Below are 105624 nucleotides of genomic sequence, written 5' to 3'. Positions count from 1 at the left end.
GTCTAAATAAAATATAATAATTATTTATTTATATAATAAGTAATTAAAATAAAATTATTATAATAGTAAGTAAATTAATTAATTAATTTATAATATTTTATTTTTTTAAAATTGGTATGTAAAAAAAATATACACTATTTACAATAAATTACTTAAACTATTTTTTTTTTAAATAAATTTTAGTATTTTTATTTTGTAAAAATAATTAATTATAATTAATCATCTTTCAATTTTTATTCATACTCATCTTTATTAAAGTTTAACTAAATATATTTTAATAGTTAAATTAATTAGATAATATAATTTTTTTCTCCCATGTGAATCTAAACAATCTCAATTTTTTTTTTCATTTTTACCCCAATTCAAAAAAAAACAAATAAAAAAAAAATCTATTCAACTAAAGGTTACCCAAAGGATGTCCCAACCACTCTTCACCCTGCTACCATTCATTCTACTTAAATTTCTAATCTCGCAGTCATATTTAAATTCTACTTGGCTTTTTAATAATTTTTATAATATATTTTAGAGTTTAATAGTTGTAATTTGTTAAAGTAAAACATAATAATTATACAGTCAATCAATTTGAAATTGCTATTTATATCATTTTTAACATAACTATTATAAAAGCTAACACTTGCCATACATAGTAAATTATAATTAAATAATAATATATAATAGTTTTATATTGTCAGATTAATATATCTACTTCATATTTTACATGGGAAAGGAAACGTTTCTTCTCGCAAAATCATTAAATATAAATTAATTTTAGATATAATGAATAATTAATTAGTATTTATTAAATTAAATATTATTTTAAAAATTAAAAAATTTATTGATATTTAAATTAATTTTTATTATTGATAAATAGTTTTTAAATTTGTATCTAATTAGATTTGTCATGTAAATTAACTTTTTGAACCTCTCAATCTCTCAATCCGTTTGTTCGTCTTTTTATATATTTTTTTGTGCTTTTAAAAAGAATCACATACTTTTTAGAATAAAAATTGTGATGGTCAATGTTTTATATAAAATTGTATTTACATTAATTTTTTATACATCATTATGATTTATTGAAATATTGTTAATACTTACTTTATTTTGTTAAGTATTAAATATTATTTCATTATAATATTAAAATTTAATTTAATTTTATTATTCATTTTTGGATTCTTATTTTTCCAAAAAAAATATATAAGTCATTATAACTAAATAAATAAATCTAAAAAAATAAAACTGATGGTTAACTCCGCCAACCCGTGATCCGTCATATAAAATAGTTATTATTTTCAACCTACACAATCTGTTTTGACATCCCTAATCAAAAATTATTTAAAGTAACATATAAAGTTAATGTTTGTTTTTGTGTAAAAAAAAAAGTGAACTCAAGTAAATTTTAATTGATTTAATTTTTAAGACTTTGTAGTGTTAGAAGAAAATTTAAACCCACTATTTGTTCCATATTTCCTTCCATTCATTTCTTTCTTACTACCAAGCCAACTTTTTAAGATGTCATAAATGTAGTTATATATTTCTTCCTTCAAGTTCATTAATTATTTCATTCAGATTCATTTCCACACACCCTTGGATGGATAACAACTAACATAAGAAACTAATATGATATGCGACTTCTGCAAACCATGAATATATTTTCGTAAGTAATTTATCCATCCACACAAAGTTACTATCGGAACTATAGAGTTTTAGGTATTGAAGGAATAAAAAGATAAAAATGAATAAAACGTTAACTGACATGTGTTTTATATGTGTGTCTATATGGTAATAAAATACTATAATTCTTATTTATATTAACTGGAATTCTAGTTAAATTAGGAAACCAAAACAAGATAATGAAATTCTCTTTGCAATTCCAACCTTCCTTCTACATTTCTATACTTTTATTTAATTTCAACAAATCCTTCTAAATATGGTGCTAAAAAAAGTTATATTCGTATTGAGTAACATCCAATACGACTAATATGTTCACCAACTCTTTCAGACACATTCAAATTATGGAACTGGTTTCTCAATTATTGTGGTTGGAAAAACATGAACGTGTTGTGGCTAAAACGAAAATATAGAATGCGAGAGTGGGAACTCATATTATTTTTTTCAAAAAATTACTTTCATTTAAGATTATTTAAATTTTCTTAAAAAGTTTAAAATCGATTTTTCATAATTAACATGGATGGATAATTAATATGGATGGATGCATATAAGTTAAGAAAGAATTTTTCGTAACCATTCCTTAGAACCACTATAAGTTAAATAAGAGAAAAGAAATATGTTAATAAATCATACTTATGAGTAATCTTAATAAAAGGCAATTTTCTTACGTATTTTTTCTATTGAAAAAAATGTAATGCTTATAGTATTTGTTAGTATATACATAACATTTTAACAAATTATAGTTAGCTCAATATTATAAATTCCAACGCATAAGCTAAAAGAAAGAAAGAAAAATCAGAGAATAAAAATACTTTTAAATTCTTCAAACTAAAACTCAAACGTTCATTTAAGTCATCATCCTATGTACATTTTAAGTCTAAATTTCTTCCACCCAAAATCTGTAAGGACATGTTTGTATTCACATTCATCAAGCACATTGCGATAAAGCATATAGCGTGCGTTTATCAAGAAAATAAAACAATAAAATTAAGATTCCATATGTAAACAACGATTATCTAAACACTATACTATACTGACCTAATAGTTAAAATAGATAATATGAGAGAACATGATAGAGGATTTATATAATGTTGTTATATGTTAATATAGTTTCATGTCACTCAAGAGTCGAGGTCAGAGGTAGTTTATATATTCCCTCCTCACTCAACTCACCGAGACGTCTTTTAAGAATAAAACTGTGACGGAGTACCAATCTCTAAAGCAGACAACATCTCGAATGCAGTGATTGACCCTAGCGATACTGTCCTTAGACCTAAGAATCGAGGCCAATGACAATTAATATACTCTCTTCACTCTTTGAGGGACCTTTTCAAGAAATTATATACGAAGTAACTTCTATGAAATTATATAACATTATTTTTAACCTCATCTATTAGGTTAGATAAAACTGTCAGACACATTGTATTTCTCCAATTCGAGATGGTAGTTGTTTCGTTTTTTTAAAGAATGGTAATTTTTCACAAATACCAAATTAAAATTAATAAGACAGAATTGAAAATCAATAAAACAAACATTGAAAATTTCTTAAAATAACTCAACAAATAACAAAAAAATATATATTAATTTGTCTATCTTTTTATTTTACACTATCAACTTATAGTTTTATTTTTCCACATTATTACACAAAATAATCAAACAAATATAAATATATAACTACGTAAAACTAATAACCTAATTTTTTAGTCATTCCTAATAACAATTTTTATAATAATTTATATATTTTTAAAATATATTATTTTTATTATAATTTTTATAAAATTATCTATTCATCTTATTTTTTTAATAATTATATACATAACAATTTTTAAATTTCAAAAATAATATTTTCATATAAAATCGTATGTATTGGTTTTAATATAAATAATAAAATAATACCTACAAATTTTGTATAAAAAGTTTACACTTCTATTTAATTTAAAAACAACTGAAGTAAAGTAGTGTTACATTTTGAAAGGATGTATAATAAGTATATATATATATATATATATATATATATATATATATATATATAATTCTAATTTGGGGATGATGTATAATAAATGAGCACCAACTAATTAGTTATGAACATAATATTGTTCCTTCGTTCCAAAGAATTATTGTTATTGTGTATTATCACAATACATATATCCTTCGTCAACAATTCTCAGCCTTCAACTTTTTAGTTTTGGTTGTGTGCCTAAAACGATTTCATCTTCGACACTTTTTTTTTATAAAACTAAAAGTGTCATACTAGAATCACTTTTTTATATAAGTATTTTTTTTTTAAATTCAACCCATTTCAATAATATTTATGAAAAATTAACCCTCTTTCGAAATAAAAAATCTGTAGTTTCTTTCTGTGATCTCTTAATCCAGGTTCCGAAATGTATCTTTATTATTTAGCTCTGCCTCTGCAACTGATGTGTACCAGATCCTTCAAAAGCAAATCTCAGTCAGTCTCATGTGTCCTTCTCTTCTACCACATTTACTTGAACCAAAATTATGAGTGTGAGTCTAACCTTACCCTTTCCGCCACTTTTATCAATTTTTTCTATTCATGAAATAACACTGTATTTACATGATAACAATGACGTTATACTAACATAGTTGATGAAAATACTGTGATTATACGGGTAATACCAATATTTAAATAAAAGGACTCATAATATATCATAGTTTATGGATGAAAATCGTCAAAATAATTATAAACTTATTAGTCTCATTGACTTATGTATGAGGTTGGAGGTTGTGAGGTCATATACTGAATACCATAATAGCTTATTTGATACCGATCTATGAATTTAATGGTTACGAACTTATTAGTCTCATTGGCTTATGATGAGGCTAGGGAGTTATGAGACCATGAACCGAGCTCGATCATGTGGTGAAATGATCTTAATGTCGATATCTGAAGTTAATGAAAAATATCTCATTTATTTCTTATAAAGAGGGAAGACGTTAATTATGGAGATTGACATGTGTATGCAGGATTGTAATTAATTTGGGAATATAACTCAAAACAATACCAAATACAAGGAAAAGGGGGGAGAACACTATCCTATATAAGGAAAAGAATATGATCTGATAAAGAACGATTCATACAACAGATAGGATACAACAAGAGCTCAGACAGGGGGAATAACTCAGAACAACAATACACTGTGAGTACTTTCAACTAATATTTTACACTATATACACTAATTATGTTTTTACTGACTTGAGCGTGGAAGTATCATTTACCGGTAGAGTCCCTTCATTTCCTTGAAGTCAATTCACGAAGCTTACAAAGATATGATTCGATGACCATCTCAAAGCTTAACCGACCTCAACTAAATGTTTTAAGTTTAAGATTGTAAATACTCTTATCTAGAACAACATACATTTTAAAAAAGGAGAACTCATCCTCGATAAAAAAAAATACGGTGTAATAAAATATATATATATAAATTAATTATCCATTGCTTGAAAGAATTAGTAAGTAAAATAATTAGAGAATAAATTAAAACCTATATTAAAAATTACTTGTCTAACTTTACAGACTGAATTAATAGTTAATTAAAAAACTTAGTCAATGACAGTAGAATATCATTTGAAGACGGGTAATTTTCACTTTATAAAACGGTTGGTAGATTAGTTTATAAATATTTGTCGTCTCAAAATAAATTACTTTCTTATAGTGATTATAATGTTTTAATTTCTAAATCTTTAAACCCAAAAATCTAAAACCAGGATTAAATACAGAACATTATCTCTTGATTATAGAAGCTACAGTTAATTGTCTAAGTGGTTACGGATGCGGCCATCCATGACCTTCTATCTCCACTAAATCACAGTTTTCCACCAATCCTTAATCGACACCAAGCATTAAAATAAATGAAAAAAAAAATAGATTAATTTTGAAATTATATTATATCAACTAATGTGAAAGTAACATTTTACTAAATAAGAGAAGGCACAAAGAGGTTTTTCTGACTCCACCAACCAAATATGAAAGAAATTTAAAAATTGAACTAACTCATCCAGATATAACGACCCAGACCAAGTCATAGCCTTCACAACCCGACCAGGGTGCTGCCAGACCTGAAAACTGTCCGACACTCACCTCAGATGTACTGGACAATCAAAATTACATCTTGTATTAATGGGTTGTTCAATTAGATTTAACAAATATTATTAAGATAATATCTAATGTATACTAAAAAATAAATTTAAATCATATTTGTTTCTATAAAATCAATTTAAACCAACTTGTATTGTAAAGTGGAATTATCCTCACTTTCATTTTATAAATTAATTTTAATTGTAAAGTGGAGATGTTCATATTTCCACACACGTAACTTAGAATCATGGACTAAAAAAAGAGCAAAGGTACAGTCATAACAGAATAAACAACTGAAATAAATAGTTAATCTTGTTTGCAACCTCCTCCCTGTACTCAATTAATTTGATTTGATATTTCAATGTAGAAGTTTGAAGATGGGGTGCTGAAACTGACCAATAACTTCTACAGTAATAAGTGGAGTGTAGAACTGCTATTTGCTATAAATCTTTGGACCTACTTGTTCCTAATTTTGGTTACTTTCATCAATATTTATTCATAAACTTTGCGTAGCCGATAGTATAGTTGATAGAAATTAAATCCAAAAGATTATTTCTGATGCAGAGATAGATGCCAGATAGTCGTTACAATTAACTCTAAAAATCATTTCTGGTACACAAGCCAACATTATCATGAATGTGGCCATGACCTGAGTATATATATGCGTACAAATAACATACAACTGCTCTGCTGAAGTGACATATTTCCACCCCTTTTTCTTTTCCTTATAGATTACAATTTTCCAACTTCAATTACTAACCAATTTTCTGAGTTGTAATACTTATTCTTTCAAAGTTTGTTTCCTTCGTCCATTTTATTTTACTCCAAAACCTTCATTCTTGTAAATACTAATAGTAAGAGGAGTTTTACACAATTAAAAACCGAGCATTAACTTTTTAAATACTGGTGTCCTTTCACTCTTGGAAACTGAGTGAAAACTCTTGTATGCTCCTGGGTAAGGGTTTCATCGTTCTCAACAACTAAGGACTTTGAGAAAAACTCAAAGCAAAAGCAAGTTGTTTCTTTAATGAATTAGTGATAAAAACCTCATTTAATATCTATAAGAGTTTGTTTGATTGAGCAAACCACTATTATTAAACTACTTATAAATATTATATAAACTAAAACATTGAATTCAAAGTTTAAAGCATACACAATTTTTAAAAAAAAATTTATTCAAGTTATTTTTTTTACATATTGATATGTTACATATTTCACGCCAACTATTAATTATTAATTAAAGATAAAAAAAATTTATATTATATAAAAAATGTAAATCATATTTTATAAGTTAATTTTATAAGGTTGGATTAAACTTAAATTTCATTCTTAATATAATATTACAATAATTTAGAAGTCTATTGTATTATCTGGATTACCTATAAATTTGTAGTCTTAAAATCCACTTCTTAACATATTTAAAATATTTATTTATTTAGTAACGTGACATATATTAATCTAAATATTATATTTTTTAAATAATTATTTAAATAATATAATTTATTATAACAGTTTTGAATTTAATTTTGATTTAATTTTTTTTTTAAATAAAAAATATTATCTTAAAATACATTTTGAATAAAATTGTAGAAAAATATGTATTTAAAAAATATTTTTTTAAGAGGTAAATATATTGAAAAAAAAATTAAAAAAAATTAAAATCTAATTATATTCAGATAATTATTTAAAATCCAATATTGTTTAAAAATTAATTATTTAGAAAATAATAATTTAAAAACTAATTAATTAGAAAATAAAAAGTATAAAATTTAATTTATTATTTTGATACATTATAGAAATGTATTAATATATTCCGAAATACACATTATCGAATGCATTTTCAAATCTGAAAATACATTTCAGAATGGTGTATTCTCAAATATACACAAAACTTCAAAATAGGTTATAGATTATGATTCAAAACTTTTTCGGATACCCATTTCAAAATAGAATTGTTTTATAAATCTGAATTGGGAATTTTTTGACATTTCACCACCCTATGGCAGTGTAGTGTAGCTTCAAACCGCGGAGGTGCATAATGCAATAGTCTTCAAAAGCAGGTTGGCCCAGAAAAGAATTTGAGTTGACATTTCAACAGAATGATAATTACGTTTTGCACCCTGTGTTTTCTTCTTGTACCTTCGTGAGATGTTGGAAAAGTTTAAAATGTCATGTTTTAGATTTTAAAATATATTATGAATTAAATAATATAAAATAGATTTTTGAATCCAAAATACATTCAAAATTTACCCATAGTGATTTTTGAATTATATTACTAGAAACATGTTTTAGATCTACAATCCGCATGTTCTCAAATTATATAATTTAGAACACACTGTTGAATCTCAAAATATAATTTAGATCTATAATATGTTTTTGGATTATGTATTCTTAATTGAATAATCTAGAATAAATTTTGAATTATATAATCTTAAATATTTTCAACTTATAAGTAATTTAAACTTTTTTCAATCTAAAAATAATTTAAACTTTTTCCATAACTATGGAAGTGCATAAAAAAATATAAATGTATTAAAAATAAACTAACCAATAACAAAATAACAAGATGCATACAACAATGCCTTCACATTCACATTTTAGTAAATGTGTTTTTCGTCAGAATATAAACCAATACATTTTAGCCAAAATAAAAAACAAATACGTTGTTTTATTTATATTAGAAATATTATATAGTTTTGAACTTATATAAAAACAAATTTGAGATTCAATCAGTTTAACCCAATTTTAATATTTAATCTATTATTATAAGAATTAAATTTTATATTTAGGAATAAAAGAATTTCGTTGTCATATTAAAAATATACAAATAAAATTTAACAATTTTATCTCTGTTTCCTTTACAAGAAATTTAAAATTAAGAAAAAGAATAGTATTAATTAGTAAATTTTTTTGAAGTATTTGTCTAAAGCTAAGGAAGGTTAAGCAAAATTACTTAATTTGAAAGATATTAATTACAAACAATGTATGTAAATTTTTAAAAAAATGTGATAAAACAAATTTAAGGAATTTATGAATGTAAAATTGTAAAAAATTAAGGTGTGGAATGATAAGTTTAAAAAATGTAACTTATCGAATTGTAAATAACATGAAATAAATTATGCAAAAATGATACCCTGAACCAATAAATGATAACACCTTCACCACTTTGTTAACATGCAAATAACCCAAGTCTCATCTCAAACTAAATTGTGGCTATTAATTTGAGAATTGTTCACAGTCGACAAACACATAGTCTTAAACCAAACCAAAAGAAATTGATAAACAAAAAATCTTCGATGAATTTCTAAGTTTAACAAAGTCATGATGGTGCTCCATGACTTTAAAATAATAATCAAAATGTCCGTCTCCATGACTTTAAAATAATAATCAAAATCGTCCATCGTCCGTCTCGAGACGAGTATGTCATAGATATGAATTCATGCTAGTTCGAAGTTCGAAACGATTTTTCTGAATAAAATCAGTCCCTACCACTAGGACTTATCTATATACATAATAAAAAGAAATTACTCACATCATAATAACAAAGCAAATTACACCATCAAAATTCCAGCAATAAGCACACAATTTAACTTTTAAAGTAAAAATTCCAGCAATAAGCACACAATTTAACTTTCAGCTTGCAAGTTCCATAGAAAAATTTCCTTTGTGTTAAAAAACTGGCCAGTCTTCAGTCTGATAGGCTTGATTTAATTTTTTTTTTCTGACACGACCTACAACTGTATTTGAAGTCTGAAGGACCATGTAGTTAATTTACTATTACTGTTTTTTATGATAATGGGAGGGTTGAGAAAGGTGAAGAACATGAATAGAGGGATGTAATGTAAGTAGATGGTAGCAAAAAGGAAGAATAAAGTTTCAATCACAAGCGCAAGGAAGAGGGAAGAGGGAAGAGGGAAGAGGGAAGAGTACACGGTATTGAATAGCGGAGCTGTAAAAGAGGAGGTGAATGATGAAACCGCCGGAAAAGAGGGGATAGGAGGGTGATGGAACTAAAGAAGAGTCCGTAGCACAAGAAATGGGTTAAGCAGAAAGTTTATTACCATTAACAAACAATAGTTCACATCACGGCATTAACTCTGTTCTACACATGTATCTTCAGAATCATTGTATACATATATATAGTTCAGACCCTTTACTTATTTATAAACATAAACTGGATATTGACTCCGAAATAAAGTAGTTTGTTCTGTTTAAGTTGTTAGAAGAGAGCTTCCTTCTTTGATGAGAACAAACACACTGCCACCATCACCCCTTGAGATACGCAATTCTTGGTCAAGGTATGTAGTGAGTAACCAGGACTGAGCATTGCTGTTGGAAATTGGGATCTTCAAGGGAGGCCGGCTTGAGATTGTTTTCACGACCGATGAGGCTGTGTCTTGAATAGAGGTGAAGATGCCTTTGAAAGGTGTAAGATCAATCTTTTGACCCAGAAACTCCACATTTTCTGGTATCTCTAACGAGTCTGTAAGCTGAGGTGTGCCAATGATGCCTTCCTCAAACTTGATCTAAACAATATGCAACATGAGAAAAACGTCACTTGTGAAGCTAAATCAACATGTTAAACTAGTACAATGCAAGAAAAGATCATCAAAATCAAGATACTAAAGTAAACCATGAGTGTCAAGATTCAATTTACTACACAAACCTGAACACGTTTTGGACTTCGGACATCGAATTTGGCATTTGTAATGATTGAGGTGGAGGCCAGAGGACCAGCGAACTGAACAGAGTTTTGGACAGTGAAATTTTCCGAGTCAATAGTCTGGGATATTTCCTCTACCTTGACCAATGGAAGTGTTCCACTAGACAACAGCGGAAATAAACCTGCAAAGGATGTATACCTGCGAAAACACAAGTCCACCCATGAGTTGGTAAGTTCCAGTTCAGAGTTCACAATCACTACCTTCCATCTACACACATTCGGGAAAGAACACAACCCACAAAAGAAAACTAAAAAACTTCAAATATATTTTTCGTCCCTTACAATTATTTTTTATTCCTACAGTATTTTTCATCACTTGTTTTAGCACCCACCATGACAGCAAACACTAAAAACAACAAACCTCTCACTTAAAACATGGACTAAAAGGCAGAAATCATTAGAAAAACAGAGAATTACCATAATTTGCAGGGACATAGACATAAAAATTATTATATTATTAGGAACATAAAACATGTTGCTAGTGGAAGATTGATAGCAAGCGACACAACAGATATATTAACTTCGATTTGTAAGAGCATTCAATAAGATAAATGAAGGTGTTTTCAGCCATATAAAAGAATAAAAGCCTTAAAATATATTGTGACAACAAAATATCCAATTGAACAAAAGGCGGGACACACAGATTGGGAAGACAAAATTAGACTAAAAAACCGGAGTAGGTAACGAAAACCCAGTCCGTTGCATTCAATCCCAAGGTAATTATGAAATGAAAAAAATAAAAAGATGTATTAAGAAGGCTTAAGGCTTTTGCATGGGTCTATATATTATATATGAAGTTGGGTTAGGGTTTAGCGCAATTGGTTAAAGAAGATGGCTTACGCAAGAATCCATTTTCCGTTGAGGAGAGTCAAGGCGTCTGTTGGAGCAGGGGTAGGGTTCTTGGCCTCAAGCTGAGTGATCAGTTCCACGATCTCCGCTCTCGTTTCGCTCGTTGCCTTCAGTCCACGATTCGTGCCGTAGAAAGAACCCACCAAAGCCTTCTTCAGCCTCTCTGTCTCCGGCTCAGCCACTTTCTCCTCCACCGCTACGCCACCGCCATACACCTCCTCCTTCTCCGTGCCCCATTCGTCATCGCTCGTCACCGCTCGGACACGCCACGCTGAAGTCGCGAATTCGGCGGCCATCCTCGGCCTTCCGACGGGCTTGGTCCAAATCCCAAGCGAGCGTGGTGGCGAAACAGAAGCTGAAGAGTTGAGAAGGGGAACGCATAGGACTTTGTTGAGGTGCGATAGAGACGCCATTGTTGAGAAAAGAGAACACAATAGAGCAGAAAAGCCAAGCGGTGGGATTTATAAGGACAAGTGAGACTTCAGAATTGATTGTTCTAAGGTTGACAAAGCTGTAAAATGAAAAGATTTTCTTCTCCAGAAGACATTATTGTCCTTCAACTTATTATTATGTTACAAATTACTTTTTTATATTCAAATTAGTTTTTATTTTAGATAAATATTTCAAAATAATAAATATTTTTAAATTAAATTATAAAGATCACATTATTAAATAATGTCTTATAAAACTTTTATATTAAAGAAAAATAAATAAAATATTTTAATAAAATGCAGCATAATATTTTTCAAAATAATACGCAATCCAACAAATATAATATCGTGTCCCCATTTAAATACATTATAAATATTTTTAATACGAAGAACTTTAGTCATTCAATTTTATACTAAATGAATATTTTTAAATTTATAGATTATAGTTAGATTAATAACAGTAATTTATATTGTACATAAAATTCATTTAAAATGTTGCTATTTTATCAAAAATATTAAAGTTTAATTTAATCATAAAGGTCAAAATAATAAATTCAGAGGGATACATTGTTATGAAGATTAAGCATTTATAAATAAAGATATAAAATGAGAAAAACAAATTAACTATAAACAAATTAATTATGTAGGACCTAAAATTATACAGTTTTAATATATTTGTTACATAAGTTTTTTTTACAGCATCGTTACTCTTTGCAATTTTTTTAAAAAATGCTTTTATAATTTTACAAAGTAAGATTTAATTTTTTTTTCGTCTTTAAAATATTAATATATAAAATACATATTTGTTTATCACTCTTACTTAAAAGTTAAAATAACCTGAAATAGTTGATAATAATAGTTGATAATAATAAAATCTCCTGAATATGTTAATTATATTAGACATGTTATATTCTCCCTAATTGGTACAAAAAGGAGTTAGCCTGTAGTTATTAATTGAAAAATATCTGTAGTAAAAAACAAATGAAATAAAACAGCTAAAGATGTGAACTCCTTCATTCCAAATAACTGAAATTATATTGAAATTACTATCCCTATAGATTTAATACAGCTTTAACATGCTTTTACGGATAAATTGCAAAAAATGAAAATACTGTATTAAATATTAAATTTGTTTATTTATAAAATTAAATTAAAGGGGATATGATCGAGTGAGTGAGTGAGAGTGAAACGATACTTGTATTATAAAAAAATTCTTCAAATACATTAATATTTTCATTAATTATCTTGTGCAGTATAGATGAAGTATATGATATAATTATTTAATTTTGTTGTAAGTTTAGAGAAGGACGATGAGATATAAGAGACGTGTGATACCGTAGCAGGTTTTAGCGGTCATGTCAAATGGGCCAGGGCCCATTTGGGTTAGGCACTTGCTTTGAGGCTTTGAATTTGCCAAGAGAAAATTGAAAGTGAGCCACTCGTTAAGCTATCGTTTTCTGATCATGTGTGAATATAAAAAATGATACTTAAATGGCATCGTCACGACTCTAGAATCTCCCTTTTTTTGTTGCTTCTCCAGCTTAAAGAGAGGTTTTTGTTTCTCTTCAGAGTTTCGACATTTTGTCACGTTCTCGTTTCTATTTTATTTTGCATTTATTTCCCCTTATTCACACACTATCTTATGCACGTCTTTCTGCTTTAGCATCCATACATTTATAATCAATAAAGAAGGCTAAGACCATTATTTTTAAGATTTTTTAACACTTTATGTTATATTTTTAAAAAAATATTATTAAAAAAGAAAAAAATATTTAAAACATTAAAAATATTTTCATTTTTATTTATAAGATTCTTCTAACTAATTCATTTGTTTCGGAAAAATAATTAACTTAATTAAAACAATAAATTCCTCGGTAATTTAATTGCGATTTTAAATTTATCCGTATCCAGACTACTTAAGTGAAGTTTTGATATAAATGGAATTTAATGTCATTCATTTAAAATCTTTATTAATTTTGTTTATTAAAAATATGCGCATTTTAGAAAAAAAATTAATATACCATTCATATACAAAGGAGACTTATTAAAAATAAAAATATTCTTATAAATATAGACACATAATATAATTTTTCACAAATCCTATCTCTACCTTAGACGAAGTTATCAAATGAAAAATAAAACTCAGAGAGATACACAAATATATTTTGAATAATATATCTTTAAATTATAATAACATATAAAATAGCTTTAAAGTAAAAATAATATAATTAAAATAATATTTAATTATTTAATTATTTAATTATTTAATTATTAAAGTGAAATATGTATATAAATAAAAAATTAAGTTATTCAGGTTTTATTTTATTAAAAACATCATCTCTTTGGAAAAAAAAAATCTCTATTTTCTCTCTATATTTCTAATATCATCTATCAAACTATTTTCAATCGCATGTTACCTTGAACTTATGATAGTGAGTAGAATAAAACTATTTCATCAAATTTTGATTATAGTAAGTTTACTTTTTTTTCTTTAAATTAGTTTTAAGTTTTCTTATTTATCTAAATATATTTTATTTGGATGTGATAGTAGGACTTTTGAGATTTAGTAAGTTAAATGTTAATTTGATGTAAATTTTTTTAATATGTTTTAACTCTAAAATGAATCATTAAAATATAAATATTAAAATATAAATATTGATGAACAATGATGGTTGGAATTTGAATGAGGAAGAAAAAAAATTATCATATTCTCAAATTTATTTTCGTTCAAACAATACCCAAACAAAAATAACTTAAAATTTGATGTGTTTGTGAATTTATTTTTGGTCAATCAAGAAAAATATTATAAATTATTATTATTATTATTATTATTATTATTATTATTATTATTATTATTATTATTATTATTATTATTATCACTTTTATATATATTGTCTTCAGCATAATGATTATATTACAACAACAATGATCACGTCAGTATATCAATTACTAACACTTTTCACAATGGTTATCAAAACTTTGTCACCCCTTTCATCAAAATTATCCTAATATAACATATACTGCTCTATAGCACCATAGCTATGAAAGTCACCACTTATGTGCTATTCAGAATTATTGATTAAATCTATAAAATTATAATTTAACTAGCAATTTTATTTTTACATTACCTTTTAAGTAGACGTCTTACTTTTTTTCGATAAAAGGTAAACATATATATAATCTCAATGGTATACTAATATTAAAATACTGAAAAACAATATTATTACTGTCCTTAGATGCTTGGAGGCAGAAGATTTGTTTCTGAAGAGTCAAAGGATGGCGTGATTGGTTGGACTCCATTTACTTACTGACCAACACCAATCATTGATTAAAATTGCATCAGGAATATACAATCTTATCATCATTCAAATTAACAATCATTCTATTATTTAAATCAATTTTCAAACACCTTAATCTTCTCCAATAGTTTTTATTCTAAATTTTAAGAAATTAAATATTGCTTTAATCACGGTGGATGATTATGATGATGATGACCACAACATGGCTACTTTAATTTTGGTCTCTGAATTCTGATCAGAATCTTCAGACAATAATTGCTCTGACCTGAAGGTACTAGTCCCACAATACCAAACCACACCTCTCTTTGTTAAATTTTCTTCTCTCTTCACTTGCATGTTTTCTTTTTCAAGTCACCTTATTCTGTTATTCATACTTCATCCTATCTTCAAAACTGCTGATGCATAAAGCTTTCTGTATGATTAGTTATTTTATGGTTAAGTGGCTCAACAGATTAAGTCTTCCACATCCAATTGCATCTTAATTTACTATTTTTTCCACAAACTTTTAAAATAAAAGGATACTTTTAATTAGAAAGAATACAGAGAAAATAAAAAATAGTGTTCAAGCTAAATCATCCCTAAACTTTTCATTCCTCCCCACCAAATTACAAATTTATCAACAAAACCCAGAATGGGAATAAATGAATTGAGAATTATCTAAGCTTTTAAATATTATTATCTTTGATGGGTTGATAGAATTATTTTTACATATATTTTTTCTAAAATCAAGTTAATGTTCTGATAATATTTTTGTTGAAGTTTTATGAAAGTAGTATGACGATATATGTAATATTTATTAAATATTTAGATGTCAGGAATAAAACTATAATTTTCTTTATATTATAAATTAGAATACATAATTTACAGAATGAGACTCTAACTTCTTTGACATTTTTTTTGTTAAACATTCTCAATATGTTATCTCTATCAGTCATCTCATACTACCATAATTCAACACTTTAAAATGAATTTAACTTACATTTTGAATTATTCATTATTATAAAGATCAAAATATAATTTACAAAATTCAGAAATATTTATTTACTATGTGTAACATCATGGGTTGAGCTCGATAATGTATATTAATAGGTCATAGGTAGATATTAATGTTGTATGAATGAAAATGAAAGGATCCTGAATAATCAGTCTTTATTACTTAATTAAGTCAATTATAAGACCAGATACAAGGAAAAGTAAACAACTGACAAATAGACACACAAGAAGTACTTTTAATTCATATTTACACTATACTCATTATATTTTATACTCTTACTGACTTGAGCGTCAAAGGATTTTTTGCAGGTAGAGTCCCTCGAAATTTAACTGACATCAACTACACGTTTTAGGTTTGAGATCGTCAATACCCTTGTTTAGAACATTTGGCGCCCACTGTGGGGTTAGGTAAATTTTTTCCTACCTCCACAATAAATTGAAAATTTTCCTTTATTCCATAAGGATAATTGTCCCGCTTTCTAAATTTCATTTTATATTTTACTATCTTCATGATAACAGTTAAGGATGACCCTTTGGTTAAATTTTGTAAAAAAATAGTCATATTTGAAGCATTCATATCACTTTGGTCATTAATAAAATTTATTTTCATGGAGTCCCTTATGTTATTATAAGGATAGTCCGACTTACATTTGATATATAATTGTATCGAATGAATGTGTTTATATTTTAAAATATTAAGAATTATTTTAATTAAATGAAATATTATTTTGATAATAATTTATAAAGCATCTTATTTTACTTATTACTTTGATTAAAACAATTTAAGTACTAATTTAATAATTAAAAAAGAAAATTAATTTGATTCCATATTAATAAATTGGAAAAATATTAATTTAATTTAATATATAAATTTGTAAGATTCTGTTACCAATAATATAGTGATTAATCTACGTTTTTATTACAATTAATTAAATATTTATAAAAATTTTGTTGATTTGTGAAATATTATTACTCATTATATTTTATACGTTATAAATATTTTGTCATATCAACATCAACTACATGTTATAGATGATTTGAGATTGTTATAGATTTGAGATTGTGAATATTATTGTACAAAACAGTATTCATAATAATTTATTGAATTATATTTGTTAAAGATTTATTTTTAGTTTTTAATTATATGAATTAAGCATTTATTGAATGCAATGCATAAACTAACATGTTAGTAACCTAATAAAATTTAATCACAAATTTTAAATTTGTATTTATGATCAAAATATTTATAAAATATAAACTTTATTTTGTTCATTTTAATAATAATTTACACAAGATATTTTATAAAAAAATTAAAATTTAATCTCAATTAAACACTTTTTTTAACTATCTTATTTAATATTCTTTAAATAGTGTAAAGTAAAGTATGTAGTTTATTGGGATAAACTATACTTAATTGAGAGAGATGGATGGATTATTTTGATTTTTAAATGCATGTAGGGCATATTTTATAGCTTAAGTTGTAACATTGGTGCAACTAAATAATGAGGTTGAGCAGGCGTTACAGCATCTTCAAACCTAATGTTGGTTTAGGTGACATTTGGTGCAGTTAAGGATCCCCGATATTGGATAGGAATAAACAATTTCAGTTATATTTCGCTTCTCTAAACTATGTAGTAATCGTTAAGAACATTACAATGTTTTGATGAATCTAGCATTAAAAAAACTCTATACGTATATTAATTATAGGCCTAATTAAGTTGGGTTCATTAATTTGTATTGCGTGTGACGCTAGTTTAACAAAACTTTATCAAGCAATTAAAATATTTTTTTAATTAAGCAAACTTATTTCTTAGACTTTCTTGTTCTTTAAGTTATTATTTTCATCCAAATTTATCATGGGTTCATGATTAATTTAAGATACGGGTAATTAGCTTAAGACATTTAGAAATTATTTAACTTTAGTTGAAATTCAGGGTGTTCAGTTAGTAGGTTTCAAAAAGTAATTTACGGATAAATATTAATTAATTTTGAAAATTAAAAGACTAAAGTTCCGTAATAAACTTTATATTGTTTTTTTATATGTAGTATAATTTTTAATTGGAATTAAAGTTTTACTTCAACAATTAATAGTAGCTTTTTAATGTCCATTCTTGTCACATGATTTTTAGAGGAAACTTTAATCTTAGTTAAAGACTAGTATAAAAAAAGACGGGTAATATTCAATTATAGTGCCGGCTTCAATGGCTTTTGACTTTAAGAGCAAGTTCGGCCAACGGATCAGTGACGCGTGTTGAAATAAATTTAGAAGTAGTATACACACTATATTATAACTTGAAAAACAAACTAAAAAAATATAAAGGTAAATAAGATTATTGATATGATATGATACAAAATTGTAACGTGTTATATAAAAATAAGTAAAACAACTTTGTATTATATAGCATTAAAAAGAAATTGGTATGATAAGCATAGTCTAAGAAAGTGAAGTGTCTTGCGAAAAATTGAAAATAAAGAAAAAAAAAAAAGGAATTATTGCGTGACACGGTGACTGCGTTGGTGAAACTGGGAGAGTATAAAGGAGGGTCACACTCTGTAAAGGGAAGCACGTTCCTTCTCTTGCTGCTTCTATTTTGTCCTTGCTTACTTCATTTCATTTCAAACGACCAACACTATTAATTAAACCACGCATTGCATTTCGCAACTATTCCAATTCCCAATTCAACTCTTTCTCTCTGCTTCTTCCCTGTTTCTTTGGCTCTCTCCAATTCACGAGATATCTGCGCCCTAACCTCTCTTCTTCAATGTAATATTACTATTATTCCTCGTCTTTCTAACTCTTCTGTCCTCACTCTGCAAGCTATGAGTCAACTCAGTGTCGTCTTGCAGGAATCGCTACACAGGGAGCCCAGGACCATTCTGGGGTTGTTGAGGGATCAGATGGACGGTGTAGATGCTGGGGCTCCAAGGAGGAGGACTTTCAAGGAACGCTTCGGATTCATAGGCATTGGCTGTTGTGGGGCCACATGGGGCTTCCGTTCTGACGCGTTAACTTTCACCCACGGGGAACAGCAGCAGCAGCAGCAAGCGAACCAGCAGGAAACGGATCCGAGTCGAGGGTCGGGTCCGGAATGCGTGGATCCTGCTGCGACGGGGTCCGGTATGAACCTGGCGGCGGCGCTTGCGGCTGAGCGGCAAATCCGGGGGCCGCAGGAGGATGCGGCGGCAGCGAGGGCACCGGGGACGCCGTGGAGGGTGTCGCTGATGAGGCTGCTGGAGGAGAGCGAAGGAGGGGAGTCGGCGGCGGTGGAGAAGGAAAAAGAGGAGGAGAAGGGTGGTGTTGTGGGGAATGATTCAGTGTGCTGCGTGTGCATGGGGAGGAAGAAAGGCGCGGCGTTCATCCCATGTGGTCACACTTTTTGCAGGGTGTGTTCCAGGGAACTCTGGCTTAATCGAGGGTCTTGTCCCCTCTGCAATCGTTCCATCCTCGAGATTCTCGACATTTTCTAGTATCACTACTCATTCTTCAATACTTCACGCTTTTCTTTTTACTTTTTCTTTTACTCATCCTAAAACCACTTCATCCTTCGCCACGTGTAATACCATTCTATGAATTTCACTGTCTGTTCATGTAAATACTATCACAACATTGCTGTGCTATGCCTATTCACCACACAACCTTCACCAAACCCCGCTTCAGCTGTTTACCTTCTTTTTCTTTCATTTTGTTTTTATATACCACATTTGTCAAAACATAATTCTGTCTTCACTTTTGGTAATATCAATTTTTCAATCTAGTTTTTGAGAATGATGTATTTATAGATACTCTTATGAGATTGATTCCTCAAATATTATTGCCATGGCCTGACACTTTTGACTCGCCGCCAGTCTTTGATTTTTTCACATCTATAATAAATATTTTTAGCCTTTGTTTTTGTATACTTTTGGAAATTAAGGGTGCGTTTGTATTTTGAGATTTTAAATATTTTATAATTTTAAAATATTTATGAAAATATTTTGGAAGTACTTGTCCAACAATTTAGTGTTTCACATGCATGTAATTAAGAGTTTTTATGACCCTCACAACATACATGCGTATATAAATATAAATTAATTATTATGTACAACATTTTCATCTATAAACTTTACGTACAACATTTTTATTTATAAGGTAAAATAATATATATATATATATATATATATATATATATATATATATATCAAAGTCCTATAACTGATTAGATTAGGTTTGGAGACATATTTAACTATAACCGATTAACCGATTAAAATGTGCCTCTACACTGGGGCTTTGGATACATACAAATTTTGATTTTTTTTATTTCTTAGAGATGTGATTAGTCCCAACCCATTCAACCATATGATATGATAGTAAAGTTTTCTCATCCCACAAATTCACACCAACAGGAAACACACGTATCCAAACAAAGGTTTAGAGTGAAAAATTTAACGTGGAAGCAGAAGAACATTCGCTTTAGAAAATTGAAGGTGGAAATTTAAAACAAGCAAAAGTTATTCCAAATTTTAGATTTTAAAAAATATTTTTATTTTGAGTAAACGTTGGTAGAAAAATCTTATTAACATTGAAAGTTTATTCATCAAAATAGGATAATAATAGCTGCCAATTACAAAAAACAAAAGTTGAAGAAATTGAGTACATAGATAGAATTAATTCCATGAAGTTGTAGAAATATGAGAAGTTATTGCTAAAAAGATTAAAGTAAAAGTTGTATTAGTGAAAGGGTCTCCAACAAAGTAAGTAAATAGATTTTAGCTATTAAAAGACATATTTTTGCATGGGATATTTTTTTTTTTCAAAATTACTAAAATGAAGACATTTTTAAAAATTATAGAAATAAGTACAAATAAGTTTTCTTACATCCTGAATCCAGCCCTTGCCAATTCCATTAGCAATGTCTCTGATAATGATGGTATGGTGGCACCAAAACCAACAAGGCATTTCTTCCTGGACCCTATAGTTCCACATATGGATACCATTCTTCTATTCTTCTGCTTCTTTTTCTTTCAATCATCCAAAGTGGTTAGGTGGTATTGGAAAAAAAGATTTAGCCTCAGATGCTGACAGTCACACTCATAGCAGCACACAGCCTGTAGTGCCCACAACCACACTCCTGCAATAAAAATAAAATCATGTCTTAGATGACATAAGCAGAGTATAATATTTTATCCTTAAAAAAATTTAAAACAACAAAAGTCATACGTTATGATCACTACTTAAAAATATAAAATAAAATAACTTAAAATTAAAAGAATTGCATGAAACATGTGATTTTATTAAAAACAAAAGTTGAGCAATCAAAAGATAATTATTATTTTAATTTAAGAATGGCGTTTTAAAATTACGACTTCTTATTTTAAAATTATGCTATTTTTTCAAATATGATTTATTTATTTTTTATAATTTTTAGAAATGTACTCATTTTAATATATTTTAAACAAAATATTTTATTTTCATACAAAAATCAAAAAATTATAATTATTAAATAATATTATAAACTACATATTTGTATAACATTTTTTGATTTTTTAAAATAATTTTTATTTATAATTTTTTTTTTAAAAATCTTAAAGAAAATTAAGAAAAGTCGTCCATATCATTGATAACATTTTGTTGGATTCACACCCAAATCGTCTTCTGCTTGGACGATTTGACTTGTAATTAAAACAACATTACAGATCTATGATTTTTGTGTAAAGAAATTTAATGTGAAAGTGGTATGTTTAATACATGACTTCTCCGTTAATCTTGTTCTGCTTCTTAATTGTAGTTCAACCACAAGTTTTTGTTCTACCATCTGGTACACCTAGAGTACGATTTATCTATGGGAATAAAAATTTCTTTTCCTCACTTCAGGAATTACCATAACGAATTCCACCATTTATAGAAAAGGCCAGAATATCACCATACTTCAAACACCTACTTTACTTAATCAACGTTTTTCTTTGAAAGAAAACAGCGGACCTTAAGACAGCATTAAGTTTAATTAAGGAAACTTAATTTGATTATTGATCATTACATTTATTTTTTCTTCCTATTTTCATGCTGTAGATTGGCAACCCAAGCAACGTAGAACTTCATAGTTCCCACGATAAAAGATTTAATATACATGAGCTGCTCCAACTTGTTTGGTTCATGGCAATTTTTCCTTTCACCATATCAATTTCAACATCAACATGCACACAATTTATTATTAAAAATGACAAAAATGTTTCTTCTAAATGACGAAAATTACCTTACATAAAATAAAAATTACTTCCAAATGTATTTTTAAATTTGTGTTATGGATTTTTTTACCAGAATTTTTTTTTTTAATTTTATTTACTATTCCAGATTTTCAAATCCAGAATAAAGTAATTTTGGAAATTTAAAAAAATCTTAGGGTGCAGATTAAAATTAATTGATATGGTGCAGGAAGAAATTGCCTTGGTTCATTTGTTCAACCTTAAAATCAATTGGGTCAATCCAATTTACATTCATCAGTGACATATCAAATCTAATAACTGATCAAATGCTACTTTGTTTTACCAAATAAACTTTGACTAATAAAATAAATCCACAAATTTGCCTTATTTCTGAGCCTACTTAGATGCAGTGTAAATTAAATTGGACAGGGTTTGTTCAAATAGCTCCATTGGTTCGGGGCAATTGCTTCCTGCACCATATTATTGCACCCAATCACAGGGGAAATACCGAAAATACCCTTAAGAAAATGGGGTGTATATAAAATTACATTCTGGACCCCTTTTTCCAGAACACAATAATCTCTTTCGGATAACTTTTTCCGGAATGTATTATTTTCAGTTTTGGATTTTTTTATCCGGAATGTAATTTTGATTTTTTTTTTCCGGATTTTTATATCCAAAACACAAAAACCTCTTCTGGATTTTTTTTTTCGGAAATGCATTATTTTCAATTCTGGATTTTTATTTCCGGAATAAAGGGTATTTTTGGAATTTTTGAAATTATGTTGGGTGCAGGTTCAAAAGTGTTGGGTGCAGGGAGCATTTGCCTAGGTTCGGCTCAATCGCTCAATTGGAGGGACACATGGATCACAAGAAGGCCCAATATTAACGGATTATAAAATGTTATGGTCCAACCTAATTTTCTTGGATGGGTTTGATATAGGGGAATTACTTCCTGCACCATATAACTGCACCCAATTTTAATATGAAAAGACGAAAATGCTCTTAAATGAATTATGGTATTCTGGAGTAATTTTTTAGAATATGTTTCTTGATTTTTTTTCTTTCAAAACGAATTTTTTGTATTGCGTTTTTTTTTTTTAATCTGGAGTGGGATTTTTATTTCTGAAAGACAATAATATCTTTCGAATCTATTTTTCCAAAATGTATTATTTTTAATTTTGGATTTTTATTTCTAGAACGAAAGGCATTTTCAGAAATTTAAAATTATGTATAGTGCAGATTCAAAAAGATTGGGTGTAGAAAGAATTTACCTTGATATACGCGGTCTGGACCATAACTTTGATCCAGATGCTACTGCTTCTCGAAATAACAAAGAAAAAGGCCAAGGCCCAAGGCGTAATAATTCCAAGAAACGATACCTGGATTTTGTAGCTACCCTAGTTTGTTGGTTAGTAAACCCTGTTTATCCTTTGAAGCTATAGGTGTTATTCAAATAGTGTTTTACAAAATTTGATAGTCTTGTAGGTCCTTTAAGAACTTAAAATATGGTCATGTTTTTCATTTAAATTTATTATCTCCTAATACGAGGAGCAAAACTGTGGCTAATTATATTTAAGTAATTTTTTAAGTTTAACGTATCATTACGCTATCCTCTAGTAATAAACAGAGGCATACAAAATACATATGCTTTCTGCGTATCTCTCTATGAATTATAATTAATATATCAATGAAAATACAGGAGTCATTATTCAATAAATATTTTTATTTATTTATTCATTAAATATTTTAGGTTTTTTAAAAATTCTCGTCTGTTAATATGATTTTTCCTATTTTTCTTAAATTTAATTGTTTTAAAAGAAAATATTAATGGTTGAAATATTTTTTATCAAAATATAATTTAGTTATCATAAAGTGAAAATAAAATTTGAAACTCTAAAGTATTTATTTATTAAGAATTTTAGTTATAACAATACAAATATAAAAATACTATTTTATTATATATATTAATGATATTAAATAAATATGTATCCTATTATTTTCTCATGCTAACGTACCTGTTTTAGTTTTTAAATCATACTAATATGAATTTTGACTATTTGATGTTAATCCAAAAAAAAATGTATTTTCTGTCTTGTTTCTATATATTCCCATTCAATATATAAATATAACATAGTTGGTATTAAATTAAAAGTTGGATGGAAACAAGTAACAACCTTTGGAATAGTGTAGTTACTTGTTTCATTTCCCTAATGCACCGTGCTGATGGAAGAATGTGTCATTAGAAAGGGACCTAACTAATATAAATACACGTAAAATTTGGTAAAAAAAAATTATTTATGATTTTAGTCCCTCAATTTTGAGATAGCTCTTTTTTGTTCTTTAAATTAAAAATAAAACAATTTTTTTCGTTTCTCAAAAGTGAAAAATATAATTTTAGTTCTTAAACACTATATTTTAAATGAGTTTTTGAAGGGTTTTGATTTTAAGTTTTGGGATTTAGAATATAAATTTTATATATATTTTAGTTCCTCAATTTTATTTTTTATTATGTAAATCTTTTTTTTCAACGATTAAAAACACTTTTTAAATTTGAAGACCTAAATTAAAATTATTCCAGATTTCAAAGATTGAAAACACTATCAAACAAAAGACACTCTTATAGTTTAAATGAGGTGAATGATAAAATCCAATCCCAACTTTATATCCACTGATATTTTTTTTCCCCATCAATCTTTAACTTTGAATGTGTTGTTACTATTGTTAATTTAAACTCAAAAGTGTCAAGTTTGTGATAAAAATATATTTGTCAAGTAAAATACACAAAAATAAATATTATTTTCAAATTGGAAAACTGCAATCAGAAAATCAGAATGCAGATATTTTCACTTATAAACCATTGAGGATCAATGTTTTCATTAAATTAAGAGGTTGTTCCAAATCAGAATTAAGAAGGAATATTGATTATTAATTTAGATTTTATTATTATTAATTCTGATTTTATTACCCTTAAACTATTTTATTATTGCATTAATTGTCAGTTTACAGAATTCTTATTCTATAGATAGCTTCCCGTAATTGTAATTTTATTATATATATTATTGAAGTAAATCAGACGAAATAAAATCAACTCAACAATTTTGCAATCTTGTACAACCTTTAATCAGTTTCTATAACATTTTTTCTTCTCTTACTTCTTTCCATTAGTTCCTACAAAAAATAAATAAAACAGTTAAAAATATTACAATAATTTGTCTGTCCATAGATATTTTTGTAATTTAATATTTAAGTGAATGTCTATAAATTTTAAGCCCTATTATATAATAAAAATATAAAACCTTATTCCTAATGTTCTTGCATAACAAAACTTATGTTGTTACTAAGTTTTAACAAAATGCCAAATTTTACAGACATCCCTTAACATAACTAATGTGTAAGTTTTATAAAAAGTAATTAGGTTGCAGGTATTTTTGGTTGGGAACATAGAACAGATAGATACATATGCAGCATATATAAGTGGAAAAGCATGATAAGGAGGAGAAATATATGATTCCTTGCTGAGTTTGAAGTAGATATTTTCCGTTTGGTGCAACGAATGCATATATCTGAATGTGAATGTCTTAAATGATTATTTTAAGAGTTAGTGGGGGGTGTCCTCAGAGTCTGGTATCCAACAACATGTCATAAGTTGAACTCAACTACTCAGAGAAAGTTCAAAAGCCCTTTTGGCTCTTTGTTCTAAGTATGTGGCTCAGAACTGTGAGGTCTCTTTCTCAACTCAACACTTGAGTATGTGTCTAATCTAATCGTAGAATCCCTATCTTCATATTTCTCACCAGACTTATAAATCCCTGTCTTATATATTAGTGTTATTAATTTCTTCGAATAAGAGCTCCAAAACTTAGGGTTATTATTAATTGGTGTGCAGAGTATTGGCGTAGACAGTGACTGGTGCATAGAACAGTCCCCATCAGCTTTCAATACATGGTGCATGCCACCACAAGCTTTTGCTAAAAATGAACATTCTTTGTATGGAACCCAGTTACTGAAATTAGCCCCGCAAGTCTCTACCTATTGGATGCAATGATTTCATGTTGATCTTAGTTAAAAACTATATCGTACTGCAAAATACACATGCATGCACGAGGACGACAAATTTCTTCAATGAAGCCAGACATTCAATTTAATATAATACTGCAGAAATGATGGCTACCCAAAACAGGTTCATGTTGAAGATATGCATGTACTTCAATCAGGTGTGTGTATGCTTTTTTGTTTTGCTCTTGAGAGATTTGTATCAGAGAATTGCACGCTTTAATTAATGGAAAAAAAAGTAACAGTTTTGATCGATGAACTACATCATCACAGTCACTTGCTTGTTACCATGTTGCATTATAAGCAAAACTGAGTGGTCATTGTTCATTTTCTTTGTGGTGTTAACCTCTTTGTTACTAAATTTATTTGTTTATAAAAAATCTTAGTATAATAGAGAATATATATATTATTCTTAAAGGTTTTAGACTTTTCTGTGCTTCTAGTTACATTGCCTGATTACCCCTTCATTTATTTTTCTGGACATGTGCTGTTCAAGGGAAACATAAGTGTATTTTTTAATAAAATTAAGAATACGGAAATATTTGAAAAAATATATAAAATCATCATGTAGTTGTCCCCAAATAATGACTTTATTTATTTTTTATTAAAAAGTTGTCACAAGAATATAACTGGTTAAAAATTATGTCTCTGTGAGTGATTTCAATTATTTTTTTCAAATGAAGTCTTCATATATGTGGAAAATTTAACTTTTTTTTAAAAAAAAAATCCTGTTGCCTTTCATATCAAACGAGGTTTTTTTTAATATATTTAATTATTTATGATTTTTAATTTAAATTTAAGAATTAAATTTTATAATTATAAAGTTATGTTATTTTATATGGAAAAAATATATATAGATGTTTATAATTTTTTAATGTTGCTGTGTTGATTTTAGATGATAAATTTTTAATATATTTTTTTAATTCGGGTTAAATTGAGTTTAATTTATTGAAAGACGAAATAAAAAATAAAACTAGTTATAATAAATATGTAAATTGAGATGAGAACTTTTATTCAAAATCAAATAAATTGAGATTTTAAATAAAATAGTACAGTGAAATTTAATTATTAAATTAAAATTAAAATACCTAATTTACTAAATATATAAAAAAGTATTCAATATAAAAAGTAAAAAATAAAGAAACTGAAGTGTCCAATTTAATAAAATGAAAACGGTACACGTATAAAAAACTCCAAATTGACGTGTTCTTCTAAATAATGACTTCTTATCTATTAATTTAAAAATTGTCATTCTTTATGACAAATTCTTAATAAAAAAATGAAATCGACTTATTAGTAATTGAGTGAGAGTAAATATTTCAGTTGAATTAACTCTTGCATGTTTAACACAACACAATTTCTTTATCTTTTAACTCTCCCATATTACCGTCACCTACATAAATTATCTTTTCTTCTGAAGTAATTTTGCTTATATTTTAAGGGATTAATGATATATGTTCTAACCAACAAGGTTGGTCGCAACAAGGTTGGTCGGAATTTGGATGAGTAAGGTCTTCTGGAAACGAGAGAGGTTGCGATGACACTCCTACGCTCAAGTCAGTAAGAGTATTAATATAATGAGTATAATATGAAATAGGAGTTGAGAGTACTCCCTCTGTGGTTTATTAGATGTTTAGATTATGTGTCTTTCTGTAGAGCATAATCAAGTATATATAAACTGAATTGTAACCTCTCCACCTTTAGTCATGATTCTGTCTTAATTGAGTCATTGAAGATGATTAAGTCTGATTGATTGAGACTCCTTAACTTGTGCTCCCTCATAATATTAGATACATAAGTCGGAAACGACCCATAAATGACCAAACATCGGGTCAAGTTCATGACCCAACAGTATAAAATATCATATTATTGAATATTCTTTTTCTCTCTTAGTTTGTTAAATAAAATATGTGTGGACAATGATTTTCAAAATTGCCGTGTTGTTTTAGATAACGAAAACTCAAATTATAATTCATTGTTGGTAGGAAAGTATTTGTAAATCTTACTCCAAATGCATAATTTCCAACCTAAATGTTGATTTGCTATTATTATTCTTGTATTTATACTGTTCACATGTTGTAGTTGTTTTTACATTTTTTATATTAAAAATTTAAATATAAGCTGAAAATTCATATTTGGTAGGATAATAAAATTGAATAATATAAGGGGAAAAAAATCACAAATACTAAGTTTTAAATTCTTAAGAGATTAAGAGAATACTTTCCATCCAAACTCTTAAAATTAATGTTTGTGGTATTTCTTCGTCACAATTTTTTTTTATTTCTATTAAATGTGAGACTTTCAATTTATATTGGATAATTCTTAGGATTTTGATTAGCAAAACACTCTTTCAGAAATTTTCAATTTTTTTTTTTAAATTTAATGATTAAGTGTAACTCCTATTTATTTTACTAGTTTTGGAAGAGATGATTTAAAAATAATAAATTTAAAAAATTTAAATTATATCTAAAAAATACAAATTAGAATTTTAATTATGTATATTTTCCTAGAATTTTCTTTTATTAATCAGTAGTTAGAAGGCAACTTAGTATAATGTCAAATCTATTTTTAATTATTTTCTATGATTTTTAATATTGTATATCAATGTTTGAATTATCCAATTATGAGATTGAATGTAATTTTAGAAAAATATATAAGAATGGTAAAATATGTTAAAATGGAAAATAATGATAGAATTTGAGTTGTAAATCCTTTTATGCATTATGTTATTTTTATTGGTTCTGTGTATACATTTGAATTGATAATTTTTTACAGTTGAACAACATTTGTGATCGATTGTGATGAGGTGAAAAAAAATAAAATTATAATGAAATGAATATATAAAAGGTGTGTGATCATAGAGTATATAGGTATAAGATTTTAGGATATCTCATTAATACAATATTTTAATAGAAAAAGTGGAGTTTAAGTAGCAATTTGAGAAAGTGAATTGTGATTTTGAAAATTTAATTCTTATTTAAGCTCGTGCTTTACCTGGACCACATACAGGGCTCTTGAGCATCCATTGCATGGTTGCATTCCAAACAAAACATGTATTCCAATCAACCATGCCATGTTATCCACCAACTCCACTTACGAGAGGATGTTTAAATTTCAGATGGCTCAAATCGCCAATTTCATACTCATTTATACGTACTGTTTCCTTTTATATAAATTTTCTATCCAATTCCCCAAATAATAACATGTTATGTCTCATACGGATATTAGAGTTATAGTTATAGAATGATCTTAATATTAATTAGTTATCTTTTATAGTTATCAGTTATTTCTTTTTATAGAGATGAATAACCTTTATTTTGTCTTTGTGTGTTATGATTCTTCTATTTAATTATTAGTTAAATCTACTTATATATATTCAGACCATTTGTTTTGATTTCAACAAAAAGAAAAAAAGATATATTCATTCTTATATCATTTACCTTCATTTTACTCTTTTGTTTATTTGTTCTCTTTTATTCATCTTTCTATTTTGTTTCATAATATTACACTTTCTTTGAAGGAAGCTTATTTTCATTAGTGTAAAAGACTGATACAATAAAAAAACTAAAAAGTTGGATTGATTCAAATTGAAAAAAATAATTCCATAACCAAATAAACTATGACTGATGATTTAAGTCTAAAGCCAAAAAAAAAAACATAAATAAGCCAGAAGTAAATTAATGAATTTAAATTGTTGAGTTCGTGGATAAAATCGATTTAATAAATACTCTTTAAACGCAACATATAAGTTAAATCTTGCACCTAAAATATCTATTTTACGTTTCAAAATTTAAATTACTTAAAAATACTTAAATATTTTAAATTCATGCTTACTTTTTATGTTGCAAAATTTTCAATAATTCAGAATAAAATTATAATTTCCCTAACATATCGTGAAGCAATATTAGAAGGATTAATATACCTAAAAGCTAAATGTTTTATAAATTAAATTTTTATGTTGTAAAGTTTTCAAAAATCAATCATTTAAAGTAAACTTCTATTTGTTGTCTCTATAGTAGAGCATTGATATGGATATCTAGCTAACAATAATTTGGTTTCAATCACTTGATTAAAAAAAATTCACACGCTCTCTCTCAATCTCAACGTACAAACAATTAATTGAATTTCTTGTGATAATTTAGAATTAAAGAAGATAAATAATATATTTCCATAAACAAAATAATTAGTTTATCTATAATCTATAATAATCTACGTAGTAATTAATGATGGGGAATGGTTGTTGTAACTGTTTATTTCTTTAAATAAACTTTTGGTATAGTTATATCCTTAACTAACCTTTTAGTTTGAATAATCTATAATAAACTATCCACAAGAAGTTCTAATAAAAGATTGAAAATGATTTTATTGTATAATTATAACGTATGTAGCACAAATATGGATATCGACACTGGTACGATACGGATATGGATACGGAGATACGTATAATCTCTAAAATGTAGGATACGGTGACACAAATCTATATATTATATAATTTTGAATTATATAAATTGAAAATAAATATTTATGTGCAAAAGTATGTTTCAGATTCTTTTGGAAGCACGAAGATATTTTTCATGACTGGTTAAAAAATTTGTTCCTTATTTTTATAATCATAATAAAAATTTATACAATAAATTTGAGTTTTTAGAAAATTATTGTATTTATAACTTTTAAAATTGTGGTAAAACCATGCTAGAATTTTCAAAAATCTAACAAATATTTTTTGAATTGAACACTTCACTTCACTGATAAGTGTCCTACGAGTGTTGATACCGATACATGTGTCCGACATGAATACACCATTTAAGAGAAGTGTTCGAGCCTCATAAATTATAACTAATATTAGTTTATATATTTTATAATTATAGTTATAAAATGATTTTATAGGGTAAATTGTTTTTACAACTTTTATATATTTTATTATAATTTTACTTTTCACGTTTGAATAATTATGTTATTTTAAAAATTTAATTAAAATTCATTATCTTCTTTATTATCATAAAAAAAATTAATATTACAAAAAAAATCATTGCTTCACCTATTTGAAAGTAATTGGTGAAAAATGATCGAACAAAGTGTTCTCTTAGTAGGTAGTATTGTTGAAATTTTGTTAAAATTATATGCGGTATATTTTACCATTTAAATAATTTTTGGTCGATGGTAATTGTCATTTACAAATACTTTTTTTGTATAATATTAAATGTAATTACATAATTATATCAAATAGTTTTTTTTTTGTTTCTCTAATGATTAATGTACAAAATGAGTCGAATGTACCTTGTATACTGAAAAAGTATTATTAATTCCTTAATTAAGATATAAATATTAAACACTTATGCTACTCTGGGACATTATGTCATTAATCCTAAGATTTATCTGTTAATAGGATTATTATGCAAACCACATAGGTAAAAGAACATTAGCAGTAAAAAGGATCGAACATCATTAAAGTATTTTTTTACTCTCTTTGATTGGGATAATTTAAAGAATTAATAAAGAAATCAAGAAAAGTTAGATTCTTTTAATTATTCAAGGGATTAAAATTAGAATAATTTTATGGATTTATGACATATGAATATTTATTGGATAAGAAATAAAATTATTGCATCTTAAAATGTTTAACGAAGTTAAAATTCAGCCATCTCATTTATCCCAATACGAATTAAACTTGTCATAATGTGCTAGTGAACTACTCTCACAAATTTCAAAAATCTAAATCCATTAGTCTTCTCAATTATTTTTATTTGCAATGATCTTTTAACATTTGGTTCCTTATCTTTCAAATTCTCGCAGTCTAAAATTTTGTATTGAAATCACTCGCAAGATCTATGTACGTCGATAACTTTTGCTTATTATTTTGTTACTAGCATAATTCATTACCTAGTGAGAAATTATTCATTAGCCTTCACTTCTTAGAGACAGAATTTCCAGAGAGGAAGAAATTGACATTCTGAAATCATTCTGAAATTATTCTGAAATTAGGATTGTTGTTGGTTAGAAGTGTTTAGATTTTTTAGAAGTGTTGGGAATCACTTTTATGTTCTGTTTGAAGTGGTTTGGTTTGTAAGTGCAAGGGTCTGTGTCGATGCGTAAAAATATAAAACATCATGGTCCTCTATATATGCCAAAAGAATAACCTTATTGGGAATACGATTATATTCCCTGTAATGGCCACTGTTTGATGGCAGCAAATCAATTTGAGTATGTTATGCATGCCTAGTGGAGCTCTTCAAAACATTATAAATGCGTGATTCGATTCTCCCATGATATGGCAAACTATTTTCAGAATTTTAAGACTCCAGACATAATCGTGGTACGAATTTAAATGCCTATCACACTTTCAAAATGTGAATATATTCCTGTTAATGGGAAGAGCCATTTTTACTTATCAAATATAAACATAGATTCCAAAAGGGATGAATGTGACTAATGCATAAGCTTTCGTTTAGAATAACACAACAACACCCAAGTTTTGTAATTTATACAAGTGATGCATGTATCTTTCAACCAAAACCTTTAAATTAATTGACACATCTTTATCAAAATAATACAGATAGCGTCTACACCTCAACCCAGAAAACCGTAATTTACCCGTCCAAGAAATTCTTTAAAATGGAATTAATCAAACATGATATTATGCACTGCTGGTTCCCATCATGATTAATTAATGCAAGTCTTTAGTTTTCCTGAATCCTCTTCATTTTTAGAATCATAGCAGAAATCTCTTCCTTTTTTATATGATACATATAAACCTATTATAATCGATAAACAAGGAATAATGGGTGCTTTCGTTAACATGATAGACACGCAATGATATGATGTCTATCTATCAGGAAGTCTTTGTAATAAGGTTAAAGAAAAAGAAAGAATATGAAGCAGATATTTGAACCTGATTAAGGGTATCAAATTAGTTTTATACTTTTGGAAGGAAATTTTATTTTTTGCTGTCACTGAATATATTCACTGAATCCGCACAGGAGAGAACAATGTAGAAATGTACTTATTTTAAAAAAACAATATAGAAAATATTGGAGTTGAAGAAATTCTAGTTAAAGGCCCACATATAAGGAAATGAGAAAAGAAAAGAGGACATGAATATAAAAAAGGGTGAGAGGGCTCCACTGCTTGTCCCCTAGTGAGATGAACAGCATATCATGTGCACATTATTAATTGGAATTCACCAGAATGCTTCTCTGTTGGCTATTTTCTTGGTCACTTACCAATACTCATTGTGTACAATTTTTTTTTTTTTATGTAGAAATAGAACAAAAAATAATAATGGCGGATGTGGAATTGTAATCTTAGACCTAACATTATTTAGAAGGAGAGGAGAAGATAAAATAATAGTGAATTTTGTTACAGTACTGGGAAGAGTCCAACACTGAAAATTGATTGCACGCCAGAGGATATTTGTTGATGCAGGATCTTTATTGTCTTGGGAGTCCATGATTACAGAGCATGGTTGTAGGTCTGAAATTGGTGTCCACAAATGAGATAGCAAGAACAAATTCATGGAATTTTGAATAAGAAACAGAGTACGACATAAACAATTGGATATATACGTGGCCATTTATTTTATATCCTATTTACTGCTTCACATGTGCTCTGTGTGCGTGTGCTCATCTCCTCAACAACTACATAAAAAAAATACCCAAACTAAAGCCCTTCAAATCTAGTATGCCAATCTATATTATTTGTAATTCAATATTAGATATGTGAAAATGCAACCATACATAATGGATATATGATTCAGTTCTCATTCAAATGATTTGGAAGTAGCCTTATAATCATTGCCTAAACCAAACTAGGTTTTAATTAGTATTATCATTATATAAAAATTTCAAGATAAACATAGTAAACAGTGTATTGAATAAGGACAAAAAGATATATGCAGTTGAGAAGGTTGTAACATTGCATGGTGATGGAAGAGTTGTCTGTGTTGAGGAGGAGTTAACATTAAGATTTGGAAAGAAGTTGAGGTGTCGAAGAAAGGATGGAAGAAAATAATGTTGAATCTTTAAATTTCTATAGTAGCATGATAGTCCATTCAACTCAAAGTGTTGGATGGAATTGAAGGTATAATCAGAATTGATGGCAATGCGCATGAATCAAATGACCCACCGATCTTTATAAATATATTATATTCTTCCAAAGTATACTCTGTCCAAGTTAATATAATTAATCAATTGTCCTTTCCAATTTCCACTTTCCACAAATGAAATAGCTTGGCTTTATTGAAGTGACATCAGAAAAGAAAGATCTGTGGGAATTCAGGCGTGCTTGGCTTAGCTCTTGGTGCCATTTTCCAACATTCCTTTTTAATCACCAAATTCTCTGCTCACTACTGTTCAACCTCTCTTTCTCATTATCCCTCCACACTGTTAGACACAATCTGCCACTGCCATTGCATGTCAATCAAAACCCAAATCCTCCTCATTCTCAGGCCCATCCCTTCTATTAACTGCTACATAATATAAAATTAAATCACAAACTTTATTTCTATTTCTTCACTATCAAGCTCTACACATTATCAGAGTTATTCAATTTCAGATATCATCCAAATTGATGTAAAAATTCTTCCAATCCAAATCTCAATCAGTGACTTATCACCAAGACACAGTATTATAACACTCATTTCTTTATTAATAATGTGTGTTTTTCCTTATGTAACAACTAAAATGTTATCTTCAACTATCCTTAATATATCACATAAGTTATTTTGATCTTTCATAACCTAAAGTATTATCTCTAGAGAATTTATCCATATCCAATTTAATAGTTATCTTCTTAACTTTCTTTTTCTTCTTTACATTCCCAACACTGAGGATAGAACATTAAAAAAAGTTAAAAAAAGAAATTATTGTTTTATTGAGAAGAAGACTGTACGTACAATGATAATATAAAATACATATATAGATATTTAAACAAAACCTCAACGGTAACATAGTAGAAAATTGATACTACCATCTATTTACTATAATATTAGTAAAGAGTTTAATGCATCATCAGTAGTCTAGTGTATTATCTACTGGATTGTATAGCAATAAAACAAACAATGCCTTCAACTTTTAAAAATGGTTTCACAATTTATTTTAATATTTAACAGTTTTATAATTTTTTTATTAAAAATCACTCTAAAAAATCATTAAATAAAAACTAATTTTAGATAAAAAATAATTAATTGCTATATTGACTAAATTAAAAACTAAAAAAATTATTGATTTTTAAATTAGTTTCTATTATTAATAAAGTTTTTAAATTGATATTTAATTAGTTACTAAGTTTTTTTCTAAAAAAAACTTGATAGCTAATTAGATACCAATTTAAAAATTATTTATCAATAATATAAACTAATTTAAAAATCAATAATTGTTTTTCTCTAAAATAGTCTTTAACATAAATATAATCCTCTTCATAAAAGTATTTTAAATTTCTATGAAACATTAAATTTATTTTCCTTATTTAATTTTATTAAATATTATAAATATGCTTCTTCTTATATTAATAAATGATGAGAAGATAATCTTAAAAGTCATTAATAATAAAGACTGGTAATATTATTTTATTTTATTTTAAATAATTTAAATTTTTTATTTTTGATTTTTGAGATATATTAGAAGTATATAAGGACTAGAAGGAAGACATATACTCTTTCCGTCACTATTTTTAACTAATTCACACCATTATTTTAATTAATTGAAAATAAAAAATTGTCAAAAAATAAATTGTTGCTAAAATATTACTTTTTTTTCGTAACATTTGAGTTGTAAACTATTATTTTTACACATTTAAAGTAAAAGTAGTTAAGAGACGTTAATATATGTGAATATTTATATTCTCTAAAGAGAACGTTTTATAATTTATTTTAAATATTTAATTAAAATACTTTTAAAAAATAATTCTTGTATCATTTAAGATATGTTTGAATTTGGGAGGAGATTTGACAGAGAGTTTAGAGTGATTTGAAAGGATAATAAAGTTGTTTGGATTATTGTAGGTTAGAATAAATTTGTGAAAAATATTTATTGAATTTTGTGATTAATGTAATTTTTATGTGAATTTTTTTTAATATTTTGTTTTGTTTTTTATTTTTGAATATTTTTTATTCATTAAATTATATTAAATTGTTCTTCGACATTCTTCACTTTAAAAATTTATCGTAAAAAACAAATAGAGCATTAGTTACCAACTATATTTTTATAAAAACATAAATAACTTTGTGAAAAAGGATGGTATAACTAGGGACTGAGTATTTTTATGTTTGTAAGGAAGGATATCACAATTTTAGTAATAAATGGAGAAAGTCAAATTAGTTATTTACATGCCATTATAGAGACTGTGAGTGACAATGGCAGTTAAATCAAGAGTTGTTTGTTTGGTTGTATATGATAAGGGATCGAGGACATGTCCACTCGCCCTAAAAATTCTTTCCGTCAAACATTCCCAATGTTTGGTTAAACGGATTATCTTTGTCCCCAAGAAAATAACATACACTATCTATTTCTTTTTATTTATATTAAGTGAAAAAGTTAAGATGAGGGAGGGGTTTATTTAACAAATTTTTAAAATATTTTTTTCTTACCATTAAAAAATACAGAAAAAATTATAAAATTATAAAAGAAAAAAAATACTAAACAAATAGGCCAAGAGATATTTTGTTAGACTCTTTTAAACTAGTAAAATTTTGAAAAAAATAACAATTAATTTCAGAAGAACAAATTTATATATATTTATTTATACAAAGTGTCAAAATAAATCACAGGAACTCATATAAGTTAGTTCATCATTACTATTTGAGTTAAAAAAAAACATTTTAATCTGACTCTGAATGATGAATTAGAAAATTTTAGATCATCTTAATTCATTATTTATTAGTAGGTTAAACAAGTTATTCCACCAACTGAAAAAATTGATTAAATTTACACTAATTTATATAATATAAAATAACTTCTATTCGATATGAGTTCTATCATTTAGATGAAACACATAAAAATTTCTTCTTTTACATATTAGATTACTAACAGTAAATGAATATGTTTCCAACATTTTAAAAACAAAACAAAAAACCTTAGTTATGGTATTAAAATTTAAAATGTATATATATATCAACATTGTCGACATCCATTTTTTTAATAATATCTTAAAAAACTTGCAAATTGAAAAAAAGTAAGATAATAACATTCCGGATTTTCATAAATTAGAAAAAACACTAATTAGTGAGTTGACAAAAAAAATCGATTTTTTTTCTTAATTTGAAGATGTAATTAGTTATCAACTTACACTATCAAAAAATATTTTAAAGTTACATAATTATTTGTCTAGTTTATGTAAAAAATAAATATTTTAATTTGTATAAATATTAAAAAATTATAATTATGAGTTTTCTAAAACTAATAGTATTTAAATTTTCGATTTAAATGAATTGAAGTACGTAATTTCATGAAAACAGTAAAATTTAACACTAATTAACTTTAGAGTAAAACATTTTTATGCTTTGTCTAACGAAATTTGATTTTCACAAACACACATATAAAGATAATTTTGAACACTTTTAGTAATTTTGAGCAAACTAATTAATAGCATAATGCAATTATATATATATATATATATATATATATATATATATATATATATATATATATATAACAACTAATTGAAGATGTAATGTTCAAATTCAAAGAAAAAGTTTAAGCAGAGAAATAAAAAACTTAAATCCTTTAGATAAAACATTCAATAAGCGATTTACGTTCAATAAAACATTTTATCTATATTTACTCAAAATCCTTTGAAATCATTTACAGTTTTTTCGATTCTTAATTAATAAATCATCTATAGCAGCTGGGTAAAAAAAAAGGCAGAGTAGTAATTTAGATGAAATCACTAAGTTACATCATCATTTAATTTAAGTAAACATTAAATGTAAGTGGAAAACATTTTCCGAGATCTCTGAATGCATGTCTTGTACTTGAATCACGAGTTGAGACATGTTAATTGATCCCTTTATTAATTATACTGCCACTCATGCTCCGCTCACACTTTTTACTTCACACGTTTGCTGACCCTATTTAAATGCCTGCCTTTCGCTTTTTAATTTATTCACAAGGTATGATCATGCTATTGTCTACCATTAAGCTGAAAACTTACTCAGAATGTTAAAAAAGAGTTTAGGGTATTTATGATTTCTGAGTATATGGTAAAATTACGTGTGGAGTTATTTTTTAAAAGTTTCTTTTGGTGATTGATTATGTTAATATGGTGTTAAGAAATGGACTTTAAGCCTAACTCAACTCCATAAAACCGGCTCATAGGGATGTCCTTATCTCTAGTCGATGTGGGATCTCCAACACACCCCCCTCACGCCGAGTGATAGATAGAAGCTCGTGCGTGGGACTATATATTATGGGTGGTCCGATAGCGGCCCGATAGCGGGTGGCCTGATAAGGGCAACAAATACTCGCTAGGATAGGCTCGAAATGGCTCTGATACCATGTTACGAAGTGGACTTTAAGCCTAACTCAACCCCATAAAACCGGCTCATAGGGTTGAGGTCTGCACCCAATTATATATTATAAAATGTCCTTATCTCTAGTCGATGTGGGATCTCCAACATATGGATATTTCTTTTGATTTCTCTCGTGTGTAAGTTTCATTGGATATCATGATTTTTGAAATTGAAACATGTTTTTATTGGGTGTTTGGGTTAGAGGGGTGTAACTTTAACTCTTTTTGATGTTTTTGTTTTGTATAAGGGTTATTATTTATTTTTTTTATTTGTTTTTTTTAAGTGAATAGAAGTTATTAGTATTTGATTAGTTTATAAATTAATTTTATCAATTGTAATAAATATTTCAGAATAACTTTTTTATATCACTTTTGTAGGGTACATTAATAACCTTTAAATTTTTAGATTGTAAACATATAATTGACATCAACCAGAAAACGTGTAGATATTACATTTTTCAGGTGTATATAATACGTACGATAGATATCGTTAGAAGAATTGGGTAACATATCGTACAAAGATTCATGTTTCGTATAAGAAATGAGAGGAATAAAAAGAAAATAGTTAATGTGAGTAGTATTGACTTTATATTATTATTATTCAATTTTCCAAAATATAATTAAGGACAGCCAAATTCACGTACCCTTGAACGGTGGCTTATGTTGTGTCATATTTGGACCCTATTGATGGCTGCTGCCTAATATTTATATTAGGGTATTCATCACAATGAGGTCATAGGTAAACTTTTTCTTTGCATTTTAATTACTTATAATGTTTTGTTTTGGTTCTTGTTCTATAACCACTTTCAAATTCTATCTCTTTAAGTTTCCCCTTGTTACCACATTAACATTATAAAACGAAAAAAACAGTTTAAAATTTTCTCCTCTATACATGCATTGATCTCTGCGATAAAATTCAGGACGATGACATCTATTTTTTCTATTTCGTCTACAAACAAATTAGCAATTAAGATAATAAAAAGAAAAAGCCACCATCGTGCTCATATACATGCATCGATCTAGTGCAATGAACGATATTAAGGACCACGACATTTCATTTTTCTAGCTGCTTCTTCCCACGATTATCAAACCACTCTTACCAAATTCTTGTTTTTTTTATGCATTATCATCATATAAAACATAATATATAAACATCATTAAGTCTAACTTTTTTTAGGTATAGATAAATCCTTTAAGCATATATTTTTGTTTAATAAATTTAACTCCTAACTTTGCCTGCGTAATAAGCTTTGTTAAGAAAAACATAAAATATTCAAGTAATTTTTGTATTTAAAAGGAACTAGTTTCCGACTATATGCTACTTTTTTTTATTGCACAATGTTAGTTAATATAATCTATTTATAGAAGTTAATTAATATTTTGATTCGAGGTAGACTAATCAATAACTAACAAATATTTTTTTTTACATATAATTTGATTTTGATATCGGTTGAGTATGAAATCAAGATCAATTGAATTGGATTGACTAGACATGTTGAGTGAGTGAGCTTAATCATCGTGTTCTTTATATTTACTCTAATATTTTTTTTATTATCAAATAATAAATAAATAAAAATAAAGGATGGATGAAGTTGGTGAAATATAAAAAGAATTTAACCCTTAAACTACTAAACACAAAGATCTAGTGTTATTTTAATAAGGTAGATCGAGATTGATAGATACTAATGTCACCAATGCATGTAAAATCTATACTTGTTGGCAAAAAAAAAATATCAAAAGACTCCAACTAGGGGGAAGTTAAGTTATTTAATTAGTATATATATGCAATATGGATGAATTTGGGTAGCGTAGCTATATAATATATATGTGTGCGTGATTAGATTTGTTTAAATAGCATGATTATTAGGCGATTCTGGGTGATAATTTTGTCGAGTAAAAGAAGAATGGATCGAGACGAGAGGATGATTGATTTTGGCATGATGGTGTCGATCTAAAGCTTAGATCTATGTCTAATCTTTATAGCAAGATCTTTTCGTCGTAGTTTCCTTAACGTGTCCATGCTTGATGAAAGAAAAAAAGACAAGGAGAGAGTTACTTACAAATATTTTGTAGGAAGAGAATTGAAAAACCGAAATGAAAAAGAGGTTTGAATCGCGCGTGGTGGTAACTGGTGTAGCCACTTGAGGTTGTGGGGTTGGGTGAAATTGTGATGAAGAAACGAAGAGAGAGTGAAGACGCAGGAAGAGGGTCCCATTAATGACTCAAACTCTTAACGAAGAACATGGTCACATTAATTCTGAGTGAGAAAAGGTGGTAGGGGTCCATCAATATGTGCACACATACATTCTCCACGACTTTCTGCTCTGTCTTTTCATCATATTTTTCTACCTTTTTTTTTCTTCTCCCCATATTTATGTTTCCCACCCAACTTGGTTCCCTTTATATTTAATAATTTCACTATTCTTCAAGTGCCACACACAAAATTAAACATTTTTCTCTCTTTACTTCTCAAGCCATCACCGGTTTCTTTCAAAACTCTCATGAAATATTTGTGCCTATCACATTAAGTAAGCAAATATCTTATCTATGAAGCGATAGAAATGTAAACTTTTTGCACGACAAGTTACAAGGACGGTCAACATGAGAAGACCATATCCTATTATTAGTTCAACTCTTAATAGTCGATAAGATATGCTTTAAATGACTCTGATAACATATTACAAAGTGAACTTTAAATCTAATTCAATTTCATAAAACTGGTTTATGGAGTGAAGTTTGTACTCACTTATATACAATGAAATATTTTTATCTTTAGTTGATGTGAGATCTCCAACACACACTTTTCACGCCGAGAGTGACAACTCGTGTGTGAGACAATATATTATAGGCGGTCCGATAACGGCCCGATAGCGAGTGATACGATAGGCCCAACAAACACTCACTAGGATAGATTTTAAATTGCTCTTATACCATAATATAAAATAGAACAAAGACGAACAAAAAAGTAGAAAAAAAACAAATGATATGAGAATGAATATCTCTTATATTATTTTATTGAGATTAAAGCAAATAGTCTTATCGACATTACATTCTTTCTAGGTCTAACTAGAAAGAAATAATCAATCAAATAAATACTAGAATCATAATAGAGAAAACAAAATAAAAGTTATTCCCATTTATAAAAATAAATAATTAATAATTATAAAAGTCACCATTAATATTAATTAGGATATACATATCCTTTAATAAATACTTTATTCATTAAAAATAATTTATTTATTTATTTGGAAGCCAAAATGTTACATTCTACAAAGGTAACTCATTTTAACTCTATATTGGCGGCACATGGCATACCCATGTGTTGAATTGTTAAAAATGTGTTCACTTAATTATGAAAAAAGTCATTCTTGATGTGATGATTTTAATAAAAAATATAATATAATAAAAAATAAATTTATTGTATTTAAACTATATAAAAAAATTATTAAAATAATAATACTCTGAGTTATCAAGTGAATGTAAAAAGAAGTTGGGTCACAACGTGTCAAAGTCCCTTAATTATTATACATAAAAGTTAATGTCATTGTATGGAACTAATATCCGTGAACTACAACTTGTGAGACAGAGAAATATTAATTTAAAGAGATTTTTATTAATATTAAAATTAAATATAATTTGTATTATAGATATTATATAATATTATATATCTTTTTAATTTTTATTATCACTATTTATATATATATATATATATATAATACTTTTACATGTAAACATACATTATGATTTAATAAATTATGTAATTTTTTCCCTTTTCATATAGTAACAAAAGTCATTTTTTAATTTATTTCAATAATAATTTTATTAGTTTTTTTTGTAATATTTCATAATTGAGAATTTTTAGTGGTATTATTATGTTTACTTTATTTTTTTTAATAATTTAATTTTTATTATTATTTTTATCACTCCTTTACTTAAGAGTAGATAAATAATTAATTCAGGGGTAAGGAATCATTTTACTCATTTTTTTTTTGTCATTTTTTCAATCTTACATATGTGACTGGTATTATATTATCTAATCATTTTATTAGAATACTTTTTTTATGTACCTCAATTAATGTGTTGTTTGTCACTGGTTCCTTGATTCATAGTGATTTGTCTATCACTTTTCTAAAAAAAATTTTATTCTAGATATGCTTCACTTTATAAATTTGTCATTAATAATCTTATTATTGAAATATTTACTACAAGAAAATCATAAAATAAAAAGTAATTTTAAAAATTAAATATAATTAGTTGCTATATTGACTAAATTAGAGACCATTTTAGAAAAAATAATTTTTAAAAAAATAATTTCTATTATTGTTAAATAGTTTTTAAATTGATATCTAAATTGGTATCTAATTAACTATCACTTATTTAGATTCTAAATTTGGTAGCAAAAAACTTTGTTTACTAATTAGATACCAACTTAGAAACTATTTAACAATAATAAAAACTAATTTAGAAATCAATTTTTTTTTAGTCTCTAAAATGGTATCTAATTTAGTCACTATAACAACTAATTTTTTTTTCTCTAAAATTGATTTCTATTTCATAATTTTCTTGTAGTGATTATACATGTTGTTTCCTTCAATTTTTTTCATAAAATAATTATAATTTTGTTTTCTTTCATATCAATACAAATATTGATGTTTCTTATTAAAACACTCATTTTTGTAAGAATTTATTTGACATTCTAAATTTGGACTGATAAAATCCTTTGACTTTGGAGTTAATGAAATTTGTTTTGATTTCACACATAATCTTTCTACTTCGAGTTTTCAAATATTTTGTCTTTCTAAGTCTTAAAAACTATCATTTTACTTGGATAGTTTTTCTCACAAACAAGTTTGAAGCAGCTAATGTTGTAAAATAATTTTTTGAAATGGTCAAAACACAATTTGTGACAAACATTAATGTTTTTGGTCTAAATATACAAAAGTTTTTGCTATTAATGATTTTCTAACAACATAAGAAACTCTACATTATGGAGAGACCTGAAGAAATCTCAATAGATGAGAGAAGACATCAACATCTCTATTGAATTTGGTTCAAGTCTTATTTTTGTAATTAAAATTGTCAATCCATTGATTCTTTTAGGTAAGAGGATTCCTTCTTTGATATTACCATATAAATCACTTTACCAGGTTCTATATCGAAACATGATTCTCTCTATTTGAAATTTTTTTATGTTTAACTTGTGCAGCAATTATACCCTTCTCCATAAACACAAATTTACTCATTGTGTCTTTCTATTAATTTTTTGCAAGAGACTGGAAAAATACAAATTATAGTAGAGTAAACAATTTAATTTTTTCTTAAGAGAAAGTGACTTTTTCTGTAAATTCTTTTTTTAGTTTTTTTAATGTTTCATTCTTCCCATTTAAAAGGATGAAGTTGGCTGATGTTTGAACCGAAGATAACAAAAAAAAATACTGTTCAAGAGAGTTTGGTGCATATAACTTGTCTGTTGTTCAGCTATTAATTCTTAAACTTTTCGCAAAATAGTTAGAATTCCTTGTACACTTCCTTTAATTTGATTTACCTTATAATAAAAATGAAGAAAATTGGAAAAAGAATTGTAGATAATTAGGCAACATGCGTCCGCACACCACTTTCTCTTTTCTTAAACAATTAAATAAAATTTCTTCTTTTCTTAGCCTCTCTCCTTGAATTTGAGGCCTATAAATACAGTAGATTGCACCTCTGAAAGCATCACTACTCACAGCATATACTCACAATCACATAGTTGTTTAAAGCGATAGAAAAGAAAGAAGCAAATGGCAAACTTTCCAGTTGTTGACATGGAGAAACTTAACACAGAAGAGAGAGGAGCTGCCATGGAGACGATAAAAGATGCTTGTGAGAACTGGGGTTTCCTTGAGGTACTAATCACAACCACTTACCAATAAAATTTTCCCATGCATGAGTTTTCCCGAAAAGGCCTAATCAGTTAATTTTGTCGGTTTTTGCTTTGTGTTTGTTTTTCAAGTTGGTGAACCATGGTATATCCATTGAGTTGATGGACACCGTGGAGAGGTTCACAAAAGAGCACTACAAGAAGACTATGGAGCAAAGGTTCAAAGAAATGGTGGCCAACAAAGGACTTGAGTCTGTTGAGTCAGAAATCAATGACTTGGACTGGGAAAGCACCTTTTTTCTGCGCCATCTTCCAGTCTCCAATGTTTCAGAGAACGCAGATCTTGATGAAGACTACAGGTCACACTGAATTACATCTACTGCATATTTGGATCAAAATTTACCAACTTTAGTTTGAATCAACTTTTTGCTAACTCATTTGGCGAAATTGGCCACCCTTCTTTTATTTCAATCTGACTTTCAAGACAAAAGTAAGATAAAACCTCATTACAATCAGACTTATCTAAAAAGAAAATAATTAAAGTTATCTTTTTAGTTTTACATTTCGAAAGGATGTTGTGACTCTCCAAACTGTAAGGTTATATTTCACTTTCCCTCTCTTGACCTCCAATTTAGGTTTATCCAGTAAACTCAGTTTCATCATATATATTTATAAAGGTACTTCCACAGCTTATATACTTGATTTGAAACCAAAAAAACAATACGAAAGCAAAAGATGAAATCTATTTTCAAATTTGTGTTTGTAAGCTTCAATTCAATCCATGCACCCTTGTTCATTTAAGTTTAATTTTGGTATAAAAGCTGTGTCTCACTATATGTTTTGTTCTTTCAGAAAGATAATGAAGCAGTTTGCACTGGAGTTGGAAAAACTTGCAGAGCATCTTCTTGATTTGCTGTGTGAGAATCTTGGACTGGAGAAAGGGTACCTAAAGAAGGTGTTCTATGGATCCAAGGGCCCAAATTTTGGCACCAAAGTTAGCAACTACCCTCCTTGTCCAACCCCTGATCTCATCAAGGGCCTAAGAGCTCACACAGATGCCGGTGGCATTATCCTACTGTTCCAAGATGACAAGGTCAGTGGACTGCAGCTCCTCAAGGATGACCAGTGGATCGATGTCCCACCAATGCGTCACTCCATTGTCGTCAACCTTGGTGACCAACTTGAGGTACATACATACTACATACATCCACATGCCCCACTACCTTATAATGTTTCTCACTAGTCACTTTTCTTCACACAAGAAAATATATACCATATAACGTTTCAATCACAGATCACACCCAACAGCATAGTGATAGCTAGCTTTGGCTTTCAGTGCATTATTATTAGCTCTAATTCCTCTAAATAATTCATCTCCTTTGGTCTTTTGTGGGCGTGACATTAACAGGTCATAACCAATGGCAAGTACAAGAGTGTCATGCACCGTGTCATTGCTCAAACGGATGGCACCAGAATGTCCCTGGCTTCGTTCTATAATCCTGGTGATGATGCTGTGATTTCACCAGCAGCAGCCTTGGTGAAGGAATCGGATGAGACAAGCCAAGTGTACCCGAAATTTGTGTTTAATGAATACATGAAGCTCTATGCTGGTCTCAAGTTTCAGGCTAAAGAGCCAAGGTTTGAAGCTATGAAGGCCGTGTCAACCGCTGATGTGGGGGCCATAGCCACAGTTTGACTCTCAGCATAGAAATATATATAAGCATGGAAACGTATGTGTGTTTATGTTAATAATAAACAAAGGCTACTCAGCTCACCGAATAGTGTTTGATGCCCTTGATAATTTGGTATGTAAGCTTGTGCAGTATAATCAAACCTTATAATATATAGTTAAAAAATAAAGTCTTAGGTTGATCTTATAGTTCGTGTGTGTGTGATCAGCGATGTCGTCTGGGATATGATGATCAAGTTAATGCGATGTACTGATACACTGTTTTAGAAAGTAACTTCATCTTCCCCATTTTACAAGAATCTGTCTCTCATAATTCCTCTTTGGTTATGATAATATCATCAATATAGAGTCACACATTTTCTCTCTCCTCTTCCCTCTATCTCTCTTTCTTTACGAATTTACAACCTATTTTATTACTTTTATATTCAATAGTTTAATTTCTATTTTAATTAAATTATATGTGCGGTTCTCATAAGGATGTAGAAACAAAACAGTGGTGTCAAAAGACCTCTATATAGATAGATAGAAATTTTATGGCACCCTTTCTTATGATTGAGAAGAGAAGAAATAAACACAGTACATTTGAAGTTTTTCTTTCTTTTCATTATAACAACTGGAGAATAAGGAGTGCTATAAAGAAAGAGAATGTGAAAATAGATATTTTGTTTGTTATATATTATCCTGCCATGCATTGAAATAAAAAGAAATAGAGAGGGATTTCAACGAAAATGAACCCAAGATAAACACGAATTACCCACTGAAAAAAGTGAAGAGAGGAAATAGTTAAAGTTTGGAAGTGGCAAAAGGGAATTGACGACTCCTTAGCATTATTAATAACCTATTTTCCTTCTTTTCCTAGGAAGTGGGGACAGATATCCACAGAAGAAATTGAATAAATGGAAATACTAAAAGGTAAGATGATTTTCACTTGAATTTTGTTCTCATGAAAATGGAAAATCTTTACTTATTTAGAGAATTGTGTTAGTTTGATGACGCTACAAACAGTGGGAATTTGGATTTATTTTGGGCAGTTAAGTTGATTGAAGTTTGAATATGGACGTAAAATATTGACACATGTAGCAACAGTAATCCAACCCACTTGTCAGATGTTGTTCCAATATGGATTGAGTAGCATGTCCCGTGGTTTTGGTTTTTCATAGTTGATGATGTGATGTAAAGGCAAAAGTGCAAGCAAAGCATTAATCTATGGTGTTATTTAGTAACCACTCCCTTGTTAACTTCAATTACTCCAAACCACCACTTATTCATCATATATGTCAAACATTTAACTCTTGTGTCTTATTTTTTTTCTTTCTTAAAAAATGGTTGAATTGCATGTTGGGCTATTAATTAATGTGGTTCCAACTTCTGATAGAGGTTACTTTTGACAGGGGAATACCAATCGTTGTGATTGGTAATTAATTAAGTTTCCATTTGAGGAACCGAAAGGTACAATAATGATATGTTAAAACTATTGGACAGCGACCAAACAAGAATTTTAATCATGTTAGCAATCTAAAGTTGGTAAGAAAGCAGCTTCCTTGGATTTGAAACCCAGCACTGAATGGCTGCCAGTAGCATCTGGAAAATTGATTAAAGAATTGGGGAAAGTAGGTCTGAACAATTGATAAGAGAACTAGATGATTCTTGTTAATTTTATATTCTTCAACCTTATTTATAAAACCTCTTGTGGGGAATTTCTACTACTCATAATGCTCTAGTGGGACCACAACCACCACTGCTCCAAATCTACCTTCTTCTTCCAGGTCAAAAATAATACTCCGAATCTAGTTTAATTTGTTCAATATAAAAAGAGAAAAATTATAATGCACTCTTTTAACACAATTTTTTTACAGTCTAAAGTGTCCAAACAATGTTTATATAATTTTAAATATGTTATATTGTTTTTCTTTCTGTGACTCAAACTCAAAATCTCTAATTAAACTAGAACCCTACCAATTACTCTATACACTCAACGAACTTTAATTTCTAAATGTGATATATAATAAAATATTATTAGTTTTTTTATAAATTAAAAATAATAAGACTGTTGTTGACTAGAGAAATTATCTACCTTATAGTTTGTTCTCTAATAACACTCTTTATTGGCTGAAATTTGTTTCAGAAATATAAAAGTGTGTAATCTGTCTCTTTGTCAAGTGAAACTACACTCATAATGTGTAAGAAAATGTTTGACTAGCATAAAAATAGCCTGCAAGGAAAAATATGAACTTAGGAAAAGGGGTGAACAAAGCGTGTGAATAGAATAGGATATATATGTGTTGCAGTGAATGGATGGCTTGGTATGCAGTGCTAATGAAAGTGTGGAGTTGCTGCAAAATTGCTGCATAAGTGCCAATCAACTTGGTTTTTCGCAGAATAGAAGTGTGCAATCTGTTCTTGGTGGTGATAAGCACGAAAGTGGTGATGGTTCTGGAAGCTTTGAAGCATAAGGAGGGAGCAAGAAGTTTATGCAGAACTTTTTTGCAGAGGGGAATGATCTTTGTGGACTATTAAATATCATAGGAGGTTGTTTCCTTGTGCAGTGAAGCTTTGTTTTTTTTTTCTTTATCTGTTTAAGCATCATTATTCTAGCACACTTCCTGATTTTGTGTATGTACAGTAAAATCCTTGGTTTCTTGTGAATAGAAGATTAGGAAGATTTTGTATAGGGGTGGAGTATCTCTTAAATATTCTTATTAATTTTATTCTTTCTTTTGCTCATAAAAAAAGTGAATGGAACGCTTAAGTAAAGTCTATCAACACCATAGATTTTCCCTCCTATTACTTTATTGCTGGTAATCTGAAATCATTTTTTTAAGACACTACTAGGTAAAAGTGTTTCGCATTACATGCATGGCAGAAAATTGCGGTTGCGCAGTTAATAAGATAATGCATTCCCATTGAGAGCAGCAACTTTTCCAGTCAAAAAGGTCACTCTACCATGTAACTGACAGTACACAAATCTTTGATGAAAATGACAAGGCAAGTTAAATAAAACACCAGTCATAGGTGACTGGTTAAGGTAATTATGCTCCTCTAACTTCACCTACCCTTTTTTAATATAAGGATAACGATTCTTTCCTCAGGCCTTCCACCATGCAAACATTGTCCAAAGAGGAAACATACCCTCAGCCACTCAAAATTAATTTGAAGCTTTACTTAGTTTTTTGGTGTAAGTACGAGGAAGAATGATAGTTGCTAACTTTTCATTGCTTACACTTCAGATTCAATCATTTGATTATGTTTAAAGAGTTAAATGGTTCGTTAATTCAACTGCTTCAACATATTAGTTCAATTTTGTTTTGATCGGTTTTGGTTTTTAGTTTTAAGATTAAACGTGTGTATGCGTCTGCTGAGAATGATGAAATTATTGTTTTCTCAGACTTTTATAAAGTGATTTATTTTATGCTTAAAGAAATCTTTTTAATTAGTTGTAATTATAAGAACACACACTTTTATTTAAAAGACGGATACAATTAGACTTTTGTAGTATACTTTTTAAAATAACAACAAATTTGATTTTTTAATATATAATAGAGACCACCAGGCCGACAAACAAATTAAATATCCGTTGAATTGTTTAATTTTATCTATTTTTGAATTTTTGATCTTAATGATACGATTTGATCTCTAAATTTTTATCTTAATACAATTTGATATTTAAATTTTAATCTTAATATAATACGATTGGTACGAAAGAAATAAAAGAAAGAACGAGGGATCTCTTTCTTCAATTTAAAATTGATAACGGAAAAAATAGTCTTATTTATGTTATATTTGATGACAGAAGACTTTACAATTAAAAAAATAGTCTTATTTATCTTATATTTAAGTTTTTATTAAATGTATTTGTATTATTTTATAGATACGTCACTTGCTTTCTTTCGTTCTTGAAACAATATAATCCATAGAAACTCACGTTTTGTCAAAGAAAGCCAATTGGGTATAATGTACTTAAACTCTCTACCCATAATATAAATAAAATATGTTTCCATTATCTTTAAACAATATTAAACTAGAGTGATGATGTATATTGTTATCATAAAATATTATTATAAATAATACATTTGATGACTTTAGATTATAAAAAAATAAATATTTACTTGCAAAATACACAAAAAAATAAAATAAACTATAATAGTTTAAAATATAAACAATCATAACTAATTTCACGTTATTTAATGAGGTCATTCTTAACTATTTTTTTTTTAATTGAGTTTTTATTTGCAATGACTTTGTCCATATTTAAATAGACCCAAAACCTAATAATTAAATGAACTTCCTCTTTTTCAATATTTTCGTCGCACCTGACCTAACTAATTAAAAGTATAAGAATTGATTTTTTTTTATAAACAGGTGAAGAATAAAAATTGAAAAGTTGGTATAAAAGATTGATATATATATATATATATATATATATATATATATTAACAAAAAAAAAGTTTAAAAAGTGTTTGCATGAGTGAAACGTGAAATAAAGCAGAAGATATAGTGAATACCAACATGAAGGTTTTTGTTCTAATCTCTCATTCTAGGTTTAAGAAGCAAGAGGGAACTGCAGAAGAACCTTTATTATGATTCCTCCTCTTCAGGAAATACCCAGTAGACACGTAATGAAATAAAAATGTATAAGCTGAAACTTGAAGGTGTACATATATATATATATGCTACATAACAATCATGAACCATGCACGGCAGCATAGCACTTTGGTTCAAGGAATCAGTTGATTACAGTATGGTTCTCCCTTTCCCTGATAGAAACGGACCATAGGCCTGCAGTGCAGAGGCATTCATGTATCTGCGTTTCCCTTTACCTATTTACTTTTCTACTTTTGCTTTTGCTTTTCGGAGCATCATCTCTTCCTCAGTTGGGAAACTGATTCATTCCACCACATCTTGCATTCTTGCCTTACTCCCAAAGCATTTTTCTCGTACACTACATTTCACACATCGAACCATGTCTCCAAAAGTAACAAGTTTAACGTATGCCGACACAAAATAAAACCTCATCGACCAAAATGGTCAACAAATTGACTGTTTCTTTGGTGTGCAAAATTGATCGTTAAAAACTGATGATTCTGAAAAAACAATTACCAAAAGTAATCTCTCAGTTGCCAAGAATTTGTGTGACCAAAATTTAAGAAAAACAACTGGAAAACTATCTACTCCAAGCATTCAAAAAATTTAGTTCGCTTTGAAAAAAGGTTTCAAGAATTTCCTTTTGAACTCAGATACTTTGTCCAGGGACTTCTTTTAGATGCCACTTAGCAAACATGGACAATATTCCAAAGCCACTCTTCATTCATCAGAAATTGGAATGTATTAATAACTGGAGATCAGAATAATCCAGAATATTGTAGTTTTACATTTAGACCTTCCGTAATGAAAGGAGATTTTGGATTGAGTTTTTGTGGGATGCAGGAAGAAATGTCATTTTGATCCCTTGCATGATCATATAAGTGTTTTGGAAGTGTGTTTAGACTCAAGCATATAAGTAGTATTCTGAGAAATGTATCAATATACACAGAAGGATCATGTAAGGGAATGGGGCTAACTAGCCTTAAACATTTTTTTTATAGTAACGTTCCCTAAATACTCCACTATATATTAATTTAATTGTTTGTTGATAAAAGAAAATTTTGAAGAATGATTATCTTTGTAGGTGAATCTGCCAGCTCCTGTCTCAATACAGGTTTTTCTTCCAATTCCCTAATGTTCATTGAACTTGGGATCGTAATGGTTCAGAAAAGGTATATCTATCATATTATAGCTGCTTTTCTTCATACATACGTCACCCTCACCCCAACCTGAAGGCTCTCCATCATCATTCATCATCAGTGCCACTTCCCTGATATTTAAATAGTTGTTCTTTCCTGCTTTGATTATTATCTCCTTTGTTATCTGTGTATTGCTGCCTTGATTTCTCCACTGTACTGTTAAAAGATTGTAGAATCAGTTAGAAACAGCGTTATCAAAACTGCATGGCGTGCTTGTATTAGATTCAATTTTTCTATTAATTGATTTCAATTTCACAACTACTAGTTGTTTCCACATTTTTCAACCTAGCGTTTAGTGAAATCTAACACTAACATTTTGCATGGATCTTCACTAATTAGTTACTTATTTTTCTTATTTTAACTCTTTAATGATTCTTTAAAATTCATAATATCTTTTATAATAATTTTTAGAAAATTAGTAACGAGATTTTTATTCATAAGTTTCTTGATTTTTTTTTTTTATTTTCCTCATATGATTTAGTATGTTAGGTACATAAATTTTAATTTCTCATAAATTTGTGATTTCTGCATATGATTCTTATATTAGTGCTCAATACTTTTTTTTGTTTGATTGTTACAATTTACCAGTATTTCTTAAGTGATTAGTTGTTTGTTAAATAACACATTAGTAATTGAGTAATATATATATACACAATATTTTTACTTTCCATTCTAACTATTTTTTTCATTTTGTTTGGTCATTAAGATTATGTCAATTACAGATTATATGTTGGAGATCTCACATAAACTAGATATGAGGATAATACATTATACATTGACTAGAGATATGTTGGAGATCTCACATCGACTAGAGATTAGGATAATACATTAAACATCGACTAACAATAAGGATAATATATATAAGTGGGTGCAAACCTCATTTAGAAATAAATAAGTTAATCAGTATAATAGAAAAATGTTGTCTATTGTTATGGTTTCATCACCTCTTTCTTACTTACTATCTTCTTTATTTAATAGTGAAACTCAAAGATGATACGATACAAATATAGTTAACATAATTTTTAAAAGTTATTTTGTTTGAAGGAGAACAAAATCAATGTGTTAAGAAAGAATTTAGATTTTTTTTTCTTTCAAGGAAACCAGAGAAAATGAAACATATTAAAGAAACTTAAAATTGTAAAGTTAGATCCTAAAAATAAAAAATTCTTACAAAAAAAAGATACGTGTTAATTTTACCTAATCTTTAACTTGATAATTTAATAAACAACTGAAAAATTTAGTAATATTATCTCTTACAATGTTATAACCAACTAATATGTTAGACATATAATAAGAAATAGTTTAGTACTTAAGTTTTATTTTTAAATGGTTGTTATTAAAAAAATGTTAATAATAATTAAATTCCAAAATATCAAGTTATACTTTAAATGTATTTTTCTATAAAAAAATTAGCTTCACATTATTGGAAATAACTTTATTTTCTTCTTCTAATAAGGGTCAGGATTAACTTCATTGATGAGTCTTAGCATCCTATTGGATCACCTTTGTTCGCTATATGTCCCCCTTAGCATAGCCATCTCACCCAGTCAATTAAGAAGGTTACAGACCCCAAATCATCGTCAATACAAGTTTGAACTGCAACCACAACTTCATGAAAGTGTTCCAATATTTTTCTGAATTAGGAGATTTAATGGGTGTGATGTGATTGATCTATCAGAAAGGTCTGATCACAAGGAATGTGAATGGGGCAAGCCTAGGATTGGATTGAACCTAGCTTATTCACAGGAAGAACAGTGCTGGCGGATTGCTTTTGAGCCGTTTGAGATATATACTAAGCTCAGGGAAAGTGACTGATATTTGTCAGCTAAAATAAGTTTTAGAGCATTTCTCTGAAATGAAATGCAGGAAGAACAATAGATGAAAGGGAATTATAACTTGTGTAATTATTGCGAATGTAGTGAAGAGAAATATCTAGAAAGAAAAGATGAAAATATCTTCAATCATCAGGAAAAGAATGCTACATATCTTAAGCTGTGATAGTATGGCATCCGTGGAATTGAGAGAAATATCTAAAAAAAGACATAATGTTGCATCCATTACACCTGAGGAAATCATACGAGGAAAATCCAGAAACTACCACAGCCAGATGTGAGGCTTCTCACACCCTCAGAAATCTGGCTATTATAATTGGCAATTGGCAAAGATGACCATGGCTAGCTGTAGCCATTATCCTGTGGAAAAGTTATCCTCTCCCCAGAAATTAAGAAAAAAAAATCATGAAAAAAATAGAAGCCTTTAGAGACATGGAATTTTGCATGCTCATGACGAAATAAAGGAAATGATTTTGGCATATATATCTTCACACCTCATCAATACTCCAATTCATGTGAACCTTCCAATCCCACCAACCAGTCGCGCAAGGCTGTCATTTTTTGTCGTCCTCTCTGGTATTTCTTTCTTTTCTTCTTTTATTTTTATTTTTCTCTCTAGTTGTTATAATCTGAATACATCAGTGATAGATATGGTTCTACAAGGCAACGCATGAAACCCTCTAGTTCTAATGGAAAAGCTCCAAATTCCAAAAATAAGGAAAAGACAAGAGCAAACTATAGACAATCTCCACAACATTATTTTCTTTGATAACTTCAATGAGTGAAGTATGAACATCTAACCTACAGAAGATTGTCAACATAAGATATTTCATTATGTTGATTTAACAAAATTTAAGGTTAAATATAAATAAATACACCTTTACTTGCTATAAGGACAATTACTTGCCACATCCAATATCAACTATTTACTGCCCTCCTATCTTATTAAATGAATACACTATGTATTGTGCCACATGTCTTACTTGACCTTGGCTGGATTAGGAGTAACCGATTTCTTTATACAGTCTACTATTCCTTCACAATCTGCTTCCAGAGCACAGACTGAAACATCATCATCCTCTGCATATGAATGAGGTGACCGGAGGTTCCCATGGGTTTGACAAGCCTTCATTGTCTTACAATGTTCAGCTTCGTCATCTCTGATATTTACAAATACGTCGTATAGATTCTCTAGATGACAAAAAATAAACTATTAATCATCTCTGTGAGAATTTTTTACAGCATATTGAAAATTCTACTGCAAAGAAGTATTTTACTTGTTCTAAAACAAATAATTACACAAAAAAGGGGTTGGGAAAACCTCAAGAATGAAGTTTACGTACAAATATTTTCACTTCAGGACAGGAGCAATTAACAGCACAAATAATATACAATGTTCAAAACGTTGATTAATGATTAGCCACTTAAAAACTTGAACCATTGATTATTCTGAAGGACTTGTGCTAGAAAAATCCCCTCCCCCAGACAACAATTCAGAATAGAAAATTAGTAATAAAGTAATGTTGGACCAGGTTTCAAGGCATACCTATCTTAGGTCTTCTAGAATTTGGAACTCTGGAAGTTTGAAATTCATCTGAGGAAAATTATATGTAAAGTGAGAATTCCAGGTTTTTCCTCCAGTAGATACCCTAGTTCATAAAAATGAAAAGCTTACCAAATAAATACAAGTCATCTCCTGTATAATAATTCACAGCAACCTCAGGAGGGGGCATTTTTTTTAATTCCTCTGCAAAAAATTATCAAACCATGTTAGAGTTATTTAAGCACCTGGTACAAATAGACACAATAAAATGAGCATGGGAAGGAAAGTGTAAGGAACTTTCATCAAATAAAATCATTCGTATATTATTATTGAATAAACAATGCAGTATCATTTATCTGTTTTCTCTTCTGTAGGCTTATACAGCAAATTAAGGTGATTTCAAACCCAAGTTAATGCAGGACAGAAGATGAAAAATATAAGAATCCACATAAAGCTAGAATAACCTGTCATTATTCAACTATGCTACGGGCTAACTGCTTTTATGATCTATCATTAATTATCGTATCAAATAATCATGAACAATGTGCAAGTATAACACCCAATGGTTTTCCAGACCTCAATTACAAAGCATAAACCAAGAGTGTAAACAAAGAATAAAACATAAATAACCAAAAAAAATAAAAAGAGGAAAGAAATATCCATAATACCTCCTTGGGCCTTGATAAATTTGTCATAAGTTTCAAATGCATGACTCTCTACACATTCAGAAAAGTGATCTGCGGTAAAATAAAGCATTCACAGAATCAGTTATGCAAGAGCCAAGCTTCCAAGTAATAGAATAATTCAAGAACCAAGCTTCCAAGTAACGAAGGCCATATAGGTATAGATGCTAGGGAAAAGAAGGCCATATAGGAGTCTAGGAAACTTTTGCAGTTACTCTTCCTTTACTACTGTCACTAATCCAACCAAGCAAATAACCAGTGAAAATATGTACATAAATGTGCAGGTAACTTCTATCTTTTCAATCAAACAAATGGGAATTTTTCCCTTGATGTCTTCAAATCTCCTCACATGATCACTTAAAGATGATACAAACAGAAAACTAAAAGATGTAGCAGGAATTGCAGTTAAACAAAATTCAAGTATTTAATACTTACATGCCATTCTTGGACTTACTGCATACATTAAAACTGTCATAATATAATAAAATATTGCAATATGCTGAGCAAGAAACCGATCAAACCACCAAGCATTCCCTCCTAGTTCCTGCAGTCAGAGGCCCAAGCTTATCATCTCATGCAATAAAGTATATGAAAAATAGAGTCACAACTAATGCATGTGAAACTACAAAACTTGCAAAGCTTTCTGATATTCATTTCTAATTTTTATTTGATTTTCTAGTATTTGGGTGGAAAATATATTCTGAGAACATGTTCTGTTATTGGTACCTCAAAACAACTTTCAGAAAGCAGTTTGCAATGTTTGATGTAGTGGTAAAAAAGAGCACAGCTTCCTGGCCAATTGTTACAATCCATTGAAGATGGACTTGAACAAAATGTAAATAGCTTTTATCTGAATATTTTCATCTGAATTTTTAACTATAGAGTTATTATCCATAAAAACAAATGAATAAAAAATGCAAACTTAAAACATTTCCCACTACCAAGTTATCATTGATAAAAATAAGCATGGGCTCGCATATAAGGAGTACATTTATGGGACCCAATCATTATCTTCAAAGTGACACATACCAATGTACTACTAAATTTCCCTTCCCTCAATATAAGTGATCGTCTCAATTTTCTCCTACTTTCAATAGGTCTTCTGCTTCGGCGGTTAAGTTTATTCATGATATATTCAACTACTGATCCTCTAAAAACAAAACAAGTGTTGGATGGACAACTAACAAGATTTGCAGGCTGGAATGAAATACTTTGAAAATTAACCAGTCAGACATCAGTTACATTAAAAAAATTGTCAGAGCTCTTACTTCCATGATGAGCAAATGATGCATTTCATTCCAGCTCTCAGCGAAATGTACTTTCAAATAATCTGCTCTTCTCCACCATCCAAAACTCTCATACATATGGAGAACTGACATAAAGGCTGCCATAGATAACAATACACAGAAATCAATACTGAAAAGTCACAATGAAAATGCCCAGGGACTACATAAATTAAGTACAAAATTGACTATGATGCTTGACGAGCATGGTAATTTTACTGCAGTACAGCTAAAATATTGCAAGTTCGCAACATTATCGTGAACTTAAGATTAAAACCACAACCTAACCTACAGGTTCATTTATAAAAAAAAGGTAGAGTGTAGCAGTAAGGATTCAAGTACGTACCAAAGTAAGGAACCCTGGCAATAGTCTCCAGCACATAAAACCTGGCGTAGTCTCTATCATGGTACAGAGTATCAAGTATCTTTATCACAGAATCCTGAAATTATCAGCGAAACTGAAAATGAGTAAATAACAACTAATACTCACATCCTTCTTCCTACTAATAACAATCCCCAAAAACAGAACCAACGAGTCAAGAAAAGTTTCGACTGTGTAAGGTTATCGTTTTCCACCGCAACATCGAGGTTGTGCAATTTGGACCACATCAATTGCATTTGTGTGCGATTTCCTTCAATATCAAGGAAAGCGACAAAACCGTTTTTAAAAAACATTGCGGAAATTGTTTGCTAAATACTCACACTCTTACGAACTCAAATAAAATGTTTTGGTAAAAAGTTGAACAACAAATAAGTACGCAACAATACAACAGTAACAGTGATTCTGACAGCGAATTTCAGTTGAGAGTTGAAAGAGGATAATTAAATTACCGTGAGAAAGATATTGACCGATTGTTCGACCTTGATAATCCGCTTCTCAAACGCAGAGGTGTTAATTGAGTCCGCAGCAGATTTTCCATTAGCGGTGTGAAGTGGAGATGATTTGGAGGGGAAGGAGTCTTGCACGATCACTTTTTCCTCGTTATCCTGAAGGAGAGAAGCGCGAGCCCTAGAGAAGATGGAATCAGATAATGAACTGAAAACAGAGGAAGGAAAGAAGGAAGGTTAGGGTTACGAACCTGAGAAATTGTGGAGCGGTATGAGTTCGGGAATAAGAAAATGGTTTGGGGAGAGAGGAGGTAGCAAAGAGTGAAGAAGAGAGAATAGCCGCCATGGTTGAGAGAGAGGGAAAGGGAGAGGGAGGTGTGTGTGAGAGTGAGATATTAATGGGATTGAAGAGAAAAAAAAGAGAACGACAAGGTGAGAGGTCCACGGAGGCATTAGATTTATCAAATGCCGCATTATTCCGGCGACTTCCCGTGCCCCCTGTATTGGGATATTCTTTCTGTTCGGTTTTCCTTATTTTGTTTTTTTCTTTCAACTACAAAATTCGGTATTTCGTTGTCCTTTCACGGAAAATTTTAGTATAATCGACCTTTGAGTTAATAGAATAATTGTTTTCACATTTTCTTATTTATTTAAAAATGTGTAGAGATAGAAAGAACCGAGGAACATAAAAATCTATTGAAAATCTTTTCTCCTCTAATACATTCAATAGTATATTAATTTCATAAAATTTTAAACTTAAAATTTATTTATAACCTATTTTAGGTTTATCAGGTCATCCGTTATAGAGTGTTATAGAGTTTTTATGGAACCACTCATTATATAGTCTCACGTACAAGTTGGCAGGTCTCGGCGTGAGAGTATATTGTCCACATCGACTAAAGATAAAAATATTTCATAGTATATAAGTAGGTGCAAAACTCACCTTATAAGCCAATTTTATAAGGTTTTTAGTTAAGCTTGAAGTCGACTTCTTAATATAGTATTAGAGTTATTTTGAATTATCCTAGTGAAAGTTTGTTGGACTTATCATGTTAGTTGTTATCGGACCATCCATAAATATATAGTCTCATACACAAATTGACAACCTCGACATGATGAGATGTGTGATAAAGATCTCACGTTAACTAGAGATAGTATATAATGAATGCAAATCTTCTCGTTTAGCAAGTCAATTTCATAAAATTGAGTTAGACTTAAAATATACTTATAAATAAAATAAATAAAAAATATATAATAAATATGTCTCACAAATATTAAAAACTAAAGTTATATTTAAGGTAGTAATAACTCTTCTAGCATTTTCTTCTTTGTATGGTGGGACCTAGAACATTTGGTTGCACTTTATAAATTAAATATTTTAGATAGGGCAATATAATCCAATATTTTAGATATGGCATGGATAGGGGAAATAATTTTATTTGAGTTCGATAGGTGCATTATAAATGAAAAAAAATAATTTAATTTAATTTTTTTGGTTTTTTATATTAATCTAAAATATTTCACACCAGCATAAGTATATATTGCTTTATAAAATAATTTATCAATAGTTATTGCTTTATAGAAGAATTTATTAGATAATTTATTGGATTAAAACTACTAATTATATGAAATCAAACAATAAAGAATGTTTCTATATATGAAGACAATGCTTTATAAAAGAATTTATTAGATAATTTATTGGATTAAAACTATTAATTATGTGAAATCAGACAATTAAGAATATTTCTATATATCAAGACAATTCTAGCTAAGATTAAAGATTACATAATTTCTTCCCAAGACCAAAATTAAGAACTCACTAAAAAAAATATAAACATGTGACACTCTTTAATTTTTTTTAATATTATATTCTATCATTATCCATTTTTATTTTACTTTTATAAAAAATACAGAAATGTGAAAAAGTGTCTCTTATTTCCTACTTAATATAACAAAAACATTTTTCATAGTATACCCATCAACCCAAAGATTAATAAAATATGCAATTTAAATTTTGAAAGAAACTACTTAAAAATGTATTTTTTTCCCATTAACCAGTATAATTAGGACCTTTCCACTTTTTAATGTATGTTCACAAATTTCGATTTTTTAAGTTGTGAAACTACATATTCAAACTTAGTTACACTTAAAAATTGTTTTCCCAATAATTCATTATGGGAAAATCTATGAAAAAAATTATAATTTTAGTTAGTATATTTTACAAAATCCATAATTTTAATCTCTTAAAAATTATTTATAATTTGATTCAATTCAGTTTTAAAATATATTGAATAACTATCAAATTATATTTGCTAACAAGTCACACATTATCCTTCTCAATCTATCTATTATCCCCAGTCTCATTATCACATGTCCAAAGTAACAAATGATTAAACTTTAAAAAATAGAAAAGTTAAAAAGGTAATTAAAAATTAAGAGATCAAAATTGTGTAGAAATTCATAAGTTAGACAATAGATAATTAAAATTTTTAAAAAGATTGTAAAAAAGTAGAAACATAAATTACTGATTTTATAAAAGTAGGCTATGAAAATAAGCGAGAAACAAAAGGACAGAAATTGGCATTGGGTATTGAGAAAGGGTTTCGTAAGCAAATAAAAATGTTTGCAAATATGAGGTAGGTAATGGTGGGTGAAGGTGTGACATTAATATGTATAAACAAGTTGTGAAAATGATTTGTTATTTGCAAGTTTGTGTGTGGAGGTCCAATGTAGAACCGCCCAACAAACACTTGTGAGCTGTTAATTGCTTTCATTAAAGACCAATTGGGAACACACAAGTCTTTACGTGCCACTTTTCACGCGGTTGGCTCCTTCGTGTCTTCTAGCTAGGTTCCTTGCACAAAACAACTGCTTTCAATCAACCCAATAATTTTTTTGGAAGTCTCTTCATCTTTAAAATAAATCTAAACATAATTTCTCGGTGATAATTCTTGGTCACTTTTAACTCAAAATTGTATTACATTCCTAATAGATTTTGCTCCCACTTTTTAATTTTTTGCTTTTTATTGTTTAAGAGATAATTAACCCGAACAATTGATGGAGGTGTAAGCATCCTGTTATAGCTAGCCTAATAGAATGTTAACAAGATCAACCAAATTATAATTAAATATTAAGTAATACTTTCTTAATTATGAACAAGAACCTTAATCCGATCTAATAACAAAGGGTCTATGATAATTATATAAATATTCACACATTTTGAGAAAAAAAGTATGTAATCATCACGCATTAATTGCACCGAGTACCGAATACTAAGATCCCACTTGAGCGTCAGAGTGTCTTTTACAAACACCATTTGAGTTTGGAGTATGCAAGGACGAAGAGGAGATGAGCGAAAAAAAAGTCGTGAGGTTGTTCAAGGAGGAAAGGAGATAAAGGAAGACATATAGACCGAAAAGATAATCGTTCTCTTAGTCTCAATCCTATTTAAATATTTTTTATTAAAAAAATTCAAATTTATTGGATTTTTTATTTTTTAAATAAATTATTTAATTATCACTAAATGTAAAAAAAACATTAAAAATCAAATAATTATCAGTAATCATAAATACCAATATTGATGACTTTTTTAGTCAATCTTTATTGTTATTTTTTCAATCAAAGGTTTTCAAAAAAATTCAACTTATGACAAATTATTTTTCTTGATTAACGTCAATCGAGATGTTTTCTAGTTGATGTCAATTATAATTGTCTAGACTAATATTTTCAATGTATTTGTTATTTATATTTTTTTTGACTATCTTATTGATGTTAGTTTTTAAAAAATTCAATAAATATTGATAAGAAAACATATTTAATATTTGTTGAATTTTTTTTCGTTAAGTTTAAAAAAATCCTTAAAAATTATTAATAAAAAATAACATTGATGTGGATGATAAAAAATAAAATTATTAGAAATATAAAAAAAGTAATTAAAACTCATGTGAATTAAAAAAAAAAATTCACATCCACTAATAAATAATATTTTCAAGAGGTGTAGAAAACCATAATTAATATTTAATGAGAAATAATAATGATTACAAAAGTATAAAAAAAATCATAATAATGTAATGACAAAAATAACCCAATTAATCAATAAAAAATATCATAGTTGACATAAAAATAGTTCTCCATATTTTGATGAGAATTTTTTAAACAAACATGAGAAATAATCTTTATCTATGTTGTCTATAATAGAAATTTAATTGATACTGGTTGGATTTTTTTTACCAACACCAATTAAAAATAACCTAAGTTAAAATAAACTAAAAATATATTTCACATTATTTGAACAAACCCAACATTGTTAATATTAATAAATAAAACACTGATTAATATCAACAATAAATCTAATGATAACTATAAAAAAAATAAACTTAATTGGTTTTAGTCTGGAAGAAATTTTCGTTGACATTTATAAAAAAAAATATTAAAATTGTGATACTAAAACTTCGACCAAACCAACAATATCGTAGTCTTATTCAAAACGATGATACTCTACTAAAATCAATCTATGCAAAAAGAAAATACATAAATTTGAGAATAAACTAATTTTCAAATTCTTTAGTTAAAAGATTAAATTTTAAATAATTTAATTGTTCTTATAAAGTTATAGAATTTCAATTATTTTTAAATTTCTTATAAAAAATATATTTTGTGATAAAACATTTGAAATTCTTTCTGCAAAAGTTATTTACCTCTTAAAATTATTGATCAACCACATTATTAACTTATAATAAATTTTGATAAAACATTTCAGATTCTAGTTGTGGTTTGGTTTTGAGTTGGGTAAAATTGGTTTTGAAAGAAATATTGAGAATGTGTCTAAATTTTCCAGCTAAATTAAATATTTGCATTGAAAAGAAAGTTTTGTTTGATTGAAAAGCGCAATGAAAAAAATAAAAGTGTTGCTAATTGATTTTCTGAAAGAAACGCGCGGAAACGGTTGAGACATGTCCCACATTGCTTGCGAGTTCGCAAACCCACAGGGAGTCCATTTGAGTTGAATATAACATTTCTTAATCAGAATTCAAGAACGATGCCGAATTATGGTTTTTCTCTCTCTCGTAGATCTATTAAAACATGATGACAACTATAATGGTTAAACTAATGGGATTGGTAACACTGACATCATAATCATAGTGACCATACAGCTATAAAATTCTTCTGAAAGGGTCCATCGTAAACCCTTAACTAATATGAAATATTCAAAGGAGGGATATAAGGCATTGCATTATTGTGTTGTTGCAGCTTAAACATTCAAAGACAAGCAAAGAGTGCTGAGAAAGCGACACCATTCGCATCCAAATTAAGCTCCCTTTCAGTACTATAGATTCCAATTGTCAACAGAATCACATTCAGACCCTCTTGGATCTTCTAGTTCCATGTCCTTTTATCTGATTCTAGTGCATGCCTAGAATTCAATTCCAAGGCCATGGAAGATGAAAGAGGGATTTTCCTGGCAAACAACAAAGATGAGCATCTAGCACTTGATAGAACAGCAGAATTGAAGAACTTCAGATCATACATGAGATGGGTTTACGTGGATCACTCCAACGTGTGGAAAGCTGGTTTCTCTTGGTCCGTGTTCTTCACCTTGGCCTTTGTTGTTCCCATACTTTCACACTTTCTACTTGATTGCCCCACCTGCGACCAAGATCATAGTCGACCGTACCACATACCAGTGCAGATTTCTCTCTCCGTCTTTGCAGCCCTCTCTTTCATCAGTATTTCTTCGTGGGATCGTAAGTATGGCTTCAGCAAGTTTCTCTTCCTTGATAAATTAGGTGATGAAAGCCTCAAAATTCAACGAGGGTACTCTGAACAGATGCAGGTCTGTGTTCTCTTTCCTCTTTTTTCTTTTTCCCGTTTTATTTGGTATGCGTTCTATAAACAATTGTGAAGTATGTCTCGTTCAATTTTTTGTTTGACTCACCGAATTTCAACGCTTATGTCCAGAGTGCAAAAAAGAGAGTAAAGAAGATCACTACTATGAAACATGTTTTTTGTTAGCATTGACTACTATACATGATTCAGTGATATGAGTTTTTTAAGCTTAAACAATACTATCAAATTTCAACTTAAGGATATATGTATATAGGATTAAGTACTGAGAAAGAAAGAGCTTTGACAACATTTTAGTCATGTAAAATCTGAATTGAACAAAATTATTTCCATAAAAAATATAGTAGTTAGTGCAAAGAAAAACATGTTTCCAATTGCAAGTTGGATACCATCCAAAAAATTGAGCTTGATTCTAACTCAATTTTCTCTCTCTATTTTTATCATGTTTTCATTAATACTATACTTTTATTTTTAGTACAGTCCAACCCTCTTTTATTTGGAATAATTAATCAGCGTATCCTCTGAGAATTTGGCATGCAAATACCAGTTTCAGAATTGTACGATATGCAATCAAAGAAGGGAACACAATCATGTTGTTTTGGCAATTACATTATAAGTCTTATGTGATAAATATTTGGTCAGGCTTGAATAATCTGTGTGTTAAAGAACATTCACTCGTCAACGAACATCAGCTGAGAAGATGACTGTTGGAGGATAAATTTAACTCGCATTATTCAACATTCATGATAACTTGGTCTCATTATGCAGGGAACCATGAAGCTCATCTTTAGGTGGGGGCTTCCCTGTTTCATAGCAGAATGTGGCTACAAGATATGGTGGTACGTCTCAGGAGTATCACAAATACCACATTACGGTAATATGTACGTGAGCAGCATCATTCTGTGCACATTTGAGCTATGTTCCTGGATTTATAGAACCTCCCTTTTCTTCCTGGTGTGTGTTCTCTTTCGACTTATCTGCTACTTACAAATACTCAGACTAGATGAGTTTGCTAGAGTTTTTCATCGGGAAACTGAGGTGGGGTCAATCATGCTTGAGCACCTTAGAATGAGAAGGAATCTTAGGATCATAAGCCATCGTTTCCGAGGTTTCATTTTATCTTCTCTGCTTTTGGTGACAGCAAGCCAACTCATTTTTCTGCTTATGGCTACAAAACCCCATGCTGATGTTGATATCATGAAGGCTGGAGAGCTTGCGGTAAAGCTTCTTCACTCCATTTATGACTTCTTTGGTAAACAGATTAATCATGTACTTATTCAAACAACATTATATCATAACAAGCTTCCATGCAAAGCTGATTAAAATAAGGAAAAACGTGGGTTTATAAAGTTAGATCTTAATACTGATAATGTAAAGGTTTTTTATATTATTATCCAACTTCACACAGTAATAGTAATTTTGTTTGACTTTTATAAAATAAAAATTACCATACTAAGGATGATTTCTGTTTAGTTAATTGTGTAAAAATTTGTACTTATATAACAATTATACTCAAAGTTAATCAATGTCTTTAATTTTCTTCTTAAGGGTCCTTAATTGAGAATTCCACTATGCTTTTGTTCAAATGTTTGACATGTTTCAAGCACTAAATAGTGCAAATAGAATGTAATAGGTTGAGTTCAATGTTGCAGTTAGTGTCCATCACCCTGGTGAGTGGACTTTTCTTACTCTTGCGAGGTGCAACCAAGATCACACATAAAGCACACTCCGTTACGGGCCTTGCAGCTAAGTGGCATATATGTGCTACCATAAATTCATTTGACAACATTGAAGGAGAGACACCAACATCTGCGCATGCAATTTCAGCCCAAGCTATTGCTGCTAATATTAGTTGGGTATCATCGGATGATGAGGAAGGAGATGGGGAGGATGAGTTGGATAACGCCAAATTGATACCAATTTACACCCAAACAATCTCATTCCACAAGAGGCAGGCTCTAGGTAAATGGGGAATTTCTTAGTGGTACTTTTCTTGTCAAAAGTATTAGTTCTGTGTTTTGTCCTGAGTTATCTAGCTTTCGATGCAGTGACATACTTGGAGAACAATAGAGCAGGAATCACAGTCTTTGGATTCATGCTTGACAGAACCTGGCTCCATTCCATTTTTGGAATTCAATTGGCTCTTTGCCTTTGGCTACTTAACAAGACAATTGGTGTTTAGGGACAGATTGTAACTGATGTGATGTGATCCTCTTATCTTGCTTGTTGTATATTTTGGATTTTCCACCCGTTCATTTGGAACTTTATGATCTGTGAAATGTAAACGATACACGTTTACACCACATATTGCTGAGACTATTGTGAATGTGACTGTATGTTCTACTACAGTACAATGGGAGCAAATTCTTGTATCGGATGACACAGGTACAGCACTTCGAATTGCAGAGACAGAAACAAGCTTTTGGTGGTGATATATATATGGCTGAAACATATATGTAAGTGTTCATTCAGCATATAGATCAAAACAAAATAGTTATTAATAGTGTGATAAAACATATGTACACTTACAAAGTTTTTTTGTATAAATTTATTAAAGTTTAATCAATTATTTTTATTCATTAATAACTAAAATTTATTAAATGTATTAGCTCCTTTCCACTTGAGCAAAAGCCTATTAGCATAGTTACAATTTTTTTCAATCGCAAAGAGTGGACTGTGATACTACCTATGTGAATCTGGATCCTTACCCTTTTAAGCTTATTTTATCATTTTTCTTTAGCTGGCCATCTCATCAGAAACCGATACGCGCACCATCTGGAAAGGATCATTCTCAATTCATGATTATACGCGCACCATTTGTTCCGTTGGGGCTCTCATTGGCCACCATTGGACAAAACTGGTTTGACTCATACTTTCAGCGTCATGAACAAAACATCACATGTTCTCACCACTGTCAGCCTTAACCATTGTATCACGCATCTCTTTGGCAACAGTCAACAACATATGTTGTTGTATGCTAGCTTGTAATCGTGAAGTTCAATTATTATACTCAGTCTGGTATAAACATGTAATCCATGAATAGGTTATGTGAGAAAAAAAAAGCAGAGAAATTGAATTAATTTCTCAATAACAACACCCCTTATCTTTTTTATTCTATTAATTTGCTATTAATTATTTAGACATAAGAGGAGAAGAGTAGGATTAATTATTCATAGATACGCGAGAAATTAAAACTTATTACGTGTTTTAAATTAAACTAATTTCTCCTTAACAGTATTAAATACTCCTTTTAACACACGTAAAACCTAAATCTAAACAATCTCTATAAATACAGGAAAGATGAAGTATAAACAAATCGGCTAAAAGCTAGATTAAAAGAAATAATCTAAAAGCTAGTTACAAAACTTGTTTTACTTTATAACAAATGAAGAAAGAAAGAACAAATCGAAGTTAAAGGTGGGAAATCAAATTATCCCTTTATCCATGCCATTGTTTTATTTTAGAACATATGTATGTGAATCCTTTATGTTTCTCTTCTGTTATAGAAAAAAGTTCTTATTCTCTCACATATGGTAACTTCTACACTTCATTTTCATTCTTTGTCCAATTGCTTTACTTTTCATCATTTTTATCATTAATATAGTTTAAAAAGATACGTAAGACTTGAGAGCAACTACCATTATAAAAAAACATGGGTTGGAATTTAATACATACATACTTTTAAAAAAATTATTTCTTCATGCCACTAGAAAGAATTTCTGATACGCGTAAATGAGATTATGACAAGGAGAACAATGCTATCGAGAGCAGAACAAAACCTAAGCCAAGCCAACTACGAGGTCATTTCCTGTCTTTTATAATGCTAAACTAGAAAGCGACTCATATATATATATAACATATTTAAAGAAGCTTTGTAACTACCGAATTATTTTCTGGGGCGTGGCCCCTGATTTTGGAGGTCAAACTTTTTCGTTCTGCATGTTGCTGCTAAGTTACTGATTTTAATAACCATTCCTCGGTGACTATAAAGGGTTTTAGTCCTTCCAGAAACTCTCAAACAATGTATCTAGTTCTATTGTTGAGCCAACATCCTATCTCAGAGCCACACACAGAGAGAGGTCAAAGATCTTTGGCCCTGGATTCTACACCATAAGATCACTCTTCTAATTAAATAATGCCTGTAAGTTTTCTCTTTTCTTACCAACAACATTTTATGTTCATAAAATTTTAAACTTATGCTTTCTTGGCAAAATGAGCATGGTAAAATCTTTGATCCTGAGCTACTCATTTGTTTGGAAACCAAATTATATGTACATGTTTACGAATGTTTTGCCAATGGTTGATGATGGCAGCAACATTCTCATCACGTTCCCAAGTTTGGCAACTGGGACAGTGACAACGTTCCATACACTGCATACTTCGAGCATGCACGCGCACGCAGAGAAAAGGGTGGGAAGATGATGAATCCTAATGACCCAATGGAAAACCCTGAGGCCTTCAAGAACAAGTGCATGAGAGTTGGTGAAAATATGGTTGATGCTGATGAAGTGATGGGTTCTCATGGGTATTCCCACAACAGAAATTCATTGGAAAATGGAAGGTTTGGGAACAACACTCAACGGCACATGCGTGGCAGGAGCAGGGGAAGTGATGGTGGCTTCACAGCAGAGTTTGTGAGTGAACAGAGCCATGTTGATCACTCTGTGAACCACAGAAAACCCCAATCAGATCACAAGCGGAACATATCCAAAGGAGGAAGCAGCATTAAGAGCTTCTCTTCCTCGAGTCATAATACAAACAAGAGTAGAAACTCTTCCTTTAATGACCAACCGGTAATATCCTCAAATCATCTTCAAAATATAAAATGTTTTAGGTTTTTTAACTATTTGAAGATAAAAGAACCAAATATAAAGTTATTTTTTAACTTTTTAATTTATTGATTGAGATGGGGGCAGAACCATAGAGCACCTGCAATACCCAAATTTGGTACTTGGGATGTTACAAATCCCAATTCAGGAGAGGGTTATACTGCAATATTCACCAAAATAAAAGAAGAGAGGCAAATCAAGTCCACCAACATCACCAACACTCCACCACTTCACAAATCAAATATTGAGAATCAATATGCAGGATCTTTCTCCTGGTTGTCTAAGGTGATGCTATATAATATCACTTCATATATGTTGTATTCTCCTAACTTTTTTTCCTCATCATTTTTCTTCTACTCTCAAACTATACTGATTAAGAAACAAGATGTGGGAGCAGAGAACAAAATAAAGGAAATGAAAATCAGTTTAATACCTAGGATTATACAAAAATACATATACCATTCCCAGTCAAATTCTGAAAAGTAACAGTATAATTGTCAAATTAATCCTACCTTCTTAAAATATGAATTTAAGGTTTAACTTAATTTTACAATTGTCTCTTACTTTTATATTGTAAAATTTTGTACTGTTTTTAAGGCAAGTGGACTTAAGTTTTTTTTAGGTTCCATTGAATTTAATGTCATTTCTTTTCTTTTTTACAAATTTTTAGGTTCCATTACTTTATTTTATCAGCCGAGCTAACACTATATTTAATATATTTTTAACACACTTTTTAATTATTTAAAATTTATTAAAAACTACAAAGTTAGATGAGGAATTCATAAATTATATATAACATATAATTAGTAAAACAAAGTTTATTTAATGTAATTTTCTTGTTACTAATTTAATTTATCGGTAGTGCTAATGTCGTGAATATTTTCATAATTTGATGCAGTACTGTTGCTGTGGTTTGCAAGTCAAAACAAATGAAAGCAGAATCTAGTGTGAAATTGAAACTCAGAGTAGGTCTCACTTGTGTCATTTACTTTGTTTGCCCCCATTAAATTGTTCGATTTATTGGGGATTTTACCGTATACTCTTCAAATTGTTTCAGTTTGATTTATGCCAGCTTTTGGTCATTCTATTATAATGTATTAAGGCGCACATATTAATTAAGTGAAGGAAAAACAATTTGTGAGTGTGACATTTTAAGACAAATGGGGAATTTTCCATGAAATACTAATTATAATACTATTTAAATTTTTTAACTTTTTACATCAATTTTATTATAGTGATTTAATTCGCTCTTTCTTCTAATTGAGTAAAGACATTACTGCTTCAAAAATGTTTCACAATTTATCATGATTACTCTATTATTCCAAGTTATTGAATATTTTGTTTTATTCTCAATACATACAATCAATACACATATCATATACAATCAAGTGTATTATGTATTTATTATCAATAATTTAATGTTGTTGTTAGACTTTCTTAAATGTTTAATCTTAAACATTCCATTCACCTTTTGATAAGTTTGTTTAAATATTTCAGTGTAGTGTTATTTACCAATTCATGTACATTCCTTCGTCCACTTTATCAATTAGTGATTCAAAGTTAAAATATATTGTGACAATATATTTATTCAACGATGAAGCCTATTAAATTTTAAGTATATTTTACCCTTATTACAAAAATATAAGACGTGCTTTTAACAAAACTTTTAACAACACATTTTTAATCCACCTTATCAATTAGTGATTCACAAGTTAAGATATATTGTGATAATATATTTATATAACGGTGAAGCCTATTAAATTTTAAGATGTTCTACCCTTATTATAAAAATATAAAGGGTGGTATATACTTTTTTAAGAAAACTTTTAACAACACACTTCTAAAACTACGGATATTCTGATTTTTGAAATAATCTAGTTGACTTTCTCTGGATACATCACAAAACAAATATGAATATTGACAGATCTTTATATATATACGGTTAAGCATGTCCAAAATTTACTAAAAAATAAGATTATTTTTTTAATATATTCAAATAAAATTATTAAATAATGTATCTTATATATATAATATTATATTTATTTCAATTCTAAATATAAAATAAGATAAAGGGAATAGAACAATTTTTTTAATAAAAGTTTTCTTTGTTTTTTTTCTTAACTATTAAAATAGTATATATATATATATATATATATATATATATATTTCTTTATTATTTGATTCCATCTAAATATATACTTAAAATAAATTATTTCCTATTATTTTTAAGGGTGTATTTAGATTGAGGGTGAAAGTGAAAATGAAAAGTAAAATTATTTGAATGGGAAGAAAGTGAAGTTATTTGAATTCACAATACAAATAGAAAGTGAGTAAAAAATAAATGAAATAACTTGGAGTAGATGTGATTGATCTGAAAAAAAAAATATAAAAAATAATTATGTTATATAATAAATTTTTAAATTATCCTTGATTATATTTTATGATGAATGTATATAAATTATATTTAAGAATGAAAATTTATGAAAGACTTTATTTTATTTTTGGGAAGAAATATTTATGAAATATAGGAGTTGATATTTTTCGCTATACAAATATAAGAAAATACTATTTTACATTTTGACTTATGTTAACAAATGTTGTTATTATTATTTTACATTTTAATTTATGTTAACAAATGTTGTTATTATTATTTTACATTTTAATCTATGTTAACAAATTTTGTTAACTTACACAATTTCATTTACACAAATATGTAAAATAAAAAAAACGTACAAAACAATAATGCACATTACTCATTATTCATGGAATAATGAAGTTCTAAAAATACTTTTCAATCAATTATGTCTTTAGTAAAAATTGTATTTTTAAACTAATTCAATATAAACTTGTGTTACATTTTTTATTTATAATGTCATTCATTCAGGGACAAAGTTAAAAAGCTAATCAAATTGTATATTTCAAGGATAAACCTTACACAAAATATAGATGGAATGAAAGTGGATATGGATGTTATACTTCTCCTTCTACTTATTCATAATACTACCAATAACTTATATCAAATCCAACACTTTATTAATTAAATTTTTTGCTAATAATACTTATCATTAATGAATATCATTAATGCATGATATCATTAATACAAAAGGTGAAAAGAAACGAATCATTTACTTGCGAGGGTGTTACATGTGGACCGAAACGGCCAGGTCAAAATAGCGCCCAAATTCAAAAGTTTGAAATTGCAAAGGTGTATCCACTGCATACCCGTCCACGCAGTTATCCTGTGGATAGACAATCACACCGTTTCACAAACAACAAAGGTGTATCCACTGCATACCTGTCCACGCAGTCGTCCTGTGGATAGACAATCACACGGTCTCACATTAAACTTCATCAATCTCGTGGGTCCCACCCCTAATCAAAATTAAATCACACCGAAAGTGATCACTGTATCAAAATCCATCGTCATTTTTAAAATCAGGCACGCGAGCCGATATTTGAAACTGATAAGAGCCCTCTCTGAAATTTGAATTCCTAAGCCGAAATCAATCGAGAGGTAGTTCCCATCGATTTCCGAAGATGAAGACCGGGTCGCGTTCCAAAGAGTATCAGGAATGGTTCAATTTGGCTGATTCAGGTTTGTTCAACACTTTTCCTCACTCCACAATTTCATATTGCAACCATTAGTTTGATTTGGTGTTCGGCCTTGGAATGTGGCAGACGGTGATGGACGAATCTCTGGGAACGAGGCTACTAAGTTCTTCGCTCTCTCCAACTTGTCGCGCTCGCAACTCAAACAGCTTTGGACTCTCGCCGACGTCAAACGACAGGGGTTTTTGGGTTTCCCGGAGTTCGTTACTGCAATGCAGGTAGGTAGTACTTTTAGCTATCGTTTCCTTTCATTTGTTGTCCGTTTTGGTTTCTGGCTTTTGAATTCAAATTTCTTCCTTGTAAGAAAACAGTTGGTTTCGCTGGCGCAAGCAGGGCAAGAACTTAACTCAGACATCCTCAAAACTCAAGGTAAGTGTGTACTTTCAAAATCTTCCTCCTCCATCACAAATTATGGTGGTTTAGAATATGATTATATATTTAAGTTCATCGCTCTAATTTTTCTATTTTTATTGGTTACAGTTGATAAGGAAAATATTAAACCTCCTGTACTAGAAGGACTCGATGCTTTATTAGCAGTAAGTTGATATTTTCATCTCATTTTATGTTTTATTTATGTGTAGATCTAGCTAATTTTTCAATTGATTTATTTTTTTATTGATTTTTTCCCAGCAAAAGAATTTAACAATTACTACCCTGTCCGATGTAAACGGTTAGATATATAACTCTTTTTTAGTTAGTTATATGGTTGTATTATTTCATTGATTTGATTGGATTGTTTTACCTGTATTGTATTGTGTAGGGATTGCTCAGCCTCAAGTGTTGCCAACTAATTGGTGGTTTGGTTCAAAATCTTCAAAGAAAGTGAGTTCTGTTGTTTATTTTCAGATCTAGAAGTTTGTCCTAGGTTTCAATGTTACAGGCTTCTTCCCAAAAAATTCCATTTTGTTCAATTAGTTGTTGGTGCTGGGTATTCATTATTTTAGAGATGAATTAACCATTTCCTTTTATCTATTCTTCTGTGATTGAGAGTCAGATATTCCCACTACTTAATAATACCTCTCACACCAACACCAACACCAACTATCAAACGACTAGGTTGCGAGTTATATAGTATAATCTTCACACAATTAGTTTTATGATGCAAGTAGATTTAGTTTTTGTGATTGTTTCTTCTCACGTTGCTGGTTGCTGCATGTACTCTATCTTTATGTTATTTGTTGCTAGATATTTTATAATTTTGTAATTTTAATAGTTTGTATTTTTTAGTTACCTCTCAATTCAGTTACATCAATCATTGATGGCTTGAAGAGATTATATATCGAGAGACTAAAGCCGTTGGAAGTTGCTTACCGATATAATGATTTTGTATCTCCATTGTTGGTAAGTAAGAACTACTCAGTAGTGTTTGCATCTAATGTATAAATAAAAGGCACAAATTTTTTGTCAACTGTGTTTGTGGACGCATGGTATTTTCTCCACTTTGATGTCTTATACCACATAAATATGGCGATATTAACTTCAGGAATATCTTGATTTTCCATTTCAGACCAACACTGATTTTGATGCCAAACCCATGGTTATGCTTCTCGGTCAATATTCCACAGGAAAAACTACATTTATAAAACATTTGTTAAGATGTGATTATCCGGGTAGGTTAAGTTCCGGTTCCAGACAATGTATTGGTTGATTTATAAAATTGATGATTTATTGATTCTCGATCCTAACTATTTGTACAGGAGCACATGTTGGACCAGAGCCTACCACTGATAGATTTGTTGTTGTAATGGTAAGAGAAGTTTCCTTTTATGTTCTTGTACTGTATTGCCTCTCGAAATCAATAAAGTCCAAACAGAAAAATATATGTGAAAAGAAATCGAAATCACTATGTTATTGTTGCCAAATTTTGTTTCCATAAATTCTCTCCTGATCGTGCTCATGGTGCTTGTTTCAAAACTTTATAGTCTGGATCTGATGAGAGGAGTATTCCTGGAAATACCATTGCTGTTGATGCTGACATGCCTTTCAGCGGCTTGACAACATTTGGAGGTTCTTTTTTATCAAAGTTCCAATGTTCTCAAATGCCACATCCTGTGAGTCTTATTAATATTTCCGAGTCCAATGACTTTGTCATTTTTTGTGCTTGAACATGAAGCAAATTTTTCTTTCAGCTGTTAGATGAAATAACACTTGTGGACACTCCTGGAGTCCTATCTGGAGAGAAACAGAGGACTCAACGAAGCTATGATTTCACTGGTGTTGTGTCTTGGTTTGCTGCAAAATGTGATCTCATTCTTCTCCTGTTTGATCCTCATAAACTAGACATCAGTGATGAGTTTAAACGCGTGATCACGTCTTTACGTGGTAATGATGACAAGATACGAGTGGTTTTGAATAAGGCAGATCAAGTTGACACTCAACAAGTAAGACAATAAATATCAGCAATGTTATCTGGTTTATTATATTTATTATCTTACTTAGTGTACTTACGTGAGTAATCGCAATATTGTAGCTTATGAGAGTTTATGGAGCATTGATGTGGTCACTGGGGAAAGTTCTAAATACTCCCGAAGTTTCACGTGTATACATTGGGTAGGTTTGTTATCTTTCAAAAATGTATAACATTTCACTGTCTTTCGTTTTCTAGTATTTAACAATTCTTTCAAATTTACTCTTTTGCAGTGGTTTTTAGAATTCAAAAAACAATGATGACATTGTGAATATTTCTAATTTTTTGTCTAAATAAGAATTGTAATGCATAGTATCTTTTTGGTGATATTCACATTTTATCACTTTATATTGGTCATCTATTAGTTAGCTTTTCCGTTTAATTCGATGTTCTTTAGTTGTAAATGTGGTACACCCTTCTTGTCTTCACAGCTCATTTAATGATAAGCCTATAGATGAAGGCTTCGTTAGTCCACTAGGACAGGATCTGTTTGAGAAGGAACAAAATAATCTGCTGGCAGATTTGATAGATATTCCAAAGAAGGCATGTGATCGCCGGGTATGTTCGTTAATTTCATATTATTTGTCTGACTAAGGGATGAAAATTTAGTTTAATTTTACGTCATGTCAATTCCAATATATATTGATTTCGTGTTTCAAAACTTGTTATGTTTAAAATGGTGCAGATCAATGAATTTGTGAAACGTGCTAGATCTGCTAAAATCCATGCGTATATAATTAGCCACCTTAAGAAGGAGATGCCTGCAATAATGGGCAAAGCCAAGGCTCAACAGAGACTTACTGACAATCTTGAGGAAGAATTTGCAAAGGTCTTTCATCCATCAATTCCTCTAACTTTGGTGGGTGTTTAATTTTCCGTACTTACAGTTCAATGTTTTTTGCAAAACAGGTTCAAAGAGAGTTTCATCTACCTGCTGGTGATTTTCCCAATGTTGAACACTTCAGAGAAGTATTGAATAGTTATAGCATCGACAAATTTGAAAAATTAAAGCCCAAAATGATTCAAGCCGTGGATGACATGCTTGGATATGAAATACCAGAGCTTTTAAAGAAATTCAGAAATCCTTATGATTAAAATAGTAAATGTTACTTTGTCATGTATGTTTGATGTTCACTATTAGTGGATAGTGGACGGTTCATTCACTTAGCAATTGGATGGTGCCCTGTATGAAGGGCAGCAATGTGTTTGTGATCAGTGGAAATCATTTTCTTTAAAATGTTACAAAAATGTATCAAAGGAATATATTACTAAAATGTTCAGTGTGGGATTAATAACTTTTTTTATTAGGTATGTTATTGAAACATTTCATCAATGAAATTATACTAAAAAAATGTTTAGTATGGATATTCCTACTATATTTTACTAATAGAAATACATAACTACATAACGTTCTTACATTTGTATTCTATTTATATATATATATAGTTGTTTAATATTAAAATTCAAATAAATAATTAATACTTTATGTGAATTCATATTTTTTAAATATTAATTTGAATTGTTTTTTTTTTAATTTTATTATAAATTTATGTATTATATATATATATGTATATATATATATTTATATTTTTATAAAATGTGGATACATGATTAATAAAAAATTAAAAAATACAGATGCATATATAAGATGTTGCACATTATATCAAAAAAATTAATATGTAATTAAACTTTTATTTGTTATGTTAATTAAATATTGATAGCTTTACCTATATTTGTTAATAAATGTACATAGGTTAATATATGTATTTGTTAATAAATATATAAGAAAATAGTTGTGTATACAGGTTTGTTAATAAATGTACATAGGTTAATATGTCTATTTGTTAATAAATATATAAGAAAATAGGTGTGTATACAAGTTTATTCATAAATGTACATAGCTTAATATATGCATTTGTTAATAAATATACAAGAAAATAGGTGTGCATACATGTTAAGAAGGAATTATTTTTAAACATCACCTGTGTATAATTGTTTTTTATAATGCGCAAAACAATATATTTATAAAGTTATGTGTATTGTAATTTATTATTTATAAACTAATATTTTTATATGGATACGGATACGAAGATACGTATAATATCTAAATTGTATGATATGAGAACACAAATCTATATATTATATAATTATGAATTATATAAATTGATAATAAAAATTTATGTGCACTATATTTCAGTTTTTTTTTAGTATACAAATGTTTTCATTATTGGTTCAAAAGGATTGTTCCTTATTTTTATATGTATAAATTTGAGTTTTTAAAAAATTAATGTATTTCTCATTTTTAAAATTGTGTTAGAATTGTGTTATAATTGTCAGAAATTAAACAAATATTTTTTGAATTAGACACTTCATCGATACATGTCCTACAAGTGTCGATGTCAAATACGTGTGTCCAACACGGACACGCCATTTAAGAAGAGTGTCTGAACCTCATAAGTAATTATTGTTTTGAAATGTACTGGTTGTGATAAAAAGAGTCTAATTAAGGGATCAATCGATATTTCTAAATAGATTACTAAAAGAATCGACACAATATGCCTAGTCGATTGGAATTAATAAAATTATGTCCTCGTCGTTATATAACAACATAAGCTAAAGAGGAAGAATAAAAAAAATACAAATCCTTTGATTATATTTCTTGTAATAAATTTTATTTTGGAATAGGATAAAAATATTATGGAAAAATCTAAGCGAGTCTTTATTAGATTGAAGCGATATTTTTGAAGACGCAGACACTTAAACTAGGATAGACTCGAAATGACTCTGATACCATATTAAGAAGTCGGACTTTAAGCCTAACTCAACTCCATAAAACCAACTCATGAAATGCCCTAATCTCTAGTCGATGTGGGATCTCCAACAAATTTTAACATTAAATCACATATCTATAATTATTCACAAATCATCCACATATGAATTTTAGTAAATTCTCATCCTTAAGTCCATAAACACCACATCTCATATCAAAGATGATAAGCATTACTATTAACATATACTTAAATTTTATAATTCAATATTTAACTTGTACAATATTTTTTCTCATCAAGAAATGAAATATTTAATAAATATGGGTGACCACTTGAACAATATGCTCTCATTTAGACATTATCACTTTAAAGAGATAATTGTTTAGATTTCCTTTTCACTAAAAACGTCCAAGTGTTAATTGAATGTCATTAGGACTAAACTCTCTAAGAAGAAAATATTATTATAACATCTCTTTCGATGTAACTTGACCAAAATACTAGAATAAAAAACATTAAAACAATCTCGTTCTTGTTTAAAATATCATCCATAACTTGAGAGACACGTATAATTGTCTACTTCAATCAAAACAAATATATTTCAATCTAAAATGAGTTCTCTTGTATGTTTCAATCTAAAATAATTGTTCTATGATCTCTTCCATGCAACTACAAATACTCATCAATACATCCAACAAGAAAATAATAACCATAGATGAAAAAAAAGAAAAACTTACTCAAACAAATCGGGTCAACTTATTTAATAGTTGCATCTTTTTATCTTTATCTTTAGTATGTGATAGAAGAAAGGATGTGAAACGATCTTCAGAAATATTGAAAAAAAAAACTTAGATATATTAAAAAGAATAAAATAATAAAGCTATAAAAAGTATTTTAGTGGAATAATAAGTGAAGATATATTTTTTAGGGGAAAAAAGTATATACGAGTATAATTTAATATATTTAAGCCAACATTTTATTAAAATTTTCAAACTTGAATGAAACACTTTGCTTTATTAGATGGAAATGCACCTTCTTGGTAGCAAATGGAACACTAATGGGTTACAGTACAATATGCCTGGTAATTGATGACTGATAAAGAACCAAAAATGGTGGAGGAACTGTGGATTGAATGGACATAACCCATTTGTCTGTGTCATACCACTGTAAAGGCAGGAACACAGTTCAATTTCCTTCTCACAATTCACCAAGAAAAATTATAGTTTGACATTCACAAACCAACCATTCTATCAGTTGTTTCTGTTTCTGTTTTAATGGAGAGGATCAAACTTGGCAAGAGATTTGAAGGTAAGGTGGCCATTGTGACGGCTTCCACCCTGGGAATCGGCTTTAGCATAGCCCAGAGGCTTGGTTTGGAGGGTGCATATGTTGTCATCTCTTCTCGGAAACAGGTTAATTAATTGGTGTTTTCAATTTCCCATTTTTCACTCTTTTCTTCCCTTTTTTGGTTTGTGACAGCACCTTTTCTTTCAATATTTAACTTTCTTATGTGTCCCATACCCGAATTCAAAATCATTGAATAAATCAAAGTGTTCGCGCCAGTTAATCTAACCTGTTCAAGGTAGTTTCTGTGCGGTAGTTATTCATGGCACCCATATGAAAGTCCTCTGTTTTAGTGGTTGGATATGAAGAGTTATTTTTTTCCTTTAACTGATTCACTTTGTCTTTGGAGAATGACAGGAAAACGGTGATGATAGGATTGGAAGAATTCTGTTTTTTAATGGACATTTGTTACTGTTTTATTTGTTCGTTATTGCAGCAAAATGTTGATGAGGCTGCTGCCAAACTGAGAGCTAAAGGAATCGAAGTATTGCCTGTTATTTGTCACGTTTCAAATGCCCAACACAGGAAGAATTTGATCGATAAAACTTTACAGGTGAGACTTTATACTTTCTTTAGATACACGATGAAATTTTTATTGGTTTAGAAAATATCCTGTCCAAGCTCAATTGAAGTCTCCTGTAGATTTCATCTCCTCCAATAGTAAGAAGTTCATTCCTTATTTTTGTTCATTTATCGAAATCGGCTAAGGAAATACTTTTGTTACTGTTATCTGACTGATGAATCATATTTTATTAGTAGTCTGAAGCATGCTTAGATAAACTTCTTGATAAACATGGAAGTGAAACAAATGAAGTGGCTTTTCTGAGTTAAAATTTATAGGTTAAAATTAGTAATATAGAAAAGTTACATGAAAGAATTTTTATAAAAGGTAAATGCAAAAATTGATTTTAACTTGAGAATTTTTTTTAATTACTATCTATGTATATGTGTGTGTATATATAATATCAGAAATTTATTCACTCATAACCTAAACCTAATTACGTCCTTGTCATCTTGATCTGGTGGCTAAATTGGGAATTGAACTGGGTTTTCTCTGGTCAAGAGCATCGGATTGTTTGATCTCTTATTAAAGTCATTCTTGGCAAATTGTTTAATGCTGTTTGTAGTTTTCTAAAGAGATGTTAACATTCTGGTTTGCAGGTGTAGTGAGATTTTCACAGGGCCTTTGTAAATTTTTTTTGAATTTATCACTTTTTAATTAACATTGAAGAAGTGAGATCAATCAATATTTGTAAAATACTATCAAGAGAAACACAAATATTTCTCATGATTAGGTAATGCAAAAATCTAACATAAAATGACCAACTTCCCTGGTTTGGTAACAGAAGTATGGAAAGATAGATGTTGTTGTGTCGAATGCTGCCGTACATCCTTCTGTAGATCCCATTTTGCAAACACAAGAATCGATCCTTGACAAGCTGTGGGAGATAAATGTCAAATCCACTATACTTCTTCTCAAGGTAACTAACAATCTAACATAGTAACATGGCAAAGCCAAAAGACGATAAGAACAAATGCTAATATATTACGTGTATAAGTGTATTCTCTTAATGTAACTCCATGGAATATGATGAAATTGAAATTGTGTAGTGCGTTATCCATTTCATGGTTTATACAGGATGCATCTCCTCACTTGAAGAAGGGTTCTTCTGTTGTACTCATTTCCTCACTTGCTGCTTATAACCCACCACCTACTATGGCTATGTATGGAGTGACCAAAACAGCAGTTCTTGGACTTACCAAAGTAAGTACTTGGCTTGCATTTGTTCCCTTTCCTTCAAAACCTCAAAAAGTATTTTTAACTTTATTTAGCTCCTTGTGTTGCGTAGGCTCTGGCTAGTGAAATGGCACCCAACACTCGGGTGAATTGTGTTGTTCCTGGAATTGTGCCAACTCATTTTGTTGCACTTTATACCTCTAATGATGCTACAGTGAGTATCTATTCTCCCAAATAGAGTTTTAGTTTTAACTATCAATTAGCAATTTGAATGGATTTCCTTGGTGTTGTATTGTAGAGGGAGGAAATTGAAAGGACGACATTGATTGGAAGGCTTGGTACAGCTGAAGAAATGGCTGCTGCAACAGCGTTTTTGGCGTCTGATGATGCTTCTTACATAACAGGAGAAAACCTCGTGGTTTCTGGGGGAATGCCTTCCAGGTTGTAGTTCCACCTTATTGAAAATTGTTAAAAGTATCAATTATAAACTTCTGAACATTAATTTAAGTGAGTGATTTTGAAACCAAAAAAATATCAGAGTGGTGACTATTAGAATGCATGTAGTGACAATTCACAAAGGAGTTAGACTCTTGAAAATATACACAACTAATTACTTTCTTCAGGAGTCATTCTTCACTACTATAGATAAAAATCTTAAAGAGAAGTTCTACCTCAAATCAAATAGGAATCATTAAAACAAAACAAAAATCCCAAACAGAAATCCGATAATATCTCTTGTTAAATAGTGTGCATCACTCATAACTTTTAAATACGTATCAAGTTTGTAGGAAGAAGATTCATTGTAGTTTGAATGTGATGGTAGTGGATATTTGGTGAACTTAGGTAACATTAAATTTATAATTTCTATTGTTTTCTCTACTTCCATATAACTCGTTCAACCTGAACATTTTAACAAATGACAGCACACACAAAGAAATAGTAATGTAAAGCGCATTTTAACTGGATTTTAACCAACATTTATACAACAGTATTGTGGTAACGTGGACGGTTCTCGATTTTTACAACTACTAACATAGGCAGCGTACAACATATCGACTTAAGAATACAAGTTAACCAAACTTGACAAATAAAATTTAGCTATATTCCGGCTAGAATTAGCTCAAACACAACAACACAACTACTCTGAACCCCTTCGGGCACCTCTACCTATGTACATAAATAAGCAGAAAAAGTACAATGCAACTTCGTGGATATATCGATCGATGATTGACCTTCTCAAAGTGCTTGTAGTTGGACTTGTGAATCCTTGCGTCATATTAATCAAATCTTCTGATTATCATGACAATATTAGTAGTGCGCTTAGCATAATCATCCAAGCCATACACAAAAACCTGCAAGTGGAAAGTACTTTGATTCCTTAGTGTAGGATTCCCCCATCAGTTTCGTCATTTCAGAAGTGTGACACACTGATTTGCCAGCAAAAGAAAAAACTAAACAGGAATGACATCAGCATTTTGATTATCTTCGCATGTCATGATTAGCCCTTCAGCATAGGTTGGCAAAAGACAGCGGATCCACTGGCAGCCTGTTGAGACAGGCTCGGCCGAAGGCACAATCATGAGCACATTATCGTGTCGTTGAACAATTCCCATCACACTTACGGTGCTACCTTCTTTGATGTACCTATGCATTTCCAAATTCATTTTATAAGTACCAAGTTACAATTAGGAAGGAAACTGTTAAAAAAGAGAGAGAAAAAAGACACTTTCAAATGAATAGTAAACTGCAGAATAAAACAGTCCATACCCTTCCTTGAGGCGCATGATCCTGTCATCGCTAGAGAGTTTGCGGTCTGCAAGCCAGCCTAAGAAATTAGGGGACAACTCTTTGTTATCCTTTGTTACATCAACCACAGTATTTGGTTCCACAAAAGGGGCAACCTTGGCACCATAGCCTGCTTTCACCAATGCTCTTAATCCAGACTGAAAGTCTGATACATAGAAATCCGCCACATATTTCTGTTCATGGAAGATAATGAAAACTTTGGCATTATGTAGAGTAAGAGAGACATGAGTATTACAATATATGGTCATCAAGAAGCCTGACAAAACCAAACAAATAATCCACAATCTTTACACAGCAGTTTCTCACCTTAGAAAGGTTGCTGGTAAAGGACCAGACTACAACATTCAATAAATTTACAGATTTTGGTGATACGTAACACATGTAGAGCATGGTAACGTTATTGACTGTAAAACCTCCATTCCAATCAAAGTGGTGAAGTGGAAATAATAATTCAATTTATAGTGTGAACCAAACATGAAAATGTATATGCATTCATCAAAATGAAAAGGCTCTAAGATAATCGTGCAAGTAGTTTTCTTACGCAGACTAAAAACAATTGTGTTAGGGTTTTTGACATTTTGGTGGGTTTTACGCATTTCAATGACTGGTGTGGTTGGGCACCACAAGCATAGGAGTAAAACTGAATCCATCAAAAGCATGGATGGGAAGGCTCCTAAGGTTGTTTTCAAGTTTCAAGTGAGCATCCATTGCAGTGTTTTAGCCTATTTCAATGGAATCACAATTTCCATCTTCATTTTCTGTTTAAATCTCGACACATGCGAAGTATAGACATAAGTTAAATATACCAAGAAAGTGGAGACAGTTGAAGTGACAGAAAATATAGTAGTATTTCATTCTAATAATATCAAATTAACCCTCAAGCATATTTATTATTGAGCAAATTACATTGACATGCAGCTATATTGTTAAATCAACATATTATATATAACTGGGAACAGAGGCATAACCTAAAGAGTATAAAACAGTAACTCACACCCAAGTCCCAGATGGCATCAAACACGAATCCGAGCTCTAAGGTCTCCTTAATTTTAAGTTGCTTTAAAATTCCTTTCTTATCTACAAATCAACTTGTTACTCCTCAAGCATATATTCATTGTGTGTTTTAGGTATCAATGAAGTCAATGTAGATCTGTGTGCATAAATGGTTCTCTCTTTTATTAATTATGCTTGACCCTGAATCAATAGTATACACAAAGCATCAATAAGAATTAAACCAACTAACCTCAGAGTATCTAGAACCCCAAGTAAAGCAACCGTGTTTAGGATTTGCTGATTTTCCACCCAATCCTTTATATTCATATAATTCGGTGGAGACATATACACATCTCGGTACTCTTTGGTAGGATGACTCCAAAGGAATGCTGCCACAGGTTACAACCTACAGAAAGAGACATGATACATATAAAAAATACATTATAGAAGCGCAACAGGGATACAAGCATCAATGTCTCTAAAGGACATTATCATCCATCCATAGAACAATCCTATTTGAGTGCATTGTGATAGGAGCAAGTGTTGAAGCAGTTCAGGGATTACGATTAAAACCAGATATTATGCATAATATCTTGCAGAAGAATTTTTCACAGCAGACTAAGAGAGATAGCAAAAGTGAAGGTGAAGCAAAAAAATACTACTTAAATGCCACACAATTACACTGCAAGATAAACATCCCTAAATACCATCCACAACCAGAAGAATCCAAGAAATTAATATTAAGTTTACTTATGTCAAGAACTTTTGATTACATTTACATTCCAACCATTCTAGTAAAAAGCCAAATATGCGATCCTTCCTTATTACTCTACCACTAAAATGCACGCTAAACATCATCGTCCCTGACCACCATGTCTGCTGAATTCATGAAGAGACGTCTACTTTTATTCAAGTTTCTGAACTAAGTAAATAATTCTACAACATGCAAGTTAACTCTTCTCTTTTGAGCCACATTATAGACCTTCCAGTTTGTACCGCAAAATGAACAAAGCATATCCATACATCGATATCAGAACAAATCTACTAGCTTATAAATACTTGCACAGACTCTAACGCGAGAAAAAAAAACTTTCAACAAATAGGACAACTCCAAAAGAAGCAGTCGCAATCACCACGACCAAATTCACTTGTTGTGTAAGTATCAAAACCCCATACCAAACATCACATTATTAAAACAAAAAACAAAAAAAAATTAGGGGGAAGGATATATCATAAATAAATAATGTTAAATTAAATGTTAGCTGAACAAAACAAATAGCATGCCATCAAGAAGAATCGTCATTTTATGATATTGAGACATCACTAAAGATGATTATACCATTATCGTTATTAGCATAGGAAAGAAAGAAAATTACCCCCGTAACCTTAACGTACTGTCCATCAATGGCGCCTCTAAGCTCAGCATCAGGGTACCTTTTCACAAACCCTAAAAGCCCTCGTCTCCCCCAAACGCAATTCCAAGCGATCAAAACCACCACAGGCATAATAACCGCTGCAAGAGCCACCAAAATCACAGCTTTCTTCACTGCCACCATGAGAAACACCCCAACAAGCAAACTCATTGCCACCACCACCATGAACACCCACACCAACGCCCTTGACACCTTGAACCCCACCTTCACCTCCTCGTTCAGACTCGTCACCGCCGAGCCATACACTGTCTTCCCCGCCGACACCACCGCAGACGGTTGTTCCAGCTGCCCCGACCGACGACTCCCAACCGGGCCGGATCCCACTGGACCCGACGTTATCAGGCCCGTCGGCTGCAGCGCTATCGGGCCCGACCCAGACGACTTCCGCGACATGGGCCCCGACCCGCTAAGCCTCCCAACTGCGGGACCCGAATTTGGCCCGGATCTCACCGACCCGGATGACGGCCGCGACGTCTTCTGATCAACGCTGGGGATTTCTAACATTTTCCCCAGCTCGCCGGACTTTTTTGGGTCGCCGCCAGTGTACGGTACGGAGCGTGAGGTCATTGTCGGCGGGCGCTCTTTCACCTGTTCGGGTCGACCCGACACGTATAGGCCACTGCTGAGCTGGTGAGAAGGGATTCGCGTCCCCATTTGAGAAAAAAGAGCAACTTGGGCTTCACAGAGCAAAAGGGTATGTTTCTTCCTCCTGTTCCTGAGGGGGGTGATAGTGTTGGTGTGTGTTGGTGTTTGCTCCTGCACTTGGTGTGTGTAAGTGTTGGTGGTGGTGCAAGTGGAAGGAGAACTAAGTTAGAAGTGGGGGAGGTTGAATGGAATTGCAGAAATGGGGTTGAGGTTCTTGATAATGACACCTGTGTCCCTTGTCTGTCTCTTTGGCCAAATAGCTGTGCTAATAATGTTGGGGCTCTGGAGGGTATACCACATTGTTGCTGGTTTATTTGCAGTTTGGTGTTTCTTCTGTCCCCACGCTTCCTCCTCCTTTTACCTTATTACCCTTTTTCCCTTTTTTTCACCTTTTTCCTGTTTGTTTTACCCTTTTTACAACTTTCTTTGCTTTTTCTTTTCTTTTCTTTCCCCTTTTTGTGCTGATTCCAGAGTAAGCAACCGACGGAGACAAAACTACGGCAGCCCTCAAACATGGTAGTTTTGTACTGATAATGTGGTGATGATGTTCTCTTCTGTTCTTTCCTGCGTTTCATTCAACTCCTCCCTTCTTTTTATCTCTTCACACCACTCTATTCAATGCTTTACATCACACACGTAATAAATCAATTTTACATTAGATTATGTTAAGGCCTTTTTAATGTATGTCTTTTATTTTATGATTATTTATAAAATAATAACAATGTAAATTAACTTACAACTAATCTTTTTATACACAATGTAAGTTAATTTATATAACATTGGGAGAGTAATTAATTATAACTAATTACATACCCGTTGCTAGCTAGTTATTCGACTTTTCCTTTATATCATCATCCGCTTAAAGTTTTAAAATTTTAACGATTAAAACTATTGTGTTTTAAATTTCCTTTGCTATAATCGTTCATTTCAAGTTAATGCATTTCGTTTTCAATTCTACTTTTGAAAAAAAAAAGTGAAAGTTCTAAATTTGTTAGTATCTATATCACTTTCCATATAAAAACAATCGAAATTTCCCATGACGTAAAATTTGAATTGATCTCTCAACTTATAAAAAAGTTATTTACATATTTTATTTATCGAAAAATTTATATATGTAATAATTATACAATACAACAAAGGTATATTTAAATTAACTCGAGACTTTATTATTTAACTATTGCCATATATAACAGAAATTAGTCTATTTTGATATCATAATATTTTTTCAAAATCAGTATACTTATTTCAACATCATAAAATAAATAGATAAGATAAAGTAAAATATTTTAAATAAATTACATTTTATAAATTTCTAATTATAATATTAAAAAGTATGAGCGTGCATCTCTCAGTAGTATTAATTAAATAGATTTATAAAAAAAAATCTTAGTTTTATTTTAGATGTACACTTGAAATCTCAATTGTCAACTTTGTTGACTAGCAAGAAGCACATCTCTCAGTCACTATACCTACCTATCCATTCACATTAGTATCCCACAAGTTGACTGTTTCGAAATTAGAATCCTCAAATTTTATTGGCTATGGCTCAACATGTTTTCTATTTTTACCCAATGACTTAGCTTTTTATTTTGGTTTTTCAGTTTTAAAAATCAGAAGTATTATTTTTGCTTTAAAAATCAACTTGAGATGATTAACTTGCTTTCTCATTAAACAATTAAATAATAACAATAATCATAAAATAATAGAAACTAATTAAAAAATCTTAAAAGATGAAAATCAAACAGCATCTTTTATGAAAAACCAAAGTCAAAACTTGCTAACTTTGTGTGACTAAAAGCATATATTGTGGATACTACGATTAAGCAGAAATGAATTTGTTTAAAAGAGATTTTGGTGTCATTTTGTGTGACATAAAGAAGTAGGACATGAAAAAATGAGTAATGGTAGGTAGGGTCCTACTAGATGGATTCCCATGGGAGAAAATTTTGTGGCCTTATGTATATTATATGTAACTTCCTTTGGCCCATCACCGTCAAAAATAATGATGCTATTAATTTGAAGGTGTGGGACTAATCACACTTACTGAATGGCAATAGTAGTAGTAGATCTACCATCCTTATCATATGCCCACTACTGGAACCTCTCTTCTCCCTTCTTCCTTCTTCTCTTATCTGCACCAAAACAACCCTCCAATGGACCTTGCCCTAACTCCATTAATGGACCCTCTCCTCCCAAATTCAATGGTCCCCCACTCTTTTCTTCAAAAATCACATTCATTTTTCTTATCTAATCATAAATCTTTCGTGTAATTCTCAAGTAATCACTCTCCAAGATTTTGGGGAATATTTTCTGTTTCTTTTTTTAAGATTAAAGCTTCTCTTATATTAACAATCTTTCAAATTCTACTACTCAAAATTTATCACACTCATATTTTCTCTTTACGTACATTTTAAATGAAAACAAGACTCTCATAACAACAATTACTTAAATTTTTAGTAGAGATTCATTATTATTATTACAAATAATAACAATGAGCTCTATTTGTTTATTTTATTTTTTTAAGAACTAATTAAATTATTTTAACTTATTGATATCAAATTTGTGAGTAAAAGTTATGTTTTTATGTTAATTTTTTGAAAAATATCTGTTTGTAAGAATCACACAATTTTATGATAATTGTATTATAGCGCGAAAAGGGATTGGCGCAAAAATAAGAATGATTAGTAGTGACAGTTATTAGTTAGTGAGATTCCCGCTAAGCAAATGGGGCATGCGAAGGTTATTATAGTAAATTCGGATTCTCATTGTAGTCGGTGCAGGTATATATGCTGGTTCGAGGTTCTGAAAATACTAAAATACCCTTTTCCATTAAAGGATGTCCTGTCCTGTGTTTGCTATATTGCTTTTTTACTGTTTTTTCCAGTGTAATAAAAGATACGTCATAGTAAAATAAATTGATAATTATTGTTCGTATATTTTTCTTATAGTTAGATTGCTAAAAGTGAAGTTGAATAATACTTGATATACATTCCTTTCATAATATTTTCAAACTTTTTTTAAAAATAAAATTATGTAAAACTCTAAAAATAAATAATAATTCTGCAGTGATTAAATCTAATAATATTATTTTAACAGATTTGATATCAAAATATTTGTATCGTTTGTATAATAGAAAAGCGATTCGAAGAAAGAATATTATCCTTAATCATCGATTAAAAGAATACGTCTAATAGTCTCATATCGTTTAACCGTGAAAATCAATTGTATTTTAACTAAATACACATTCATCCTTAATCATTTGTGGTGATGACAAAATATGATAGTACGAACTCTAAAAGAGAAAATACATTAAATACAATAATAAATACGATATTGAAATATATATATATATATATATATATATATAATTTAAATAAAAAAAATTGTCTTAGTTTATAATAATAAAAACAATTGTTTCATTTTTCAAAAAAAAAAGAAAAGTAATTATTGTTTTCATGATTTTAAGAAATTATTTATGTAAACAATAATGACTTGAGTACAATTTAATCTCCTACCTTATTTGATTTTATTTTTTTTGTCTTTTCTTTTAAAATAGAAACATTTAATCTAATACTTTAAAAAATCTATAATTTTCGTTTAATTACATGTTAATTTATTTTATTTGAATTTAATTAAACCCTAAATTTAAAATATTCATTTAAAGGTACTTAAGAATAAAATAATTAATTAAAATGTAAAAAATGTGGAAAAAAAAAACAAATATTTTTGTATTTGAAATAAAGTGACCAAGGTTATGTATTAAACAAAACAAAACATAAAATAAAGAATGCTAAAAAAAACTGCCTCAAGTTTAAAATAAAGTATGCGTATATTAATTAAACGTAAATAGGCCTTTTACATTATACTTTTATTTATATTTCATGTTTTTTATGTAATTAAAATAATTATTATAAAAAAATAAAAACAGTTAAAGAAAAAGTTTGCCATAGAATTGTAACAATAGGAGTAAAATTAGAAGAAAAATGTATTAGTAAAAACGGTCATAAAAAGATATCTTATGTAAATTTAATTTTACATTATTAGAATAGTAATTTCTGTAATAAAAAGTAAATAAATAAATTTAAGAAAAAAATTACTGGAAATAAAATTGTAAAAAATAACGTACATTAAAACTATTATGAAATGCAATATTATATTTATATGTTATTGTTAAAAGAGTTATAAAAATAACCATGTAAAAGGTTAAAAAAAACAATTACAATATAGTTAAAAAAATAAATAAAAACTGTAAGAAAAATATATATACTACAACAGTATCATATCATCTTTGTATTTTAGTATAATTTTGTTGTTACATAATTAAAATAAAAATTATTATAATAAAATGATAAAAATAGTTAAAATAAATAGTTACTATATAATTACAATAATATATATATATATATATATATATGAAATTGTAAGAAAATCATGTCTACTAATATAGCTATGAATAACAATATCTCTTATAGATTAGTATAGATAATCCTTTTAATAAGAGTTAAAATTTAAAGATGTGATGAAATTATCCAAAAACATGTTCGTCTAAAGTTAAACCCAACCCTAGTTGTCTACATAAAACTTTTGGTACTATTGCTTTTATGTAAGGTAAATAAGTGAAGCTCACAACCAACTAGAAAAAAACAAGGTTCCCAATTTAATTAAAATAAAAGATTAGGGTTGAATCGTGAATTAAGCATTTGCTTTTATTCATGATAGACACATAAATGGTTTTGACTCCAATTCCAATTAATGTATTAGGTTAGCTAACAAGTTAAAACATTTTAATGCATTAATGTATGTTTTTTTTGGTCCTCATGCATTAATATATGTTATTATTACATTTAATTAAATGTAGCACATGTCATGAAGAAAGATACCCACATACTTTTCTACGTCAAAAACATATATATTTTAATTGAAACAGACCGATAACATAATATTTATATGCTTCCAAAAAACCATGGATTATTTTATGATTAATACTTATTATTTTTGGTGATAAATGCTCTGAGCATATGAGATAATTCTGTATACTAATAATTTATCAAAATTAAATGAAAACATGAATATCACTATATATGAAAAAGTTGTACCATAATTATAAGCAAGTGTTTACTAATAAAAATATTTACAACAACCACAATAATAAATGATAATAATAGCAAGCAACGCATAAGTTTTTTTTACCTATACAGATATGGCTAAATTAATAAACCAACATTGTATTAAAAAAATTATTATGATTTTGAAAAATGAGTTTGAATCATAAATTAGGAGGTTGCTAAAAAAAACTAATTTTAATACACTAATAAGTATCCTACACATCACATGACTATGTTTGAGTAGATGTCAAGAGTATTGAAATAAAATATATTTAACATTATCGGATAAAAATAATTATTAATTTAAATTCATTACAAATATAAAACTTAACTTTAGTAAAAAATAATAACTTATTTAACTATACGGCTAACTGAAATTTCTAACAAAAAATAAATATACAGTAGGAAAATAAAAATAATTGAAATTAAAGTTTAAGAAATTAAGAATCTTAATAACAAGCATTATATATAATAATTTGTAATTGAATTACGGTATAAAAAATGTTTGTGATGGCCTTCTAACTAAACTACTGTTTTAATATGGTGTTAAAATCTACTTATTTTATTTATATATTATACTACTATATTCATTAGTTAACCATTATTACTCAAATGTTTAATTATATGGAGTAGAAAAAAAAAACTTGCAATTATCGTTTGGGTGCAGCGCATGTGTCAGTCGCAATACTTACCTACCCAAATTTATCATTGTATCGTTAAATGTTGACCACTCATTTTTTTTTCTTACAATTTATTTTTGTATGACTTGCACCTTCAACATATAAGATTGAGTGCTTTATTAAAACCAATTTTATCCAAAAATAAAAATGTTTAAAATAATTAATAAATAAAAACAAGTGTTACAGGTTGTTTTAGTTCGTTTATAACATAATAGCCTAAATCAGCGTTTTTGTTAGCGTACTTAAGTTTGTGGCTTTTTGTGTGTACGAGATGTTGGATTCAAATAAGGAAACAACCTCAGTTTAGTTTGTGTTGTGATGAGTGAGTTGACAGAAAAAGAGATGGGTAAAGTTGCCATTTCAAATAGTTTTCCAATATTTAAATGAAGAAGGAAGGTAGGTCATCTTTTGCTTTCTTAAGCTAATCACACGTACTCCCAATCTTTGCCATTACGTATCTCAATCCTTGTTAGGTTTTGTATAAACCATTCAAAAGGGTTTTTAGTATCATTATAAAATGTGCTTACATAATTTAGTCCTTATAGGTTCACACTTTTTTCTTGTATTTCTTTCATTTCAAGATATAGCATCATTAGGTATTCAAGGTATTGTTCTTTTTTGGTACTCGTGTTCCATCATAGTTTTATTTTAAAAAATATTTTAATGGATTGAAGGACAAAATAATATATATAAATTATCATTGATATCGACTCTTAAACGATGTGTGACTATATTAGTAATATCAAAACAATATTCTATCGTCTATAATAATTGAGGATTAGCTTATATAGATGTACATCAAACAAATATTTTTTTTTTACAAAAATAGGATAATTTTGTAAGTTAATTATTAAAAAAATATTAAAATATGTAAATTATAGTTTAATAATATTTTTTTTCATGTGATGACAGATGATTGTTGTTACTTGAGGTGTCAACCTTGCTGACATGTCAAGTTGCATTGTGATGTTTAACATAATTTTTTTTTATAAAAATAAATTATATTAAAAATCAAATTTCAAATAATATTAAACTCATATCCATATATAAAGTCGTGTCACTTTAATATAATTTGAAATTTAAAGATATTAAAGTCGTGTGAACTTTTTCGTAACAAAATCATATCAAATCACTTACTTATTTCAATAATTTTTTTAAATTTTAACAATTTCAATAATTAATTTACAAAATTACACTACTTTCTTAAAAAAAATCTCAAATAAATCATACCAACAAAATAAAAGAAGAAAGATCTATGTTCAATTTCATACATATTTTTTTGCCATACTTGGAGATTCAAACTTCTTTTCAAATCATTGAATTTGAATTTGAAGTCACTTTATGTGAAGATCAATAATGTATGAACTTAGTTGACCCTATATAGGTCCAGCCTCTGCGTGGCATTATCTTTAACTTGGTTTACTCTATGCCATCAAAACTTTTTATCAATGCCCAGCGGGGTCCTCACAATTTCCATTTTATAATTTCTCTTTAATGATAAAAGATCTTCTTGTTTCTCATCTGTCACTACTAATCTTCAGAAATTGACTCTTCCATTTTATGCCAAACTTACTCAAAACAATAACAATAATGCAGCCAACCAAAAATATTATTGTTTGTTAATGAGTTATTGGTAAAAAAAAACGTGACTATTTTAGTTATACTATCATTTACTTAAATTTATTAATTTTATATAATTATTTTAAATCTTATATTAATAATAATTTTTATTTAACTCACATTATAAAGATCTCTCCATTATCATTGTTGATTAAATGCTCAATTTTGGTTTTAGAAGCATTTGTTTACATAATTTTTTAGGAATATGAAAATAAGAATGTTTATTCATGTGTGTATTAGAAGGCAATAAAAAAAAATTATTTTCAGGAAAGCTACTGAATTATGCAAAATTTCTTCTCACGCTAAGGGATAGATTAATTAGATTCCTAAGGGGAAAAGGATAGTTTGTTTTTTATAAGTTGTATTATAACATCCATTATTTTAATTAATTTATAATTTAAAAAATATTCCCATGAATATGAAAAGTTAACCAAACATATATTTAAAATATGCTTACGAATAACTTTTGAATCGTAATATTCCCGTGGATTACATTCTTGGAATATAAAACCAGAACTTGAACTGGGCAAGTTATAAGTAAATAACTCATTGAAATGTCTCTACATATCGTTAGGGAACTATAAATTTTGTTATCCCATTAAATAACACTACGCATTCTAACTTTCACAAAATATACAGTTCCATGATAAATATACAGAAAACTCTAAAAAATATATAAAGAGTTTTATCAATGTGAGATCAGAAAGTTCGTAATGGAGAAGATGAATATGTCAGTATTCAAAACCTCTATACTTATTAATGGTGTTATACATTGTGTATCTATTCATTATTGATTAACTGAAGGGTAGGCTTGTGGTATAAATTATAAGAAATTTGCAATGAAAGAAAATATAACTAATTTGATGACAATTTAAATATGAAGTAAATAAAAGGAAAATTCAGTATGTATTCAAAATTAATTACTGCTTCTGGTAATAAACATTCCCTTTATTCCTTTTCATTCTTTTGTTTATGCTTCTTGTGCAGAAATCAAGAAATACAATGAATTTTTTATTCTAATAAAATAGTAGCGTAGTTTTTTTTATTTTACTCTTTCTCTCTCTCCATCTAACATAATAAATACATGTATAAATTATTTAAAAATTAAAAGATACACAAGAGTATAGTATAAAAAATAATAATAAACGTGTTGCTAGAGTTATAAAAATATAGATAAAAAATATTTTTTTCAAAATTAAGATTTGTAAAAAGGAACTGAAAGAATAAATAACAGCAGTAATGGGATTAGAAAAAAAAAATAAAAAATGATGACATGACTTAAAAAAATAGTAAGTGGATAAAATATTTGAACATCCAATGTATTTAATAAACAAAGTTAAACCATTTCCATTTGATTTGAGTTTATGTGTAAGGTGATGAGTGGCGCGCACTAAAACTTAGATGGTGCAAGGGATTGGACACAAATGTTTGAGCATCAAACATGGTTAGGCTTGAACCAAAAATATGATAATTTACTTGAATTTGTGCCACCAATTAATCACCACATAAACAAATCTATCATACATTCAGGTTTGTTCTGAATATATTTTATTTCCATTGCTTATTCCACCAACATCTTCATCCTAAAGTTATATGTTACCAACTTTATGGCATAACAATTAAGGTTGAATTGGGCCTCTGCTGGGTTGGGCTTGTATTGCGTTGTTAGGAATTGGGCCCATTGTTCATAGTCTTTGCACGTTAACCCTTTTTCTAAATTAGAATCTAAGAAAAAGGTACATGGGGACTAAATTAGAAGGTACTAACACATTTAAGCACTGTGCGTGAAAAAAATAAGTACAAAGTTATAGCTGAATATAAACTATTTCAGACAATATACATATATCATAATTAAAATAAAGTAAATATATTTAAGTCACTATTAGATATATTCATGATAAATTTTAATTGTATATTCTATAAATTTAATATCATTTTATGTTCAACATTTTTACTCGAGACTTCCACTCAAACGAGAACAACTCCGTCGCAGCACAGTTGATCCACATGCCTCATGTGACCACTATTCTTCATTTATTATGATTACTTTTAATTATGATATATGTTAATATTCTGATATTGTGTCATACAATTTTTCAAATTTAAAACTGTTTTTTAAACTATTGAATTAGCATTGTTAATAAAGATATCACATCTAAATTGTTATAAAAATTAAGAGAACAGTTGGAATTAATTTTGTTTATTAAGAAAAAGTATTTAGCTTAATTGTAATTTATTGCTCATTTTGGTAGTTTATCCTACTCCTAACAACTTGTGGTCTGATTTTCATAATAATTTTTTTATAACAATAAAAAATATTAGAAATAAATTAGTTTATTGAATTATTTAAATTAAAATTAAATATATTTTTTTTCATGGACTTTCACGTAAAATTAATTTTTATTTATAGTCTATATTTTATATCTCCAAATTACTTATCATAAAAAATTACTAAAATAAATAATTATTTTATTAATTTATTTTTATGTAATAAATAAATTTTTAATGTATTTGTTCTTGTGGAGTCCATCACTCTCTTCGAGCTGATTGCACAAATTTCACGGACTGATCTTTTGGATTGAGTTTTTGGGTTTGGACTCTCTAGATTGGGCAGGCTTCTCCTTTCAGGGTTATGTTCTCCAAGTTGGGCTTTCAGCTTGTTGGATATGTGTACCTGCAATGCGTTCCGATGCCAAAATCATAAATAATTTATACTTACCTTTTAAACTGATGTTCTATTTATAGTGTCTTCTTATTTAACTTATAATTTATTTGGTCATTTCTTTTTGCACCAACTATTATTTTAAACACACCCATTAATTTAAATTTTATTAAGTTAGATCTTGCTAATATATATATATATATATATATATATTTATTTATTTATTTTATCATTTATATATATTTTTTGGTTATACCGGTACATTCTTCCTATTATACCTCTCGGATCTTAGTAGTATTGTATTGTCAATATTTGAAATTCATTTGTTACAAAAATAAATAAATATTATTCTAATAACTTTCTTATTATAATTACTTAGATATTTAAACTAGGACAAAGACTATTTTTATTATTGTATAATAACAAAATACATATTTAGTCCTCTAAACTATAATAGCATATTCAATAAATTTATATTAATTTGACAGTAAAATTTAAATTGAAAAAAGATTATAGCAGGTCCTTATTGTATTATAACGCAGTTATAATGTGACTTTATATATATCAAATCGTATTACAATAAAGTTTTCATAACATATAATGCACGAGCAACTCTACTGATATTAATAGACTATTGTACATGTTTTGTTATCTGTTCTCATTTAAAACACGTCTCGATTTCTCTCACCATACACATAACAATCACATTCGTTTCAACAACTATCATCTCATAAAATTCTCAATCATCTACAAATAAAAATTTGTATTCACATATAAAAGCTAATTTAATCTTACACAATTATTCATTCTACATGTATAAACTTTCCATAAATAATTTATATTGATAAATTAAAGCATTAACATATAAATACAACTGTTACAGTATTAGAATACATTATAAAAATAAACTGAGAAAAGAAAGAAGAATAGTTTTTTTCCTCACTTATATCCACTAGTAGATTGATTATGCACAAAACAAAATTGTCCAGATTCATCGAAAAGACTAAAACTAAATCAATTTAAAACCCAGAATTTATCCAAATTGACCTCATTTTCCCAAACCAAAATCAATTGCCCGAATTATTCAATTATTCTATAAAATTACATAATTGTCTTTACATTTAATGATATAAATTTAAGATTTGGAGTCTTAAATAATATCACGAGTCATAAAAATTAAAATAAATTTATCTTAAAAATAATAAGATACAATAAAATTTATAAAAAATAAATTATTGCGTTATAAAATAATTTCCTTTATAAAAAGACGTGACATTAGCTAAATGAACTTACTTAAAATCACAAGATATTTTTTTCTAGTGCTGGTCCATAAGTAAAATTCTTCAATTTCAAAGAAATTAAATCATTCACAGATTTTATCATACCATCTTTAAGATATAAGATGTTTTTTCACATAAAAAATAAATTCAATAACCAAATTTACAAGCTGAAAGCTTTCCTTATACACAAATTCTTGCCAAACTAAGCCATGAACAATCAGCTCAGACCTCTTATTCATCTTTTGGCTATAAAATCAGTATGTTAATTAAAAATCTAAAATAGAATTCAAAAGGGATCCCTTTCCTCTCGTGTTCCACTGAGACTTTCTTGATCAACCAAAATTCCATCTGATTGATGTAAATGAGAAAAATAAATTTATATAATTCAAAATTTAAATACTTAATAGTTAAAATCTTGTTAATTAATGTTAAATATATTTTATAAATTTTTATAGCTTAATATAAACTATTTCAGACAAAATACATATATAATAAAATAAAGTTAATATATTTAAGTCACAATTAGATATATTTATGATAAATTTAATTGTATATTCCATAAATTTAATATCATTTTATGTTCAACATTTTTACTCGAGACTTCCACACTTAAACGTGAACAACTCCGTCGCAGAACAGTTGATCCACATGCCTAATGTCACCACTATTCTTCATTTATTATGATTACTTTTAATTATGATATATGTTAATATCCTGTCATACAATTTTTCAAATTTAAAACTGTTTTTTTAAACTATTGAATTAACATTGTTTATAAAGATATCACATCTAAAATTAGCATAAAAAATCAAGAGCAGTTGGAATTAATTTTGTTTATTAAGAAAAAGTATCTAGCTTAATTGTAATTTATTGCTCATTTTGACAGTTTATCCCTGGACATCTACTCCTCACAACTTGGTGGTCTGATTTTCATACTAAATTTTATATCAATAAAAAAATATTAGAAATAAATTAGTTTTTTGAATTATTTAAATTAATGTTAAATATGTTTTTTTTATGTACTTTCACGTAAAATTAATTTTTGTTCATGGTTCAAATTTTAGATTTCATGATTATTTGTGATAAAAATTATTAAAATAAATAATTATTTGTCAGTTTATTTATTTTTATGTGATAAATAAATTTTTAGTGTATTGACAACGTGAATGTATAGTTCATGTTTGAAATTCATTTGTTATGTTATAAAAAAAATATATTGATATTGTAATGTGTACTATTTATATTACTTTTTGTGTGTTCTTCTTGTTGGGTCAGATTAGGAAGTTGGATCTCATTTAGGGATGTATTACCTAATTCTTAATCATGGATTAATTTTATTGACTCTATTTAAGTATAACTGAGTCTGAGGTGTCAGTCGACCATATGGACCATTATATTGATCGGTCCATTAATGAGAACTGTACAAACTTTACGGGTACATATATAAATATCATTGTAATAACTTCCTTATTATAACTACTTACATGTTTGAACTAGGATAAAATTTAATATAATAACAAAAAAAAAAAACCTATTTAATCCTTTAAATTATAATAACATATTCAATAAATTTATATTAATTTTACAGTGAAATTTAAATTGAAAAAAGATTATAACATGTACTTATTGTATTATAACGCAGTTATAATGTAACTATATATATATATATATATATATATATTTCTGTATTTCAAATCGTATTACAATAAAGTTTTCATAACATATAATCCACGAACAACTCTACTGCTATTAATAGACTATTGTACATGTTTTGTTATGTGTTCTCGTTTAAAACACGTCTCGAATTCTCACACCATACACATAACAATCACATTCGTTTCAACAACTATCATCTCATAAAATTCTCAAACATCTACAAATAAAAAATCGTATTCACATATAAAAGCTAATTTAATTTTACACAATTATTCATTTTATATATATAAAATTTCCATAAATAGTTTATATTGATAAATTAAAGCATTAAAATATAAATACAACAGCCAAATACAATTGTTACATTATAAGAATATATTATAAAAATAAACTGAGAAAAGAAAGAAGAATAGTTTTTTTCCCCACTTATATTCACTAGTAGATAAAAGGATTTGAACCAAGATTTTCAGATGAATAGAATAAGGTGTTCGTATATTTCACTTATAATTTAAATATATCAGTTTATCTTTGAAAAAAAAAGACATAAAACAAAATTCTCCAGATTCACCCAAAACTAAATCTAAATCAATTTAAAACCCAGAATTTATCCAAATTGACCTCATTTTCCCAAACCAAAATTAATTGCCCGAAATACTTAAAAGTATTCTATAAAATTACATAATAGTCTTTACATTTAATGATATAAATTTAAGATTTGGAGTCTTAAATAATATCACAGAGTCATAAAAATTAAAATAAAATTATCTTAAAAATATAGATTTATAGTAATAATAAATAAAACATTATTTAGAATATGAATTTTTACTTCTGTTAAAATAAAAGTTACAAAAATATCTTAAAAATAATAAGATACAATAAAATTCATAAAAATTAAATTACTGCATTATAAAATAAATTCTTTTATAAAAAGATATGACATTATAGCTAAATGAAAAATCACAAGATATTTTTTCTAGTGCTGGTCCATAAGTAAAATTCTTCAATTTCAAAGAAATTAAATCATTCACAGATTTTATCATACCATCTTTAAGATATAAGATATTTTTTCACATATAAAATAAATCCAATAACCAAATTATTACAAGCTGAAAGCTTTCCTTATACATGAATTCTTGCCAAACTAAGCCATGAACAATCAGCTCAGACCTCTTATTCATCTATTGACTACAAAATCAGTGTTTTAATTAAAAAATTTAAAATAGAATTCAAAAGGGATCCCTTTCCTCTCGTTTTCCACTGAAACTAAAATTGTAATGTTGAACATACAACGCTGACTTTCTTGATCAACCAAAAATCCTCATTCTATTCCAATTCCATGTGATTGATGTAAATGAGAAAAATAAATTTATATAATTCAAAATTTAAATAGTTAATAGTTAAAATCTGGTTAATTAATGTTAAATATAATTTAAAAGATGATTTATAAATTTTTATTAGTAATAGAAATTACCTTCTATATCAATATGTTTTTAGTTTATAAATTAATATTTAATTTAATTAATATAATAATTAATTATTTTTAATCTTTAAAATTAATTTAAATTTAATAATTTTATTATAGTGACAACGTTAGAATGAGAATGGAAATCAAAATACAACCATTGTGAAGATTCTCATGATATACTTGATACCAACCTCCCTCTCACAAGCCAAGCAATGCAAATCTCAATCTGACCATGATCAAAGTGAGTTTTCCTTATCAAAATTACTGTAGAATTGAAAGTGTATGTTAAATTTATTTGTTATGCTTAAACAATATTGACCCAAGTTTAAGACCCCCATAATAATACAATCTTAAACATAAACCCTAAACTTATAAATCCTAAACCCTAAACATAATACAACCTTAATAATCTAATCTTTTACAGATCTAAATCTCTCACAGCATCCATTCTATTTAAGCGGTTGCAAACATTAAAAGGTTCTCCACCACGTTTCAAAGCCGAATACATTGCAGACACTGAACGAAGTAGATATCTACCTGACACTCATAAATTAATAAGAAAGACGTTAAACCTTTAATCACAGTATGGTCATGTAAAGTTTGAACGTTTGACTTGTATAATTTATCTTTTTTAGGGAATGGAGGGACAAAGGGCCAACAGTTGTTACAACTGGATGAGAAAGCTGGGAGGCATTATGACTGAGTGAACTTCCCCACTCTAGTCGATAATCAGTCGATGAATGATCTAGAACCTTACACCAGTTGGAGATGAATCGTCCAAGCTCGGACCCACCTCCAACTTTAATCAGAAAACAATACCAAAAGAAATAAATTGTATAGAGTTTTGTCCTCGTATAGAACCCTCTTTCAAACAGTACAATGCACCTAACTTGCATACCATGGGAATTCATTTCAAATACAATAACTGAGGTGTCTCCTTTTGTGGTTACATGGAAAAGAAAAGCAACGAAAATAAAAGGGTAAGCACCCCTTGCGGAGGAACACGGTGCCTGAGCAGCAGGTGATGAAGACCCAACAGGGGCATTGCATAGATGCAAAGTCTCATCACAATTTGGCCAAGAAAGACAGTCAAGAAGGTGCCTTCTCTTAGAACACGAGGACAGTGCATTCGAGTTAGCGCCAGGATGTCTGCAATAACACCATGTACGTGGAACTTTGGACACGTGTTGTTGTGGACAACTCTGAAAACTATAACCAACGTGACCACGCACCCAGAGTCATAACCTCTCACTAGTACCTACCATGACGTCTTTTTGAAAACTACTATTGATTATCCATGTTTTCACCATTCTTTATTATTGCTCGCCTTTTCAATATTTTATTTTATTTTCTACCTTTCTCAGATCCTCAATTTTAATCACTATCTCCTCCACAACTCAGATGCTAAATTTCTTCTTTCTCACTTCACAACCCTTGGAGGATTTTTTTCTCCTCAATTATTTTAACATATTCTCCTTTTCTTTTTCTGTATTTTTTAATATCTAAAATACTTTTTCTAGTGCAATCTTAGTGGTTACACATGCATATGCCTCCACCAATTGTCGTAGTTGAGATAAAAAAAAAACATGGAACAGCAAAACCTTCCTACAATGCACATAAGAGTGCATGGCCATATATGTTTCTATCTTTCTTCATCTGTAGTGTTTATCACGTTTTATTTTTGTTATTTCACCTATGTATTAAATGTAAAGTTATCACAGTAAAATCTGCAGTTTGAATTATGTATATAAATATTTCCCATTTTCTAGTTATGGTAGTACTTGCCACGAAATGTCGAAATTTGTGTTTTTGGGCCCTTGAGAGATCTCCTACATGTTCCACGTGGTAAGCCCATACCACAAAGAACCATACTACGGCGCATACCTAACAATATGCGGGCCATATCGTGTATTGAATGGTTTAGATGGTTTTGGGATGAAACTCTTATGTCTCCTTAGCTTTTCTTTCTACTTTTTTAATTTCTCCCTCAAACCATTTGTTTCTTCTTTCAAAATCTAATCTTATAAACATTTATAATACAATTATATGCGTTCTTTTACAGTATATCTTTCAATTAGTGTGTAATATATAGGATAACAGATGATTACTGTGACTGATATTTGTAACAAAATTTTGAAGCATAATCATTTATGATAAATAAATGAGATGGTTTAATATTAATCCCAATTTTACGGAAAAACCATTAAAATTCTATTCAATGAACAATTCTAACTTTCCAATACCCAAGAGTGGAAGAAAGTGTAGTGTTGGATTGGAGTAACAGGAACCGAATGCAGACACACTTAGAAGTGTAATATATGTATTGGAATTACTAATGTTTATGTTTTTAAGCCTAACTTAAACTTTCAGTTAAACTCTTATAAATAAATTCTAAATGACTCTAATATTATCTTAGAAAATAAACTTTAAGTGAACTCAACTTTCAACTTTTTATAAGATAAGCTTTGGATCTAAATATTAATCTCTTTATCTCAGAAGAGAAGAAAAATCAGTAATTGCATAGAAATGAGTCACATGTTTGGTATAAACCGAGAGAGGTCCATCTCTTGCAGTTGGCACTTGTGTATTGTTTCTTCTTTTGCTATAGGAGATACCACTTGTACTCTCAAACTTTTTGGGGCCCCAACAAGGATGGGGATATATCCAAAGTCTGAGAAGACTGCAAAAGCAAGCACCAATAGTTGGATGTGCAAATCGCCAAGCTCAAGTCACCTCGCTTTGCATTGTGTCCACTTAACATTGCATTCATTCATGATAATCCCATCACTAACGAACCTCAATTATAAATTCCCAAAAACTCTATCTCTCGCTCGCTATAACTAGCTATTTCACTTTTTAACCAAGCACTCACGAGACATCCTTGAAACTTTTCTTCCTCTCAATTCTTCCTTATGCTGCAAAACAACCCAATCTTACTAGAAAAACCGTGAAAACTCCTTCCTCTTCTTCTTCTTCCTGTCACTAACATTTGGCTGCAACCAATGAAATTCCCACTTCCTTCTTTGTTTCTACTCGAGTCTTGAATGCTGTGAGATATTTCATCCGTCACAATTATTATACACGAAATGTTCATATTCATACTCAAATAAACCGTGGCCTTGCTGTTTACGTAAATTGATTTTCAAAGGGTGCTTTGCAATATACAACAAACTCATCGAGATGGTTTTAAAAAACATATACTCATTCTTCATTCTTCGTTGGAGCTCATGACTGTATGTTCTGACAATCTTCATATCATCACACTTGTTTTCTAGATTCAATGGCGGGGTCATGTTTCCACGGACTAAGGCTAAGGATGTCTAAGAGTAAACCTTTACTTTCATCTTCCTCCAAGTCACGGTTGGAGAATGACACGGAGAACATGGAAAGGAAGAGATTTAATAGCACGGAATCGTGGTCCATGATATTGGACTCAATGGATACATGGGAGGCTTCAAAGGAAGACCAGGAGGGGGAGCAAGAGGAATGGACTGCAGACCTATCACAGCTTTTTATTGGTAACAAGTTTGCTTCTGGAGCTCACAGTCGAATTTACCGTGGAGTCTACAAGCAGAGAGCTGTTGCTGTGAAAATGGTGAGGATGCCAAGCCAGGATGAGGAGAAAAAGGACTTATTAGAGGAGCAATTTAACTCTGAAGTGGCTTTACTTTCACGTCTCTTCCATTTTAACATAGTGCAGGTACAGTGTTTTAGTGAACGGATATCTTCAACCTTGTTATTACACTTAATCTTCTTGTCTGCATGGTAGTTTGTTTGTTTGTTTATGTATCCATTACGATTGTTTTGTCTGTGAGGATCTGAAACTCGGAGGGGGTAAGCAAGAGAACAGCTAATATATGTAGTTTTGGTTGTTCCCACAAAGAGACACTGCCACTTGCCACTTCAGGGAAAGTTAGTTTCTCTAGGAAAAACTGTTTCAGAATCAAAAAGGAGGCAAACAGGGACTTTTACCATTTAAATAAGTATATTGGCTCAACTCAGTAACATATACAATACACCTATTGCTGCCAACTATTGACTTTTCTATTTTTTTTCTAATTTTTGCCACTTTTAGAAGAGTACAACAGTGATTAATCTTCATTCTTGTTCTTGGGGTTTGGGACAGACCATGAGGCATCCTAACTTTTTTGTGTGTTAGATTATTTGATTTGGCTCTACTTTTTGAGTGTGAAAAAACACCAAATAGTTTTTTATATTGAGACAGTTTTAAAGTTGAGTTACATTCAAATCTGAATTTTATTGTCTATTGGTTCATCAATTATTGAGTTGTTCTGAACTACTTGCAAATTGGGGTTCTAGAACCCAAATTCTAAGAGAAGTCTAACATTCACTCATATGTGATAATTGATACTGCAACCTTTAGCTGCAGAGGTGTTTTTAATCCCTTCTAGTAAACTCTGATCTTTAAATGACTCTTAATTTACAGTTTATTGCAGCATGCAAAAAACCGCCCGTGTACTGTATCATAACAGAATACATGTCACAAGGGAATCTGAGGATGTATCTGAACAAGAAAGAGCCATACTCACTCTCAATGGAAACAATACTAAGGTTGGCTCTAGATATATCAAGGGGCATGGAGTACCTTCATTCACAAGGTGTGATTCACAGAGACTTGAAGTCAAGTAATTTGCTCCTGGATGATGATATGAGGGTTAAGGTGGCGGATTTTGGCACATCTTGTCTTGAAACAAGATGCCGGAAAAGCAAAGGGAACTCGGGAACATATCGTTGGATGGCACCAGAGATGATTAAGGGAAAACCTTACACCCGAAAAGTTGATGTGTACAGTTTTGGTATTGTGCTTTGGGAGCTCACTACTTCTCTACTTCCTTTCCAAGGAATGACCACAGTGCAAGCTGCTTTTGCTGTGGCTGAGAAGGTAACATGAATATATTTGTCTAAACTATAAATATCTTCTTTGTGATGCTAATTTATTAGTCTTATTTTAATTGCTCTAAGAGAGACAATTGCATCACTTCTCTGCTTGCCAATTCTGATAGCTTTATTGATAGAATCTTTTTCTTAATCCCTTCTTGACTTTTTTCTAGTCTGCTTTACCAAATTCCTTCTTTGTGCTCTGACTTCTTGGTCGTGCCTAATGGTAGTCGAATAATTCTTGTCTAATTTGACATATGGCATAATTTTGGACTCTGGGGTCTGCATGGTTTGGTTTTACAAAACTAAATGTGAGTTGGATTTTGAAATAATCATTTATCTTTTTCAACGATTTTAATCAAAGTAGTTTCAACTTGTTTTTAGTTGGTTGATGAATAAAATATGATTTGGTTTAAAAGTGATTTTTAATTTAAAATCAGTTTTAAAACTGGTTTCTGAACCAAAATTTATTCTTAGATGGCTTAACATTGGTCTAAAAATGATTTTTTCATACATGAAAAAAGAATTCAGAATTGAAAACGGTTC

The 105624-nt window shown here is 29.1% G+C and overlaps 10 protein-coding genes across 14 annotated transcripts in view; 7 read left to right on the top strand and 3 right to left on the bottom strand.

The window, feature by feature from the left end:
• Positions 1-9804: 9804 nt before the first annotated feature.
• Positions 9805-11917, bottom strand: LOC137832190 (plastid-lipid-associated protein, chloroplastic). The gene is made up of 3 exons (XM_068640224.2): positions 11331-11917; positions 10434-10629; positions 9805-10293 (listed from the first exon to the last, which is right to left on the bottom strand). The coding sequence occupies exons 1-3, from the start codon at positions 11750-11752 to the stop codon at positions 9979-9981; spliced, it is 933 nt and encodes a 310-aa protein (XP_068496325.1). The 5' UTR covers positions 11753-11917; the 3' UTR covers positions 9805-9978.
• A 6520-nt stretch (positions 11918-18437) lies between these two features.
• LOC137832186 (uncharacterized) lies at positions 18438-19828 on the top strand. Of its 2 annotated transcripts, XM_068640219.2 has the most exons (2): positions 18536-18826; positions 18910-19828. In XM_068640219.2, exon 2 carries the CDS (start codon positions 18961-18963, stop codon positions 19528-19530), a length of 570 nt encoding a protein of 189 aa, XP_068496320.1. In that variant the 5' UTR covers positions 18536-18826; positions 18910-18960; the 3' UTR covers positions 19531-19828. The 2 variants fall into 2 exon arrangements, with proteins under 2 accessions (XP_068496319.1, XP_068496320.1); XM_068640218.2 differs by having other exon boundaries at positions 18438-19828.
• Positions 19829-44513: 24685 nt separating this feature from the next.
• Positions 44514-46701, top strand: LOC137832185 (1-aminocyclopropane-1-carboxylate oxidase). Its single transcript, XM_068640217.2, has 4 exons — positions 44514-44684; positions 44792-45018; positions 45512-45845; positions 46068-46701. Exons 1-4 carry the CDS (start codon positions 44580-44582, stop codon positions 46353-46355), a joined length of 954 nt encoding a protein of 317 aa, XP_068496318.1. The 5' UTR covers positions 44514-44579; the 3' UTR covers positions 46356-46701.
• Positions 46702-54697: 7996 nt separating this feature from the next.
• IM (Alternative oxidase family protein) lies at positions 54698-58917 on the bottom strand. Its single transcript, XM_068640216.2, has 9 exons — positions 58550-58917; positions 58302-58479; positions 57817-57910; positions 57456-57571; positions 56623-56731; positions 56173-56241; positions 55637-55708; positions 55508-55555; positions 54698-55152 (listed from the first exon to the last, which is right to left on the bottom strand). The coding sequence occupies exons 1-9, from the start codon at positions 58642-58644 to the stop codon at positions 54941-54943; spliced, it is 993 nt and encodes a 330-aa protein (XP_068496317.1). The 5' UTR covers positions 58645-58917; the 3' UTR covers positions 54698-54940.
• A 4416-nt stretch (positions 58918-63333) lies between these two features.
• LOC137832183 (uncharacterized) lies at positions 63334-66725 on the top strand. Its single transcript, XM_068640214.2, has 4 exons — positions 63334-64131; positions 64911-65360; positions 65795-66104; positions 66191-66725. The coding sequence occupies exons 1-4, from the start codon at positions 63733-63735 to the stop codon at positions 66322-66324; spliced, it is 1293 nt and encodes a 430-aa protein (XP_068496315.1). The 5' UTR covers positions 63334-63732; the 3' UTR covers positions 66325-66725.
• Positions 66726-68155: 1430 nt separating this feature from the next.
• LOC137833147 (RPM1-interacting protein 4) lies at positions 68156-70132 on the top strand. The gene is made up of 4 exons (XM_068641511.2): positions 68156-68283; positions 68456-68935; positions 69059-69256; positions 69870-70132. Exons 1-4 carry the CDS (start codon positions 68278-68280, stop codon positions 69915-69917), a joined length of 732 nt encoding a protein of 243 aa, XP_068497612.1. The 5' UTR covers positions 68156-68277; the 3' UTR covers positions 69918-70132.
• A 2248-nt stretch (positions 70133-72380) lies between these two features.
• LOC137832182 (EH domain-containing protein 1) lies at positions 72381-76224 on the top strand. The gene is made up of 15 exons (XM_068640213.2): positions 72381-72566; positions 72650-72798; positions 72892-72949; positions 73061-73116; positions 73211-73250; positions 73341-73402; positions 73808-73921; positions 74088-74190; positions 74278-74327; positions 74503-74631; positions 74710-74961; positions 75051-75130; positions 75419-75545; positions 75673-75816; positions 75897-76224. The coding sequence occupies exons 1-15, from the start codon at positions 72509-72511 to the stop codon at positions 76080-76082; spliced, it is 1608 nt and encodes a 535-aa protein (XP_068496314.1). The 5' UTR covers positions 72381-72508; the 3' UTR covers positions 76083-76224.
• Positions 76225-78770: 2546 nt separating this feature from the next.
• Positions 78771-81393, top strand: LOC137832181 (tropinone reductase-like 3). Its single transcript, XM_068640212.2, has 6 exons — positions 78771-79164; positions 79533-79649; positions 80443-80577; positions 80736-80861; positions 80947-81048; positions 81133-81393. The coding sequence occupies exons 1-6, from the start codon at positions 79027-79029 to the stop codon at positions 81280-81282; spliced, it is 768 nt and encodes a 255-aa protein (XP_068496313.1). The 5' UTR covers positions 78771-79026; the 3' UTR covers positions 81283-81393.
• Positions 81394-81771: 378 nt separating this feature from the next.
• LOC137832180 (Ubiquitin-specific protease family C19-related protein) lies at positions 81772-85996 on the bottom strand. Of its 2 annotated transcripts, none has more exons than XR_016521534.1 (4): positions 85010-85996; positions 83884-84039; positions 82602-83790; positions 81772-82478 (listed from the first exon to the last, which is right to left on the bottom strand). XR_016521534.1 is itself a non-coding variant. In XM_068640211.1 (4 exons), exons 1-4 carry the CDS (start codon positions 85718-85720, stop codon positions 82286-82288), a joined length of 1272 nt encoding a protein of 423 aa, XP_068496312.1. In that variant the 5' UTR covers positions 85721-85996; the 3' UTR covers positions 81772-82285. The 2 variants fall into 2 exon arrangements, 1 of the variants encoding a protein (XP_068496312.1); XM_068640211.1 differs by having other exon boundaries at positions 82602-82813.
• A 16873-nt stretch (positions 85997-102869) lies between these two features.
• The window catches only part of LOC137832179 (serine/threonine/tyrosine-protein kinase HT1), a 4894-nt gene continuing 2139 nt past the window's right edge, over positions 102870-105624 (top strand). Inside the window, exons 1-3 of one of the 3 annotated variants that reach the window (XM_068640210.1) lie at positions 103013-103228; positions 103455-103879; positions 104627-105082. In XM_068640210.1, coding sequence (XP_068496311.1) covers positions 103460-103879; positions 104627-105082 — 876 coding nt within the window. In that variant the 5' untranslated portion in view covers positions 103013-103228; positions 103455-103459. Of the gene's footprint in view, positions 103880-104626; positions 105083-105624 lie in introns of all 3 variants that reach the window. The other 2 variants (XM_068640209.1, XM_068640208.1) reach the window with 2 other exon arrangements.

This window comes from Phaseolus vulgaris, chromosome 6 (genome assembly GCF_051622355.1).
Source record: "Phaseolus vulgaris cultivar YP4 chromosome 6, ASM5162235v1, whole genome shotgun sequence".
In the NCBI taxonomy this organism is placed as follows: Eukaryota; Viridiplantae; Streptophyta; class Magnoliopsida; order Fabales; family Fabaceae; genus Phaseolus; species Phaseolus vulgaris.
This window is presented reverse-complemented; position numbering and strand designations above follow the sequence as displayed.

Bases quoted from the DNA above. Each gene is read 5' to 3' on its own strand.
- LOC137832190 (XM_068640224.2), bottom strand. From the start codon at position 11,752: ATGGCGTCTCTATCGCACCTCAACAAAGTCCTATGCGTTCCCCTTCTC. The intron at 10,630-11,330 runs GTAAGCCATCTT...GTGTTTTCGCAG, and splicing joins AACGGAAAATGGATTCTTGC to GTATACATCCTTTGCAGGTT. The intron at 10,294-10,433 runs GTTTGTGTAGTA...CATATTGTTTAG, and splicing joins GAAGTCCAAAACGTGTTCAG to ATCAAGTTTGAGGAAGGCAT.
- LOC137832186 (XM_068640218.2), top strand. From the start codon at position 18,883: ATGAGTCAACTCAGTGTCGTCTTGCAGGAATCGCTACACAGGGAGCCC.
- LOC137832185 (XM_068640217.2), top strand. From the start codon at position 44,580: ATGGCAAACTTTCCAGTTGTTGACATGGAGAAACTTAACACAGAAGAG. The intron at 44,685-44,791 runs GTACTAATCACA...TTGTTTTTCAAG, and splicing joins AGAACTGGGGTTTCCTTGAG to TTGGTGAACCATGGTATATC. The intron at 45,846-46,067 runs GTACATACATAC...TGACATTAACAG, and splicing joins ACCTTGGTGACCAACTTGAG to GTCATAACCAATGGCAAGTA.
- IM (XM_068640216.2), bottom strand. From the start codon at position 58,644: ATGGCGGCTATTCTCTCTTCTTCACTCTTTGCTACCTCCTCTCTCCCC. The intron at 57,911-58,301 runs GTAATTTAATTA...TGATAATTTCAG, and splicing joins CGGTCAATATCTTTCTCACG to GATTCTGTGATAAAGATACT. The intron at 55,556-55,636 runs GTAAGCTTTTCA...AATTTTCCTCAG, and splicing joins AGATGACTTGTATTTATTTG to ATGAATTTCAAACTTCCAGA.
- LOC137832183 (XM_068640214.2), top strand. From the start codon at position 63,733: ATGGAAGATGAAAGAGGGATTTTCCTGGCAAACAACAAAGATGAGCAT. The intron at 64,132-64,910 runs GTCTGTGTTCTC...CTCATTATGCAG, and splicing joins GGTACTCTGAACAGATGCAG to GGAACCATGAAGCTCATCTT. The intron at 66,105-66,190 runs GTAAATGGGGAA...CTTTCGATGCAG, and splicing joins CCACAAGAGGCAGGCTCTAG to TGACATACTTGGAGAACAAT.
- LOC137833147 (XM_068641511.2), top strand. The intron at 68,936-69,058 runs GTAATATCCTCA...AGATGGGGGCAG, and splicing joins CTTCCTTTAATGACCAACCG to AACCATAGAGCACCTGCAAT. The intron at 69,257-69,869 runs GTGATGCTATAT...AATTTGATGCAG, and splicing joins CTTTCTCCTGGTTGTCTAAG to TACTGTTGCTGTGGTTTGCA.
- LOC137832182 (XM_068640213.2), top strand. From the start codon at position 72,509: ATGAAGACCGGGTCGCGTTCCAAAGAGTATCAGGAATGGTTCAATTTG. The intron at 73,403-73,807 runs GTGAGTTCTGTT...TGTATTTTTTAG, and splicing joins GTTCAAAATCTTCAAAGAAA to TTACCTCTCAATTCAGTTAC. The intron at 75,817-75,896 runs GTCTTTCATCCA...TTTGCAAAACAG, and splicing joins TTGAGGAAGAATTTGCAAAG to GTTCAAAGAGAGTTTCATCT.
- LOC137832181 (XM_068640212.2), top strand. From the start codon at position 79,027: ATGGAGAGGATCAAACTTGGCAAGAGATTTGAAGGTAAGGTGGCCATT. The intron at 80,578-80,735 runs GTAACTAACAAT...TGGTTTATACAG, and splicing joins CCACTATACTTCTTCTCAAG to GATGCATCTCCTCACTTGAA. The intron at 80,862-80,946 runs GTAAGTACTTGG...TGTGTTGCGTAG, and splicing joins CAGTTCTTGGACTTACCAAA to GCTCTGGCTAGTGAAATGGC.
- LOC137832180 (XM_068640211.1), bottom strand. From the start codon at position 85,720: ATGGGGACGCGAATCCCTTCTCACCAGCTCAGCAGTGGCCTATACGTG. The intron at 84,040-85,009 runs GTAATTTTCTTT...CTCTTTCTGTAG, and splicing joins AGTACGTTAAGGTTACGGGG to GTTGTAACCTGTGGCAGCAT. The intron at 82,814-83,883 runs GTTAGTTGGTTT...TTCCATGAACAG, and splicing joins GGGGTTCTAGATACTCTGAG to AAATATGTGGCGGATTTCTA.